This window comes from Arvicola amphibius, chromosome 12, assembly GCF_903992535.2.
Source record: "Arvicola amphibius chromosome 12, mArvAmp1.2, whole genome shotgun sequence".
Taxonomy (NCBI): Eukaryota; Metazoa; Chordata; class Mammalia; order Rodentia; family Cricetidae; genus Arvicola; species Arvicola amphibius.
Genome location: NC_052058.2, coordinates 152615676 through 152743655, shown reverse-complemented (window position 1 = coordinate 152743655; position 127980 = coordinate 152615676). Strand labels below are relative to the sequence as shown.

Sequence of the window (127980 nt, the reverse complement as noted above, 5' to 3'; positions counted from 1 at the left end):
CACCTTTTCAAGTTAAAGGCCATCTTGACTTCCTTGTCAGTGAAAGGCCCACTAACTCACACTGCAGGACTGTGACCTTTCCTCTGAACAGATCTGTAGCCCATAAATGTTTATGTATGATATGATTGTTATAAATAATTTATCATTTCAGAGTGGAGGCTACCTTTTACTGAGGATTTATTTTAAATTATATTTAGATTTCCAGATCATTTGGTATTTGTTGCTGTTGGCTTTTAACATTTGTTACAGACCTGCTGTCAAAGAGGATGATGGCCTGCGTGTTCTGTGTGTTTTGGAGTCCGTTAACATTTTGTTGAGACCTGATAGACTTTTAGTTTTAATAAGCTCCCCAGGAAGTTGAAGAAAGTATATTCTTTGAAAGCAATGATATTTGACCTATGTGTATTAATTTGACCTTACTAAACATACTATTATGGACCTTTAATTTTTATTTACTTGATTCATTAAAGACTAAGAAAGGCTTGTTCCCATTATCCCTGTCGTTTCTGCTTGTGTGTTTTTGTTTGCCATAGAAAAATGACCAATTTCTTTCTTAAAGGCTCGTCCCCTTGGTTTTTCCTGGCTTTGCTGTAATAGAGGTTTTTTTTATATGTAGAAATACATACACAGCTCACCAGAATCTTTGTGCATGTTTTTAAGCTGACAAAAACCTCTTGGAAACCCTTGTGCCTTGAGGTGTTTGGAAATGCATGTTGTCCTCCAGCAGGCTGATGCCCTTCCAGGACAGACCAAGGGTGCCAGTCCAGGTGGAGGCTCCCAGCTTCTGGAAACAGAATGGAGGTTCTTTTGAGCATTAAATATTTTTGCTTCCTGTTGGGGGGGGCAGCCCTATGCATAGGGACACTTAGGGGTTGACCACTGCACACAGCTGATGTTACATTTCTGCCACTATTCCTCTCCCCACTCTCCACGATGCACTTTTCTTGGACAGGGGACTAGCTTTCTGAGAGAGGCAGTGAGAATGGATGCCAGTTGCCTGGATACGGGAAAGAAAGCCAATCTCGGAGACTTATCCTACTAGTGTAGGCCTTTCCAGAAGAATCCAGCAGGCTCTGCACACAGCGAAGTCTGCGCCAGGCACAACCACCTTTTCCCAAATGTGTGGGAGGTGTGAATCCCAGCCCTCGGCTCAGGCGTGGAAGAAAGATGACCTGTTGTGCCTTCGTTTAGTTTCTATTTTAAGCCATATTGCACCAGGCTCGTGAAATTCTGGGTTCTGTCTTTCTCCCAAGGTGAGTCTTCGATGGTTTGGGAAGGGCTTACATCTTCCCTGGGTTGTTTGGGGAAGGGGCATGTAGGAAGCAGCCCATACTGCAGAGATGTCCTCTGCCCAGTCCCAGCTATCCCCCCCCCCCTCTCTCTCTCACACACACACACACAGGAACATGGGACCCGCCCAGATGCCCTGTGCGTAATCATAGTGCCTCTGTGCTCTTGGCTTCCAGGGCCCTCTCTAAGGCATCTTCTGCCCGGCTTCAGGTTGTGGTGCCTAATGGTAAACAAAGGGTCTGTTCCATAAACCAGATGAGTAGCAAAAGGAGTCCTTACCCTCTCCCAGCACAGGCTGCCTTTGCTGGTGGCCACAGCAGCAGGCCTCTACAGTCCCCATTCTTGTCCGGCTTCTGACTCTTTTTTCCTTCTCCTGGTCTGGTTTCACTGGGTCTCCAGTGCTTTCTCCCATACAGCATGGAGGTGTCCCTAGGCACCTAGCACATCGCCTTAGTGTGTTCACACTGCCCCACCTCACTCGCGTGCACAGACCACCTGCATGCCAGAGCTGCCCCTGCTGGTGCCATCCGTGCTCTCCTGCTCACACCTGTGCTCACTGCTGCTGGGGTCACACCGTCCCTGCCCTCTTCCTGGTTCCCTCACTCCAAGGTCTCCTCCACTTCCTGGTTGCTCTCACACAAAGCTGACAGAGATTTCTTGCAAAACCCTGGAGTTAGATCAGCTTCCAGATTTCCCCCTTTACCCCTACCCCCCAAGATTGATTTATTATGTACACAGTGTTCTACCTGCGTGAATGCCTTCAGACCAGAAGAGGGCACCAGATCTCATTACAGATGGTTGTGAGCGGCCATGTGGTTGCTGAGAATTGAACTCAGGACCTTTGGAAGAGCAGCCAGTGTTCTTTTTTTAAATTTATTTATTTTGTATACAATATTCTGTCTGTGTGTATGACTGCATGCCAGAAGAGGGCACCAGACCTCATTACAGATGGTTGTGAGCCACACCATGTGGTTGCTGGGAATTGAACTCAGGACCTTTGGAAGAACAGGCAATTCTCTTAACCACTGAGCCATCTTTTCAGCCCAGCAGCCAGTGTTCTTAACCACTGAGCCATCTCTCTTATTGGCGCTTCTCCCTGAAGATGCCATACTGAAGAGGTCTGGCTGCTGCATGTTCTCTGTGTCCTTTATTCATGTTGTCCCCGAAACCTGGAATGTTCTCTGTCCCAGTTCCAATCCTCTTAGGCCCAGACTAAATGTCCCATGACATCCAACCACTCCTGGTGCTTCTCCTGCTCTGAATACCTTACGATATAGAACTGGATCTGATTTTGTTTAGACAGTTTTGTGTATCCAAGGCTGGTCTTGACCTCAATCCAGTGACTTTTGTGGGTGGTGTTAGTATCTTATTAATTAATAATTCTGCGTTTTCATCTATTTTTGTGACTCTCCCAAAGCATGTGGAGATCCGAGGACAGCTTGCAGCAGGTGACTTTTTCCTTCCGCATCTTAAACCCAAAACTCTTGAGGAGAAAAGAACAAACCTACGGTTGTCCAAGTAAAGGAAGCTGTATTTGAGGTTGCACCAGGACTGGCCAGTCGGGACTTGAGAGAGCAGCCCCTGCTGGCCTCGTGAAGTTTCTTTTATAGCAGGGACAAAGTGTTCACAGGAGTGAGAGAATCAGCTCTTACACATTGTTAGAAAAGCACAATGAAAGGGGAGGAACAGGGGTAAGGATACACATCCTGTGAATGGGGCTTGCAAATTTAGGATAGGTTGAAAAACATGAAAACAGCAATTTACATCATATCTAACCAACAGAAACTTTGTTTTTCAAGACAGGGTTTCTCTGTGTTACTGCTCTGGCTGCCTTAGAACTTTCGAGAGCAGGCTGGCCTCGAACTCAGAGATCTACCTGCCTCTGCCTCCTGAGTGCTGGGATTAGAGGCGTGCACCACCACCACACAGCCAGGAACTTAGTGATTACAAATAGAAACCTTAACTTGCAAGGACTTCAGGCAGGACGAGCCGGAACTTAACTGTCTAAACTGCAAACAAACTTTAACCTGCAAGGTGCGATGTTCCTGTTCTGGCCTCCTGTTAACTTTCAAGGTACGCTGTTCCTGTTTTGATCTCATAGATGTGGTCCCAGGGGTTGGCTGTCAAGCTTAGTGGCATGCCTTTATCCACTGAGCCATCTCACCTGATGCTAACCCTTGATGGGTGTCTGTGAGTGTGTGTGTGTGCCTGTGTGAGTTTTTGTGTGTTGTGTGCATATGCTGACAATGGGAGGCAGAAGAGTGTCAGATCCCTGGAGCTATTGTTACAGCTGGGTGTGTGAGCTGCTCAGTAGGAACCAAATCCACGTGGACTGTCAGAGCACAGTGCCCTTACTGAGCCGTCCTGACCCCCGGATGTTAGTGTTCCTGAGGATGGTCTCAGAGCAGCCTGGGTCCTAGAGGAAGCCCTCTGGGGACTGCCTGGCAACTCACCTTAGATAGAACAGTGGCCCCAGAGAGGAACCTGTGACCGTTAGACCGGCTTCAACAAAACGTTCCAGGGTGGGGGTGTGAGGATTAGAAAAGCTAGGCAGGAGGAACAGAGATGAGAAACAGACTAGGCTAGTACTGGGAGGGCTACTCAGTGCCTCCTGCAGACTGAGTTCCGAGTCCGCCCATGTTTATTTTCCATACACGTTTCTACCCCAATACGAAAGGGGAGAAGGCAAAAGCCAGCTTTAACATAATGCAAAGGACAACCAGAGCAGTTACTCGCTCCAATACTTTGAGACATCCAGACATTACTTCCTGAGTAAAGCAGATGTTGCTTGGGGCAGTGAAAATACCCTAGACCAAGTATCCTGCAGGCAGCCACTCCCTAGGTCAAACCTCCTATTTCAAAAGAAGGAGCCGAAGTATGGTCAGGGTTGGGCGGATCTACCTGTATCTTAATGTCCAAAACCTATGTCAGGGTATGTAGCCACACTGGTTAACAACTTTGGATAAGCTCAGACTCTTTGACCTTCAGACAAGGTTGAATCGGCTCACATTTTTTTTTTTTCGCATTTTTCGGCCTCCACATTTGAAGGCAAAAGGGACCTTCAGGTGGGTGTTACCTGTACTGTCTGGGTGGATTCTGTATAATCCCGTGAGTTCTTATAGGAAGCCACACACTGCTGCTTTGGAGGCAGGAAGGGGCCACAGCGAAGGAACACAAGCAACTTCCAGGAAGTAGGCAAGGAGAGGGAATGGTTTTCCCTTGACACCTTTGGAAAGCACCTACTGAAACCTTGATTTTAGCCCATAAGAGCCATGTCAGACTGCTGCCCAGCAGAACCCAGTGAATAGTTTGTGTGTGGAGAGGCATGATGGCACATGCCCGTCTGTAAACCCAGTGCTACAGCCGATCAGGAGTTCAAGGTCATTCTCAGCCACATAGCAAGTTCAAGACCAGCCTGGGCTATATGAGATCCCAAGTCTAAATAGTGTGCAGTTTTGTAGTGGTTTGTTAGGGCAACAACAGAAAACTGGACATTCCCATGAATTTAAAAGCCTAAAGGGTAAGAACAAATCCAGTCTCTGTGGTTTCACAGAATACATGGTGATGAACCAAAACCTTTTCATCTAGCTCCTGCCACAAGTTATTTGATTTCAGATGCAAATGAATATTCAAATGAACAAATCCATTTGTTTGGTACAGCTCAATCTGCTCTAGCAAGAACAGAGGGTGCTGCCAGTGTGTATGGCCTCCTCAGGACCAGATCCATCTCCAGTCCAAAGCCAGGTATGAACACTGCCCACTAGACTATCCATTTGTTTATCTCTGGGGCTGGGTCTATAGCATCCTAGGCTTGCCTGAGCTTAGGACACAGCCAAGGATGAAGTTTACTCCGGACCTCCTGCCAATACGTTGAGTGTTAGAATTACAGGTGCGCACCACTAAGCCTGCCTGCATACCATGCTAGGAACTGAATTTAGGGCTTCATTCATGTTAAGCAAGCAATCTACCAACTAAGCTCTATGTTCCCAGCCCATGGATTTACCCCTGTAGTAGCGCTGATGTCCAGAAGAAGGCTCAGTGGTCATGTGAGGGAAGGGAGCAGGGAAGATCCCAGAAAGGAGACAGCTATGGAATTGGGACAGAAGAACATGTCTGAGTTTGCCTAGAGGAAGTGTGGTGTGTGTGCGTGAGCACAATTCCAATCATTTAAGCTTCAGAGCAACACTGGGAAATTAGAGGCAAGCAGTCTGAGGATGGAAGTTCAAAACCTGCAGTAGGAAAGGCTGCAGGGCTGGCCTTCACCTTGTGTGGGTTGGAAATCCAGGAGACAACGTCGAGAGGCACAAACCAATGGGCAGCGCTCAGGAGGGCAGTTTGAGAGGTTTGGACCAGAGGACATTCTGTCCCCTTCCGTGATCCTGAACCCCAGAAGTCAGAGTATGCTGAGCTGAAAGAAGGGCAGGTAAGGGAGAAACGAGACAGAAACGAGCGAGCGAAAGTTCAAGAAGTTTTGCAATACTAAAGACACGATTGGATCACAGACTTAGGGAGAACTCGCCTTTGAAGAGCCCCCAAAACCGTTGACAAAAAAACAAACTTTTCACAAACTCTTGAGTTGTCCAAACCCGATAAAGCTTCCTGGCCCCTTACAACACTCAAACTGCAATACAGAATGAAAAACCTACCCCCCCTGAAAGATAAGCAAAGGCCTGCAAAGTTGTGGTTCTGCCAGTTTCAAATTAATTTCTGAGCAGTTTTCTGCCTGTGGTGAGAAAGGCGGCCTGGGACAAAGCCATTTTATGCCCAGCAGCCTACAATGCCCTGCCACACGCAGGACCTGCGAGGGAGCCAGGGTGAGCCTGTGCATACTTCCCGCACCAATGTCAAAGCCAGACTGGCCAGTAAGTGCCCCCAGCAGTGTTAGCTCTGGGGATGGGTGGCGGTGGCAGACCCATGGCTAGCCTGGCAGTGGCCACAGAAGCAGGTCCAAGAGCAGCTGTTGAAGGGCCCGGTGCTGACCAGACAGAACGGAATGCCGAAGGTGGGAAACAAATGGGTCCGCTTTGTTTGGTAGGAATTCGGGGCTGATGTCCTGAGAGTTGGGGTAATGAGGTTAAGGGACACCTGGACAGTCTGAGCAGTGACCAGGCTGCTTCGTGTGGTCCCCTCCCCATTCCTGCCCAGTCCAAGGTAAGGAAAGCTGTTCCGGTGCCCTTAGCACTTGCTCAACTAAATGCTGAGCTGAAATCCTGGGCAGTTTCCAACCCACCAAGGCAGAAAGAACTTTGCTTTCATAGTGGCCGAGAGACCATTTCCTCATGACACAGACACATTATAAATAATTTATTATGAGTTTCTGTAGTGCTGATTCACAAAATAAATTTTATTTAAATATTTAAAGTAATTCTGGAATATATAATTTATTTGGATTATTGCTAAAATCATGTTCACATTCACGCCTTTAAGTCTGAAGAGCCAGTGTCCAAGCACATGGAAGTACACTGTCTAATGCACACCACAGGGCTGCAACTCCAGAGTGGTCAAGTAGTGTTCCCACGGCCTGCCTGCCCACCTGCGGGCAGCGACCGTCACCAGGCCTCCACCCTTCCCCCCAGTGTTAAGCTGTAGTTTCTCAAGGAAGCCTTGCTGGTCTAGGGTTCATGGACATGTCTGCCTTTGTCACCTGGAGACCCTAGTGGTCCCACGTGCCAGGGTTCTGCTCATCACTGTCGTCCGAGTCAGCAGACACTTTCTTGATTCTTTCCAGGGCCGCCTTGATGCTCCTCTCCAGGTCACTGGTACTTGCCTTGCTGGGCTTCGCTCCTGCGTCTGGGTGGACTTTCTTCAGCTGCACCCCCTGCCTGATGGCCGCCAGAACTTGTTCATTGACTGAGGTGCGAGGAGGGGACAAGGAAGGCGCTTCTACTTTCCGTAGAGAAGCCTTGCCCTGCCGTATGCAGGCCAACACATCATACATAGAGTCTGAAATTAAGCAGACAGCAAGTATAGTGAAGAACCCGGTTTCTAGGACACACATCAGTTCCTGCCAGGATTTAACAAACCCACAGTGAGCGAGCCACTGAAAAGGTGCTGGTCAGCTGTCACAGCACCACGAGCCCATGTCAATCGGGATGACTTGAGTTTACCACCCTTCTTCAAATGCACTGTAAGTCAGAGCACAGCCATCCTGAGTTTTGTTGAAATGACGTCAGACACCCTAAAGCCTTAAGGACCCCTACAGTGGAACAGTCCATCACTGGGCGTGACCTGGCTTCCTCTCAGTTGTATCTCCTCCATTTCCTTTCCCACTAAACATCCTGAACATGCACCCTGCATTCCTCTACTAGTCTTGGTGGTGAGTCAGTAATGACTCACCCTGACAACAGGCACTCAGTTCCCACACACAGGCTTGAAGTGATATACTTATCAGCCGCTCTGTGAGCCCAAAGGGAGGCACTGGCACATTTCCTGCACAGCGTGTTTAATTCCACCCACCTCACCTGAGGTGGCTAAGGGCTCTATTTCTGAGAGGGTGAAATGCTGTCCAAACACTAATTAGCTCAGAGTTCTGAGATAGTAGTGAGGAGCTGTTTTTACAACTCTGGCACCCCGAGACCCTGAGGGTAAAACCTTTCCTTGCGCATGAACACAGCCACTAGACGTCTACCAGGTGAGCCTTCAGGATTAATGGTCGTTTCTGGTTGGGGACTGAAGGGCTGGGTGATGGGTAACTAGTCCCCTCCATTCCGGACTCAAGGCCTCACCTGATTACAACCCCATAGAGAACTGCTTAGGCAAGGTCCATAATCAAGTACGCTTCTCACTCTGCGGTGCCATACAGTGTGTGAGTTCAACCTAATCTGAGAATACTCCTGCATCCAAACTCAAATCTAGGCAAACAGGAACTCGCTCTTCATTGCATGGTGTTGCAAGCCCTACTGATGGGCTACCTGCCACCTAAACCTGTAGGCGTTTTCCTTCACAGCCTGTTCTGGGCATGGTGAAGGCCTGAACTCAAAATAGGCAGAGTGCTCAATTAACCAAAACCAGCATGTACGCTCCGTGGGCTTCATGCTCATCCCTATCCCAGGAATTGTGTCCTGGGTGGAGCAACATCCTCAGCAGAGCAGAGCATTTTACCAAGGTTTATCTAAGACCCTCCTAAGCAGCAGGCTCTGAGTCTTGGGAGGTTTAGGCCAGTTTCCCCAAAAGCCAATGTCTGAAGCCACAATTAGAATTATGCATGAGAACTGTGGCCCTCACTAAACAAAAACTTGTGTATTCAGTATGATGAGAAAAGATGGCCCAATTTTCCAGTATTCTCGATTAAAGTCAACACTTAGTTCTGTGGATGACTCAGATGTAACAAACATCATTTAAAGCTGTATTGAGAAACACTGGCTGAACTCAAATCCATGCTGAAGTGGGGGCAGGCTGAAGTAGACTGACTCTTTAACAGCTTAGAAGTGTCACACTGTACGACCAGCAAATGCAGAGATGTTTTCAGGCTCCTTAGCACATCAAATTCAATCCCGTAAGCCTACAACAGTCACAAAAGGAGTACTACCACAGCAACAAATGCAGGGTATTTTGAAACAGAGAATTTTGAGAAAGATTCTAAATTGAAACTAATGAGACTTCTTCAGCAGCATAAGAACCCACAGGGAGCACGAGCAGGACCGTAGTGAATTACCTGTACACTGGAAACTGTCCAGACAATCGCATGGTCTTTCAGCAGACGCCTCGCACACTAGAGGGAGTGGCTGGGCCTCTGTTGCTGAAGTCCTCAGTCCTAAATTCTGGTGAGTGGTGGCTTGAAAAGAGGACAGAGTAGGGACAGGAAGTGGTGGAGGAGGGGGTGGTGGTGGAGGAAGAGGAGGCAGCGGTGGCTGTGGTGGTAGTGACAGATCCTCACTGAATCGGGAGAGTGTCTGGTTACCAGCTGGAACAAAAACCTGAACAGGGACGCTGCCACAGGCATCTGGGGTTCTCGTATTAGCTTCAGGTAAGGGGGAAGCAACGCTTCCGTTGTTGCTAGAGGCAGGGTGACCTGTCTTGTGATGAGCTGTTGAGGATCTCTTCCGAGAGCGTCCACCTGACAGGTTTGGCACCCTGGTTTCTGAGCAAGTCGTTTTCAGTGCGGAATGAGGAGCTGGACACCTCTGAGGATAAAAAGCTAGTGAGGGACTGGCCACATATCAAAATGGTGCAACTCCACAGACAGACCTCTAAAGCAACACTGCCCTGTGCCCGGGGCATCCTATCACAAGAACTCTGGCCGCCCACACAACCCACACTGCCAAGCCTGTTTTCACAAGCTCAAGGAGCACTGCCCGCACGGCAGCGGGAGCACCAGTCGCGCTGCCTTGAGGTGGGGACCACCCTGGGCCAGAGTGAAGCCCTATCTTTTTCAAAACAAAAAAACCAAAAGACAAACAAAAAAAAACACATTTATACTGTTTGACTAAGTGACCATATAATACTTAATCTCTTAATAGAATGAAGATGAAAAAGATGCATACAGGTGAAAAGTGTTCACCATCATCTTTTAGAGAGGAAAGAAAACCTTGGCTTCAGCAGAGCCCTGGGGTTGCAGCTGCCAATGCTTGCTCCACAGCGAGTGTTAGACATTTGTCACAAAGAAAAAGGAAGCTGGGTAAGTACCTGTGCAAACAAGAGAACCTGTGTCCAACCCCCAGAACCCAAACAGGACGCTGGTGTGGTGGCAGAGCTTGTAACCCCAGAGCTGAGGGGAGGCTGTGCAGCTCCTGGAGTTTGCTGGCCGGCCAGCATGGCCTAATTGGTGAGTGCCATGCCAATGAGACATACTGTCTCAAAAACCAAGGTAGAGAGCTGAAGAATGGCCACCTGAGGCTGACCTCTGACCTCCACAGGCATGCGTGTACCTACATGGACACACTAAAAATAAAACGAAGAGAAGCCAGCTGAGACTGAAGGCAGTTAGGAGCATTCAGAAAAGAGAGCAGGGACCCAGATATGTTGTGACGTCAACAACAGCTGCTGTAACCAGGCATAGTAGCACACACCAGTATAGATAGCAGTTGGGGGCTGATGCAGGATTGAGTTCTAGGCTACTCTGGGAATCATGGTTTGAAAAGCATGACTCACCTATTTGAATGCTTGAGCGAGTGTTTAGGAAGGAGCAGGTGTGTCGCTGGGGGTAGGCTGTGAGCTGCCAGCCTGCGGCCACGATAACGGCCTAACCCATCAAAGTATAAGCAAGCCCCCAATTGAATGCTTTCTTTATAAGTAGCCTTGGTAGGGTGTCTCTTCACAGCGAAAGAACAGCAGCTATAGGGTATATCTCCAAAGAAAAGAAAAGCCAGCAGTGGTTCATATTGTGGCTTCCCTAATTTTTGTTCTTTATCAATAATAGCATTTTTTAAAATTCTATGTTATCAGGTTGGAGAGATGGCTCAGAGGTTAAGAGCACTGCTCTCCCAGAGGTCCTGAGTTCAGTTCCCAGCAACCATATGGTGGCTTACAACCATCTATGAGATCTGATACACTCTTCTGGCATGAAGGCATGCATGCAGATAGAACACTGTATACATACTAAATAAATATTTTAAAAACTTTGTTATCTGTTCATAAATGTTACACTCTTTTCTAGGGTGGGTGAGGCTCATTTATCTCCCCAGATGACGGTAAGTGTGAGTCTTTCTAGAACTTACCTCCCTATACGCTTTTAGTCGCTCAAGCGTCTTCTGGCGTTCATGGCTTATCCAGTCTTTTTTCTTTTGCTCCTCTTCTTTTATTTTGTCTCTTTTCTATATGTAAACAAACACATCCTTGTAAAGGCGTAGGATTTGTCGTGTGTATGCACAAGGAAAGGAGGCTCACCCTCATCGGTCCTGGCTGTGTGGTTCACAGGCTAACCAGCGTCAGGTACTCACCATCTGAATACTGTGGTGCTGGTGAAAATGGCTCACACTTTGTTTAGCCTGCTGCAGTCTGAGCCGATGATTTTCTCGGCAGTGATCCTGGGTGGATAACACAAGTCACATACATGGTTTTTTAGTAAAACATGGGCTGGAGTAGAATTGGAAGCATTGCATTTTTGACTGACATGTAAGGTGTTCAGTTTCCTAAGAGGGTCAATAGCCAGTCCTCCTCGGCAGTTATGTGACAAGGACTGCCCACAGGTGTCATGTTCCCAGCAGAGTGCTTTGAGAGATGAAGTGTCTCGACCATCTGTTTCATTACATTGTTTGTTTAGGTGGGGGAGGAGGAAGCACACACGCCACAGTGCACACACAGAGGTCAGGGGAAAACTTGCTGGAGTCTGTTTTCTCCTTATGTCATGTGGGTCCTGGTGGTCATGCTTGGCAGTGGGTGCCTTCATAAGGCAACCATCTCACAAATCCGTTCTAATGCAACTGTTTAAACCCACTTCCCCGTGTTATAAATACTAATTATAGTCCCAAACACATCTGCAAAATGGTAGCCCACCTAGAAATACTTGGAAATTACATTAAAAATTGTATTCTCCCGTGCTCAACCACTCCTCATGACCCAAGAGCGGTAACGCTAGCATTCACCGAGGGTTTTCCGCCTGAGCTGCAGTGCCCCTTATCCATTGTGAAATTTGTACCATCAATGTTATTAGCTTCCTTACACATGAAAAACTGACTGTAAGAGGAACTGTAGGGGCTGGAAGAGGGCACGAGGCTCTTGCAGAAGAACAGGTCAGTGCCCAGCGCCTACACTGGGCAGCTCATAATGGCCTGTAGCTACGGCTCTAGGAATCTGATGTCCTTCTCGGGCCTCCACAGGCATCTGCGTCCGCGTGCACATACATGCAGACACACACACAAACATATAAAACTAAATCTTAAAGAAGTTGGCAATTGCCCTTGAAAGTGGCGCTGCTGTGATTTCAGCCGACAGTGGCTTCTGAAATGGGACCTCAGCCTCCATTCTGTTAGCTGAGTGTTTTCCAACCCCGTGGAGAGCTGCCGGGCTGCAGAGAAGGGACACCACCGCAGGTTGATGGCCAGTGCTCCAGTTCAGTATAAGACTGTGGTTCTTAACCTGTAGGCTGCAACCCTTTCGGGGTCAAACGACCCTTTCACAGGGGTCACCTAAGATCATCGGAAAACATTTACATTATGATTTATAACAGTAGCAAAATTACAAATGCGAAGTAGCAAGAAAAATAATTTTAGGGTTGGGGTCACCACAGCATGAGGAACTGTATTAAGGGTCCCAGCATTGGGAAGGTTGAGAACCAGTGGTCTAGAGGACACTGTCCTCCTAACAGACGAGCATCCATCCATCTGACCACAGTAGCACTGAACTGGGGGGCTGAACCACGTGGTCCCAGCTTGGGCTTTCTGAAGTGTGGGGCAAAGGGCAACAGCCTATGAGTTGTCAGACTATCTGAAGAACAACCCCTAACCCAGAGACAACAGCTCTGGAGCACAGACCTGCAAAGACTGTACCAGAAAACGACATTTGCATGGAAGTAACATCCTAGGCTAGAAAGAAAAGCTGCCTGTGATTCAAGCCACTGAGCATGAGGAGGCCAGCAGGCAAGGCCTCAAAATAAACCAGGTTGGGGCTGGATATCACTCACTGGCAGAGCACTGGCCTAATAAACCATCCCAAATGGGAAAAAAATTAATGCCAATAATAAAGCACAATAAATATGAGCAATTAATGAAATACAGGAACTTTTTCTCCTATTGGAAAAATTATATTTCTCAGTGTTTTTCTGTAATTATTATATTGTTTTAGAATTAAGGGAGCAAATGAGTTTCATTCTGCTTTGTTTTTGCCTTTTTTTTTTTGGCTTTATTGGTCTTTTGCTTGTTTGGTTTTTGTTTTTTGTTTTGTTCTGTTCTGTTCTTTAAGAGAAAGAAAGAACAAAATTGGGTAGGGAGGTGGGAAGGATCTAGGAGGAGCTTGGGGAGGGGAAAATTACGATCAAAATATATTGTATAAAAAGCTTTTTTTCAATTAAAAAAAGGAAAACAAGCTGGGCAGTAGTGGTGCATACCTTTAATCCCAGCACTTGGGAGGCAGAAGCAGATATCTCTGAGTATAAGGCCAGCCTGGTTGTTATATATATATATATATATATATATATATATATATATATAGTGAGTTCCAGGACAGGGCTCCACAGAGAAACCCATCTCAAGTAACAAAAAAAAAAAAAAAAAAAAAAAAAAAACAAACAAACAAAAAAAACACACAAAGAAAAAAAGGAAAAAAACCCACAAATCTTTGGGTTTTGTTTTTTAAGTTTTGTTTGACAAAACATAAGGTCTAAAGTAAGATGAACATTGCATCTGTGACTGGCTTCATTATCATCCATAATGTAGCTTAAAATTTATCCTGTACAGGTGATTAGTTTCTCCCTAGTGCAGTAAGTTTATTTTTGTGGCGCCGGGATTGAACCAAGAACCTTATGCACGCCAGTCAAGTTTCTACTGCTGAACTACAGCTGCAGCCACTGCTTATTTCTTCATTGGAGACAAGGTCTCCCTCCATAAGTTACACAGACTGGCCTCGAGCTTGCCTCAGCCTCCCAGGTAGCTAGGATTCAGGCCTGAAGCAGCAGTGCCACACCACACTGTTTTGTTTTTATCTGTTAACATGCATGGGCAGAGGGTAACTTCAGGCGTTGGCGCTTTTCTTCCCCATGGTTTTGGGGACTGAAGTGAGGGTCTCAGGCTCCTGCAGTATGGCCCCCACCCTTATTCTGATTATAAAAGTACTATGCACAGAGTAGGAATTCAATACATAATTACTGAATGAACTAATTAAAAATCTAGATATTATGGTAAACACATCTCAAACAATTTTTTTTAGCATTTTAAAATGGGGACCTTGGGGGAGGGTTGAAGGGGAGGGGAGAGGCAGAGAGGGGAGCAGAGAAAAATGTAGAGCTCAATAAAAATCAAATATGTATATATATTTGGCTCTAGCCACGGAGACAAAAACACAAAGAACATTAGTCGCAGTGTAGGTAAACCTTTTCAGTGCCCTTTACCCTCCCATTAAAGTGAAAGCCTAGAAGGAAGGAGGCCAGCCCGTGGAGTGGAGCGTACCTTTCTGTTCCTGAGGCGGGCCCTCCGGGCAGAGATGCGGCCCCGCTGAGCCTCCAGCCGCTGGCACTGCTGTCTTAGGGCTCTCAGCTCTCCACTCTCACCAGGGTGCAGCTCCGGACTGTAAGCCAAGCTCTTCAGCTCCTCGGGACTTTCACACGGGTCATAGTAGATCACTTCATCCTGTTTCTCTAAACAGATTAGTGATTTTCTTAGGAATGTCTTATAAGAAAATAATTCAAAAACTTTCTTTAAATGTAAAGAAAGACTAGCTGTATTACATCATGTAGAGGAAAACAGCATTAGAATTACATACACACACTTCTTACATAGCTGCACACAGTAACAGTGTTCTACCAGAACATGTTCCATGTGCTGGAAAAAGTATTTTAATGGCCACATAGTATTCACTAGTTCAAGCATTCTCAGAATGTCCCAGTGTTCTGTCGTTTCTGATTTCATGGTGATAAACATCTCTTTGCACCCGTATGTGTGTGTGTGTGTGTGTGTGTGTGTGTGTGTGAGAGAGAGAGAGAGAGAGAGAGAGAGAGAGAGAGAGAGAGAGAGGCTCCTTCCTTAGCAAACAAGTGAGTGCTCAGGTTCCCCGACGCCCAGCACAGCACGCGCTGTCTCAGCAGTCTTCACTCTCGATTACATATTCATTTTTAAAAACCATGCTTGTAACAATCCCAAACCCCGCAGAAGCACACAGACTACAAAGTTTTCTATGTCCTCCCCAAACCAGAGTCCCATCCCGAAGGAAAACACCCTTCCAGGTTAGCTACTGAAAAGTAAAAGTTCCCCTAAATGTATAAAATGTTCACAACTGAAAAGAGCAGCAAAGCTTTTGGATACCAAGATTAAACCAACCAAATGCTGAGGCCCTGTGTGAGGATCATTAAACTTGAAGGGGCCTGGAGAAAGAGACTGAAGACATGGAGGGACCTACCATGATCTCGGGTAGGAGGAATCAAAATTGCAAGACGACCATTCTCCCCAACTACTAATTTTAAGCACAATCCCAATCAAAAGTCCAGTGAGTTTTGTTTGTTAAAAGTTGTCAAAGAAGCCGGGCGGTGGTGGCGCATGCCTTTAATCTCAGCACTCAGGAGGCAGAGGCAGGTGGATCTCTGTGAGTTCGAGGCCAGCCTGGTCTACAAGAGCTAGCTAGTTCCAGGACAGGCTCCAAAGCCACAGAGAAACCCTGTCTTGAAAAAAAAAAAAAGTTGTCAAAGTGATTCTAAGCTTCATCTGGAAGAATAAAGAAGTGAGAGCGGCAGGGTCCCGGGGCTAACACAGGAGTGCGGAGCCCACACCAGGAGGGCTCAGACCAATCCACTGTGGTCAGGAGGCTCAGGGCCTCCAAATTTTTAAAAATCAATGATTGGGCTGGGCAGAGGTGGCACACGCCTTTAATCCCAGAGGCAGAGGCAGGCGGATCTCTGTGAGTTTGAGACCAGCCTGGTCTACAAGAGCTAGTTCCAGGACAAGCTCCAAGCTACAGCAAAACCTTGTCTCAAAAAACAAATGAACAAAAAAAAAAAAAAAAAAATCAACGATTGGGACCAATTTGGGGAGAATAGTATGACCAACAACTGAATACAATCCGTAGTGTGGAAAGGATTCTAAGATAGAAGATACAGATGGCATGACTTTTCTCAGATGCAGAATCTGGGTACAGCAGTCAAGCAGGGCTTGGTGGCGCCACCTATAATCCCAGCACCTGGGAAGTGAAGACAGAAGATCTAAGGCCATCATTGACCACAGAGCAATTCAGTCCAGGCTGCGTCAATTACATGAGCCCATCAGTAACACGTGTGTGTGTGTGTGTGTGTGTGTACAACAGCAGGAGAGAAGGGGACACAGGGTAGGTAACAACTAAGGGTAGTGGGGTGTGAATATGAGCAAAGCGCAGGACACGTGTGTATAAACTGGGTTATAAAGTGTAAAGGATGTGCGGTGTGGTGGCGCACATCTGAGACTCGGCCCTCAGGGCTGAGGAAGGAGGCTGCAGTGGGCTTGAGGCCAGCTACAACTACATGGCAAGACCCTGTCTCAAAACACCAAAAAGAAGAGAAAAATGGGGGGGGGGGAGAAGAAAAGGTAAACATCTCAAAGAAAAATACCCATTAAATTATTAAACTGTTTTCACTATCAATTGTAATGAAATAAAGACTGTGCGGTGCCATCTTCTCTCCCAAGTGTCTGGGGGTGCAAAGAGCACAGCATGGACACGGAAGGCACACCCTCATCTGCTGGTGGGCGCCCTCTGTGCAGTCTCTCTAGGGGCTATTATGAAACTCAGGAGAAACAATAGAGGGAAGAGGAAGATGTATTTCAAATTTCTACCCTAGTGCAATTTTGGTAGCTACATGTTAAAATGTTACTAAGTATTGCCCTTAACCTAACCATTCTATTTTTAGATATTTATCTCATAAATTATCAGGAATCTGTGGACAGGATGTGTACAAAAAAGATTTTCTGCTGCACCCAATGCTCAAGACAGGGAGAGACCAGAAATCAGAGTATGCCTGGAAAATAGACACTGTGTGGCCATTAAAATTCAGAGAGTTCTCAAAATTATTATACTTAAATGAGTTTATTGTATATTAGGTAAAAATGAGGTAACTTGGTAGAGTATATAGTTTTGGTTTTAAAAACTAATAGTCATTTTTATATATGTAGCACATTTAAAACACTAAGTTATTACCAAGTTTCTTTCACTAAGATCCCTACCCGATAGCATGAGGTTCTCTCTCTTATGTTTGAATATACTGTCAAACAATAAACATCCTAAAGGGAAACTAAAAACAGTCAGTAGCTGTAGCGGGTCATTCATAAGATGAAATTGATAATTGGTCTACATATCCTCGAACATGTGACTCGACATTTCATTCTGACGTAAACATGAATGTTACCTTTTATAAGTCTCTTAACAGAGTCCAACCGTGTGACAAGGATCGTCTCCTCACTTCTCAGGATCTCAAGTTTAACCTCATACAGTTCCAACTGAATCTCATAATACTGTATTTCCAGCTCATCTACAGCATCTATGGTCTTTCCCTGGTCTGGAAGTTCCTCCACCTGGTTTGTGTGCAGAGAGGAATAGATGATTAGCATAGTAAGTAAGCATGCTGGCTGTGTTCTGCTCTTCCAGGTGTTAACTGTAAGAAAGGAGTCAGGACAAAGCATTCGCATCTCAAGAGACAAACCTGAACTCATTCAGTGTTCTCTACATACACGCCACCTTAAAACAAGGCAACACATTTGCAGTCTAGAAACATAATGGCAATGAGACCGTGTCAGGGATGGAAGGTGTCACACCAAATTTAAATGTTAGCACTCTTAAGCACCAGTGTGGCAATATTGAGGAGGCTTTTGGAGGTAATAGGTTTGATGAGGTTGAGGGGTGGGACCCTGTGGTGGGAAGGCTCTTAGTGGTGTTCTTCTCCATGGACAGGAGAGGCTGTGGCACACAGCAAGGATGGCCACAGCCAGGAAGAGACCCCTCGCCAGACACTGAATCTGAAGGCACCTCAATCTTCGGTGTCTATCCCAGAGCTGTGAGGAATAATTAAATATCTTTGTAGTCAGCCCAACTATGGCATCTTCTTACAAGCAGCCCGATCTAAGGCAGCTACTGACAAGATTCTGCTCTGAAGTCCCAAGACTATGGAAATTCTTACCTGACTACGAGCCTATGCAGAGCCACTTAGATTAAGACATAGTGGAGCCCTTGCTTAGCTATGCTGGGCTGGGGCTCAGTGGTGGGATACATGCTTAGCACCTACATGCAAGATGTTGGTTCCAGGACACTGTCACACTGTTCACAAGCACAGACATGCAGATAGACACACGTGTGTGTGTACAGGAGTATATACTGAACATACTGCTGGACTGGTTTTTAAAGTAAATCTCCCACTTCAATCCTAAACTCAGTGTTACAAGCAAAACCTGGGCTATATTCAGAAACATCTTGAGAACACTTCTACTGGAAGCCTATACTGGAAAACACAAAGGGAGCTCATTACCAACGCCTAAGAGGAGAGGTTGTGTTTGTCTTACCTTCCTCTGGATCTCAGCTCGCCTGTGATGGAGACACAGCTCTTTGGCTCGCATGAGCTGCAGCGTCTCCCGCGCTAACATGAGCTGGAGATTTTCTAGTCTGGGCATGGCTGTGGCCCAGGCAGCCTGGCCAAACCTCTTCCGATCCTGCTCCATTTGTTTCTGCATTCCTGAGTTTGTGATTAATAAAACAGAAGTGCAACTCATTAATGAATCCTGGGTTGTTTCTTTGTTGCCTCTTCTTCAAACTAAAACATCCTTTCAACCCTTTTTACAATTTTATTAGCACAGAAGCACCGCTTGGTCACTGATAGGAACTTTAGGTATTCAACTGAAAAGCAGGCCCATAACAGCTCATGATCCACCTCACGAGCCACCTGCTTTTATAGCTTGGTCCAGACCACTTCTGTGACAGGTGGTGTGGACAGTCTGATCAACATTAAGCTCATGACTTGGCTTTCAACTGAATTTCAAATTCTAGTAAACAGGTGTGCTGGTTAGTTTCCGTCAACTTGATGCAAGCTAGAGTCACCTGGGAAGAAGATCATTTGAGCAGTTGCCTCCATCAGGCTGCCCTACAGACAAGTCTGTAAGGCACTTTCTTAACTGTTGATAAACAATCAAGGGCAAGGAGGGCCTAGCCCACTGTGGGTGATCCCCTCTCCGCCCGCCGTACGTGGTACCCAGTTGTATAAGAAAGCAAACTGTTAACTTCAGCCAGGGAAACAGCCCCCAGCTCCAGCAGGCGCTCCCTGAGAATCCATGGCCACTGTGGCCAGGGAAGCAGGTAGGCTAACTGAAGATCTTCACCCACCCCTCTTTGTAGGCAGAGACTGCTCTTTCATTTCCAGGCTGCCCAGACCCAAATAATCACACAGAAACTATATTAATTACAACACTGTTTGTAATTACAACACTGTTTGGCCAATAGTTCAGGCAATTTCCTAGCTAGCCTTTGTAGCTTAAATTAACCCATTTCTATTATTCTGTGTATCGCCACAAGGCTATGGCCTACCAGTAAAGGTTCTGGGCATCTTTCTCCTTTGGCAGCTATTGGCATCTCTGACTCTGCCTACTTTTTCTCTATCTCTCTTCCAGCCTGGCTATATTCTGCCCTGCCATAGGCTGAAGCAGCTTCTTTATTAACCAATGGCAGTAAAATACATGCACAGCATACAGAGGGGAATCCCACATCACCTCTTCCAGGGCTACGGTCTCATACCTAGCTCTGCAGACCACCTGCTGAGCCTCTCTTTCCCGGCTGCCCTCTTCTCCAGAAATCACACAGGTCTTCCCCTCCAAGCTCCGCAAATCATTCCTTATCCCAGTCCCCAACTGTAACAGGCACTCCCTAGGAGCCCACAGGCCATTCCAGCCAGGGAAGCAGGGAGCTAACTGCATATCTTCACCTCTTCCTCAGCTCCTCTAAGTCTCTTCCCCAGGTTTCATCCCCACTCTGCAGATCACCTACTGTGGCCTCTCCTCACTCTCTGCTCCCATTCCCAGGGATTAAGCAAATCCTGGTGGAACACTAGACTTTCCTCCCTCTGGGGGGCCCCCTCCATCCCCCTCCTAGCCCATTCCTATTACTGTCAGCTCCCACTACCTAGAAACACCTGGAACTCCCAGTGGCCACATCTGTCTCGATCCTAGACGAATTTCCTAACAGGCAACACACAATACCCACACTCTTCAAAAACCAGAGAGGGCAACAGAAACCAAGGAAGGAAACCCTCACCCAACAAAGACCAGCATCAGCTCCTAGAACTACGATCTTCCCAAACCCAGACGCGTAGATGCCAGCATAGAACACAGTAACAGCCAGGACAGTGTCTCCACTAGAGCCCAGAACCTACCACAGCAGGTCCTTAGTATTCAACATAGCCAAAACACAAGAAAAAAGACCTTAAAATAACCTTTATGAATATGATAGAGGTCCTTAAAGAGGAAATGAATAAATTTCTTAAAGAAATCTATGAAAGAGGCCGAGACAGCGAACTCCACAGGAGCAGAGCAGATCCAAACCAGGGACATTTACAGAAACAGAACTGAGCCAGCAACCCAGGCTGGAGCTGGCCTGACACAGTGAATTCCACAGGAACAGGAGTAGATCCAGACCAGGGACATCTACGGAAATTGGACTGAGCCAGCAAACTCCACAGGAGCAGAGCAAACCCTGGGAGCACCAAGTGACCTCCAGAAACACAGATTGACCAACGGGGTGACTGGAACCATGGCACTGACTGCACCACGAGGAACAACCATCTGAGCCTTGGCTTCACTGGCACCTGGAAGATTGAGCACCAGAGTCACAGACAGCCCCAACCACACCAGTCAGAGGAAAAGATGAGTAAACAAGGTAAGAACACATGCAACACCACAAAGAACAACATGATACCAGTAAAATCTAGTGACCTTACAACAGCAAGACTTGAACAACCAAATATAGATGAAGCAGAAGAAAATGACCTAAAAAAATAACTTTAGGGGAATGTTTGAAGCTCTTAAAGAGGAAATAAAAAATTCCCTCAAAGAAATGGAGGAAAAGACAAACAAAAAATTAGAAGCTATCAACAAATCCCTTAAAGAAAACCAAGAAAAAGCAATCAAACATATGAAAGAAACTATTCAAGACTTGAAAGCTAAAATAGAAAAAAAGAAAAAAAACTGAAATAGAAACAATAAAGAAAACACAAGCCGAGGGAATTGTAGAAACCGAAATAATGAAAAAATAATCAGGAACCACAAATGCAAGCATAAACAGCAGAATACAAGAGATGGAAGATAGAGTCTCAAATGCTGAAGATACAATAGAGGAAATAGACTCACTGGTCAAAGAAAACATTAAATCTAACAAAAGTTTAACACAAAATATCCAGGAGATATTTTGAAATATTTTGAAAAGACTAAACCTAAGAATAATAGGTATAGAAGGAGAAAAAGTTCAACTGAAAAGCACAGAAAGTATATTTAACAAAATCATAGAAAACTTTCCCAACCTAAAGATATGCCTATGAAGATGCAAGAAGCCTACAGAACACCAAATAAACTGGATCAAAAAAAAAAAAAGGTCCCCTCACCACATAACAATCAAAACACTAAACATCCAGAATAAAGAAAGAATATTAAGAACTGCAAAGGAAAAAGGCCAAGTAACATATAAAGGCAGACCTATCAGAATTACACCTGACTTCTCACTGGAGACAATGAAAGCCAAAAAAGGTCCTGGTCAAGAGTTATGCAGACATTAAGAGATCAGAGATGCCAGCCCAGACTACTACACCCAGCAAAACTTTCAATCACCACAGAAGGACAAAGCAAGATATTCCATGACAAAACCAGATTTAGCCAATACCTAGCTGCAAACCCAGCCCTACACAATATACTAGGAAGAAAACTCCAACCCAAGGAAGTTAGCTACATAAAAACAAACAAACAAAAACAAACAAACAAAAAACCCACTGACAATTGATCTCACAGCAGCAAAATCCCAAAGGGAAAAACACACAAAATGGCAATCACCACCAACAAAAACTGAATTGACAGGAGATAGCAATCACTAGTCATTGATATCTCTTAATATAAGTGGACTCGACTCACCTATAAAAAAACACTGACTAACAGATACAAAAACAGAATCTGTCCTGCTGCATACAAGAAACACATCTCAACCTCAAAGACAGACACCGCCTCAGAGTAAAGGATTGGGAAAAGGTTTTCCAATCAAATGAACCTAATAAACAAGCTGGTATAGCTATCCTAATATCTAACAAAATAGACTTCAAACTAAAATCAATCAAAAGAGACAAAGAAGGACATTTCATATTTGTCACAGGAAAAATCCATCAAGAGGAAATATCAATATTGCACATCTATGCCCCGAATACAAAGGCACCCTCATATGCAAAAGAAACACTTCTAAAGCTTAAATCATACATTAAATCCCACACACTAATAGTGGAAAACTTCAATACTCCACGCTCACCACTGAACAGGCCAGACAAAAAATTAACAGAGAAATAAGGGAACTAACAGATGTTATGACTCAAATGGACTCAACAGACATCTATAGAACATTCTACCCAAACATAAAAGAATATACCTTCTTCTCAGCACCTCATGGAACCTTCTCAAAACTTGACCACTCAGTAACAAAACAAACCTCAACAAATACAAAAAAATTGGAATAACCACATATATCTTATCAGATCACCATGGCTTAAAACTAGAATTCAACAGCAATACTAATTCCAAAAAGTCCACAAACACATGGAAATTAAACAATGCTCACCTGAATCAATGGGTCAAGGAACAAATAAAGGGAGAAATTAAAGACTTCCTAAAATTCAATGAAAATGACCACACAACATACCCAAATTTATGGGACACAGTGAAAGCAGTGTTAAGAGGCAAGTTCATAGGACTAAATGCCTACATAAAGAAGCTGGAAAAATCCCACACTAGTGAATTAACAGAACATTTGAAAACTTTAGAACAAAAAGAAGCAAACTCACCCAAGAGAACTAGATGGCAGGAAATAATCAAATTGAGAGCTGAAATCAACAAAATAGAAACAAAGAAAACAATAAAAAAAAGAGTCAGAGTTGGTTCTTTGAGAAAAACAAAAATTGACAAACCTTTATCCAAACTAACCAAAAGGCAGAGAGAGAATATCCAGAGATTAACAAAATCAGAAATGAAAAGGGGGTCATAACAACAGACACTGAGGAAACACAGAGAATCATCAGGTCATATTTTGAAAACCTGTACTCCACAAAATTGGAAAACTTAAAAGAAATGGACGACTTTCTGGATAAATATCACCTACCAAAATTAAATCAAGACCAGATAAGCAAATTAAATAGACCTATAACTGCTGAAGAAATAGAAACAGTCATCAAAAGTCTCCCAACCAAAAAAGCCCAGGACCTGATGGTTTCAACTCAGAATTCTACAAGACTATCAAAAAAGAATACCAGTACTCCTCAAATTGTTCCACACAATAGAAACAGAGGGAACATTGCCAAACTTTTTTTATGAGGCTACAATTACCCTGATACCCAAACCATACAAAGACATTCTAAGAAAGAATTACAGACCAATCTCACTCATGAACATTGATGTACAAATAATCAATAAAATACTGGCAAACTGAATCCAAGAACACATCAGAAAAATCATCCACTACGATCAAGTCGGCTTCATTCCAGAGATGCAGGGCTGGCTGACAGATGAAAATCTGTCAACGTGGTCCACCATGTAAGCAAACTGAAAGATAAAAGCCAGCAGCCAGCGTCAGACTAAATGGAGAGAAACTCCCAGCCATCCCACTGAAACCACAAACAAGACAAGGTTGTCCTCTCTCTCCATAGCTATTCAATAGAGTTCTAGCTAGAGCACTAAGACAACAAAAAGAGATCAAGGGGATACAAATCGGAAAAGAAAAAGTCAAAGTCTCACTATATGCTGATGATATGATAGTTTACACAAGCAACCCCAAAATTCTACCAAGAAACTCCTACAACTCATAAACACATTCAGTAATATAGCAGGATACAAGATTAACTCAAAAAAAAAAAAAATCAGTAGCCCTCCTTTACACAGATGATAAATGGACTGAGAAAGAAATCAGAGAAACATCATCCTTCACAATAGCCACAAATAGCATAAAATATCTCAGAGTAACTCTAACCAAACAAGTGGAAGACTTGTAAGACAAGAACTTTAAATCTTTAAAGAAAGAAATTGAAGATTACACCAGAAAGTGGAAAGATCTCCCATGCTCTTGGGTAGGTAGAATTAACATAGTAAAAATGGCAATCTTAACAAAAGCAATCTACAGATTCAATGCAATGCCCATCAAAATCCCAGCAAAACTCTTCACAGGCCTCGAAAGAACAATACTCAACTTCATGTGGAAAAGTAAAAAACATAAACCAGATACACTGAACCTGATAGACTAGAAAGTAGAAAACAGTCTTAAATGCATTAGCTCAGGAAGACTTTCTGAACAGAACACCATTAGCACAGGCACTATGGTCAACAATCAATAAATGTGATCTCATGAAACTGAAAAGTTTCTGTAAGGCAAAGGACACCATCATTCAGACGAAACATCAATCTACAGAATGGGAAAAGATTTTCACATCTGATGGAGGACAAATTCCAAACTTTATATAAAGAACTCAAAAAAATTCAAATATCAAGAAAATAAATAACCCAATTTAAAAAATGGGCACAGATCACAGAGAGAATTCTCAGTAGAGAAAATTCAAATGGCCGAGAAACACTTAAAGAAATGTTCAACATCCTTAGGCATCAGGGAAATGCAAATCAAAACTACTCTGAGATTCCATCTTACACCTGAGGATACTGACGAGCATGTACAGTAAGGGGAACACTCATCCATTGCCGATGGAGTGCAAACCTGTGCAGTCACTATGGAAATCAGTGGGACGGTTCTTCAGGAAGATGGAAATCCATCTATCTTAAGATTCAGCCATACCACTTTGGGGCATATACGCAAAGGAGGCTTCATCCTACCACACAGACACTTGTTCAACCATGTTCATTGTTCCTCTATTCATAATAGCCAGAAACCGGAAATAACTTAGATGTCCCTCAAACAGAAGAATGGGTGAAGAGACTATGGTACATTTACACATCGGAATATTTCTCAGCTATTAAAAAATGGCATTATGAAATTTGTAGGCAAATGGACAGAAATCATACTGAGTGAGCTCAGATCCAGAAAAACAAATACAGTATGTTTTCACTTATATGTGGACTTTAGTTGTTAAGTCAATGATAACCCAGCTACAATCTGAAGAACCAGAGGTTAGTTATAAAGGAGGGACTAGGGGAGACAAACATATCTCATTAGAAAAGGAAATAGAATAGTTAGTTATGGATGAGACGCTGGAATGGGAGGATCAAGAAGGGACAAAGAAGGAATAGGGAAGGAAATGGGGGAGAGAGATAAAATTAAGAGGCCATCTGAGCAGTAGTGTGGGATCCTACTACAGTAGATGCCTCCTAAAATATTTACACATATAAAGGTGACCTAAATAAAGTCGCCAAATAATGAGGAGACAGCCCCAACCGGCCATCTCTAGTTATTAAATAAATTTTCCAATACTGGGATTGGGCTACATCTAATTAAATTTTTGGCCAAAGGGGTCCAGAGAGAATCCTCAAACATCCAGGCTGTTGCAAAGACTATAGGTTGCTCTCCACAAACTGATGGTATGGTAGTTAAAATAAAAAATAGTCCATATAGGTCCAAAGCCTGTGGCACTATTAGGAGGTGTGGCTTTGAGGTCTCAGACACTCAAGCCAGTCCTAGTGTGGCATGTCTATTCCTGCTGCCTACAGATCCAGATGTAGAACTCTCAGCTCCTTCTCCTGTACCACGTCTACCTGCATGCCTATAATGCTTTCTATCATGATGATAATGGAATAAATCTCTGAACTGTAAGCCAGCCCCAATTAAATGTTTTACTTTATAAGATTTGTCATGGTCATGGTGTCTCTTCACGGCAATAAAACCTTAACTAAGGCAGATGGCAAGGCCCCATTACTGAAGACAACACCTATACAACTCATCGAACATGGAGAAGTCCAACTGGTGCCTACACAGAGACTTCACTCCTATTTTCTAGTGTCTTAAACACAGGAGGGTGCGCTGCATGCTACAATAAGTGCTTCAGAATTATCCTTCTGCACACTGAACATCTGTCACTCCAAATGGTTTCATAAAAAGTTGAATGGCCAATAACTAGGCAGGATTTTGGGGGCAGAGAGGATGCTGGGAAGAAGGGTAAAGGCAGGGAGTTGCCAGCTAGATGCAGCAGAGGTAGGAGATGAACATCCTGGCGGAGGGTAGATAAGAAATATGGGTTAAGTGGTAAGAGTTAGTAACAAGCCTAAACTATCAGCCAAGCATTTATAATTAATAAGTCTCTGTGTGGTTATTTGGGAGCTGGCTGACAGGACAGAAAGTCCACCTATATATAAGAAAGACATAAACACCAACCCAGCCACAAACCTTTGATCTACAATGGTAGATCCTGACTGCAAGATATGCTAGGGTAATGATAGCACACTTGTGGGAGCAACCAACCAGTATTTGATTTGACTTAAGGCCCACAGTAGAACTCATACCCAACATTGCTTGGGTGACCAAACCTAAGACTAGATAGCCCAAGGTCCTAGGACAAAACCAAATACTACTGTTCTTAAAAAAAAAAATGTAGCCAGGCATGGAGGTGCACATCTTTAATCCCAGCACTTGGGAGGCAGACAGGTGGACCTGGACTATGGAATGAGTTCTAAGACAGCCAGAGCTACACAGAGAACTTTGACTTGAAAAAAAAAGGTAATAAAATTACTTCTAAGGACATTCTGCTATACTCAGATCAGTTTCTTGTTCAGTCATCATTAGAGAAGCAGATAGAAAAAATACAGAGACCCAGAGTCAGACATGACATGCAGAGTGAGAGACTTTGGAATGTTTAGCCCTAAAAGGGATGTCGCCATCAAACCCCTCCCCTCAGGACTCAGGGAACCCCGTGGAGGACACAGAACGGGCCGTCTAGATCAACACCACCGATGCACAGACGAACTCAGAGACTGGAGCAGCATGCACAGGGCCTGCGCAGGTCCGCACCAAGTCCTTTGCAGATACATATGATTTCCATTTTAGCATTCTTTGGAATTCATGAGTGTGTGAACAAGTGGGTCTCTACTTCTTATGCCTTCTCTTAGGCTTTTACTTCTGTTTGTTGTTTTGTTTAATTCTGATGTATGAGTTTTTGTTTTGTCTTATTATATTTTATTACTAACCCTTAGAAGCCTGTTTGTTTTATAAAGAGAGACACAAAGGGGTGGATCCAAAAAGGAGGTGAGAAGAGGAGAAACTGAGAGGAGTACAGGAAGAGGAAACTAATCAGGATATATTGTGTTAGAAGAAAATCTATTTTCAATAAAAGATACAAAAAAGGGAAGGAAGGGAGGAAGGAAGGATTCAAGCTAGCATTCCTCCCTGGTCTCAGCTTCAGTTCCTGCCTCTAGGTTCTTGCCTTAGCTTCCCTTGGTGAAAAACTGTTACCTGGACATTTAAGATGAAAGAAACCCTTTCCTCCCCAAATTGCTTTTGGTTATGGTGTTTATCACAGCAACAGAAAGTAAACTAAGACAACTGGACTTCTACCATTCGTTTTAAAAGATATTAAAGGTCACAATTTTATATATAAAAACATCATAAATGATATATATACATGTATGTATATGTGTGTGTGTGCGTATGTATGTATGTACGATGCCTTAACAAGAAGACTGACAGACATGAGGTTTCCTATTTGGGTCTATTGTGACCCCTGCCTAGTTGGCCAACATTCTTGCTCATAAAAAGCTCCCCACGCTCTCTGGGACCCAGCCCATGGTCATGCTTTAAGTTCTCCTTCTCCTGTTTGCCAAGTTTTCTTAAGCACAGAGCCCTTGTAAATGCCCAACTCCTCTCCACTCCCATGTACTATCAGGTATGGGGCAAGCGTACCTCACAGAGGCCTGTCATGAGCACTCCAATCAGACCCAATGCTTTCGCAGGATCTCAGAGCCCTGCTTTTCTTCTTCAGTGTTGTTTGCTGCCCCTGTCATTTACCATGTGCTGAATGAACGTATCACAGACTTCTCTCCGCTCACCAGGCTGGAAAGTGGTCATGCTTATCCTTCTGCTGAATTCCCAGTGCCCAGCAAATGTGGTTCCTGATACTGATGATGCGTGCCAATGTTTGCCGAGTAAAATAAACGTCACATATATCTTAGTACAGTAGTTTTAGTATTACCTGTTAATGCTGCTACTGTTTCCTTAAAATAATTCACAGTGACATCTTGAATAGAAACCACTGCTTCTTCAGCCCGTCTGGTCCATTCGTTGGCTTCCTTCTCCAGGGAAAGCACCCTTTTAGGACCCAGGTCATCCTCATTCAGGGATTTCTACAAAACAGTGATGTACTGCCATTAGGAAATTTAAAGCGGCTGTGTAGACTACCGCAACCACTCAGCTCACTACTGTCGGCTGCTGAGCAGGTGGGCTCGGTGCTGGCTCCACTGACACAAAGCTGTCCTCTGGGGACGGAGGGAAAACCCTGACTGTGCGTTACTAGGACTTTTCAGGGTACACAGGGTGCGGATGAGATGTCTGTTGTTTGGTACTCAGAACTCATGTTGCTTTTGCTGTAGTTCCTTTTAGAAACCTTAAATACTTAGTACTTAATGCAATACGGTCACCTGAAAGATACTGACATCTATGTATTCAGAGCAGTGCCATTTGCACCTATGGGCTGAATGTTTGTGAGCCCTGAAGTTCATATATTGAAGCCTAAATCTCCAATGTGAGGGTAATAAGCCATGAGGATACAGCTCTCATGATTAGGATTGATGCCCTTATGAAAAGAGGTATAATATCTCTCTGCTCTTTACAAGACAGCTGAACACTAGCAAGCAAGTACCCATCACCAGGTGTGCCAGCACCTGACCTTAGACTTCCCAGCCACCAAAACTCAAGGACAAAGTCCTGTTGTTTAGAAGCTGCCTGCTTTGCTGTGCACTGTTCTGACAGCCTGAACTAGGGGCTCCTGTGCATCCAGCATCCAGCATCCAGCTTCCAGCTTCCTTCCACAAAGCTTAAGTCAGTGATGCTGGTATGGGTTAGTGTTACAGAAATGCAAGTCAATGCTTTAAGATACCACTCCCACCTACTAGGATAAAAAGACAAATAGAACAAGTGTTGAAGGCAGGCATGGTGACACATTGTAATCCCAGCATTTGGAAAGCTGAGGCAGGAGAACTGTTATAAATCAAGGCTGATATGGGCTATATAGCAATATCTGATCTCAAAAAGAAACAAAATATACCAGGTGCCCACACTTAGGTGCACTAAGATGGTGCACTTGATTTGGGAAACAGTCTGGAAGCCTTCAAAAGGTTAAACTTAAAAAAAAAAAAAAAAACAAGATTAACATTATCATGTGACCATTAGGTCCACTTCCCAGTACATACACAAGAGAAACCAAAGCATGTAAGTCAAGTATGACTTGTGCCTATAACCCCACACTCAAGAGGCTGAGGTAGGAATTCTGCTGTGAATTCAGATCATCCTAAGCTACATAGTGTGTGTCAGGTCAGCCTGAGCTATACTTGATATCCTGACTCAAAAGGGGAGGAGGCAGGGGAGGCAGACAGGCATACATACACATACACTGATGGCAGCATTATCATAATATCTAAAAGTGTAAATGACCCAAGTGTCCAACGAGGGAGACTGGGTAAGCAAGACGCAGTATGTTCTTTTTTTTTTTTTTTTTTGGTTTTTCGAGACAGTTTCTCTTTGGCTTTGGAGCCTGTCCTGGAACTAGCCCTTGTAGACCATGCTGGCCTTGAACTCACAGAGATCCATCTGCCTCTGCCTCCCGAGTGCTGGGATTAAAGGCGTGTGCCACCGCCCGGCTGCAGTATGTTCTTATAATGACAGTTATCTGCCAATAAAAAGAAATGACATCCTGATGGCTATGTGGACCTCTTAAAATATGCTAAGTGAAAAAACAGTCACAAACCCACATCCGTTGTATAGTTCCACAGACATGACTTTTTTTTTTGAGACAGGGTTTCTCTGTGTATCTTTCTTTGGCTATCTTGGAACTCACTCTGTAGACCAGGTTGGTCTCAAACTCACTGAGGGCTGGGATTAAGGGTATGCTACACCACACCCGACCTTATGTGACATTTCTGTGGACTGGGGAGATAGTTCACAGGGAAAAGTCCTTGCCTTGCCCGAGTTTGGATTCTAGAACCTACCTAAAGTAGATTCCAGAATCCATCTAAATCCAGACGCAATAATGTGTTCACAATATGTTTTGCCAGATTAGGCAGTGGAGACAGAAGATCTCCAGCAGCTCATGGGTCAACTAGCCTTCACCTCACACACAAACAAGCACATACACACAGATAAAAAATAAAAATAATAAAATTATACGTGTGTGTGTGTGCGTGTGTATCATCTAAACATAAAGAAGAACTCAAGTGAAGACACTGACTGAACCTTGGATGTGACTGGAAGGATAATACACGATAGGTAGAGACCAAGTATCAGGGAACATACCAAAATATCAAGCTTACATGAGGTCGCAACTTCCCGCATATCTCTAAATGGCTGCAGTAAATACTGGAAGAACATGGTTGCCATAGTAACTAATTCCTGATATGCTTCATCTTCCTCTTGATAAACTTTCATTAACTCTACCATGGTGTTGGCTTTTCCGTGATCTTGAAGAACCTAAAAGGCAAAAGTGTAAACAACGCTGGGCATTTAAAATCATACAAAAAACAAATAATAGAAACTCAATAGTCTCAATTTTAAACATTAATTAAACATGAAAATGTTCTCCAAGAAGCCCAGCAACACAAGCGTGGGTAAGTATGATGGCTTGTTCATGCAATACTACCACTATGTTCACATTCATCCAACACTGTTTTCTTAGGGCTGTTTAATAATATGAGAACTTAGTATAATGGCTCAAGCCTACAATCCCAACACTTGGGAGGCTGAAGCAAGAATTTTACTGCGTTTGAGGCCAGCCTGGCTGGGCTAAATCGCTATTTCCAGGTCAGCCTGAGCTACAAAGCAAGGCCCAGTCTCAAAGAAAACACATGAGCAAAAAGACTGTATACAGTTCTGTGGGCTCCAACCCCAGGTGGAAGCTCCAGATGGACAGGTGATTTATGCCCATGAGCAGCTCAACAGTATGAGCTAGGTTAGAACTGTAATAGCTGGGAAGGAACTTGAACTTGGGGGAAATACAACTTTCCAGTACACAAATGTTAAGAGATTAAGTGGAGGGGGGATTAGAATTGAAGAAATGACATGTCAAGAATCAATTCTGAGCTGAGTCTGGTGGAATGGGCCTATAATTCAGCTACTTGGAATATCAAGCAGTGAGTGGCTCACGCCTTAATTACAACCACTTTGGGAGCTGAAACTGGTTCATCCTGGAGCTGAAAGCTTCTAAAAAGCATGGGACATCAGAAGAGTAGAATAAAGCCCACAAGGCTGGAGTGCAGGGTGGCAGGAGGGGTGAGCATGAGACTAAGCCTGCCTGAGCTACCAAGAGTTCAAGGCCACCCTGGACAACTTAGCTTCTGCCAAGGAGGTACCTCGGTGGCAGAGGGTTTGCCTCGCATGCCGAGACCCAATCTCCAGCACTGACTGATATAAAACAATCAGTTAAGGTTCCAAACCTGGCTTGTCTAAAAAACCTCCCGCAGTTTCCTCATATTATAAAGTGAGATCATCACGGGAAGTAGGTGTGTGAGCCACACAGAATACAGTGATCCCAGCTGAGCTAGGTGGGGTGGCAAAAGCCTATAATCCCAGCACTTCAGAGGCTGAAGCAGGAGGGTCACTGCAGTCTGAGGGCAGCCTGGGCTACACAGTGAGTTCTGGAACAGCCTGGACTAATATGTGAGACCCTGTTACAAAACAAAGACCCCCACTAACAGAATCCTTTTATAAAGCCGGTTTAGCTTTAAAGGGTCCTTCTATATTTATCTTAAGATAATGTACAACAACCAAGATTTTGCTATGTGACTAAATTCTTCTCACACCTCCCGTTCCTCAAAACACAGCAAAATCATTGCTTACTAATGGCTGTCATAATTAGCTTCGGTTCTCAACCTGACATACCTGGGGAAAGGGACCCTCAAGGGAACAGTTGCCTCCAGCAGAATGGCTGTGGGTACACCTGTGGGGCATTTTTACTAATTGCTAAATTGATAGAAAAGGACCTAGGGCTGGGCAGGTGGCCCTGGACTCAGAAAGGCAGCTGAGCAAGCCCGCGAAAACAAGCCAGTAGCCAGCCTTCCCCTGAGGATGAACTGCAGCCTATAAACCAAATAACCCCTGTCTGCCCCCAGCTGCGTCTGCCCAAGGTGTTTTTTCACAGCGGCAGAGAACAAATCCAGAAGGAGAAACCGGAAATGTCCAGGGGGGCCCCCGTGCACAGAAATGAAGCTGTGACTCTGGGCTCCTTCGGGAAAAAATTGCTGGATAAAACATACACGCTCCTTAAATCTTTCAGAGAACTTCTCAATGCCTCCCTTCCTTTAGAGTCTAAGTTTACCATACAAAAAAAAAAAAAAAAAATGAATTGGTGTGTCTCAGACTACCTCCTTCTGGGCCAAAAGAGCCCTTCTACGGTTGTCTTTCCAAACTGACGAATGAAGCCTCACTTGCAAGGGCTTTCCATTTGATAGTTATTGTTTAATGAGTAACAATAAAACTATTTTTTAAAAGCCATTCATCCTCTAAGACACTTTTGAGCCATCTCTCACCTTCTCCAGAGGATCTGGAATTGGCATTTAGCTTATGTTTTTATTTCCTACAGGAATGCGTTGTTTTCGGTTTTGCTTTCAGTATCTCTGGGTTTTCCCATTACAACATCCTGCTCCGCTAAGATCAGGGAAAAGGTGAAGGGCTGAGCCTGGCTCAGATCTGCAAGTAAACTTCTTTCTAAGCCAGTAATGGTGGCGCTCGCCAGTAACCCCAGGATTTGAGAGGCTGAGGCAGAGGACTGCTGTGAGTTCAAAGTCAGCCTGGACCACCGAATGAACGAGTCCCCGTTTCAAAAAAAACAAGTGAGCCAGGCGTGGCGCGGAGTCGCACTCTGATAATTCTAGCACTTGGGAATGAGAGACAGAAAGATGAGAAACTCAGGGCACCCTGGAGTACCAAAGATCCCGCCTCAGAAAACAAACACAAAAAAACTATTCATCGGGCCTCCCCCCTCCCAGACGAGGTGCAGGTGCACTAGCGTCACCGGGTTTCGCACGGTGTCCCGGGGACCTACCCTCCGCCCTCCGCCCTCCGCCCGGGCCAAAGCCGCGCGCGTACCTGGCGCAGCCCCGCGGCCGCCCCGTCCAGCCGCGCGCGCATCGTCCTCTCCCGGAACTCGCGCAGGCTCTCGTAGTCGCCCGGGTCACCCGGGGCCGGGAAGAGCACGTCGCGCACGGTGGCGCCGCCGCAGCAGTCGGCCGCCTGGCCCAGGTAGCGCTCCAGCTGGTGGCAGAGCTCGTGCATCGCCGCGTCGTCGGGGTCCGCAGGCGCCGGCCACACGAGCGCCCACAGCCCGCGCCCCAGGCTCCAGCCCCCGCCGCCAGCCGCGTCCAGCTCGGGTGGCAGCGTCGGGAAGCAGCACTCCAGGGCCGGGCACAGCGCCGCCAGCTGCCGGTGCGCGCCCCGGAACCCGGCGGCCGACAGCAGCCCGGCCCAGCTGCACCCCCCGCCGCCGCCGCCCTCCGGCGGCCCGCGTCGCCTCTGCGCCGTGCGGTCGTGACAGGTGACGGCGAACTGGCCCTCCGCGGCGTTCCAGGCCACCAGGAAACGCAGTTGGTGTCGCTCGGGTTCCCGGAAGAGATCCTCGCGCAGCGGCACCCAGCCTTCTAGGCTGTCGGGCTGCTCGCAAGCCATGGCCGCCGCGGACCCCCAGACCCCGCCGGGCCGCGACATTTTTCGCGAGCCGCTACTGCTGTCCGCGGCGCAACTGTTCCCGCCCCCTTCTCTCTGATTGGCTGTCTGAGGGAGGACGCCTCGGGTTGGTTAAATGAGAGCCAATGAAAAGTCTTTGGGGGAAGATGGGGCCCGGGTTTCCCTTTTACCCCCTGGTTAACCTTGCACTCACTAAATTAACCAAGCTGGCCTTGAACTTTTAGGTCCGCCTGCCTGAGGCTTTGGAGTGCGTGAATTGAGGGAGTACCCCGTCGTGCTTGGCAGAGATTTTACTTTTAATCACGTGTGTGTATGGACAGGACGACGTTGCTCCTGAGTACTGGTACCAGAAGACGGCGTCAGATCCCCTAGCTCAGGATAAGTTTATGCAGCTGTGAGCCCCCTAAGGAACTGGGACTCGAACTGCTGGTGCTCTCTATAAGCAGTAAGTGCTCTTAGCCTCTGAGCCATCTCGCCAGCCAGTCTTAGTTCTCTACACTAAAATGACAATTTCCTTCAGCAGGACCCTGTTAAGGATGTGGCTTCTGCCACAAATATGCTGGTGTGATCAAACTTTCATTTGAACGCAGCAGTTATTGACTGCCTGTGGGTGTTAAGAACTGAGAGTAGCGCCTGGCGGTGGTGGCACATGCCTTTAATCCCAGCACTCGGGAGGCAGAGGCAGGTGGATTTCTGTGAGATCGAGGCCAGCCTGATTTACAAGAGCTAGTTTCAGGACAGGCTTGAAAGCTACAGAGAAACCCTGTCTCAAAAAAAAAAAAACAAAAAAAAACAAAAAAAACCTGAGTCGCAGGCACATTTATTTTTGCCAAGTTTGCAAGCCTTTACTGAGTATCTGCCGTGGTTTCCGTATATTGAGGAGATGGGCAAAGGGGAAATACCTAGATATTTCTGCTTTCCAAGAGTCCTGGCTGGCAACTTTAAATATATTTAAGCATGCTTAAATATAATCTATTCCAGTTTTATCTCGACAGCAAGGAAACTGAGACCTAGAAAGGGAGCTTATCTACAATACATCTCCACTAGGGCTAAGCAAGACCTCTTCACTACTGAAAACCTGCCTTCTGGGGTATTGGAACAAGCCTGACTAAAGTGCTTTGGATAAAAATCATTTCTTCACATGGGCCTACAAGGCCCCTAAAGATGCCTTGTCTTAAACCTGTCACCTTAGAATCCAAGAACAACAGACAGACCCATAGACACCTTTATTATATAAGCAACAGTAAGTCTTATTATTTTTGATCATTTTTTAAATATTTATTTATTTTTATTATGTATACAATATTCTGTTTGTGTGTATGTTTGCAGGCCAGAAGAGGGCACCAGACCTCATTACAGATGGTTGGGAGCCACTATGTGGTTACTGGGAATTGAACTCAGGACCTTTGGAAGAGCAGGCAATGCTCTTAACCACTGAGCCATCTCTCCAGCCCCAGTTTTATTATTTTTGCTGAGGAAGCTTCACCACCCTTCACAAGTAATTTACTCCACTTGATAACACAATCTGTTGGGAAGGACCTGGAGATAAGAGTTAACCTGGCCGCCACACCTTGATCAAGACTGCTGCCTGATTACACGCTTTTTTTTCCCAAGGGGAGGGGTCCTTGTCCATCTGAACTCTATACAGAGCCTTGATGCTGGATGCCAAGTTTTGACCTTCCTTCAGATTCACCACCTCCTTATTTTCGCCACATCATCAGCAGAAGCCTTCATAATCATAGGAGCCAATTCCTCAAAATGAATTTCTCAATTATATAAACATCCTGTAGGTTTGTTTCCTCTAAAGAACCTAGATGTTAATACAGTGTGTGTGTGTGTGTGTGTGTGTGTGTGTGTGTGTGTGTGTGTGCCTGGAATGGAATGATATTTTACATTTTTCCATTTAATATGTACTTAAATATACCACGGGCACATCCACATTAAAGAAATGCAGGCATGAAGCTAAGGGTGTGACCTGGTGGTAAAGATGTGCTTAACATGGACCCTGGGTCCCCAAACAGAAGGCACCTATGTCATTGTTTAATACCTGCAAATATTGAGTTGGCTGTATCACAATTACCTAATGAATCATATATTGATTAAAAATAGATTAATTTCCAGTTTCTGCCCATCTAAACAAAACTATATGGGGCTGAAGGTAGCTCATTGGTATGGCGTATGCTAAGTATACTTCAGACTTTAGGTCAATCCCCAGCCCCACACCAAAAACCAAAAACAGCAACATGAAGTGATTACCTTTTCTATCCTTCTTGATGGGTTTTTTAAAACTTTTTGTTTTATCTGTTTGGGTCTTTCCACGTAGCCATGGTTGTCCTTGAACTTCAGCGATCCTCCTGCCTCAGTCTCCCAAGTTCCCAGATTACAAGTGGCAAGAGCCACCAAGTCCAGATAATTTTTTTTCATTTTGTTTCTAATATTTTTGGATATACTGAAGTCATGGCATTTTGAAACAGCCCAAACAATAAATACAAAACCCCTAGATCAAATAACCACATACAGACTTTCAAAGGAAATCATTCTTCCCATAGTCTCAAACTCTGCATTCATCTCGACAAACTCCTACAGACAGAATGGCCAGTCCGAAGGCATGGAGCTCCGCTTAGCCTCCTCCCCTTCCACTACCAATACATGCTTATGCGTACCCACCACAGCAAAAGAAGAGTGTGACGGATTCGGAACGAGAAAGACAGTCAGCTTGATAGCCTCTGTCGTGACTCGAGTGTTCTTTTGCCTGCCTCCCGTCCTTCCTCATCACCTAATGGTACTCAAGGCAAAGGGTTTGTTTAGAGCCCGAGTCACACTTCTTGGGCCTCTCAAATGATTGGGGAAAACATTAAGGCCTGAGTAGAAAAAAAAAATTCTATCTGGGATAGGGGCAGTGGGACAGACCCTCTGGAGGGAGATGCCAGGTTGGAGAAGGTAGGCCTTGCTTCCTCCACCCTGTGCCCTTCTACCCATGCCCCCCATTTTTTGCCCCCCATCCTGTTCCCCCTCCACCCCATGGCCCCTCCACCTGGTGCCCAGAGATGGGTCCTCAAAAGGCCCCTTCAGGGAGCTGTGTTTGCTCCTGCTGGAGAGAGAGCTCCAGAAGATAAGATGAGCTGTGTTGGAGGGGGTGGTAAGTGGGGAGACTCATTGGGATCACTTGCAGCTTAGGGTTTGCCAGGAGCAAAGATGGGACCAACAGAAAAGAGTGACAGCAAGGAGTGATCTAGTTTCTGTTCCCAAAAGCCACCTCCACAAAGGAGGAGAACTCACTGGTGGTGGGACACCGGACAACTTTGGAGAGGAATAAAGCAGATTTTTAGGGAGAGAAGGGCTATCTTCTCTGGTTGTGGGAACTTCAGGGGAGGGCTCTTCACAGTGGGTTTCTCTAGACATGAGAGCGTCATAGCTGAGAGTGAGATAAGCCCCACGGCTATGTCAGCATCGGTTGTGACAGCCACTCAAACAGCCAGCTAGTCACCTTCACCCCCACTCTCACATCCCTCCCTGTGTTCTCAGTGTGGGGAGGAGAGGCCCATCTTGCTCTCCCCTGAGACAGGCATCCTGCTAAAGAGGACCAAGCTACAGAAGAGAGATGCTGATGCTCCATAAACTAGGTTTGACCTTTGATTGCTGACTTTGAAGAGACTTAAGAGTGTGTCACCTAAGAAGGAACAGAAATCACAGGCTTTACTAGTTCTTCATTCAGAGAGAGGGGAACACTTCCCACACTGCAAAGGATGATGGGAGAGAAAACAAACTGCCTCTGTCTCCAGAGCTGCATACACAAAATACTTTGAGAAAACCCAGGTGGAAGTCACACAGCCCCAGGACTCTCAGGCATTTCCATTCTGGGCTGGCCATAGCAACTCTAGCCCTCTACACGTGACCAGCCATCTGAGTCCTGGGTCTCCACCCCCACGGTAAATGAAGTCCTTCAGAGCACAGCATGTGACCGCTCCTGGTGACACTGGAGCGGTAGGCAGTGGCCAGGTTGCTGTGGCAGGTCTATATTTGGACTGTCACTCACGGCAGGCCTGTTGCTATTTGTGGTGGGAGCTAGCTCATATTACCATCCAGCTTTGGCACCCCACTTTGCAGGGTGGACTAGGCAAGGCCAGCCTGCGGAGCAGCCAGAAGTCACCAGGAAGGGGAGCTGGCTGAGCAGAGAAATCCAGTTTTCCAGCAGAAACCTAGGACCTTGGAGTTAAAGGCCCCTAAATGAGCAGGCAAGTTTGGGGATAATTATATTTTGTAACGTAAACCGTATTATCTCACTGTGCTAACACAGTCGCTGTGTTAATGCACCGTCTTTCCTTTAGCTGGGAAGGGCTGTCATAGGACGCTACGAAACTGCACGGGACACGGGCAATGTTTTCCATGCCTTCTTGAATCTGCAAGGATTCACATTGCCTGAAGATGGTAACAGGCATGAAAAAGTCTCTTAAAACTTGGGAGAAGCTGACGATTCTTGACCGGTGTCTGTCAGGTGTTTTAAGTGCGGGGCCCATTTGCTTGGACGCTTTGGAGCGCTGGACACAGCTGTCATCTGGCTAAAGTATTGTGTTGATAAATATTTTTAAATTGGAATCTGCCAGCGCCTTCTCAAAACTCGTTATTTCCATGCTTTGATTCAAATATTGATGTTTTCTGCGTGAGCTATAGGCACTCTGTCCTTGAGGAAAGTTTGGGGTCTGCGCTGGGCCTGTGAAACTGGTCAGAACCACCTTTGCCATCCTATACAGCTAACACTAAAAGGCAAACTTTCTTTAGCTGCACTTGGGGAGTTGGTAGGAGCTGTGCAGACAAGCATTTATAATTACACGCAGGATGATGTCCCTCCTGTTACGGTGTCACCTCTAGGGAGTTATTTTCAGTAGATTGGGGAGTTATTCTCAGATGTGCCCAGGCTCCCTAGGTTAAAAAAAAAAAAAGCAAGGAGATTTTTTTCCAATTAAATCATCTAAGAGACATCTCACACAGAAGGCTTAAATGAATGTCTTCTTTTTAAAGAGATTTTTCAGTGATGTGTTGATGTGTGTGTACATGTGGGTATGTGTGCATGAGTGCAGGCCAAACGTGTCAGAACCTGATCAAGGTGGAGTCCCAGGCAGTTGTGAGCAGCCTGGTGTGTGTGGCAGGAATCAAACTTGGATCCTCTGCAAGAGCAGCAAGCACGATTAACAGCTGAGCCAGCGCTCCAGCCCACATGCAGAGGAAGAGTCTCCAATACTATGTGCAGTATAGACTGTTTATTGGTTTATTGCTATATAGGTTTATTGCTTCACTACCCTATTTCAGACCATTATAAAATGGTAATTTGTGGTCAGTGCCCCCCCCCCTTCTGACTCCATTAGGAGACATAAGAAGCGCAGGAGCTGAGGGGATCTGTGTGCTGGGGGTTGTGCTGCGGGATTCGTGCTTCACTGCTGAGCAGGCAGACCAGATGACATTCACACTCAGAGAGCAGATGCTGGCGTGGAAGACTGTGCTCTTATTAGCTTGTGTGTTACGGAATGCCGGTCTTGTTGGAATCTTCTCCATGCCTCGATGTGGTACCAACTTTGAGCTCCATCTTGGAGTTGCAAGTGTGTCTTGTCAGGACCTCTGAATAATACAGAATTCTCTCTCTCTCTCTCTCTCTCTCTCTCTCTCTCTCTCTCTCTCTCTCTCTCTCTCTCACACACACACACACACACACACACACACACACACAGGTGCAAGTTTTATTTTTAGAGCGCTTATCCTCCATGCATGGGAAGCCTAAGGCTGGCTCTCAGCTCTCACTGGACTGGTGGCTAGCACACAACGCGATGCAGAGGAGCCCAGACAAACCCTGTTAAACTGATCATAAAGAAGCCCCTTGTCCTCCCCCAAACTAGTCTTGACATATTAAAATCTAGAAATTGAATTAGAGGCCCTCCAACCCTAGAAGAGCACATCTCTGCCCAGGCCACTGGGACATTTTTGTGAGGGGAATGGTGATCTCATTAGGCAACGTCTCCAGCTGAACATGAGGGTACTCAGTCTCCTCCAATCAGCGGCTCTCACGGGTCAAACGTGCAGTCAGCAGCTGACTCCCCACACTGTGGCCTTTTGCTCCCCATCCCTGGTCCTCACCCTCCACAGGTGTCCAGGTAGGAGGCTTCTGAATTGGCCAAGGGGGGAGATGCTGGTCCAAATAATATTAATAACAAGAACAGCCGGGCGGTGGTGGCGCACGCCTTTAATCCCAGCACTCGGGAGGCAGAGGCAGGCGGATCTCTGTGAGTTCGAGACCAGCCTGGTCTACAAGAGCTAGCTCCAGGACAGGCTCTAAAGCTGCAGAGAAACCCTGTCTCAAAAAACCAAAAAAAAAAAAAAAAACAAGCACAAAAGCCTTGGATGTTTATAGACAACTTAATTTGAGCAAAGCAATATATACAACAGTTCACATACTTAGATCGTTGCATCGAATGCCAACCTTATGCGGTAGATTACTAATTAACCAGCCTGTCTTATAGCCCATATATTATAGTCCATGAAAGTGAGGTAGTTTTGCAATGTCACACAGAGTGTCTCAGAGACAGAAGGTAAACCCAAGGCTATCTGAATCTAGAGAGCAGTGGCCTTGGGAAAAGGTGTGTGTGTGTGTGTGTGTGTGTGAGAGAGAGAGAGAGAGAGAGAGAGAGAGAGAGAGAGAGAGAGAGAGAGAGAGAGAGAGAGAGAGAGGAGGGGGGAAGATAGATGGCGTGTCTAGCTTTTAAAACCTGCCTGGCGCATGCGCACAGGGGGTTGACATGGCTATGTCTTACGCAGATGACGGGGCTTAGGCATGCACGCAAGGGCTTAGCTGAGTCATACGTGGATGTAACCATTCATGCGCGCACATGGGTCATGCGGGGACCATTAGACACTTCTTTTTTTTTTTTTTTTTTTTTTTTGGTGTTTTCGAGACAGGGTTTCTCTGTAGCTTTGGAGCCTGTCCTGGAACTAGCTCTTGTAGACCAGGCTGGTCTCGAACTCACAGAGATCCGCCTGCCTCTGCCTCCCGAGTGCTGGGATTAAAGACACTTCTGCCTGAGGGCTTGTCTGTACCTGCATGACTCCTAGAACCCGGAAGTATCAGTCTTACATGGCTGAAATCATTACAGCTGGTCTTCGTGAACGATGAGGCAGGCACTGGCTAGGTAGGGGAGGTAGGTGGCTGAGGAGCAGCAGAGAAGGAAGAAGGAAGCTCTCAACAGGAAGACCCTGGGTGAGATTTAACCGGGACATACTGAAAGGGGTCTAAGGAGCATAGAAGTCTGCTAGCAAAGGTGTGTGCCGTCACTTTGAGAGGAGATGGGGTTCCAGGGATCCAGAGGAGCTGAGACCGGCCTGTGATGGAGCCTTCAAGATGGCTGCCTACACATCTGAGTGCTTATGTCAGGCAGACACCCAGCGCCAAGAGCCGTGGGGCCCAGAGTCTCGTGCCTTGTGTCTAGCACCTGGTGGTGTCCTGTTCTCTGGAGTCCACACTTTGCCAGCCCCAGACACAGCCAGTGCCGAAGCAATGGATGAGACCCAGCACTATAGTCCAGGCACAGGGTGAGATCAGCAGGGCTGGCAAAGACTTCCTGGTCATTCTCCATTGCCCTGAAAGCCAGGGGACCAGGTGGGGTGACTACAGGCTAACCTCGACTTGCTGCTGCTGTTGTCTGAGATGTGGCCCCTGGAGCAGGGCTCGGTGTTCATCCTCTCGGGTTCATTTTCAGATGACGGGCCCTCTTCTTCATTCTCCCCCTTTCCCCGTGAGTCAGAGCTCACAGCAAGTATTCAACTAAAAATTACGTTGGTAACTTGATTCAGCAGAAGAATGAGCTTACTATTTAGAGACTTGTGATTATAAGAAAATTAGGTCCCAGATCCTATGTGCATATCTTTTGAAGACAGTGTCATAGATGATCAACAAATGACATTTCTTAACATAAAACATGTTTTGACATAGCAAGTCTTTGAGGGATCAGCAGCACCTCCAGGCTGCCGTGCGCCTCACCTGAGTCTAAGTCCATTTTTCTCCCTTCAATGGTTTCCAAGAACAAAACTGCCTCCGAGACTTGGAAACTTAACCTCAGTCCCCCTCACCACCATCCTGGCTCGGTTTACTCCTCATTGTAGTGGAGGATTCTTAACAGAACCATTCAGTCTTTTCTAAGAGGCGGTGAGTTCTGTTTTCTCAGTCCTGCATGTCTGAATGCTCAGCTAACCAGGCATTCCTACTGCAGGAAAATCAGGTCTCACTAATACTTGACATTACAAATTTTGGCAAATAATTTAAAAATAAAATGGAAATATGTGTGGGGGTGGGTATATGTATGTGTTTATATGAGCAAGGGCACATATAGACATGAGTGTGTAAGGCCAGATACTGGTGTCAGGTTCCTTCATTAATTACTTTCCCCCTTATTTTTTTGAGCATTTATTATAAAAGCAAAACTGTCTGAGACTGTCATGGAAGCTGGAGCTTATCGACTGGGTCAGGCTGGCTGATGAATGAGCTCCAGAGATCCGCCTGTCTCTGTCCCTTTGCCACCTCCCAGTGCTGGGTTACAGAGACATGTAACTGCTTCCGGTTTTTACCTGACCTGAATGAACTCCAGTCCCCGTGCTCCTATGGCAGGCGCTTTACTGACCAGGCCATCTCTCCAGCCCAAAAATGCATCTTTTAATGAGCGAGTGGGACTTGATCTGTTTTTTAAAAAAAACTCAAACCAAGTTTGAAAATATCACCTTTTAGAATGTAACAGGAATGAGTTTGTATTTTTTTAAATCTTGTCCACACAAGCACAGAGTGATCTTATAGCTGCCTAAGTAGATGGGAAGGGAAGTGATTTATAATAACGCCATTCCATTCTGCCAGCTCTTTCTGAAATGTATGCCAAAATTATATAATGACCTACCATGAACATTTATTTTAAATAACGTATCAGCTGACAACTTGATTAGATCCTCTTGCAATTTTGTTGGAAGCAAAGAGCTGGAAAGCACTTACCTTGAAGAAAATTTTTTCTTACCCATTCATTAATGTCACTCACTCTCAGCATCGATACCGATACTTCAGATTGTCCTTTCATCTAGTCCCCTGGAGGTTTTATCAAATTCCCAAGCAATGAAATCTTACTGGTGGAATAATCAGAATGAACAGGAAAGATGTTTTGCTTTTATAATAAAGAAGAGAAGGGCTGTTGAGAAAAGAGAACCTCAGATGCTGCCTCATTCCCGGGCAAAGCAGCTCCGAGAAAGACTAAGTACAAACCTGAGGATCTGAAAGCTGATAACTCCTTAGTGTCCGTGCCCACATTCCCCGTGGAAAATCCCATCCATATACATGTGCCGTGGCGTAAAGATCAGTATTATCAATGCCGTCTTTTGAAAGAGACTGAACATGAACAAAAGAGAGAGGGAAATGATAACAGAAGGGAAAGAAGGTTATTTTGAGGCTGGTATCATGCGTACTATTATTTTATAACTAATTATTCCACAGCTTGATCACTTAAAATAATCAGTATTTATCATCTTACATAGTTTATGAGGGCTGAGGATTGAGAAAAGGTCTTCATGGTAATTTTGGTTCAGGGTGGTGCTCCCCATTGCCTTTCTGCAACAGGGTCTTCAACTCCCTATGATTGCTAGCCAGCCTTGGCTCACCTGTGCCTCGTGGATTTTTCTTGATTGTTGAGCAATTGTGAGTCACCTCCAGTCTGGACAATTTGGTGAATTAGCTTGCCATGATATGGACTAGGACAATAACTTCTTCAATGCCTTCTTGGGAACTGACATTCATCTCTTCTATGTCCTAGGACTCAGAATATTCACTGACTGTCTGAGAAGGACTGTTTGATATCAATGGAGGAGGACGCAGGGGAGGAGCTGGGGCTGGGCGGGTCAAGGGCCCACACAGACTTCCACTTCTATCACATGGACCTGTATGACTCCGAAGACAGACTGCAGCTCTTCCCGGGAGAAAGCGGCAGAATCAGGAGCGAAATAATTCAGGCTGAACTGACCAGTGAGCCGAGAGGGGCAGGGGACAGCAAGAGTCTCCCAAAGGAAGTGGATGACCTCGTCCACTTATACGGACTTGAAGATGACCATGAGTTAGGGGATGAGTTTGTTGATGAGCACAGACTAGGGACTCTGGAGTATCCTCCTTATGGCCCGAGGAGGAGAGACCCAACCAGGGAGCAGAGAGACTGGGCGCTTAGCGAGGCAGCCGAGGCCGAGGACCTGGGCTATGGAGGGCAAGGCCTTCCCGGCCAGTGCCAAGACCTCCGGGAAGCCTACAGGTACACGCACGGCCGTGCCAGCGAGGAGTATGAATGCTACGTCATCCCAGAGGAGGAGGATGAGGAAGAAGAACCTGCTGATGTCTTCTGTGCCACTTGCAAGACGCCAGTAAGAACTGCTGAGAAGGATGTGGAGGCACACGAGGGACATGAAGTCATGCCACTCAACAAAGCGCTGGAAAGCGCCAAGGTAGCAGGTCTCCTTCCATCTTTGTCTGCAGAGGGTATGTGTGTCTCAAGGAGGCGGAACACATCCTACATGCCTCCTCAGGCATGGAGTGGGGGGGGGCGGGGATGGAGAGATGGCTCCGCAGTTAAGAGCACTGGTTCCCTTTGTAGAGGACTTGGGTTCAATTCCCAGCACCCACACAGTAGCTCACAACCACTATAACTGTGGTCCCAGGGGATCTGATGGCCTCTTCTGGCCTCTGTGGCTGCTACACACACACACACACACACACACACACACACAAGTGTACAGACATACATGCAGACAAGCATCCATATGCATATTTTTTTAATTTAAAGATGGTAGAGCAAGCACAGCATTAATGCCTTGTTTGTTCTGCTCCATAGGATGAAATTCACAAAAACATGTGCAGATTGGAGCAGCAGATTATCGAGATGGAAAATTTTGCTAGCCACCTGGAGGAGGTGTTCATCACGGTGGAGGTGAGGACGTCCTTGAGGACTTCACCACCCGTGTGGCTTCCGCCTGTGGCCACACCATGCAGGTGGTCCTAGTGAGCTCCGGAAGCTATCTCTTAGAATGTGAGGTGTTACCCATAGGCCTCCCACCAGCCCTGGGCAGCCACAGAGGTGATGGTCTCTTGTCTGCATCCTCTACTATGTCCTCTGTGTCCTCTAGGTGGGGGAGGCTGGTGTGTGTGTATCTCCAAGCCTACTGCATGGGATGTTTCAAAGCCAGTGTGTTATACATGCTTATTGCATAGATAGATAAAGCAGAAAATTTCCAAAGTGCCAATTGCACAGGGTTTAGATTTTTTTTTTTTTTTTTTTTTTTTTTTTTGGTTTTTCGAGACAGTGTTTCCCTGTAGTTTCTAGAGCCTGTCCTGGAACTAGCTCTTGTAGACCAGGCTGGCCTCGAACTCAGAGATCCGCCTGCCTCTGCCTCCTGAGTGCTGGGATTAAAGGCGTGCGCCACCACCGCCCGGCTAGTTTTTTTTTTATTCTAACAATGATGACTCCATGGTAGCACCATCCAGATGGTGAAATGAACAGGGTTTTTTTTTTGTCCTTGGAGTTGGGATGGGGTGGGGGGAGGTATGTGTGTGTTTGTGTGCACCTGTGTATACAAGTGTACATGTACATGTACATGTATGTTCATACATGTGAGGGTCAGAGGTCAAGTTTGGTATCTTCCTCAGTCACTCTGTACCTTATTTTTTGAGACTGAGTCTATGACTAAAATTAGAGCTCTCTAATTTGGCTAGCCTAGCTGACCAGCAAGATGTGGAGATTCCCCTGTCTCGGCTGCCCTCAGTGTTGGGATTACATAGGATCGCTGCTGCACCTGTTTTTTTTATATAGGCGCTGGAGATCCAGACCCAGGCCTTCATGCCCACATGGCAAGCGCTTCACCAACTGAGCCACTTCCCAGGCCCCTGCCCTTGGTGGGCTTTGTGTTTGGTTGGTTGTTTTTGTCCTCTTCTTTCTATTCCTGCTCTCAGTCTCACCCTGGGATTCCCATGGGTACCATCTGATGGCCTGCTGTATCATCAGACATGGCGGGACATGTGGTTGCCTTCATCTCTGGAGTTTTTCATTTTAGGTCTTTAGGGTGGCATCATGTCACCGTATTCAGTGAGGGGTGAGCCCCCACCCCTTTGAAAATACTCATTGTACATTTTGTGTTACATCAGGAATTCTCACACGTTTATGATGTGTGTTGAGCATATTCCCCCAACTCCACTCCCCTCTTTTATCTTCCCTGTTCCTCTCCCCTTAATATTCTCTGTTCCCTAGACACTTCCATTCCATTTGTACATACATGATTTTATGAAATCTATGTAAGATGTAGGAACCACGAATGGGAGAGAATGTATATTTGTCTTCTGAGACTAGCTTAATTCACCACTTAATTGGATTCTCTCCACCAGCATCCATTTTCCTGTAAACGATTCCATTGTATATATGGTCTACAGAGTGAGTTCCAGGACATCCAGGGCTATATAGAGACCCTGTCTCAAAAAAACAAAAAACCAAAAGGTTGACAACAGGGCACCTGAGTGAGAGTACTTAGGGGCCCTGATTATTGTTTGGGGGTTCACTTTACAGGGTTCAAGAAGAGGAGTTTGGACATTAGGGGTATAATTTGGGCAATTTGCTATTTCGACCAACAGGCTTAGATTACATGAACCCTTGCTTGCTGCTCATATCCCTTCCCATGATGCATCTGACTTTACTTATTATAGACGCTCAATTATGTGAAGCATAAGATGGTAATACAGCGCTCTCTCCTCTCTGAAAGCTCACTTTGAGGACACAGTCTGACTTTATATGGTTGCACCCAAATCCAGTCTAGGCCAGACCAGCCCACTGCCCATAGTCCTAGATTGTATTCCAGGATGGGTTTGCAGGGAAATGGGGTGTTATCAAGGATTGCAGAGAAGAGTAACTATCTCCATTGTTTAGAGCATGTATACATGCAGTTCTATGCAAACAGGGGTCCTAGATTGCTAACAGGCTGCTAGGTGCCTTGTCTGGAATCTAGGAGTGTGCAGAGCCCAAGACAAGTGGAGTCCAGGGTTGCTAAGCTATTCCCTGTGTCTGCATTGCCTCAATAGTGACTTCTCATCATTCAATGCCAGTTCTCTCCCTGTCCTGAAATGGGGAGAAGGCAGGTGCTTCATCCATGGACCAAGATTATTGAGCTGGAAGCTGTTCTTAGTTGCCCAGCTGGGCATACTCTAGATCTCCACAGAGAAAGTGTAAATCCTCTGTCCTGGCCAGCTTTAGTTGAACACTGCAAGACATTCATTCTTCACCCTCAGTCTTAAAGGGGAGAGAGCTGTCCGGCTATTCCTGTGGAAGGAGTGGGAAGGATGGGAGCTCTTCTACTTCCAAGCACAAAGTGGTAGGAGGAGAGATAGGAATGAGACAGTCAGGGCAGACTTGCTGGCTAGGACTGGAGAGATGACTCCGAGATTAACAACACTGTTGCTCTTCCAGAGGACCTGGGATTGGTTACCAGGTGGCTCACAATAGCCTGTAATTCTAGGTCTGGATGTCCAATGCCCCCTTCTGGCCTCTGCGGGTACTGCACACATGTGGCGTGTGGACACACATGCAGGCAAAACACCAAACTTTTTAAAAGTTCCTTACACTCTATTCTGTCACCATGTCACCTGTCACACTCTCAGATCCGAGCATCTTCATCCCCAGTGAGGATACTGGGATCCTCCTGTAATCTCCACCAGAGGCACACCTACTGCTTGACCCTCTCACCATTCTGACTGAGTCTTATGCACACAGTAGGTGCTTAATAATAGTTCTGAGAGACCTCTGCAAGCCTCTTCTTTGGAAATGTCCTTGTCATTGCATGAAGGTGGCCACAGTCAAAGACCACTCCTTTGTGCTTCCAGTGGGAGGAAAGGACACTGGAAATCCGTCTCCTCTACTGTTTCCCAGCCTCTGAGCCTCCAGCGTAAATACTGTAGGTATCAGCCAGGTGTGTTGATGCGTGTCTGTAATCCCAGCACTTACAAACCTAAGGCAAGAGGATTGCTGTGAATTCCAGGCCTACCTGGCCTGCACAGTAGGTGCCATATAGGGACACGTTAGTAAGATGCTATGTCAAGAAAACCAACACATTCATAAATGCCACCCATATGAGAGTTGTTGTCTACATCCTTCTTCCAGCATTTCCTCATTCACCAGGCACTGCCATTTGCTACAACCCTTCCTTCTCTGCTATCCTAATCTCTCCTCGTTTCCGTGAACAGAGTTGGTACACTCCCAGTGTTTATCCATGGATCCGTTAGTGAGGACAGATATCGTGAGCTGTGAGAGCACAGGGGGGAATGGCAGGCGGACCTCTCTCAGGGCAAACACTTTTGCCTCGAAGTCAGAGCTCCCTGCAACAAGCTGATTAACCATTGATGAGCTGCAAGGCTGGTTGCTATGGTAATAGGAGGTAGCTGAAACAGGGCGAGGTTTGCAACATGGTGCCAGGAAAGGCAGCAGCACTTTCTGACAAGGCCGTTCAGGGCTGGGGAGCACAGATCTCACTTGGTGAAGTTCAAGGACCTGAGTTTGACCCCAAGAACCCACATAGAAAAGCTGGGTGTGGGGGGCTGGAGAGATGGCTCAGAGGTTAAGAGCATTGCCTGCTCTTCCAAAGGTCCTGAGTTCAAATCCCAGCAACCACATAGTGGCTCACAACCATCTGTAATGAGGTCTGGTGCCCTCTTCTGGCGTGCAGGCATACACACAGACAGAATATTGTACAATAAATAAATAAATATTAAAAAACATTTTTAAAAAAAGAAAAGCTGGGTGTGGCAACACATGCTTGTAATCCCAGTGCTGGGGGGGGGGGAGGGCAGATAGAGGAAGATCTCTGGGGCACACTGGCCAGCCAGTCTAACCTAATTGGCACACTGCCTGCCAGTGAGAGACTCTGTGGATGACACTTGAGGTTAGCCTCTGACTTCCACATGCACAAACATGTATGTACACACACATGTTCACATGCATTAATTAAATAAGTAATTAAAGATCATTCCTGGGGACGTCAGAAGGAATCGCTTCTGTTTTCACGTCCCCAGCATCTTGCTAAGAGATGAGATAAAATGAAGGGGTGAAAACAGCTCGGGGTAGACAGAGCTTCAGGTCCCCAGTGACTCGAGCCAACACAGCACATGCGCTAAAATGATGCCTGAGCTCAACTGTCTTGCAGGAGAATTTTGGAAGACAAGAGCAAAACTTTGAGTCACATTACAATGAGATCTTGGAAACCCTCGCTCAAAAGTATGAAGAAAAAATTCAAGCCCTAGGGGAGAAAAAGAAAGAGAAGCTGGAGGCTTTATACGGACAGCTGGTCACCTGCGGAGAAAACCTCGACACCTGCAGAGAGCTGATGGAGACCATAGAGGACATGTGTCACCAAGAGAAGGTGCAGTTCCTGAAGGTCCGTGCTGACATAGAAAGGGAAGGGGCAGAACCCTGAGATGGAATCCCGGGTCTAACCTAGAGTAGGCTAGCCCACCCGTGCTGACACAGAAAGGGAAGGGGCAGAACCCTGAGATGGAATCCCGGGTCTAGCCTAGAGTAGGCTAGCCCCCCTTTTCTCCCAGAGGTCCACATCTATCTTATGTTCGTGGTGTGAGGCTGTCCCCCTTTCTCTCCACATCACCTCATTGGTAGCCAAGCAGGCAGAGATACCTGGCCCTTCCCTTCCCCACTCCCCAGGTAACTCCAAGCCTTGTCCCTCTGTCCCTTGCTCGTGGAGGTGGCAAAGGCAGTGCCATGAGAGTTTCTTGGTTGCCTTTGTGGCTGCTCTTGGGTCTCTGGGAGAAAGTTGGTCCAGGTTAATAAGGTACCTTAAATTGCCCTGTGCTGAGGATGGCAGTTGTAAATCTTGCTTTGTAACTTCATGCATATGCCAAAATACAAAATATCCATGCCTTAATTATATTCAGATCATTTAAATCTGGCCCAAACCCCATGTAATGAAGTTATGAGAATGTCAACCGCATTTAGAGATCTTGCAAGGTCCCATGAGACTATGGGGCAGATGTGGTTTCGCAGAGATCTTCAGGGTCATCTTAGCTGCTGAATATGACCCCCTCATTGTCCAAGCTCACAGCTACTCCTCAAAGCCAAAACTCCTTTCAGCCTGATCATGGTAAGAGACCCTGATTGAAGGTGGACAGCCATCTGGCAAGTGCCCTAAGAGGACCCAGTGCTCAACCTCTTGAGCCCGCGGTCCCACGGTGCCACTGCATCTCACATGCAGAATGTAGAAAACACACATTACCTATGATGATGGACACCTGTGACAGCCACAGGGCCCCACAGCAGAGGAACCATTAAGTAAACAATGGCGTTTCTAGGCAACGATCCCTTGCAGTTCTTTGTAGTCAGTGGTCTGAAGGACCCTGTGTGACCCAGGAGGTGCAGGGGTATGGAAGGAATACACAAGGATGGTAGGTTTGTTAGGGTGATTTTCCCCCTTTTTATAATTTTCAACTTTAAAAAAATTACATATTATATTGCTGAGAAAAAAATACCTCCTAATCTGGTTTAATATTTTCTCTTCCTTTCCAGGATGCAGTGGCTATGACTGACAGGTAATGGTTTGTCCTGACCTAGTTTCTGTTTCCACTCCTTTCCCTTCCAGACTCGGCTCCACTGGGCTACGGCTTCCCTCTTCAGCTCCGGTGACCCTATAAATAGAATACTACCAACTTTGGAATGGCAGCGTGGGGCCAGTAGGGCCCTTTAGAGTTGAATCTTAGAATCTCTGGGCTGGAAGGGAGCGTGTGTGGTGAGGCCCACCCAGCAAGACTGTGCTTGGGTGCCCCCCACACACACATGGGGACTTTGTTTCACTGGGAGAAACTAAGGACTGGATCGTGCCCCCAGCTCCCCTCCCACCTTGGTCATGCTGTGCAGGAAAACATGCACATTTTAAAGTCGGACACAGCAGAGCAGAAACACTGCTTCCACAGTGACCTTGGACAGCTCCAAGACAATGCCCGCCTTCTCTGTTTATAAACAGGGCTGGCTCTGTGCAAACTTAATAAGACAGTGTCTGGGAGCAGTATGGGAACTTAATAGTGCCAGGGCCTACATACATATGTTTTGGCAAAAATGGAGCTGGATTTCAAATTCCACCGTTGCCACTTGGAGCAGACGCAGGACCATCCGTCTAGAGCCTCTGGAGAAGCAACAAGAGGGCTCCTGACCATGGGGAGTGTGAGGCTGCAGAGTAGAACCCCCAAGTACCAAGGACGGGGGATGATGTGGGAGTAGATGTGGATCTGCATCCTGCTGAAGGATGGACTTCCCCTCATTCTTAGGCCCAACCCTTCCCCCGTCCCTGGGAGGGGTTAGACCAATGTCTCTCAACTGTGGATCAGAATCCCTTTGGGGAGGGGTCAAACAACCTTTTCACAGGGGTCTCCTGAGACCATGGAAAACACAGATATCTACATTACAATCCGTAACAGTAACAAAAATACAGTTATGAGGTAGCAACAAAATAGTTCTATGGTCGGGAGTCACCACAGCATGAGAACTGCATTAAAGGGTTGCAGCGTTAGGAAGGGGGAGGACCACTGGCCTGGACAGTGATGGGTGGTTTGGGTAGGAACTGTTCTCTAACAGGCTCAAGGGTCGAAGGCTTTGTTCTCAGAGCAACTGTGTTCAGAAATTAGGGTTCTGGGGAAAGGACTGGATCAGTAGAGCCCCAATCTCATGAATGGGGATCCTTTGATTTGTTCATAATTCTGTGGTACAGTGAGGAGCTGGTAGAGTTGAAGAGTTGGGGCCTAGCGGAAGGAAGTGGTCACTAGAGATTTGCCTTTGAGGCAGAGCCTTGTCCCTGGCCCCTCCTTCTTGCCTCTCTGCTTTCTGGCTGCCCCAGAAGCAGCTTTCCTCCATTTTGCCCCTCCCCCACCACCATGCTTTCCCACAGGGCCCAAGAACAATGGGGCCCCTGACCGTGGACTTAAACCGTGGGCCAAAGTAAACATTGCCTCCCTTCCAGTGCTTATCTCTGTGATTTGTGAAAGTCATAAGATTATGATGAGGTAACCTCCTGGTCCATCATCAAATCAGATAGCAGAATCCAGAAGCATGGGAAAAAAAACATGCAAGTTTGGCAAAGGAGCCTCTATTCCCTCCTAGTGACCTAGCACTTTAGATGAACCTTAAGAAGAAATCCCCTCCATCTTTGTGTGAATTTGTGTTTTTTTTTTTTTTTTTTTTTTAAAGAAAACATGTGTGAGTGTTTTGTCTGCATGGTCTGTGGTCCGTGTGAGTATCTGGTGTCCATAGAGGCCAGAAGAGGTTGTCGCATACCCTGGGACCAGGTTACAGAGGGTTGTGAGCTGCCACGTCAGTACCGGCAATTGAACCTAGATCCTCTGGAAGGACAGCCAGTGCTCTTAACTGCCGAGTCAACTCCCCAGGCCCTGGCCATGTCTTTGTATACCTACAGACTGGGGAAATTCCTGAAAACCAAAACAGACGTGGAGCTCTCTGCACAGCCTGAGTTTGAAGACCAGACATTGGATTTCTCTGATGTGGAGCAGCTGATGGACTCCATCAACACTGTTCCAGGTGGGGATCTAGCCTGTGTGCATCTCCACAGGGGGGAGGGGGAGAGGGAGAGGGAGAGGGAGGGACAGAGGGAGGGAGGGAGGGAGGGAGGGAGGGAGGGAGAGAGAGAGAGAGAGAGAGAGAGAGAGAGAGAGAGAGAGAGAGAACGAGAACATGAATGGACCTAGATGGATGGTAATGTTCAGTTGTCAATATTTAAATAATGCCTGGCAACACTGAGAAAGACTGGACATTTTCTAGTAACACAGCTGCGTAGAATTGAACTAGAAACTACTCACCTACCTAAAAAGTCTCTTTCTCTGAGTCTGGTCTTCAAACTCAATGTTGCTTTCTCTCTTTTCGATTTTTAGCTCCCTCTGCTCCAGTGATAAATCCTCAAGCCCCCAACTCGGCCACAGGGTCCTCCGTCCGTGTGTGCTGGAGTTTATACTCTGATGACACTGTGGAGAGCTATCTGCTGTCCTACAGGCCAGTACGGGACAGCTCACCTGGCAAGGACCAAGCAGGTAAGGTCTAGACCCTGAAAGAACTCCTGCTGACCAGAATGCTTCCAGGAACGGCCCCTTGTTTCTGGGCAGCTCTGTGTCTATCTTCACCCCCAGGGAAATGGCTTGGGTGGTACTAGGGCAGGGGCCACCCTTCCCCCAATAATCCATCAGCCTGTCTCCTGTGAGCAATGTATTTGTATTAGCTGTCAGTTAGTTACTTTTGTTGTTGCTGTGAACGAGAAACAGCTTTAGCAGGGGAGAGTTTATTTTGGCTCACAGTTGGAGGGTCCAGTCCAGCACCAAGGGAGGGCGTAGTAGCAGGTGCACGAGCAGCTGGTTACATTGTATCCACAGTCAAGAAACAGCCATGCATGCTGGTATTCTACTCGGTTTCTCCTTTATATGCAGCCTGGGACCTCCACCCACAGAATGATGGCACTCACATTCAAAGTGGGTCACTCCTCCTCAGCTAAACCTCTTTGGAAATGCCTTCATAGACACCCAGAGGCCTGTCTCCTTGGTGATTCAAAATCTCATCAAGTTGAAATTAAGATTAATCATTAGTCAGCTTGCTGTTACCATAGCAACTATCAAAGATTAAATCTACTTTTAAAGAAGAAACTTTAGTAGCCCATAGTTTTCATCCTTAATGACACAGCATATCACAATAGAAGGTGGCAGAGAAGCTGCTCACCTGGTAGCATCCATGGGGCCAAGAGAAACAGGGAGGGACTGGGGATACCATTATCTCTTTCAGAGTCATGTCCCCAATGTCTAGATGCCATATCATGTCTAGACGCCACATCATGCCTAGACGTCACATCATGCCTAGATGCCACATCATGTCTAGACACCACATCATATCTAGATGCCATATCATGACTAGATGTCACATCATGTCTAGACACCACATCATGTCTAGACACCACATCATGTCTAGACGCCACATCATATCTAGACGCCATATCATGACTAGATGTCACATCATGTCTAGACGTCACACCATGTCTAGACGTCACATCACGACTAGACGTCCGCATTTCACAGTTCTCCGCCCCATCTGCTCCCTTCATTCTTTCTGAGCACTCTTCTCTGAACCTCCCTGAGCCTTGGACCATAGCCCACCCATCCACAGCTAACCACTCAGGGTCATTTATACTTGGCACTTTGACCAGTTTTGAATCTCTGTATAAACCACTACCTGCTGCATAAAGAAACTTTTCTGGCCAAGGTTGAGAGCAACACAGATCTATGGATACAATCATAAATGTTTATAGAGTGCAGTTTAGCAACATGGCCACTTATCAAACAATAGTCGGTTCCCCACTAGGGTCTATGATCTCCCTAGTCATGGACTTCTAACCAGGTTTACAGTACCAGGCATCAAATCATTCCCGTGAACCAAACCTCATAACCAATTAGAAAGCGGCTGGTTACCCTCATAACTACCAGGCCACTATTGTATCAGAGAGTAGATTTGCCACCAGCAACTCAGGGATGCAGCATGAATGGTCCAGTGCTGGGACAGATCACTGATGCCTTTTTCTCATGGTCAGGGCATGAATGGTCCAGTGCTGGGACAGATCACTGATGCCTTTTTCCCACGGTCAGGGATGCAGCATGAACGGTCCAGTGCTGGGACAGATCACTGATGCCTTTTTCCCACGGTCAGGGCATGAATGGTCCAGTGCTGGGACAGATCACTGATGTCTTTTTCCCACGGTCAGGGATGCAGCGTGAATGGTCCAGTGCTGGCACAGATCACTGATGCCTTTTTCCCACGGTCAGGGCATGAATGGTCCAGTGCTGGGACAGATCACTGATGTCTTTTTCCCATGGTCAGGGATGCAGCTTCTGGGACACTGATGTCTTTTCCCACAGGAGCCTGCAGAGTGCCCACTGGCACTGTGAGGGTCATCCAGCAGGAAGGATCTTAGTTCCAACTTGATCTTTCTATGCTCTTTGAGCGGGTCATGTGTTGTTTTCAGCAAGAGTGTGTTACCATCTAGTTCTGATGGGCAGCCAGCAGCGGTAGCAAGTGCCTGTATTGTTTAGCGTGGTCACGCCTGCCTGCTTCTGTGCTTCCTACCACAAACAACGCTTTTCCCCCTGAAACCATAAGCCCCAATACACTCTGCCAGAAGCCACATTAGTCACACAGTTTTATCGTAGCCAACACAGCAGCCGATTCCTAAAACTGATTTTCATTGATAACCTCTGGCTTCTGAGAGCAGATTTATCCACGCATGCAGGGTATTTGGTTTTGTTAGTTTAGCAAGTAACAGATTTCTTTAATACTTTTTCATACCTTTCAATTGGTTAGATTTCTGAGAGAAGGTCTAAGTAACCTAGAGTGGCCTTGAACTCACAGCTAGTCTCCTGCCTCAGCCTCCTTGGTACTAGGATTACTAATGTGCACCATCATGCCTTGTGCCAGTTAATTTTTGCCCTGTAGCAATTCTCCTACCTCAGAATTTAGTGTCTTAAAATAACACACATTTATTGTCTTACAATTTTATGGGTTGTTTATTGTCTCAGGCAATTCAGGTCTGAGACCCCCTTGAGTGTGCTCTGATGGTCCAAGGTGACCTTACTCATTATGATGGTTTATCTCCTTCGTCAGCTTGAAGGATTTAAACCACCATGGAAACACATCTGTGGGTGTGTCTGTGGAGGTGTTTCCAGAAAGGTTTAACAGAGCAGGCTTGACCCACCCGGTCTCAGAGGTGTGAACAGGGAAAGCGCCTTCAGCAGAGATCAGCTCTGCTTCCAGAGTAAGGACAAGTTGTGAGTGAGTGCTGTAGCCCCCTTGCCTTCCCTGCCCTGAGCAGGAATCCTTCCTCAAGTTGCCTCTTAGCAGGTAAAAGTAATTAAAGTCTTCTCCCCTGGCTTTAGCTGGGCCAGCTGGTGCAAGGGAAAGGGTGAGGGGCTTCCTCCCCAGGGCCTTGAACTCACACACAGTGAAAGCATTCCCAGCAGTAAGGGGGCAAGTCTGTCACTGGGTCCCAAGCCTCCTCTTGCATCTTGTTTGTCACTGTACCACTGCTGAACTGTCACCTAAGTAAGCCTGACTTCAAAAATTGGCTAGGGGGCTGGAGAGATGACTCAGAGGTTAAGAGCACCGCCTGCTCTTCCAAAGGTCCTGAGTTTAATTCCCAGCAACCACAAGGTGGTTCACAATCATCTGTAATGAGGTCTGGTGCCCTCCTCTGGCCTGCAGGCATACACAAAGACAGAATATTGTATACATAATAAACAATAAATAAATTTTTAAAAAAATTGGCTAGGATTGCAGAGGCTCTTAGCACAGGGGGGTCGTGCCTGTAGGGGAGGGAGGAATCTGCAGCCCTGTCTTTTACAACGGGGACACAGTAAAGCCACTCTGCCTTGAAAGGTTTGAATTCTGACCTTTCCTTTTTCTTCCAGAGTTTACCAAGACGGTCAAAGAGACATATTGCTCAGTGACAAATCTTGAGCCAAATACCCAATATGAGTTTTGGGTGGTCGCTCAGAACAGGACCGGCCCCAGCCCCTCCAGTGAGCACGCAGTGTATATGACAGGTACTGAACGGTTCATTCTCATTCAAGGTGACACGGGAGTTGTGGGTTTCTAGACGTGACTGGGTTTTCCATTTCATTTGAAAGGACAGAAAGAGCTGCGTGTCGGTTACTTTTCTTCTCTGTGTGTTGTTTAATGCATTAGATCTACATGCCTGGTGTTGTAGGGACGTTTTTTTTCCCCATAGTTGGTCCATCACCCACAGTTTACTGACAATCGGGACTTGTATTAAGTTACTTTTCTATGGCTGTTTTGAAACACCATGCCCCAGGCAATTTAAAGAGGGAAGGGTTTATTTAGGGTTACAGTTCCAGAGAGATAAGAATCACAGCAGAGCTGGGTGGTGGTGGCTCACGCCTTTAATCCCAGCACTCTGGAGGCCGAGGCAGGCGGATCTCTGTGAGTTCGAGGCCAGCCTGGTCTACAAGAGCTAGTTCCATGAAAGCTAGGACTGTTACACAGAGGAAGGAAGGAAGGAAGGAAGGAAGGAAGGAAGGAAGGAAGGAAGGAAGGAAAGAAAAGAACAATCATGGTAGACATATGGCAACAGGTACAGTAGCTGGAGCAGGAGACTGAGGGCTCATATCTTAACTACAAGTGCTAGCAGAGCGTGAACGTGTGTGAGCCTTTACATTCTCAAAGCCACCTACAGTGACACACTTCCTCCAACAAGGCTACACCTCCTGAGAACTCTTCAAACAGGGTTACCAACTGGGGACCAAGCATTCAAATGCCCTAGGCTACGTGGGACATTTATTACTCAAACCACCACAGCCCCAGGAATGTCTGAAAGGGTGCCCGGGTACTTGCATGCTGTGGTGATGGCCGGGCCAGAGCCTAATGGTTGGTCCTGTCGCCTTTCTCCTGTGCTCAGCCCCCTCTCCCCCCACTATAAAACGTGAGATGATCAGAAGCTGTGAAGAGGCTGCGCTGATTTGCTGGGAGTCTGGGAACCTGAATCCTGTGGACTCCTACACAGTGGAGCTGATCCAGGCAGAGACGCCGGAAGCCTCGGGGGTAACTGAGTGAGTCTGGAGGCCTTGGCTGGGTACTACAGCCTGTGCAGTGTGGGGACAAGGTCACATTTGTGGCACACGGCAGCCTTAGTTAGGTTACTTAAGGTGCCTGAGAAGTACCTAGAATGTTATTGATCATGAATGAGGAATACAAGAGGCAAAACCCTGTGTTAGGTTTTTTTTGTTTTGTTTTTTGTTTTTTTCCAAAACATGGGGAGGGTAGTTTTTGCTTGTTTTGTTTTGATTTTTGTTTTTTAAGACAAGGTTTCTCTGTATAGTTCTGGTTGTCCTGGAACTCACTTTGTAGACCAGGCTGGCCTCGAACTTACAGAGATCTGCCTGCCTCTGCCTCCTAGTGCTGGGATCAAAAGCAGGTATCGCTACCGCTACCACTACCGCTACCGCTACCGCTACCTCCTGGCTCTGGGTAAGTGTGCTTGCTGTGCGAGTGGGCGTGTCTGAGTTAGGATCCCGCCCCCATCTCCTGTGTCAAGCTGGGCGTGGCTCCTCACCTTGTCACCAAGATGCTGTAGTGGTGGAGACAGGTGGAACACTGGGCTCGCTGGCTGCTGGCCCAGCTCCAGGATCAGTGAGAGACTCTGTCTCAAAGGGAGAAGGCAGAAAGTGACAGAGAAGAACACTCCGTGTCCTCCTCAGCCTTATGTGTGCACACAAGGGTACATAACCTATACATACCTATATGTGCACAGACTGCACACATAAGCACACTCAAGCACACATGTGCACATGCACACACACAGTCTAATTAAAACTTATCTTTAGGCCAACCATAGTGGCATATACCTGTAAACTGAGAACTTGAGAGGTTAGGGTAGAAAGCTTTGCCAAGAGATGGTCTGGTCTATAGAGTAAGACCTTGTCTCAGGAAACAACAATAAAAACAAAACAATCACTGGGTGCACGCCTTTAATCCCAGCACTTGAGAAGCAGAGGCAGCTGGCAGATCTCTAAATTCAAGGCCAGGCTGGTCTACTACAGAGTGAGTTCCAGAGTAGTTGGGGGACACAAAGACACACCCCCACCCATCTCAAAAAACCAAAATAAACAAACAACTTCTCAAAACAAACAAACAAAACAATCTAGGCTCAGTGTTACTCGTCTGTAATTCCAGCACTGGGAAGGTGGAGGCTGGAGGATCAGGAGTTCAAGGTCATTCTCATCTATATAGCAAATTCAAGCCAAGCACGTGTTTGAGATTCTGCCTTAAAAAAATTGCTTTTCATTCATGTACCAAGTATCAAGCACTGAGGACCTTAGAGAACTAGAAAAACCACGTTTCTTGCCCTGTGGAGCTCACGGTCTGAAGCAGATGGGAGGAACACAAACCAATAATCCCACGCTAGCTCTGAATAGGGTACTAGGGTTTTCTTTATTGAAAAGGGAAACTCACGGATCACAGCAAGGAAACAGGAGGGGAGGTCCAACATCCAGGTGTGGGATGGAGAAGAGACCAAGAGGGTGATCCTGTTGCCCTTTTGGTACCCCAAAGCCACGCCCCGTCTGATCCAGCCTCTCAAAGGCTGAAGGAGGTTACCCATCACCTCCCAATTTTGTCTAAATAAGAGAGTTCCAAACCCAATATAAAACTATACACAATAAGAACAGATATCAAGTATAAAAATTGGAATTACAACCAGTATAAACAATATTAAATAAGGAACATGTGTTGAATGTTTTAATAATTATTCTATCCTAAGGAGTCTAAATCTTGTATTAGAAATGGCTTGACAAAATCATAAGAGAAAAGTAACTATGAGTATCTAATCTTCAATCCCATTGAAAGCCTGAGAAGGGAGATAATATTTCTTGAGTAGGTAGGAAGTGCAATCAAGCAGCTTCCAAACTATGTAGTATATGATGGAGACAACTGGCTACCTGGGCAATCACCCAAAGTTTTATTTGCAATGTTGAAGCAACCAACTTTGGCTAAGGTCTAGAGTAACTGACAGATCATTTCTAGAGGCAGGAAAAATTTAAAACTATCTTACCCTGTCTTGGCAAGGTTTGGCAGTCTTTCTTTTCTTTTCTTTCTTTTTTTTTATCCTGCTTGTCCAGTCTGGACACCATGCATTTTGTCAGTGGTTGAGAGGTTGAGGCATGGGTAGTTTTTTACCCAAAGGCCAGTTTTGCCAAGAAGAAAACAAGCTCCAAGTGGAGTGTCTTTGGTGTTCAACATTCTCTTGGGAATAGATCGGTGCTGCCAGGAGCAATTGTGCTTCATGCCAATAGAACCCTAATTATTTAAATGTCATGGGAGAAAAATAAGTACAAGCAAACCAATAAACTATGTGTAAAACACACAATCCCGAGAAGGAAATATTATGGAGAGAGCGCTAGCAGAGGCGGGGCCTGCTTTTTTGATAGATGTTTAAACTGAGTCCAGGATAGGAGGACTAAGCCTGAGAAGGGCAGGAGTGAACCAGATGTTTTGGGGGAGAGAAGGGCTTCAGGGCATGACCTTGGGGGACAAGGGTGGGCTGGATGCGCCACAGGACGGGGGGGGGGGGCTTAAAGTGACTGAATAAGGTATGAGGAAGAAGGGCACAGGAATGACAAGAGACTCAGTGTACCAAGTACAAAGGTTACAGAAGGCTGTCTGGAGAACGCGAGGCCTTCCCACGACCAAGAGGACAGGACATGGTGGCCACCAGCGTCTACGGGTCCCAAGAGCTATGGCAAGGCACCACAGAGGAAGTCTGGCTGCTTCTGGCTTAAAGCCAGGCCATTCTGAAGCTTGCAGATCAAGGGATCATCCAGCTGGGCAGCCCAGCCCCTGCCTGGCATGGAGTCTAGCTGAGCTCTGCTGTGGAGCGCAGCACCAAGCTGCACCAAAAGAATGGAGGCAGCTTTTAGGGAAGCAAAGTATTTATTTATTTGTTTGTTTGTTTACTTACTTATTTATTAAACAGCCTAACCTCAGCTTCTCCTCCCTCTTTTCTCTCCTCCACTCCCCCCTCCTCCCTATTCCCCTGCTTAATCCACCCCTCTTCCATAATCACTCAGAAAGGGAGGTAAATTCTAAAGCTGGCCTTGTATGGGAGCCTATGTAAGAAAGTGTGAACTTACTGTGGACCGTGGATGGGGCAGAATACAGAATGCTTCCCACGGAGCACCGTCTATAAAGAATTGCATAAACAGTGGTGAGCAAACACACTTGAAAAAGCAAGGACATGAAGCATGCCCACATTATCTCTGTGGGAAAGGCAAAGGCCTGGGAAGAATATTCTTGGCTCTTTGCACATGACCAAAGATGATAAGACTCAACTTCAGGTGTATTCCCTTGCTGCGCTTGTATTTACTTGAGAGGACTGTAAATGTCACCTCGTGTTGTGCTTGCTTTACTAAGAAAACGAGAAGCGCTTTGTTTGCGTTGCTCTCGAGTTCAGATGCCTGGAGTCCCCTGGCTACTCCACGCAGATCTTTGGCATTTTCCTTCAATCTGTGGAGACTAAGCATCGCCAGCCAGGCATGACTGACCGCTATGGAATCTAACATGAATCCTATTTACCTGTTCCTGCCAGGATCTATGTGCCTATAACCACATCAAAGCTAACCTTTGTTCTCTACTTCTGAAGACAGTCAGAAGTCAGGGGAGGGGCCCAGTGGTTCTGACCACCATAGTGATCCAGGTTTCCTTCACTTTTTGTAATAACCCGGGACCTTGGGCCAACCCATAGTGATGGAGCCCTCAGAGGACTGGTCAGCAGCTTGGGTGGTCTGTAGTGGTGCTCACTCTCCCAGACAGACTGACTCACATGTCCCGTCTCTGAAGGGAAAGCTATAGCTTCTCCACAGGCTGTGGCTCTTTCTTCCTCCATCCCTCATCCCATACCAACAACCCTTCATTCCCCAGCTCCCGCTTCACTTTCTCCTTGCCACGGGACCCCTGTGCGTGTGTCCTCTGTGCAGGAGACTGTTCTATCCCCTTTGCCGCAGGACCCCTGCGCATGCGTCCTCTGTGCAGGAGACTGTTCTATCCCCTCTCACCTGTTTTAAACATCACTTTTCAGAGCTCAGCTTGAAAGCCACCACCATCCTTCCACACTGTTGCACTCCATAGGCTTGTCATGAATACCATGACAGCCTCTCGAGAAAGGCCTCTCCTCCCCTACACACTGCAGGTTCCCCAGGAACGGGGATTGTGTTCAGTTTCCCCCAGGACATAGATAGCACCTGGCACAGAAGATGCTTTGCTAATATCTACTGAATGAACATGCAGAAGGGCCCCTCTGGCCCAGAGCTGCAGCCTCCGACATGGCGTCCTGTCCCTGGCTGGGTAAACCATCACATTTGTACATGAGCACCATCCTGAAGACTCCGCTCGTCCACTGAGCTGGAATGAGTTTGACAGCTGCAGAAATCCAGATGGGGCTATACAAGCTTGTACTCTCTACGGTCCACCCGAAATGGACTGGATTAGCCTCCGTGGCAGCTGTTTTTAACAAGGTTGTCTGGTCAGAGACATACACTGGCAGGCTCCTATGGGTCCAGGACTGTTCTGCTATTCCTGTACTCAGTCCTGCCCTCAGGAGGTCATGCCCCTAACAGCCAGAGACACAGGGTGTATGCTCCACAATGTTCCAGTACACGCTTTGAGCACAGTGCTAGGTCCTTGGAGAACCTGGCTGAGGAACTTGGAAGGGCGACAGCTGGACACAGACTGGCAAGCTAACTGAACTTTGGGAGCCTGCTCTGAGAGCTGAGCCTACACTCCTGTCTGTGCTGCTGTGGGCTAGAGGGAGCACAGTGTGTGTGAGAGGGATGGCTGGTGTGTGCCTGGGCTCATGCTGACGCTCATTCTGCTTCTGCACACAGGTCTGTCATCGGCATCCCAACCTGTGAGTCCCTGATCCAGCTGCAGCCTAGACACAGCTACACGATCTACGTCCGAGCCCTCAATGTCGGGGGCACCAGTGCCAGGAGTGAGCCTGCGACAGTGCACACCACAGGTCTGTGCCCCAGCCACATACTCTTGGGACTGTGTTACAGACTCGGTACTGCCAAGAGTGCACCAGAAAAAAAAACTAACTATGACACTGTGGGCAGATCAGGCATAGATGAAGGCCTAAGCCCCAAAGAACTTGGGTTGTCTGAGAGAGTGCTAGAACTCAAGGCTTTTCCCCATGCCCCTCAGGTAGCAGAGGCTGACCCCCTGGATCTGGGTGGCCTGTATACTTCTTTTTTTTAAATATTTATTTATTTATTATGTATACAATATTCTGTCTGTGTGTACTCCTGCAGGCCAGAAGAGGGCACCAGAACTTATCTCACTTTTTGGTTTTGTGTTTTGAGATAGGGTCTTACTCTGTAGCTCAGGCTGGTCTAGATGCACTAAGTAGTCACGCCAACCTAGAACTCAAGGTGATCCTCTTGCCTCAGCCTCTCCAGGGCTGAGCATTACAGATGTGAGCCACCACACCTGGTTTGGAAGAGGGTTTTTACGACATTCTCGAGATCTCCAAGTAGCCATGGCCGCCTGCCTGCTCCTGCTATCAAACCAAGCCCCTCCGCAGTTAGCAGCCAACTGAGTCTCCACTGCCTCCCTCTCTGACTGACCATACTGTGTGCTGATATCCCCTCTCATCTGCCTTCACTGTGCCAGAGAACTGGCATGGCCCATGTCCAAGTCCTGAGTGAGCAGAGACCTCATTAGAAACATCTACAACCCTATGACCCCTCCCCAGGCAGTGCTACAGGTCCGCATTGCTGAGACCTGCCTCACAGAACTTGAACTGGACTCAATTCAAGCGGGCTGAGTGGGTGGCCCTCAGGTGAGCAGCAGAAACGGAGCCTAGCCAGTGTTTGGGACAAATTTCCCTCGACTGAGATCTTTCACGGAAGCACACTGTGTCTCTCTGTCCCCATTTCCATTGGCAGGAGGTCCTTGAGTAACCCACATTCCTATTCCTGCCACAGAGATGGGAGGTCCTTGAGTACAAACCCACATTCCTATTCCTGCCAAATAGATGGGAAAAGCAAGCAGGGTGTTTTGAAATAACAATGCTTGCTCTAAACAAACCAGCAGTAACACAGAGGGCAAAGGGACGGCCAGCTTTACTTTCTTTTTTAAACAGCAAAGGATTGAACCTTGGCTCACACCCAGCATACAAGAGGTTGAAGCAGGAGGATTGCTACTAGTTCAAAGCCAATTTGTGTGAAGAATGGTTTCAGATGAGCCTGGACTGCAGTATGAGACCCTGTCTAAAAAAAGAAAAAAAGAAAAGAAAAAAAAATACAACAAAACCCAAATTCCCTCAGTTTTTTTGCTCTCTTTGGCAAGGTTAGAAATTCTTCCTCAGGTACACACACTCACAGCCTGCAAATTAAGAAATGGTCTCTGAAATCAGAGAGGCGAGAAGTTCAGCCTGGACTCTATCATGTACCAGCCTATTTCTTGACCACCTGTGCCTCAGTTTCCTCATCTACAAAAATGAAGACAGTAACGCCCGTGTCTCGGTACAGCCCTGAGGACTAAGGGAGATAAAATGTGCAAACTTCTGCAGGGCACTGAGGGTTCAAGTCCGGCCAGCCCTGTCTGCAGGTCGCTCAGCCTGCAGCGGGCGAGCCTCTGTGTTGCAGTAATATCACCAGGCCATGCTGGAGAAGCCCTGCATGGCTTCTCCATGGTCCCTCCCTCCACAGGAAGCTACTTCCAGCTGAACAAGGACAGCTGCCATCCCTGGCTGACCATTTCTGAAGACGGGTTCACAGTGGTTCGGAGTGAGAAGAAAACCTTCAGAAAGGAGCTGCCGCCCAGCAAGACCCAGTTTACCAGGTATGGGACCGGACACCCGGTGGAGCACTGTTCTTTAGAGGAAGTTGGATTATGACAAAAGCATGCAGCTATTGGGGAGGGACCCAGAAAAGGGGAAGACTCCTCTGTAGTGGAGATCCCAGCCTGTGAGTATTGTGGGAAATGGCCAGGATGTCAGGTCACATAGCACAAGGACAGAAACCAGGCTCTAAACACTCCCCTTGTTGCTATGAAGGTAGATCAGTGATCCTTAACCTGTGAATCACAACCCCTTTGCGGGGGGGGGGGGGGGGGGGGGGTCAAACGACCCTTTCACAGGGGTCACTTAAGGCCATCCCAAATATCAGATATTTACATTATAATTCATAACTGTTAAAAATTGCACTTATGAAGTAGCAATGAAAATAATTTTATGGTTGGGGTCGCAGCATTGAGAAGGTTAAGAACCACTGCCTTAGGTCTTGCCTTCACAGTCCTGGCAGGAGTTCACTGGGCAAAGCAGTGCACGCATGCGCGCGCGCGGCAGAGCTGAAGGGAAGGGATCGTAGCACAGTGGGTCCTTTGTAGCTTCTTAATGAGGTTTATGAATATTTATAAGGAGGCCGCCGGTGACCCTTTTCCCTCCCCAGTCAAGGTGAACCAGATCTCCCTTTTAGAGAATTTTTCCGAGCCTCTAGAAAACCCAAGAGAAGTCACAACCACGACGCAAGTGATGCATGACGTCAGGTTTTGGAAGGATGCAACAACCCCTTCGTGAGTGCACGTGTGGCAGTTGGGGAAGCATCCCGGGTCCTTAGCTTCTGGTGTAGAAGGAAGAACTAACTGCAGCTCAGAGGTGTTTTTACCACTCTGTCCCCCAGGAGAGAAGCCCTGGTCCTCACCTCCGTTTACCTGCCCCGTCACCCTCACACTGTGGTGCTTTAGTCCAAAGTAGTGGAGTCGGCCAGTACTAAGTGGATGCAGAAAACTGTCTTTGCATTTACACAAAACCTGAGGGCCGTCTGTCTGTCCAACTTGCTCGCTCCTTTTAGAGCTCAGTACATTATGCTGAGCTATTTACCTCTACCGTTCTTTCTCCAAGGAGATATAGGAGGGTTAAAATCAGGCTACCATATAACAGGGAGAAAACCACAACAGGAGGAAGGGATAGAAGAACTCCCAAGGCTGAATCCATCTCCAGGCTTGAAACAGTAAACACAGCCTCTCTACGTCCAGGTGGCCAAAAGTAGAGTTCAGAGGAGCTGTTGAAGAAGCCAGGGGGCTCTCCCATGGTCAGCAGCAGCTGGAAACACAGCTCGTTGCTGCCAGTTATTCCAGCCCAAGGAGAAGCCCAGACCACGGGCGATTTCAGGATGAGGCAGTATGAAGAAAAGCTGGAGTTTGCTAAGAGAAGCCTTCCCTGTAGAGCAAGCATGGGTGGAGAGGCAGGCGGAGATGGTGTAAGAAAAGTTGTCCGTACTCAGGGAGGTACAGGTGGACTCTCAAGCGAGTCTCACTTAAGTGGCTTTTCAACTTGTTTTGAGAAAGACTCTCTTGTGGATGTGTTGGCAGACTGCTTGTATATCCAGACCTGGCTTGCTCAGTGGGTAGAGCATAGGACTCTAATCCCAGGGTCATAGGTTCAAGCCCCATGTTGGTCGCCAATCTGTTGGTGGACTGCTCGTGTGTTCCTAGCCACACAGACCCAAAATAATCACACAAAACTATATTAATTAAACCATTGCTTGGCCTATCAGCTTGTGCATATTTTTAGCTAGCTCTTACATCTTAAATTAAGCCATCTCTATTAATTTGTGCATCGCCACAAGGTCATGGCCTACCGGAAAGGTTCCAGAGGCCTCTGTCTCCTGTGGTGGCTACATGGCTTCTCCCTGACTTCTCCTTCTTTCTCCCAGCATTCACTTTAGTTCCCCCCAGCTGTGCTCTGCCCTGTTGCAGGCCAAAGCAGCTTCTTTATTAGTCAATGATAATAAAGCATATTCACAGCACACAGACTGGAGTCCCACATCAGATGTGGGATGCCTAGAATGTCTCATCTTTGTCCCTGCTTCCTAAGCACTGGGAAGACAGGTGGGAAGCCACCATTCCTGATTCTAGAAAGTGCTTTTTGACTATCCTTCTTTCCGGGTTCTGCTTAGGGTCTGTCTGCTTTGGGAGTGTTTAAGACCCATTGTCTTGGCTCTTTAGGGGCCCAGCTGAGTTAGAGAGCCCCATTTTAATCTCCAACTCCAGTGTAGCTGTTGCTCTGTGAATGGTTGTGCTGTGTGCAAGGGTGGAGAGGAAGATCCTGTCCGTGCCATCTGCTAGGACCCAATCATGAGTCAGACACGCCTCTGAAAGACAAGGCAGAGGTACCCAAGGCATTGCTGGAGCCTGTCCTATGTGCTTTCCATGGCTGTCACCATGACCAAAAGAAGACTTATTTATCTTACAACAATCTCAGGTGTCCTCGGGAGCTGCCATGAGGGTGCTGGGAAACACGTGGTCAAATACTCAAACACTCATGCCATCTCTGCAGCCCCCGGGTTTTTCACACAGGCTCTGGGCCTTGAACTCAGGTCTTCATATTTACAAGGCAAGGACTGTACCAACTGAGCTAGCTCCCCAGCCTGAATAGAGTCTGCTAACCAAAATGACGATCTGAAAGGCACATACCGCTCTCCACTCTGGCAGGTGAGAGGGGTGGGAACATGGTTTCCATTTGATGCACTGAACAGCTGACACCTGCAATAGGTAGAGACAGAGGCCGCCTTCCCAAAGCTTTGCTCAGGCAATCAGACAGGGGCTTAGAGAGTGGAAGAAAATGATGTCCGTTGGACAAATCTTCCCAGTTAGAGGCTGAAGTTTTGGCTAGCACAGGATTCTCGGCACAGATGAGACCTAGATACTTTGGGGGTTCTGATGTGACCCCACTTGCAGTGGAAACATTCCTCTGTTGAGTACTTTGCACACTAGAATGTCCCTCTGAGCTGGCGGTTCCCAGAGGAGGGCTGGGGGTCAGCTTTGATGACTGGTGAGAACATGTGATCTTACTTTTGAGTCACTCTCTGAATCTCTTTCAAAAGAGTTTCCTATCATTCTCATTATTAGTGTGTGTGATGTGTATGTGTGCATGCAGATACACATGTGAGTACAGACATACATGTATAAGCACAGACACACATGTATGATCATAGACACACATGTATGATCAGAGATACATGTATGAGTGCAGACACACATGCAAGTACAGACACACATGTATGAGCACAGACACATGTATGAGTACAGATACATGTGAGTACAGACACACATGTATGAGCACAGACACACATGGATGAGCGCAGACACACATGGATGAGTGCAGACAGACATGTGAGCACAGACACACATGTATGAGAGCAGACACACACATACCATGGGGAGGGGTCAGAGGACAACATGGAGTTGACGCTCTCCTTCCATCTTTTCTGAGACCTGGGATGGAACGCAGGTTGCCAGGCTTCACAGCACACCTTCACACCAGCCCAGCCTCTGGAGTCCTGACGCCCCTAGCATGAAGGTTACCCGAGAGATCCTTTGTCTTTATACCCAAATCGAGGGCCGGCCAGTCATGAACTTCAAGCATATGGAGATACTTCAGTCCCTCCATCTTATAATGAATCTACCTTCATTACTAGAAATGCCTGAGCCATTTTTAAGAGGCAACAGAACCGGTTCTGTGCGTTTCAGCTCATCCATTACCAGGTGCTGTGATATTTCAATCTTCAGCATTAGCTACACCTGTGGCACCCTAAATGAAACGTGTTCCCACCTTTTGATGGAACCCTGAGTCTTGTGCCTGCTACACAAGCTAATACCCCATTCCAGCCCACGCTTCTGCTTTCTAAAACCAGGTGTGCTGCTGTCATTGGGAATCTAATTCCAGTCCGAGGACGCCATTACTGGGAGGTGGAGGTAGATGAGCGTTCGGACTACACGATTGGTGTGGCCTGTGAAGACGTCCCTAAACAGGAAGACCTGGGGGCGAACTGCTTGTCCTGGTGCATGAGGCATACATTCGCCTCCACAAGGTAAATTCAGTCTGCACACCCAAGATGAGGTTTACTAATAGTAATCAAGGCACACGCTTGCTTAGAGAAGTCACAGGTGTTCCGGTTGTTGCCACCCACTCCTGAAGGAGAAACAACAGCTATGGCTCATACTGTGCTCCTCGGTACCAATAGTGTCCTATACAAGTTTCTTTTTATCCCCTGAATCAGGGTCTCACTGTGTAGACCTGACTTGCTTGGAACCCACTCTGAAGACCAGGCTGGCTTCGAACTCAAGAGATCCACTTGCCTCTGCCTCCCAAGTGCTGGGATTAAAGGTGCGTGCCACCATGCCTGGCCCATACTGTCCTATACAGTGTGAGCAAAAGCCACTGCCAGGCAGCTGCATAATCTATGCAGTATGGGTGATTAGAACGTGGCTGCCAACCCGGGCAGTTCTGGCTCCACGAGTGCATCTTAACCACTGGTTGGTTTTTTATTTATGCTCCGCTCCCACATTCCAAGTTTCCAGCTGCTGAGGAAGGCCAATTCCATTTTCAGCCTGTGTGGCTAATAGTTCCTATGACCAAGGCTTCTGTAGCCGAGCACTGTGTAGAACAGATCTGCTGGAATGGTTGGTTCCCTGTGGACGGAGGAAAAAAAGGTCCCAGAGTCCTGGCCAATGTGAGAAATGTTTGGACTGACAAAGCCAGGGCAGCTACCTTCCTTCACTTGAAAACTTGCAAAACAAAACACACATGCATGACCTCAAATCCCCACCACTTTCTAAGCACCTCTTATAAAATGCAGCCTCTGGCTGCCTTTAATCTCAGCACTCAGGAGGCAGATGCAGGTGGATCTCTGAGATTAAGGCCAGCCTCTGTAGAGCAAGTTCCAGGACAACCAGGGCTACACAGAGAAACCCTATCTTGAAAAACCAGAGTGGGGAAATGCAACCTCTGACACTCTGGGCTTGATGAAACCGACCATGACCATCTATCATGAATAGCAGCTGTCCCCGGAGAGTGTGGATTAGACTGGACTCTGCTAAACCTCAGAACCCCTTCAGAGATATAAGAATTCTCTGCATACATTTAATCTGTACCAAGAACAAAGGTCAAAGGCTTCTTTAGTTTAGAAAGAACAAGGGTCAGAGTCAAAGAGACTCATTGGAGCTGGGGGGAGGGGCAGGAAGAAGGGGCCAGTAGAGGATTATTAGGACAAGTCCTCCATAAGACTCATTTTTGGTTCATGGTCTTGTGTCCATTGGAAGAGAGAAGGGACTCATTTGTTGTTTGGTAGCTGCTTAGTTTAAAGGTGTGAGAAGGTGAAGGAGATGGAGCCTGGCTAGCTCACGGACACTTAAGTGTTGCTCTAGGAGTCTGAATCAACATTGCGGAAAACACGGCTCTTCAGATGTCTATGTCCTGGGACTCGGTTTGATTCTGTCCACTTTCCAAAGTACACAGGTTACATAAAAAGTGTACAGGCAGCGCTCAGAACGCACCTGTGACAGCCAGGTGACCACAGCCTCCGGCTTGGGTGCAGGTTTAAGAGCTGGATGTCATGTAGTCCTTCCTGGCTCAGGTTACAGAGAACCTCATGAAGGCCCATAGGGCTCCCGTTTCAAATGTCTTTACTCCAAATGAGTCGCACACTGGCATCAAATGTCCTCTTTCTGCACAATTCTGATGCAGTGGGAGTGCATGGTTCTGTATAAGAGCTTTTCAGGTGCAGAACTTGCTCAAGAAGAAAGCCCGAAACTGTTTTACAACAAATGTTAGCAAAAGTAGTTTGGAAATGTCATGTTACTTGGTAGTCAGGGATTACAAGGGACAAAATCGTAGGAGTATAAATCAAGTCAGTACGAAACACTCTGCAAGCAGCTTCCTGTGGCTCCCAAAGCTTTGTTGATTTAACATTCGATTTTCAGGCACCGGTACGAGTTTCTGCACGACAGGACAACTCCAGACGTAAGAATCACAGTTGCCCCAAAGAAGATCGGCATCCTGCTAGACTATGAAAACTCCAAGCTGTCGTTTTTCAACGTGGACATCGCTCAACATCTGTACACATTCAACTGTCAGCTCCACCAATTCGTGCACCCCTGTTTTTCTTTGGAAAAGTCTGGAAGCCTAAAGATCCGCAATGGCATCTCAATGCCAAAGCATGCCACTTTTTTTTAGGTCCGTCTGATGTTGTTTCAAGTCTTTCTGTCCTTTCCCCCAGGCACCCTCGCTTTGCTTGCTGAACTCGGTATTCAAGTTTCCTGCAGCCAGCACAAGCCACAGTTCACGCTACTGTCATGGGGTAGATGGGGTACTGGGCCCAATTCACCTGATAATGGACTCATCCTGGGTGCTGCTCCCTCTGTGACGCCAGGGGAGCCATTATCAGACCAGGCTGTCAGAGAAGGGGTCAGACTCTGAACTCAAAGGGCTCTTGTGGGCTTGAACGGCACTTGTCTGTTTGTGGATATGTAAAGTATTTTGAGTCTCCTAAGCCTATAGACATAAGGATAGGGTCAGGAAGTCATTTATAAATTATAATTTGTAAGGGTCAAGGCTTCAGCAGCCCCTGCATATTTGTGACGTTTCACTATTTACTGAGAACAGATCCAAGAAGGCAAGAAACCCTGCAGGAATACAAGGGAGTCAGGTACCCATCTCAAGACCACCGTGGTAGGGTCGAGTAAGAAGGGCTCATCTATTTCAATGCTTAGTCATCCAAAGTGGCACTATTTGTGAAGGATTAGCATGATTAGGAGATGTGGCCTTGCTGGCGGAAGTGTCCCGGGGGGGGGGGGGGGGTCAAAAGCCCATGCCAGGCCCAGTCTGTCTGTCTGTCTGCCTGTGGACCAGGATGTACCTCTCTCTCAGCTACTGCTCCAGGGCCATGAGTGCTGCCCTGCTTCCTACCATGATGATGGGCTAAGCCTCTGAAACTGCTAAGCCCCCATTACTTTTGTAAGAGTTGCCTTGGTCGTGGTCTCGTCACAGCAGCAGAACAGTGACTGAGACAGAAGCGGTACTTGGGCCTGGGGTGCTGCTGTGACAGGCCTGCCCGTGCTGCTGTGATGGGCCTGCCCGTGCTGCCTGTTGGAGGAATATGGAAGAACTTGGGACTCTGAAATAAAAAAAAAAAACAAAACGGTTGGACACTTAAGTGGACTTAACAGGAGCATGGAAAACAGTGCTGGGGGTGATTTGAACTGTTAGGGCCCAGATCAAGAAGTTCGAGAGGGGATGAACATTAGCAAGTGGCCTAGAGACCGTTCTTGTGCTGTTTTGGCAAAGACTGGCGCCACTTTTTGCCCTTGCACTAAAAATCTGCCTGAAGTTAAACTCAAGTTTTGGATTAAGGATTTAGCAGAGATCTCAAGACAGCCTGGTGTTGACCCTGTGTGGCTATTGGTGATTGCGCTTATGCAGATTTTTAACAAAGAAGAGGAAAGGGAGCAAGCAAAGTACAAAATGTACAGTTTGAGGAGAAAAGGAGCACCAGGAAGTGCTTGTTAGAGCCAAGTCCTGTGTTCAAGGAGACAAAACATTTAAGGAAAGCCCCACACTAAATTGAAAGTGGTGACCTCAGGGCAAGAACACACCCCTGAACCGTGAAGGTCACCACAGTCAAACAAGAGGCTGATGCTAATGTAAAGAGGGAGCCAGTCCAGCCCCAGCAAGCAGTAGACCTTCGCAGTTTAGCCACTTCTGGCTCCAGAGTCAAGAATACAGAGGGTTGTGGAATCTCCCTCCACAGCTAAGGAATGCCCTGAAGTCAGATGTGTGTCTGCGGTGTCCCTGCAGGGAGACCCAGACAGACTGTGAAGCTATAAAGGTTGATACCTGATTACCTTGAAAACCAAAATAGGTTGGAGATGCCAGAGCCCTGGGATACCTGCCAAGGAGAGCTACTACCAGGGTGTGGAACCAGCCTAAGAGAGAAGTGTATTTCAGTCAGCATGACTGACAGGGCTGTGCCCAGAGTCGAGACCCCCAAACCAAGAAACCAGACAGATGAAAAAGCAAGAGTCCTTTTAATTACGAGCTAACTCAGATCCGTCCAACACAGCTGGTGGAGTAGGCAGGACCCCTGAGCCACAGTGGGGCGGGGCATTTACTTGGGGCACAGTGAGGGGGAAGGCCTAGGGGTCTCTAGATTGGCACACCTGAGGCTGGGGGAACCTGTCCTGAGCTGATACGCCAGCTGCAGCTGTGGAAAGATTGCTATACCTGGAGGCCGTCCAGGGGCAGTTCCCCCATTCACCATTATCAGTAAAGCCTGCCCAGAGCCTGCCAGCTTACTTCTGATTGGCAGTAATTAGGACAAGGTCAGGTAAGGTCAGGGGCTTAGAACGTCTTGCTGGGTCTTTTCTGCAGCCTGTCATGGCCGCCAAAGTGGGGGCTGGATGAGAGTCTGGATGAGCATTCTGAAGACTGCGTTGACATTAGACGTGTAGATGAGGGATTTAGTGGGGGCTGGATGAGAGTCTGGATGAGCATTCTGAAGACTGCGTTGACATTAGACGTGTAGATGAGGAATTTAGTGGGCTCTGCTGGGCTTAGGCCTGGCTTTGGCCCAGAGCTCCTCACTCTGACCCCTTTCACTCCCTTGGAATGGTAATGTATATTCTGTGCTACTGTATGTTGGGAGGAAATATGCAATCTGTGTTTTTATTTTGATTTTATAGAGGGTCACAGTTCAGAGACTGCTTGAGTCTCAGAGGAAACTGAACTTTTAAGAGTGTTAGGACAGCAGTAGAACAGTGACTGAAACAGCCATCCATCCCTGCGCTTCATAACGAAAGCGGGTAGCAGCATAGCAGCTTCCTCCCAGTGCCCATGTTCTGTAATGCCCTGTCTTCTCCTGCGTGGTGGTCTGACCCCACTCTAGTTCTGAGATTACCTCTAGGATGACTAAAGGCAGGACAGTGTGTGCCTTATAATGTGACCTTGGAGGCCAACAGGTGCACACCAATATGTGTAAACAAGCACCTTCCTCTAACCACCGCTCTCTGGCCTCATGCTGCTCTTGGCAAAGTCGGCAGGGCTCCTTCAACTACAGCAAAGCACCTATGGCAGGAAGAAAACCTCATGAGGTAGCGTGAAGGAATGGAAGGCACCTGCAGCTCAGGGGAGCATTTCACACACACACACACACACACACACACACACACACACCCCTTGTGAATGGGGTACTTTCCTTGTGTGTGGAGGAAGGGGTCAGGGATGGATGGAGTTAGGAAGAACATTAGTGATGGTTCATTCTAGGTATTGACACAAAATGTGAGCAGCCAGACTGGAAACCATCAACTGGGCCTGACTGCTATTTTGTACATACTCTGCCTAAAACCTTACAGACCAGTTTCCGTTCAAACCAAGGAAAAGTCGTGTTTGTCCATAGGGATGTGAGGTGTCACGACAAAGAAATGACATACGGTATAGTTATGGTGTTCAAAGTCAAAGCTGGGTCCTGTTGAGAAGAACACGCTCTGGCCAGCAGCTCTCAAGGGCCATTCAGTGACCGTGGCACCTGGCTCCCCACCGCAGAGCAAGAACTCTTGTAAAACAGGAGACCATGTTGAGTGCCATGTCCTTCAATGCCACCCAATACAGGCAAGCCCTACTCTCACCACCCAGGGTTTTGTTGAAGGGAATTGTCCTTCTCTTCAGAACTTTGTTTCCTAACGCACTTAAATTCTAGCACGGTAACAACTCTCATCTCCTTCCAGACTATACTAGCGTGAGCAGCAGCTGAGAATCCTGGTTATCACTTGCCCAGGGAGTTTAACAGCTTCTCTGTGTGTGTGTCCCTCTCCCTGTCACACACATGCATGCATGCATGCAGGCAGGCACGCACACGCACACGCGCGCGCGCGCGCACGCACGCACACACACACACACACACACACACACACACTCACCCCTGCTCTGCCAACCTAGCCTCTTACCTTACACAGAACTGGCTACTGAAACACACATGTGTATAGTGAACGGTATTCTCTACTGAAATAGAAACCACCGAATGGGAAATGTGGATCACAGACATGTTGGCCAGTTTGGCTTCAGAGTTCTAGTGGGACCCCTGGAATGTGTCACAGAGTACAAACATGGGCAAATGACAGAAACATGACACCTGTTAAGATTTTAAAACTCTTTTAATTTAACAAGATATCTAGATCTTTGACATTTAAGATTTACTTAAACTAGAGGTCAGCCAACTTCAAGAATCACAGTTACTAACTATAAGGAACCTTTGTTTAAGAATGTCATCGTCTTTCTGTTTGTTTTTTTTGTTTTTGTTTTTTTCCCCCCCCCGAAGAGCCTGTCTTGGAACTAGCTCTGTAGACCAAGCTGGCCTCAAACTCACAGAGATCCACCTGCCTCTGCCTCCCAAGTGCTGCGATTAAAGGCGTGTGCCACCACCTGGTTAAGAAAGTAATCTTCTTCAAGAGGAAAAGATTAATCCAAAAATAAGAGAAAATCTGCTAGATTTTGTGATATATTCCAAGTCCTTACAATCCCATGCAGGAGCTGAGGAAACTAATTTTTTTTTTTTTTTTTTTTTTTTTTTTTGGTTTTTCGAGACAGGGTTTCCCTGTAGTTTCTAGAGCCTGTCCTGGAACTAGCTCTTGTAGACCAGGCTGGCCTCGAACTCAGAGATCCGCCTGCCTCTGCCTCCTGAGTGCTGGGATTAAAGGCGTGCGCCACCACCGCCCGGCGAGGAAACTAAATTTTGACCAAGGGCAGGGCTTACCTCATGTCCATGTTCAGCTCAACCTGCTGATAAATCTGTGAAAAAAATAAAACAGAAAAAACAGTAAAATTTGTGTGTGTGTGTGTGTGTGTGTGTCTGAATGTTTCTTTGAGACGGTCTCATTATGTAACCCTGGGGCTTGGAACTTGCTATTTAGACCAGACTGGCCTTGAACTCCTGCCACTACACCCAGTATAGAAAAGTATTTTTTAAAAGCAGACCACTATGACCACAGCCCCTGAACTGGGCAGATAAACCAAACTACATCTGCTCTTCTCCCAGCTTTCCCCAACTTGCTGTGTAACTCCCATCACATAAGTGCTGGACCCTACCTGGGCAAAGGGAACGAGTCTGTAAAGCCTTCACAGGACCGTGGGGGGACAGTGGGAGAGACTGGCAAGCATTTAGTAGCCAGACTACCCAAATGCATCCTCTTTTATATTTATTTATTATGTATACAATATTCTTTCTGCATGTATGCCTGCAGGCCAGAAGAGGGCACCAGACCTCATTACAGATGACTGTGAGCCACCATGTGGCTACTGGGAATTGAACTCAGGGCTTTAGGAAGAGCAGGCAACGCTCTTAACCGCTGAGCCATCTCTCCAGCGCCCCCGAATGCATCATCTTTAGCAGCAGAATGAACAAGTAGTTAGGAACGTGGGATATAAAACACTAGTGACTTTTGATAAAATTAAATAGTTTTATTTACAGAATTATTATTGTTGCTGTTTGTTGTCATTGATGGTAGTGGTTTGGTTTTGGTTGTTTGAGACAGTGTCTCACTAGGCAGCTCAAGCTGACCCTGCACGTGTAGCAATCCTCTTGGCTCAGCTTCCCAAATGCTGGGATCACATACGTGAGCCATTGTGAATGGCAAAAAGTGCTGTGTGTGACTGACTCAGTGAGAATGGTGAGATGGCTCAGCAAGTAAGGTTTGGTGCCAAACCTCATGACCTGAGTTCAACCCCCAGAGCCCATGAGATGAAGAATCTGCAAGTTGGGGGCTGGAGAGATGGCTCAGAGGTTACCACATGGACTGCTCTTCCAGAGGTCCTGAGTTCAATTCCCAGCAACCACATGGTGGCTCACAACCATCTGTACTGAGATCTGGTGCCCTCCTCTGGCGTGCGGGCATACATCGAGGCAGAATGTTGTATACATAATAAATAAATAAATCTTAAAAAAAAAAAAGAATCTAGCCGGGTGGTGGTGGCGCACGCCTTTAATCCCAGCACTCGGGAGGCAGAGGCAGGTGGATCTCTGTGAGTTCGAGACCAGCCTGGTCTACAAGAGCTAGTTCCAGGACAGGCTCCAAAGCCACAGAGAAACCCTGTCTCGAAAAACCAAACCAAAACAAAACAAAAACAAAAACAAAAGAATCTGCAAGTTGTCCTGTAAACTTCATGTGTGTACCACGACACATAACCCCCACCTCACCCCCTCCCACACAAGAAAGTAAAAATAAGTAACAGGCTCCCTGCTGGCTCGAATGATGGCAATCAATTAAACATGTGCAATATTTCTGTAGCATGTACTTGGCTGTCAGTACAAAACAGAACAAGTTTCTTGCTAGTTGGGCATTCTCAACTTCTCACCCTCAAATCTGGTAAAGCCACCGCCCTACGTGACTCACTCACCAGAGGCTATGCACAGCACAATTTACTCTGGTGTGGCACTCTGTGGATGATACCACACTTTTTGGATTCTTAGAGCCCGCACTATAGGAAACATCTCTCAGCTTTCTAAAAGCCCCCGTGTGTGCTCCAGGGACCTTCCTATCACTAGTGGAGTGAGACCGTGTCCACTCTGGCTCTCCCCACTGCTCTCATCTATCCGTTCACGCCAACTACTTCCTGTGGTAAGGCTGCAGAAAGTAGGGAATGGCTGTTGGTAGATAAGTAGGTCTTGATTTTATTTTGCAAACAAGACCTGTTCTATCTACCTTTTCATTTAGGAGGCTAAAGGCAGGGTCAGCTTGACTTCAAGGACTCTGTTTTCTTAGTCTCCAGAACAATATGACTGAATCTATCATTTAAGGCATTATTACTCTTTAGCTGGGGATGCCTGTAACCCCAGAACTTGGAAGGGAGAGGCAGGAGGCTCAGAAGTTCAAGGTCATCTCAGCTATATAGCAAAGCCTGGGCTCCATGAGACCTTACCTGAAGAAATTAAACTAAAAGCTAGGCATAGTAGCTCACACCTGTAATCTCAGCACTCAGGAGGCTCAGGCAGGACTGCCACAGTCTAAGGCTAGTCTGGACTACAAGCCTGTTCTTAAACCACTATTCTTAAAATGCCTAGATATTTTTGTTTGTTTGTTTGTTTGCTTTTTGAGACAGGGTTTCTTTGTAGCTTTGGAGCCTGTCCTGCAACTAGCTCCTGTAGATCAGGCTGGTCTCGAACTCAGAGAGATCCGCCTGCCTTTGCTTCCTGAGTGCTGGGATTAAAGATGTGTGCCACCAACACCTGGCAAAATACCCAGATACTAAAGAGAAGATAATTCATAACTTTAGGCTTGAAGAGATCTAAACATTGCAGACAAGCTTCCCTTACTGCCAACGGTTAACAGAGCTGAATGAAGGCAACCGTCTGTCAGTCAGCATCTGTCACTAGCAAGGAGGTGCCTATGACTGGTACCACGGCCACTCAACAGAGCTGTGGCTACAGGGTTCTTGTCAAGTTCACTGTGGCCCATCACATCACTGTTGCTGCCACCACCAATCCTGGAAACAAACGAGGCTCAACTCACAGCTGGACTGACTGACCTTCCTATTCTCGACTCTAACAGAATCTGGTCTCTGATGTTTTCACTTAGTCAAAATTGGTAGACTTAAATCTCCATTTATTTGAGTTTTTAGAGTATTTAGAGTTTGAGTTTTTAGAGAGGTTACAGCTGATTCAAACAACATGCAGTGACTAAGCCAAAATACTTCCACAGTATGAACTAAGACCCGAGTCTGCCCCCTCACCATTCCTGACCCTACATTTGGATCTTTTCCCTGAAGGGAATCTGAAGAGATATAAACAGACTAGTCTGGAGACAGTGATGTAACACACCCCCTGGGAAAGCTCCCAGCCAACAAAACTCGAGTTTCCCAGCTTTCTTATTGAACAGGAACATGCTGTTTAGAAACGGACTGACTAGATGTGCACACTACTCTTCCATAAGCCTGCCCCTCATTTTGCCACCTACTCTACTTCCTTCCACATCCCAAACATTAATCTGAAGAGGGGAGAAGTAGCAAGTGAGAAGGAAGAAACAAGAAGCAATACCCAAAAGGATAAACAGCATTCTGGAAGTCGAAAGATACTCAATACTGTCCTTTTGCCATTTATACTTTATAAACCATCAACTGATTCCTAGATACCTAGAGTGGACCTGCTCCTCTCTGTTCTCCTCATGCCTGCATGGCTCATAATCACCTCTGGGACGCACAGCCTAATCCCCACCTCTCTCCAGGTATGGGACACACACTCACCGCTTACAGAACACTCGAGCGATGATACTGCAACCACTGGCTTGTCTGCTCCCCTTGAATTATGCATATCAAAGGCATGGTTGTGGCTCTGAGTCTCTCAATGCTCAGAACATGGGGACAACTGCTCTCTGCATTCAGGGAACTCATATACCTGAAGAGAGAAACAAGACATCAATTATCTTACAAATCGACGGAAAAGCTTTCTCATCAGAAATCAAAGGAGCTGTCAAGTGTATGTTCAAGGGGGCTGTGGAATGAGGTTAAAAACATGGGCCAATAGTTCTCTTCTGTCCGAATACACCTAGGGGCTTGGCATAGTCCCATTAGTAACATGGTGACTTCTAATTTGCATAGCATGAGTGTAGAAGAGCCAAGGATGGCGGTGGATGTGGTGTACAATGAGCCCCCCCCCCCCATTACCACAGAAAACTCCAACACTCACATTCCATACTTGGTATAGTTTTAACTATTCCTAAAATAGCCCAGAGACCTATGATCTGCCATTTTAAATTCTCTGAGTCATAAATTTGATTCACAATCCCTGGAGACCAGTGTGTCCAAGTTGACCCTGACCCTCACCAAGTTTAACTACCTGCCATACATTTTGAGCACTCTACAACAATATGGCTATCTCCTAGTTTACTACAGAGAGCAAAGTCCTTGTTCTCCCCTCCTCCCCACCTTTGATACCGGGAATCAAGCCCAGGGTCTTGTCCATACAAGGTTCCCACCTTACCAGAGCTACACCCCCAGCCCAATATAAGCAACTTTACCTATTTACATAACAACTGCAGTCAGTAATAGGTGTTTTTGTACACTTAATTATCAGTTAGAAGTTCATGAGCATTTAAAGAGAGAAGGGACGTGTCAGTGGAACAGCAACAGACAGCTGGCTACTGGCAGAAGGTAAGACAAAGCTAACTGGCCAACAGAATGAGCAGAAATGAGAACTGCCTGTTGTTGGTCCACATTCCAACCCAGCAAACTGGTAAGTCTCTAGAAATAGGTCTGAGCCATGTCCTTAAAATTCCTAACAGGAGCAAGAGACAACAGGATTTTTAAAGAAAATACAAAATGTAAAGCCCATTTGTATTCTTGTGTCTAGAATTATACAGCGTCTAGATATGCAATACTGTGTATACTATGGCATTTTCAGGTGATACTTCTGCCCGTGTCGCAATTCAACGGTAACCATTTATCTACATAATAAAGTCATTCATTGTGAGCAACACGATGTGGGTGCTGGGAATCAAATCCTGATCCTCTGCCAAGAGCCATTAAACTGGTATCTAGATGCACCTCACCACCCTCTTCATTCCTTCACGTCTCCAAGCTCCTACCCATACACCCTCACCATCTGAAAGCAACTGAAAAGCAATCTGCATAGACTACAAGAATTGTAAGCTGGAAATGGAACGAGATGTTAGTCGTGACTCCATCCTCCACATCGTGTCTCCTTCCTGCTCTTCAGTAGAAGCTGAAAGACGATGTACTATCAAGATGTCTTCATTCCACTTCTAACATCAAATGACTTTGCTGACATTCAAAAAGCTTAAAAATCACAAATTCCGTGTGTGCGCGCGCGTGCGCTTCAAATTCCTGCCACAGGTGATTCCTCAAACAAGAGTCATCGATTCGGAATTTGTAGAGCCGGTATTCATCAGCTCTGTGTGTGCTTGTATGTACGTACGTATGCATGTGTGTGTGCTTAACTAAACTTTAGTCTGTGTGAGTGCGTATTTCTTGCACATCTACCCACCACCGCAGCTCGGCGGGCTATCAAACGCTCTTTCAAAAGAGGAGAAAACAAAGCAGAGAGAAGTAGAGAAGTAGGACCGACGCCCTGGTAGCTTACCCATCTCTTCTACTCCCATTCCTCTGACGCCAGCCAACCTACTGGGACCCCGTGGACGCCTACCGCAACACTAGCCCAACTTCACGCAACAAAACCTACCAGCATCAGGTGTCTGGCTCCCGGTCGCAACTTCTCTCTCCTTCCGGCGGAAAATCGACCCACTTCCGGTCTCGGGGTGTGGGGAGGAAGTCCCGCCTCACGCAGCAGCGCCGCCAATCACAGGCTTGCTGCCTGGCCACAGGTCACGGGAACTCTCGGACAGACTTGTGGTTTCTGGTTGGGTGTTGGAGAGGTGCTTCATGGCTTCAGGGTGTTACTCTCCGCTCCCCTGGCAGTTGCAGTTGCCGTCTCTGGGGCTGCAACCTCCCGCCCTGCCCGGGCGACCCTCCTTGCGGCCTCGCGCCACCCAGCCCAGGCTGTTAAGCTTCTTCGTGTTCAGTCTTGCCATCCTGCCTATCCGGCGCTGCCTGCACTGCACCTCAGTAGGGCATCTTCTGGGTAACCTTCTTTGCTTCCCGGGGTTGCAAGTCCCTGCATCTTCACCGAGGAAGGGACGGAGAGCATCCTGGCCTTCCTTGTTCAGGGACGTGGTAATTTTGAGTCTTTAGATGACAAATAAAATCATTTTTGCTTAGTTTCCTGTGGGGCGGCCCCAAGAAGGCCTCAAATGCTGAGAGGCTTAAACAACAGACTTATGGGACATTTGCGCCTGGGTAGAGCCAGGCTTCCTCTGTCGTTTTGAATAGAGTTCTTTGCTTTTTCTTAGTTTCCTGTGGTTGCTAGAATCGTTTGTGTACTGTGTCTTGGAGCAATCTCACTCCGTTTTGTTGTCAAACGGTGCTCTCCCTATTTCTGTTTGTTTCTGTGACTTAAAAGGACACCAATCCTACTGGATGAAAAAGCCCATCGTGTTCCAGTATTACATATGTGCAGTGTGGCCTTATTTCCAGAAGTTCACACTGTGAGACATCAACTTCGGAGGCGGCACTAGCTACCCCAGTAAGTTGTCAGAGTTCTCCAGGAATATGCAAACCCAAAACTGGCTGTAGGAATGAATTCAAACGAAGTTCCTTTGGATCCTTGAAGTTTGGGGTCAGAATTTGAAGCAAAAGGAACAATAAGGAAACAAGAATTGGTCTGTGAACGCAGGTTTAAAGAAGAAAGGGTTTTACATACAGTCCAAGGTGTTTGGATTCTATACACAAAACCAGAAGCAAAATGTTAATTTGTTATCAGTTTGATTCAAACCCACTTAATTTTTCTTACTCATTTAAGAAGATGTAACTTTCTGGGCATAATAGCATAACATACTCCTTTAATACCAGCCCTCGGGAGGCAGACAGATCTCTCTGTGAATTCAAGGCCATACTGGTCTATGTAGATTTCCAGGCTGGCCAGAACTGCCCAGTAAGAAGAAGAAAGAAGGACAGAGAGCCAGGGCTATGCAGTGAGACATACTCCTGTTTTCTAGGCATGGCCTGTGCCATTTTCTTGCTCTAGTGTAGGCACACAGTTGCTCCTCTGTCTGGAACGCTGCCACCAAGTTGCACACTCTTGACCTGCCTGATTGGCTGCGTGAACACTGTATTTTAACATAAGAAAGTACTCGTCATTTACTAGTGTTAGTATCTAATTTAGGGTTTCTATTGCTGCAATGAAATACTGTAATCAAAAAGCAAGTTGGGAGCCTGGTGGTGGTGGCGAACGCCTTTAATCCCAGCACTTGGGAGGCAGAGAGAGGCAGGCAGATCTCTGAGTTCGAGGCCAGCCTGGTCTATAGAGTGAGTTCCAGGACAGGCTCCAAAACTACAGAGAAACCCTGTGTCAGAAAACCAAACCAAAACAACAACAACAAAAAGCAAGTTGGGGAAGAAAGGGTTTATTTGACTTAGACTTCAACATTGCTGTTTATCAATGAAGGAAGTCAAGATGGGAGCTCAGAGCAGGATCCTAGAGGCAGGAGCTGGTGCAGAGGCCATGGAGGGTGCTACTTATTGGCTTGCTCCTCATGGCTTGCTCAGCCTGATTTCTGACCACCAGCCCAGGAATGTCACCACCCACCATGGGCTGGACCCTCCCCCATCAATCACTAATTGAGAAAATGCCTTATAGCTGGTTCTCAGGAGGCTCCTTCCTCTCTGATGACTCTAGCTTGTATCAAGTTGACACAAAACCAAACTGTCCAGTCAGTGTCTTAATTACGAAACCTGGCAAAGAGCACAAGCGAAAACTGGGAGCTAAACTCACCCAGAGGCAAAGCTCTAGACAGATCAGCAAACCCACCTTACGGTCTATCTAGATGGGTGGTTCTCAACCTGTGGGTCTTGATCCTTTTGGGGGTGTCTTTCACAGGGGTCACATATCAGATACCCTGCATATCAGATATCCACATTACGATTTGCAACAGTAGCAAAAAAGACAGCCATGAAGTCAAAATGAAAGTAATGTTATGACTGGGAGTCACCACAACATGAGGAACTGTGCTAAAGGGTCACAGCAGTAGGAAGGTTGAGAACCACTGCTCTAGACCAATTCTAGATAAAGAACTGGTTTCCCCAGAAATGATTGACATTAGAAAACCCATCACCGCAAATTATTGTGTTAATAATTTAGAGGTTTAATACTATGTAATTATCTCAATGGCTAACATTTTAGAAGCCAGTATCCTACTTAGCAGAATGAGAATAGATAACAATTTGGTGAAAGGCTTTTTAGCAGAAACCTGTTGTGAGCATGACTTAAAAGACAATTACTCTCACAGGAAAGTGTGAAAACCCAGTTTGACTGCTAATACTTAACATGGTGGTAGATTTTTTTCTGTGGGGGAGGGGCAAAAGCATTAGGAAAGAAAGAAATGAAAATACCATTTTCAGATGACATGGTTTTCTTTCTAAAAAGACGGTAGTGATGAACTATTAGAAGGCTCAGCAAAATGGTTGCATGGGCTAATACTTAAAACTTGTTATATACCAGCAACAAAGTGTGAGAAAGTGGAACCCATCTAGGTCAGCGAGATGGCCAGCTGGTAAACGTACTCGTAGCCAGTCGATGGTCTGAGTCCAATCTCCAGAACTTACGTGGTGGAAGGGGGGAACTGATTCCTGCAAACTGTCCTCCGACAGCCTCACATGAACTGTGGGGCACACGGGCACAGGTGCACACAAATCCACAAATAAACGTAGCTATTTAATTAAAAAGGAACCCATCCAGATGTGCTAATACAAAATACCCACAAATATACTGAACAAAAGGCATAGAGGTTTAGGGCAAATAGAAACTACTGTTGAACGGCAGTAATTGAGTAGGTGGAGATTTTGTCTTTTCTGCTGGGAAATTTCAGTGTTTTAAAGATGATGTTCTATTGCAAATTATCGAGACATTTTGATTAGAATATTAATAAAGTCTTTGCAAATGACTCTTAGGTCAAAGTGTGCTATTCTTCTGGGGACACCACTGGAGTCCGTGTCCCGATATGTAGGATCTGCTCTGAGTGAGGCTGATGTGCACGCCCCTGGCTCTACTGTGTTAAGTGCTGGTATTTAAAGTTACATCAGATTCCTTAAATTGGAGAGTGTTGGAACACCGTCCAAGAATGGAGTCCTCTGAGAATTCTGAGTGCTTATGAGAAAACGCCAAGAAAATAAGACAAGAGTCTTGGGACCTCAGTTTCTTCACAACAGCGAGTTGCTCTTGGGGTGTGTTTTCATGCTCCTCCCAGGTGTAGCAGATAAGACCAGCTGACTTCTGCTGTCGTTATTCAGATGTCTCTGTGGACAAACATGTGTTTGCCATGTGACTTGTCCCTGTGGTTGAACACCTTTCTCATGTGACTCTTCTTAACCCTCAAGCATGAATCGTTGACTGATGCGCTGAATAAATCTGGCTATTGAGGAGTACTTTGGTCCACCCCATTTCTAGGCCCCACTCTCAGGTCCCACTGCCTTCAGAGTGGTAGAAATGAGCACTTCACATTGTTCTTTGACCTGAAAAACCCAAGACACTTTAGAGTTGCCTTTTCTTTTAAGTTAGGACCGATAACTCGGTGTGAGACTGTCTCAAAACCTGACAGTCAGATGCCTTACGGTGTAGATTTAAGAACACCTCTATGACAATGGCGTTACTCCACCTCTACTTTTCTGGGATTCGGATATTTTACTTAGAAAGCATCCATTTATAGTCAGGTTTCAGACTGCTAGCCAGCTACTCCAGAAGGTCAAATGTGAGTCCATGAGTTCCAGAGTAGCCGGTGAAATAGCAACAACTTTGCCACAAAAATGAACCAAAATTCTGCACGTGGCTCTTCCCTCTCTCATATGTGATCTTACACACTTTTGCTTTCTTTTTTCCTAAATCAAGTTCATGAACATCATACAGGTTCTCGGAACTCAGGTCATTGGGCTTGGTGCCAAGTGTCTTAACTAACTAAACCATCTCTCTGGTTCCAGCTGATATGTATGCTGTTGATGTCTCAAAGAAGTTGCTTGGCAATTTAAACTTTCTGGTATTGTTTATCTTTCTCTTCTGTATGTCTTCCTTTCACTCTTACACTGTGGCTGGCCGCTGACATCCTCCACTCCTTGTTCTCTTGCCCCTCTTCTTCTTCATTTAAGTTAAATAAATGCAGCATAAACAGAAGTCACACACCTTAAAATAATGCTTCCCAACAATAATTAGATTCTTTTAAAGACAGTTTTAGAGCACATTTAACTTAACAAAAAAAGTAAATAAATAAAACTAAGAGGCAGGTACAGAGACACCCGGCGTACCCCTACTCTGCATGAATCGCTCCTGTAATCACAGTCCTTCATGGTGTTTGTTGAAATTGACAAGTTCACCACATCACCCAAGGCCTGCCACTCTCCTTAGGAGCCACTCTTTGAGGTCTACATTCTGCAGTTTAGATAAATATATAATGACGTGTACCCCTGCTATGGGAGCTTACAGAGTATTCTCCCTGCTCAAGGTGTCCTTTGTGCTCTGCCCATTTCCCCTACCTTTTCCCTAACCCATGATATCTTCACTCTTAGCATAGTTTTGTGTTTTCCCAAAATGTTCTGTAGCTAGAATCATACAGCATTACAGCCTTTTCACGACATCTTCTTTTATTTCATAGTGTGTTTAAATTTCCTGACTTTTTTTATTTATTATGTATACAATCTTCTGTCTGTGTGTATGCCTGCAGGCCAGAAGAGGGCACCAGACCTCATTACAGATGGTTGTGAGCCACCATGTGGTTGCTGGGAATTGAACTCAGGACCTTTGGAAGACCACTGAGCCATTTCTCCAGCCCAATTTCCTGACTTTTTAAGTGCATGGTCTAAAGCTAGTTTTTAGCCCTGCATAGCATTGTGCAAGTGTATTATAATTTATCTCTTGGCCTACTGAAGGGAATCTTGGTCACTTCTAAGCTTTCACATGTGTAAATAAAGCTGCTCTGAACAACTGTGGTGGTTTGGGTGAGAATGGGCCCTCCCAGGCTGCGGCAGGTGAGAGACAGATATGCCCTGCAGAGAGCTTGTGTATAGGATTTATGGGGGGGGGGGGAGAAAGAGAGAGAGAAAGAGAAGAAAGAAGGGGGGGAAGAGAAGAGAGCAGGACAGGCAGAGAAAGAGCTGGAGAGGAGGCAGGAGATCTGCTTACCTAGGCAGGAAGAGGGAGATTGGGAGTTGGAGGGGCTTTTCTCTTAAAGGGACAGGGTACCCAGGTGACAGGCCAGGCCTGCAGATTTATTTTTACAACAGAGCCCCATAGGATCTTGTGCTTGAATACTTGGTCTCAGTTAGTAGAACTGTTTGGGAAGGACTAGAAGGCGTCACCTTGTTGGAGGACCTGTGTCACTGGAGGTGGGCTTCGAGGTTTCAAAAGCCCACACCATCGTTCCAGGTTAGCACTCTGTGCCTCTTGCGTGTGAATCAGATGTGAGCTGTCAGTCCATACTGGTCTGCCCGCTGCGACACTGCGTGCCATGATTCTGTGAACTCTGTTACCCTCTGGAGCTGTGGTCACGGTGTGTTATCACAGCAGTACTAAAAGACACTAAAATAGCATCCATTTTCAAGATGTTGGGTGGACAGTTTCAACTCCTCTGGGTTAATAATACAAAGGAAGACAATCTCTAAATCATGTGATAAGGACAAAAATATTTTTCCAAACTGGATTACTTTGCATTCCTACCAGCAGTAAGAGAGACTTCCTAATGACTCAAATGTTTGCTAACATTTGGTGCTGTGTTTCCAGGCTTTGGCCATTCCAGGAGTGTGCAGCAGTTTCTTCTTGTTTAGTTTTGCGTTTCTTCTCAACTGATGGTCGTAGCCGTCTCTCCATGAGCTTCTTTACCATAGAAGCACACCTTCCGGATGAGTTCTCTGTTAGGTTTTTAAAAGTTGAATTCCCACCACCAGGTTTTAGGAGTTCTTTGCATATTTTGGATAGCACCCGTTCAACAGAGTGTCTTTCCAAATATTTTTCCCCCTGCTTGTGACGTGACTTTTCATTCAGTTGAAAATCTTTCTCTGATTAAAAAAGATATTATTTTTGTCATGATGAAGATTGAAGGTTTTACACATGCTAGGCATTACGAATGTGCTGTCCAGAAACATAGTCCTAATTTATTGAGTGATACTTAATGAAATATATCCAGTTTCATTGGCTACAAGTGTCATGGCCATTAGTAATTGCAGCTTTTATCCTAATAATTTCTTATGAGTTTATTTTTGTTTTTACATTCCAACCAAAGTTTCCCCTTCCCTCCTCTGCTCCCAGTTCCCCCACCTCCCATCCCTTCTATCCTCCCCTTCTTCTCCATTTCCCTCCATTTCTCTGAGTTGTGTGTGTTTGTGTGCACACATGTGAGCCAGCCTGGTTCGTATGTAAAGGTAAGGCAACTTTTTGGGAGTCAGCTCTCTCCTTCCTCCATGTGGGTTCCTGGGATTAGGCTCAAGTCATCTGGCTTGAGTAGCAAGAACCTTTACCCACTGAGCTCTTCATTTGTAATATTTTGTTTGTTTTTGAGACATGGTCTTTTTTTAAGATTTATTTATTTATTGTGTGTGTGTGTGTGTATATATATATATATATATATATATATATATATATTCCTGCATACCAGAAGAGGGCACCAGATCTCATTACAGATGGCTGTGAGCCACCATGTGGTTACTGGGAATTGAACTGGAGACCTCTGGAAGAGCAGCCAGTGCTCTTAACTTCAAAGCCCCTTAATTACTAACATTAACTCTCAGATCACACATTACACTCCCCATAGTAGCGTGCGTGTGTGTGTGTGTGTGTGTGTGTGTGTGTGTTACAGAATGACAACAGGAAAGTGAAGAGACCACAGAGTTGAGAGGACTTATTGAAGCAGGGAGCTACTGCTGATATCGAGAGATGGTCAGACATCAATCCACCCAGCTGAGAGCTGGGGAAAGCCAAGCAAGAGCAGCCACCTAGGTCCTGAGGTTTAGACCCTTTGAGGAGGTGCAGGACTGCTGAGGAAGCACAGGACCAAATTGCGGTAGACTGATGGAAATCTCAGTGGGTTCTGATGTAAAACAAGTGGGGCCATGCTGAGCAAAGCCACAGTAACTGCCGGAAGTTCTCATAATGCACCAGCCCGATGATCAGATGACAGGTCCAGGGGCCACCACCATTACAATGTTTAAGGTGTCCCTTTTATGTGATTCAGGGAGAGCGCACATCTTGCATCTGTCTGGTATGTTTGAAAAAGGTCTCAGATTTGCTTTTCTGGGGATGATTTTAGCACAGAAACACACCTATGTATTGCCCATCTATTGTTGGTAATTGAGAGGGCCAGCAAACATCGCCACAGCCTGCCCTAATAACTCAGTTAAGAATGGGCCTCAAACCAGGCGGTGGTGGCACACGCCTTTAATCCCAGCACTCGGGAGGCAGAGGCAGACGGATCTCTGTGAGTTCAAGGCCAGCCTGGTCTACAAGAGCTAGTTCCAGGACAGGCTCCAAAGCAACAGAGAAACTCTGTCTCGAAAAACCAAAAAAAAAAAAAAAAAAAAAAAGAAAGAAAGACAAAAGAAATGGGCCTTGGTTCTGCTTTCTAGAACTGAGCAAGCAGTTCTGAGTCAGTCACAAGCAATGACAGTCAATCTCTGACACCCCTGACAGCAAGGAGGAGGAAGGGCCTGGTACTGCAGGTCAGGCCTGAGTCAGCTCTTCCGCCGCCCCCGTCTTCCTGCTCCTGTCAGTGCACAATAGGCCAGCCAGCTTCCACAAGGTGATATCCAAATAAGGACAAAGCCTGGGGGTTGGCCAGGCCTGCCCCCAAATAAAAAAGTTATAGCCTTAACCCCCCTGACTCGTCTGGCCCAATTAGAACATGCTAATATGATTGCTACTTGCTCGAGCCATTCCTGTCTAAATTATCGCCTTAGGACCGCCCCTGAGCTGTGCTTAAAAGGAGCCTTCCAGCTTCTCCCACGGGATCACCGTCTTGCCTCTGTGTGGATGGTGGTCCTCTGTGGGACTGCTGCGGCCCCTGACAGTAAGTACATTTGAACTACATGAATAGTGATGTAGCAGTCTGTGCTTTGTGGTTCATGCTGGAAACGGGTGGCATCTGCATATAAGGCGCCAGAGTCAGTAAAGGGCTTGCTCTGCTTTGTTCTCCCCAGTGTGGTCTCTATGTATTAGTTACTATATCTGTGTTTCCCATGGGACGGTGATTTAGCTGCTCCTTTTGTAAATTAATGCCTGTATGTAATTCCTTCTTATCCTGTGGGATACTTTCAATTTGTGCCGCCCTTCATGTTGGTATGACCATGCCTCCTTTGGTTGCCTCGACCCATCAGAGCTCATATTTTTATTTTCAGTCTTTTACATAACTTTCATTTATAGGAACGAATCGCTAACATCAATAGCTCAGTAACTGATTGGCTAACAGCCAAACAACCTGTCCCCTCTCCAGCCACACATCCACTGTAGTTTCTCCCTTCCTTTATCCAGATGCTGCCCACCAGTGCTCAGCTTCTTCATCCTGGCTACCCCATCTCATACACGGCTCTGTAGAATCCCAGGGTAAAACTAACACTGTCTGAACTGAAATTCAAGCCTCCCCTAAGCTGTCCTGGAGTACGAAGGTGATAGAACGCACCCACTAGTGGTTCTTGTCTAAGACAAAGCCAACAGACTGCTTGGGCCTGCCGTTGTCTCCTTCCCTGTTGAAACATTTTTCTCTCCCCAAACATAACTGGTGTTTCTGGTTGCTGTTGCTTTGTTTCATTTGGTTTGAGACAAAGATCCTGTAGAACCCAGGCTGAACTTAACTATGATTGATAGCCCTGAGGCCATCTCCTGAGGGTGGGCATGTACTAGCAGCCCAGCTTAATGACTGTTTTGGTTTGGTTTGGTTTGGTTTTGATTTGGTTTGGTTTGGTTTGGGTTTGGTTTGGTTTTTGAGACAAGATTTTTTCTGTGAAACAGTCCTGGCTGTCCTGGAAACTCGCTCTACAGACCAGGGTGGCCTTGAACTCACAGAGATCCACCTCCCTTTGCTTCCTGAGTGCTGGGATTAAAAGTGCACACTACCACTGGCCAGCTAACAACTGTTTTGATAATGGCTTTGACACCTTTCCATTTGTTCCTCGGGTGAGTCCTGTCCCAGCGAGACAGCAGAATAGTGGACTTTCAATCATGCAGAGTGGGCATACAGCTTAAAACTCACAGATTGTTCATTTCTGAAATTGTTCTGTTGTGCCCAAGTTGAGACCCCCCAGAGAGACCACCGGAAACCAGTCAAGTCCAGAATGCAAAAGCAAGGTTTATTTCTTTGTCCCGATCAGTGGGACACAGACCTAGAGCCCAGACCCTGGAGGGGAGAAATGAAAGGATGAGAGACATGAGAAAAAAGGAAAAGGACAGCAACTCTGTATTCAGATCAAGCTGCAAATTTATTTTTTTCTTCAGGAGCAATTATATAGCAAAGGGGCAGGGGGTGCGGGTATGGATGCTGTGCAATGTTCTAGCTGGAATGTCACATCCTAGCTGACAGGAAGAGATAAGGAAATACTGAGGGTCTGTGATTGTTAGCTAGCAGAGGACAATGACTAATTACTTCTGGGGCCTGGGACCCTTGGTCTGTAAAAATTCTTAACTCACAGGGAGAGATAAGAAGGTGCTGGGTTATTCTCCTGGGCCTGGAACTTGCCCTCCAGAGGCTTCTGAATAGCTCACTTGACCTGTGAACTAAAATGGCTTGACTGTAACCAAGTACGGGTCTTTTGCTCCCTGCATTTCCTTGAGCATACGAGCCAGCTAGGAGCAGTCCCCAATGCGACCACAGCGCAGTAGGGAGAGCTCTTATTACTCATTTGGGGTTTGACATATACAGACAAAAACTGCAAGACCAGGTTTACTCAGGGCCAAGGGGGGTTTTGCTAGATACAGGATGTGAACTACTTCTGCACACCCTCTTTGCCCGGTAAGCAGCTACTTTTGCTTTTGTGCATGCCCCGCTACCCCTGAGCAGTTACTCCTGCTTCTGTCTAGATACACAAAGCTGGGTGTCAGCAGATGGCTAGCTGCTAGGAACATTTTGTGGTTTACGTTTTTGCAGAGATTTCCTGTTTTCAACTAGCTCTTGATGTTTTTAAAGTTCCTGAAATCAGTGCCTTAACCAGCTCCTGATCAAAGTTTCTTAAAAAGTTTCCTTACAGTTCATGGGATGCTTGCAGACAGATCTACCTGCAGCTACACTGCAGATGAAGAGGGGCTGCCATCCATCCCTAAATAGCAAGGGAGAGGATTTTTATATCTTGTGATATTTTGCTGTACCCTGGAGTCCCAATCACCGAGGAGGAGTCACCCCCAAGAGACACCCTCACACCCACAGTTGATGTAAAAGCATGAGGATTTAATTAATTCTGTCATGACAGGGTCTTTCAGCATTCGAGAAGCGGAAAGACCCCAAATAGCTGGTACGGACTACTTTTAAAGCAAAAAGCCAGAGAAACAAGGGGAGAGTCTGGGGGTTGTTCTTTAACTTATTATGATTGGCTTATTCAAAGGGCTAGTTACCAATAACTGGCTGGAGAGCAGTTGCCAGATCAGGTGAGGTAGGAGGAAACATTTGAGGGGTCACTTTGCCCCTTTCCCAGGGTCTGAGTCCAAACATCTGTGGACATCTGTGGGTTATCTTGTCCCAATTTCCCAGGAACGGAGCTCTATTTGAAAAACACTCACAAGGACTCAGGGAGATGGAAAGTTCCTAACATTTCAGTATGTGTGTGTGTAGTTGTTTAGATTCCTGGGCGGGGGGCTCTAAGGCACTGAGGATGAGAGGGCTCAGAAATGGCCTCAGAATTGTCTTAAAGTTCTACAATTTTTGTTACAGATTGTCTAGGGCCTCGCTGACAGCCAGCCTAGCCTAATCAGCAAAGTCCAGGCCAGTGAGAGGCTGAGCCTTTAAACTGAGAGGATCCTAAGCAGAGTACATTTAAACTCACACACACACACACACACACACACAGTGTACATACATACCAAACACACCACACATAAGTGCATGCATATGTATACTACAAATCCTTACAAGAGTTTTGGTAAAGCTAAAAAGAAGAACCCAAAAAGCTTCCATAGAGGAAAATAGAGGTTACCCAAAAAAGATGTGAGAACTGAATTGCCATCTATCTCATTTTCAGGAGAGAAAAGTGTGTGAGGAGATACTGAAGCAACGTCTCCAAAGGTACGAAGTAAGTCTGTTCTTTCCTGATGCTGAGGCTTGAACATAGAGCCTCATGTCTGCTAGAGAAGCGCTCTGCCACTGAGCAGCAGCTTCCAGTCCAAAAAGTACTTTTTAATGTGTATATGGATGTTTGACTGCACATATATAGTGCCACCATATGAGTGCAGTGCCTGAGTCTCTCCTAAATACCCATTTCCATCATGAAGACTGAAAAATTTCTTCCTTCCTTGAATATTATGGAGCTCTAGAAATACCCTTGCTTTGTGCTGGAGAATAACTACTCCCATTCAAAACCCACAGATCCCTACCTAGCAACATGCAACAGCTAGATGCGGAAAGATGAACTGTTCCCAAGCTTAACCATATCTGTCAAAGTTTCAAATGCTTTGTAGCAATGCAAAACTACAGTGGCTAGGGAGCTGGAGAGATGGCTCAGTGGTTAAGAGCATTGCCTCGTCTTCCAAAGGTCCTGAGTTCAATTCCCAGCAACCACATGGTGGCTCACAACCATCTGTAATGAGGTCTGGTGCCCTCTTCTGGCCTGTAGGCATACATGCAGACAGAATATTGCATACATAATAAATGAACAAATAAACAAATTAATATTAAAAAATACAGTAGCTAAAGAATAATGGGACAATGGCTGATGTCCAAGCACAAACCATAGGCAGGCAAAGACCTTACTTATATGCCAGGTGGGGTGAAAGACACAGCTGCTGAATCCAGATAGGAAAACACAGCACACAGTGTGCTCAAAAACGAGTCAGGCAAAATAAACCAAGGATATGAATTTTAGAAAAAAAGATATTACAAATTTCTTCAACTGTATCCTACATGTTCAAGACATAAACTGGATAATAAAAATGTTAAAAATATCCCAATGGGCCGGGCAGTGCGGCACACACCTTTAATCCTAGAACTCAGGAGGCAGAGGCAGGTGAATCTCTGTGAGTTCGAGCCCAGGCTGGTCTACAGAGCGAGTTCCAGGACAGGCTCCAAAGCTACAGAGAAACCCTGTCTCGAAAAACCAAAAATAAAATGAAATAAAAAGTATATATCCTAATGGAATTTCTTGTGAAAAAATGCCAGAGATGAAGATAAGTTTATTGGATCCGCATCAGGGCAGACAGCACGACAGACTGGTGAATTTTAGGCACCATAAATGAAACTATCTAACATGAAACAGAGAAGAAATATGATTTGAAAGTAATAAATAGAGTGCCAGTGAACTGTGGAGCAATTCCACAGGGCGTTATATACTTGTTATCAGTAACTACAGAGCAATTCCACAGGGCCTTAAAGAATATGTCCTTAAAGAATATGCTATAGGGCAGGACAGAAAAAAATCTGAAAACTTAGAAGTCAGGTGTAGTGGCATATATTCCTGTAATCCCATCACTTTGAAGACAGAAGCAGGAGGATTGCTGCAGGTTGAAGGCTGGCCTCACCTATGTGGCAGGCTCTAGGTCTGCCAGAGCTCCAGGGCAACACCCTGTCTCAAAAGGAGGAGGGAGTATGAGGCGGGGAACCAAAGACCTAAAGGTTTCTCAGAAAGATAAATACTGTCAATCTACGGAAGAAAAATTAATAGACACTAAGAAATGTGAAGAAAATTATACCATATGTCAAGTCACATTTCTCACTGTGAAAAAGGAAAAAAAAATTGAAAAGCAGGGACTGGAGAGATGGCACATTGGTTAAGAGCACTGACTGCTCTTCTAAAGGACCTGAGTTCAATTCCCAAAGCCCACATGGCAGCTTACAACTGTCTATAATTCCAAGATCTGATACCTTCACACAGACTTTCATGCATGCAAAACATCAATGCACCTAAAATTAAAAAAAAAAAATTGAAAAGCAACCAAAAGGCTATTCAAGTCCTTGCGTGTACTTCTAGGCAGGTAGACCATGAGTTTCAAGCCAACCTGGTCTATACAGTGAAACTCAGTATGAAAACAAACAAACAAACAAAACATAAAGCCAACTAAACAAAAACAGGTTCACCTCTCTGTTTCCTGACTCTGGTGCGGTCTCACCACCCTTCACACTCCATTGCTTTCCCATTAACCATGAGCTAAACTGTTGTCCACTTTCAGTAGCCTCCTGCCAGGTATCTCACCAAAACAAGGGAAAAGTAGCTGATAACAGTAAGTTGGTGTAAAGAAGGGAGGTCACTGCTGTGGTCAATCTGACCATGTGGTTTTTGATGTCTCTTTTTTTTTTGTTGTTGTTGTTGTTCTACTTTAAACTTTGTTTTCAGGGGGTGAGGGAAGAGGTTGCAAGGGCGGAAGGCAGAAGAGAAGGGATGGGAGATGAGTGGGATCAGGATGCCTGATGAGAAATCCACAAAGAATCAAGAAAAGGTTTTAAAAAGAAGAACATTAAACACAATTCTGTCCAACAGGATGAATAAAGACAAAGATGTTTGCAAAGAAAACTAGGAAGGTTCGCGTCAGCCGGGTGCTCCATGAGAAACACTGAAGGAATTTCATTTGTGTGTAGGGAAACAGCATCAGAGAAACACTTAGACCGCCAAGCATTTGAAAGTGTTTTAAAGCAAAATTTATACAACTGTCCTGTGGGGCATATGGTGTACATGTGACAAATATGATGTAAAGACAGGCAGGGATGCTGGGACCAGAGCTTCTGCACTGATTGTCTCTACACTTGGCTGTACAGATACACGCTCCATAATTAAGTAGTTTGTGTAAACTATGCATTATTTTATTATTAGCACTGCACTCTAACTGACTTAGCTAACTGCCCTGCTGGAAAACTAGTCACATTGTCATCTCTAAAGAGACTGCTAATGCATAAGACAAAGAACTGGAGCTAAATGCCAGCAGATGATTAAAGTGGAGTCTATTTGAGTCAGAGTCTTATTATATGACGCAGGTTATAGAACCCAGGTGAGTCTGGAACTAATTATGTAGCCCAGGCTACTCTCAAACTCTCAGTTCCTCCTACTTCAGCCTCCTGGGTGCTGGGATTACAGGTGTGTGCTGCTATGCCCATCTTAAAGTGAATTAGTAAAAATATTTAAATATACCAAAATATTTAAATATTCCAAAAGGAGACAAGAGAGGGAGAACAAAAGAATACACAAAACACACACACACACACACACAGAGACATGCTCTCTCTTTGTCACACACACACACACTCTGACACACACTCACGCTCACACACACCAGACATGCTCTTTCTCACACACACACATGTTTCACACACACGCTCACACACACACATGCTCTCTCTCTCACACACATACATGCTCTCTCTCACACACACATGCTCTCTAACACACACGCTGACACACATGCTCACACACACATGCATACACACATGCTCTCTCTTACACACACACACACACACACACACACACACACAATCATACAAATACGCTCATACTCCAGAAAGGGAAAACCTGTAAATAACGATAGACCAAAGATTAACCATATCAATTTATCACATTAAATATTTCTGGATTGAAAAGAAAAACCCAATTATATTCTATGTATGTATTTTAAACACAGTAATATAAAGCCAGGCCTATGGTGTGTACTTGAGCCTAGAGCTGAGACCAGCCTGAGCAACAAGTGAGACTCCCATCTCAAAATCAACATAAATCCAAAGACACAAACAGATTGCACATCAACGGGAAAAAGGAAAGCAAACAACTGATAAAAGAAACGGATGCAATCAGCAAGCTTAGTGTTAGATCAAGACTTCAACTCCAGCATTCGTAGAGCTATGGGGGACATTCATATTGATAAATGTCAGCTCATAAAAGGTCATAAAAGGTTTCTATACATAGGAAGAGTTTCCAACTCCACAGAGCAAAATCTACAGGATGAAAAAGAGATAATTCTGCCCCTGTACTTAGCAAGAACTCTTACCATTCCCCTTAACAGACAGAAAATTGTAGAAAAAGTAAAGTTACTATAGTCAGAAGTGATAAGAGCAATATCGTCAAACACCTTGACCCAGCGTGTGCTCACAGAAATCTACACCCGAACCCTCAAGATACACTTGCAAGGGTGTAAAGCGTGCCCCCTAGAACAGACCAAAAAGCAAACCTCAATAATCACGGGACTGAAAGCTAGCTCCCGTCCTCTGTGCAAGGCAGTGTGGAGATGAAGCCTTGAGTTCCCCGAGGCCAGTGAAGAGTGAGGGAATGGAGCTGAGGAGAACAGGCAGTCATGGATGTCAGATATCAGAAGTTGGTCATAGGGGAAGTGCCGCTGCCTCACTCAGATTGGCTAGGACACCAGAGCCCAGAATCTGGCCCCAGAACTTCCTGGTTCTCTCCCATTTATCTGCCTGATCCATGGAAACATGTCCTCTTTCCTCTGGTCACAGAAGATGAACGTCTCATAAGGAGTAAAGTGTGATTACCACTGTTGGGTCCTGGGGATGCTCAAATAATGAGGAACAGACCACCAAAGTCTATGAACCAGAAGCAAACTTTATTCCAGATACTGAGGGGCAAAAAGAACCTTGCCAGATAGCTGGGTCTTACAGTAAGAGTGTGGGCCTTCTGATACTGTGGTAACGGTGGTGGTTTTTTTTAGCCCTCTTTTTACAGTGAAAACTAAGCATCAGGCATGGGACAAATGGATTTTTTTTTTTTTTTACAAACTTAAGGTTAAGCTTAGAGTCTTACATTTTAAGATTAACAATGTCTGCTTATAGGGTGTTGACTTAAGGTGTTTGCAGAGGGCCTGCAGCTATCGTGCACAGATTTTGCCCCCTAGCTGAGAAGGCTACAATGCAAGGAGGAAGGACATGTGTAGGCAGTAGTTAAAGATTAAAAATGAGCAGCTGGGACTGACACATAAGCAGCTATTAAAGGTTAACTTGGTCCATGGCAGTGTAAGAACAAAGTTTTTTAATAATAAATAATAATAATAATAATAAGTTGATATTTGGCCACTGACAAAGCTTCGGCTATAAGGAAATAGCCATTGTTCAAAGTTAACATTTGGCTGCTGGCCAGACCTGCAGGCTCTCATCTCTCTAGACTTTCCATTTTATGTTCCTGGGATCTTCACTACAGGGTGAGCAACTTACATTATGAGCTCAGATTCCTGTGGGGCCACAGTGACCAGAGCTTCCTGAAAGGAAGGATGGCCAGAAGAGATGGGCTTCCACTCTGACCTTGCTTTAGCTGCAGGTACCTGGCTGGGAGCAGTGACCCCAAAGCCAGTCACAGGGACACCCTGCCACTGCTCTGTTTCTGATAGCCAGGGCGACAGAAGGAAGGACTCAGGCTTCCAAGCCTGGATCCCCAACAGGGTGGGCAGCATTGTAAGGCCCTGTGTCTTAGAACTGGGAAACTTGTCTCCCAGGCTCTGATGGTTCTCAGGTGTTGCTCTTTCTCCTTTTAACATAACTGAATGAATGAATACTAAAGGCAAGGGTAGCTGCTCCTCGAGTCAGGAAGTAAACAGATGCTAGGAACTTGAGGTGGAATTCCAAGTATCATTGAAGTGTTCCAGAGATAGTCCCATACCCGAGTTAAGTCAGATCAGCTCAGTCTGAACACTGGTTCTACCACTTTTTAGGTGTAAACTGAACAACCTCCCCAGTCCCCACTTTTTTCCCTTCTTCCCAATGAGAACGACAGTTGGATCTACATGACATTGTTGTTGGGGATAACTGGGACCCTCATATAGCTTTTGGCAACAAGTATTATTTTTCATTATGGGTGGAACAGCAGCCATGGACCTGGGGCCCTGTTTGAAGGGGCAAAGGCCCAGCTGATGGCAGCCAGAGTGCCTCTCTGCCATCACCCCACAGTGGGAAATTTGAAGCCAAGTCTGGGCTTTCTGGTTGAGTGATTCCTTTTAATCTGTGAGTCAGGGGTCACAGGAACAACACCAGATGTGGGACCCATTGTTGTTCTCTGAGCTGAGAGAGAGGTATTCTCTGCAACCCTCCACTGCAGGCAAATGTGCAAGTTCAGGGGCCAACTAGACCTTAAATAAACAAAGCCCTGCCCTCTGGTCTTGTAAGGATCACAAGGAGCTCTCAGTGCTTCACAGTGGTCAGGTGATGTCCAGCTCACCAAGCTTATTGTCCCCATGTTATAGATGAGAAAATAGAGGTCGAGAGAGAAGGGATTTTTTGATGTCCCACATGGAGAGGAGACAGGTCTCTCAACCTGCAATCAGCCATGTAGAGCAGGGTTATGTACAACACCCAGATACTGAGCAACCAGAGCAGGGAGGACAGGGGATGAACCCAGTGGTAATGAATGGTTTTTCTCTCCCTAGATGGGCTCCATCTTATCCAAGGTAAATGGAGCAGAAGTCCTTGGCTCATTTTGTCTCCTCCCCAGGCAGGGTACCAGCGGTCTCAACAGGGGCCAGGACAGTCCCCTGCCTTCCATAGCTGTGACTTCTGCTTGATCCCGTGGGTATGGGATGGGAGGGGAGCTGGGAGGAAGGTGTCTCCCTACTTGGTGGATGTTAGAGAGTGTGACCCCTGACCAAGGGCACAAGGACACAGAGGTGCCTGAGGTGAGTTGTCCCTTGTTGTTTTCAGGACCTTTAGCAGCGTCTCAATAGCCCCCCACCTGAAACCAAAGCTCAGGTTTAACCAGGGCCCTGAAATCATCCTTCCAAGTCTGCAGCTCCCTCTGTTCCCAGTGAAAATGAGAAACTACACTGGATTCCTCAGTTTTATATAAAAAAAAAAACAGTATTTACTTAGTACATGAGATGCAGGATGGTCACATGGGCACAGGTTAGCTGTGTGTACTGTAGCAAGATTTAACAGTCCTCAGTTTCCTCCTGAAAATAAGGATACTACACCTATCTTGTGACTGGTACCAAGGAGTGAATGCATGCACATTGGCTACGGAGGTATTGGACTCGAGAGGTGTCTACCATGGTTCAGATCTCACTGAACTTTTCCTGTTTCTATCAGGTCTTCTACTCATCCCAGGTACCTGCTACACCCAGAACCCAGTGTCGCTTGTAGGAACACCAAGATGGAAGATGACAAAGGCCATCCAGGAACTGGGAGAGGGAGGAGAATAGAGTGGCAGGATTTTGGAATATGTGGATAACCCTGGGTGAAAAAAAAAGTCCCAATTTCTGCACAGTATGGGATCCTTAAGGGTGGCTTAGAGCAGGGTACATCTGTGGTTTTCTTTCCTCCAGAGTCCCTTATGGGCAGGGAGGCAGGTGTTAAGCAGTGAAGACCTTCTACCTAGGTCCCCACCCTGAACCAGGTCTACCATCTGTGATGAGCAGAACAACCCAGCTATGCCTGTGTACACAGCCTGCAGCCTGAGACTTTTCTCCTCTTAGAGCCAGGGAGAGGCAACCACCTGCTTTGCTTACTTCCCTAATGAAAAGTTCCTAAGCGAAAACTTCTGTGAGGTGGATTTAGACAAAGAGGAGCCTCAACCCGGAGACCTCTTCTTGTTCGAGTTGCAGACTCCTAAGGCCCAGTACTTTGGGGCCCACGCGGGTGTTTACTGCGGCCACGGAGAGATCATACACTTTATGGGTGAGCAAAACCACATTTGTCCAAGTCACAGACGTGCTGTCCTGGGGTGAAAACTGTGAAGAAATTGTAGGTCTCTGAAAAGGGGAGGGGCAGCCAGGGAGTGGCACTTCAGTTTGAAGAAAGCCAGCTCTGATTTGTACTGGGCCTGCTATTTCCACAGCTAAGAATGCAAAGGAAACGTTAGTGGAAGACTGTGAGGGTGTGGTGTACAAAGAGGGCCTCGGTCAGATAAAGCGCTCCCGAAAGGTTTTGCGTGTACTTCGTAAACGCAGTGGCGTTAACACTAAGTGGCTGGAGCATCGTGTGCAAGAAGCTATTGAGCGTGATCCTCCTTGCTATAATATTAGGAATAACAACTGCGTGCACTTTGCCCTGAAGCTGCTGGGCATGGACTGAGTAAGCTCCTCCCCTCTAGCTGCACAAATCCTCATCTCAGTCTCTGAGTCCTCCTTTCTAAGTTTTCCCCATTTCCAACCAGCCCACAAATTCTGATATTGGGGTTTTTGAGGACCCTAGTTCCACAAATCAGGAAAGCCATTGGGAAGTCTTCCAGTCTCAAAGTCTGGGGGTTCCAACCACTCAGCCCAAGGCCCAAAACTCTAGCCCAAAGAGATGTAACCCATGCATCAGCTAGCTTAGGGCTTTCTCTCCATCCACACCTGCTACCTTCCTTGCTTCCTTCTCTCTCTCTGCCTCCCTCCCTCCCTTGGGTCTTGGGAACTAAGCTCCAGGAATCACAAAGTCCCTGAGACCTGGCAATTACACCAGACCCTAACTCAATCTGTTGCTTCTCCCTTCCCTCCTAGAAATAAATGGACAAGGACTCAACCATGGATTAATGTGACCGTGGGCCCTCCTGAGTGGGCCAGAAGAGGCTTCAGAAAGAATCATTAAAACATTTTCTAAAACCCAATCAGGACGTGAGCTGTTCTCTCTGCTCCACGTGGAACTAACTGGTCTGCTCCCAGAATGCCCTTGTACTTGCTTCCAGGGTCAGCCCGCCCTTAAATTCCACTCCTTCCAGAACACTGCTAAGCTTCCTCCTTTGTAGGCAGGTGGCCCCCAGAGGGATTTAGAATGTGTGAAAATGGAGATTGGAAAGGTACCATCCCTAATTCTCCAAGGTCAGTGTTTCATCTGGTGCCTGAGGTGTGGCCTTTTTACAGGTTAACTCACCATTGCTTCACTGCATGGGTGGGCAGACTATCGGGGGTCAGGTGACCGAGTCGGCTGGCAGGAGGTCCATAGCCCTTCAAAGGCTGTGCTGTCATCATTCCAGCAGCCTGGCTCACTGTCAGACCTGTAGGCGATTGCAGTTGCTTTAAGTGCAGAGACATGGGTGTCAGGGGGTTCTGAGGGATTGGGGCGTGGCAGGCTCTTTTTCACCTCCCAAAGTCCACTCACCACAACCGCTGCACTCAGGGAGTGGCGCAGATGCCTATAAGAATCTCAGAGCACAACCCACATTGCTGAATCTGCATGCAGCCTCTTCTGTGCAGATTATATCTCCATGGAGTTAGGTGTGTGCCCCCTTCCTCGGCCATAGCACAGCCCTGTTGCTCCCTTGGCCCGCAGTGCAGATCCAGTCGGCCAATCCTGCCTACAGCGAAGACATTTAATCCCAGCACTCGGGAGGCAGAGGCAGGCGGATCTCTGTGAGTTCGAGGCCAGCCTGGTCTACAAGAGCTAGTTCCAGGACAGGCTTTTAAAAAGCTACAGAGAAACCCTGTCTTGAAAAACAAAAAAAAAAGGAAAAAAGAGATATTATTTTTTGTCATGCTGAAGATTGAATCCAAGGTTTTACACATGCTAGGCATTATGAATGTGCTGTCGGAAACATAGTCATAATTTATTGAGTGATACTTAATGAAATATATCAGTTTCATTGGCTACAAGTGTCATGGCCATTGGTAATTGCAGCTTTTTATCCTAATAATTTCTTAATGAGTTTATTTTTGTTTTTACATCCCAACCAAAGTTTCCCTTCCCTCCTCTGCTCCCAGTTCCCCCACCTCCCATCCCTTCTATCCTCCCCTTCTTCTCCATTTCTCCTCCATTTCTCTTAGTTGTGTGTGTTTGTGTGCACACATGTGAGCCAGCCTTGGTTCGTGTGTAAAGGTAAGGCAACTTTTGGGAGTCAGCTCTCTCCTTCCTCCATGTGGGTTCCTGGGATTAGGCTCAAGTCATCTGGCTTAGTAGCAAGAACCTTTACCCACTGAGCTCTTAATTTGTAATATTTTGTTTGTTTTTGAGACATGGTCTTTTTTTAAAAGATTTATTTATTTATTGTGTATATATATATATTCCTGCATGCCAGAAGAGGGCACCAGATCTCATTACAGATGGCTGTGAGCCACCATGTGGTTACTGGGAATTGAACTGGAGACCTCTGGAAGAGCAGCCAGTGCTCTTAACTTCAAAGCCATCTCTCCAGCCACTTAATTACTAACATTAACTCTCAGATCACACAATACACTCCCCACAGTAGCGTGTGCATGTGTGCGTGTGTGTGTGTGTGTGTGTGTGTGTGTTACAGAATGACAACAGGAAAGTGAAGAGACCACAGAGTTGAGAGGACTTATTGAAGCAGAGAGCTACTGCAGATACAGAGAGGTAGTCAGACATCAATCCACCCAGCTGAGAGCTGGGGAAAGCCAAAGCAGCAGCCACGTAGGCCCTGAGGTTTAGCACCTTTGAGGGACCAAATGCGGTAGACTGATGGAAATCTCAGTGGGTTCTGATGTAAAAACAGTGGGGCCATGCTGAGCAAAGCCACGGGAACTGCTGGAAGTTCTCATAATGCACTGCCCGATGATCAGATGACAGGTCCGGGGGCCACCACCATTACAATGTTAAGGTGTCCCTTTTATGTGATTCAGGTGAGAGCACTACATCCTGCATCTGTCTGGTATGTTTGAAAAGGTCTCAGATTTGCTTTTCTGGGATGATTTTAGCACAGACACACACCTAGGTATTGCCCATCTATTTTGGTAATTGAGAGGGCCAGCAAACATTGCGACAGCCTGCCCTAATAACTCAGTTAAGAACTGGGCCTATGTTCTGCTTTTTGGAACTGAGCAAGCAGTTTCTGAGTCAGCCACAAGCAAAGGACAGTCGATCTCTGACACCCCTGACAGCAAGGAGGAGGAGGAGGAGGCCTGGTACTGCAGGTCAGGCCTGAGTCAGCTCTTCCGCACCTCCCCCCTCCTGTCAGTGCACAGCCACAAAGTGATATCCAAATAAGGACAAAGCCTGGGGCTTGGCCAGGCCTGCCCCCAAATAAAAAAGTTATAGCCTTAACCCCCCTGACTCGTCTGGCCCAATTAGAACATGCTAATATGATTGCTACTTGCTCGAGCCATTCCTGTCTAAATTATCGCCTTAGGACCGCCCCTTGAGCTGTGCTTAAAAGGAGCCTTCCAGCTTCTCCCAGGGATCACCGTCTTGCCTCTGTGTGGATGGTGGTCCTCTGTGGGACTGCTGCAGGCCCCTGACAGTAAGTACATTTGAACTACATGAATAGTGATGTAGCAGTCTGTGCTTTGTGGTTCATGCTGGACAACGGGTGGCATCTGCATATAAGGCGCAGAGTCAGTAAAGGGCTTGCTCTGCTTTGTTTCTCCCAAGTGTGGTCTCTATGTATTTAGTTACTATATCTGTGTTTCCCATGGGACGGTGATTTAGCTGTCCTTTTGTAAATTATGCCTTATGTAAATTCCTTCTTATCCTGTGGGATACTTTCAATTTGTGCCGCCCTTCATGTTGGTATGACCATGCCTCCTTTGGTTGCCTCTGCCCATCAGAGCTCATATTTTTATTTTCAGTCTTTTACATAACTTTCATTTATAGGAACGAATCGCTAACATCAATAGCTCAGTAACTGATTGGCTAACAGCCAAACACCTGTCCCCTCTCCAGCCACACATCACTGTAGTTTCTCCTTCCTTTATCCAGATGCTGCCCACCAGTGCTCAGCTCTCATCCTGGCTACCCCATCTCATACACGGCTCTGTAGAATCCCAGGGTAAAACTAACACTGTCTGAACTGAAATTCAAGCCTCCCCTAAGCTGTCCTGGAGTAGAAGGTGATAGAACGCACCCACTAGTGGTTCTTGTCTAAGACAAAGCCAACAGACTGCTTGGGCCTGCCGTGTCTCCTTCCCTGTTGAACATTTTTCTCTCCCCAAACATAACTGGTGTTTCTGGTTGCTGTTGCTTTGTTTCATTTGGTTTTGAGACAAGATCCTGTAGAACCCAGGCTGAACTTAACTCTTGATTGATAGCCCTGAGGCCATCTCCTGAGGGTGGGCATGTACTAGCAGCCCAGCTTTAATGACTGTTTTGGTTTGGTTTGGTTTGGTTTGATTTGGTTTGGTTTGGTTTGGTTTGGTTTTTGAGACAAGATTTTTCTGTGAAACAGTCCTGGCTGTCCTGGAACTCGCTCTACAGACCAGGGTGGCCTTGAACTCACAGAGATCCACCTCCCTTTGCTTCCTGAGTACTGGGATTAAAAGTGAGCACTACCACTGGCTGGCTAACAACTGTTTTGATAATGGCTTTGACACCTTTCCATTTGTTCCTCGGGTGAGTCCTGTCCCAGCTAGACAGCAGAATAGTGTGACTTCATCATGCAGAGTGGCATACAGCTAAAAACTCACAGATTGTTCATTTCTGAAATTGTTCTGTTGTGCCCAAGTTGAGACCCCCCAGAGAGACCACCGGAAACCAGTCAAGTCCAGAATGCAAAAGCAAGGTTTATTTCTTTGTTCCCGATCAGTGGGCCACAGACCTAGAGCCCAGACCCTGGAGGGGAGAAATGAAAGGATGAGAGACATGAGAAAAAGGAAAAAGGACAGCAACTCTGTATTCAGATCAAGCTGCAAATTTTATTTTTTTCTTCAGGAGCATTATATAGCAAAGGGGCAGGGGGGTGGGTAGGATGCTGTGCAATTGTTCTAGCTGGAATGTCACATCCTAGCTGACAGGAAGAGATAAGGAAATACTGAGGGTCTGTGATTTTTAGCTAGCAGAGGAAATGCTAATTAATTCTGGGGCCTGGGACCCTTGGTCTGTAAAAATTCTTAACTCACAGGAAGAGATAAGAAGGTGCTGGGTTATTCTCCTGGGCCTGGAACTTGCCCTCCAGAGGCTTCTGAATAGCTCACTTGACCTGTGAACTAAGACAGCTTGACTATATATAACCAAGTACGGGTCTTTGCTCCCTGCATTTCCTTGAGCATTACTAGCTAGCTAGGAGCAGTCCCCAGTGCGACACAGCGCAGTAGGGAGAGCTCTTATTACTCATTTGGGGTTGACATATACAGACAAAAACTGCAAGCCAGGTTTACTCAGGGCCAAGGGGGTTTTGCTAGATACAGGATGTGTACTACTTCTGCACACCCTCTTTGCCCGGTAAGCAGCTACTTTTGCTTTTGTGCATGCCCCGCTCCCCTGAGCAGTTACTCCTGCTTCTGTCTGGATCACAAAGCTGGGTGTCAGTAGATGGCTAGCTGCTAGGAACATTTTGTGGTTTACGCTTTTGCAGAGATTTCCTGTTTTAAACTAGCTCTTGATGTTTTAAAAGTTCCTGAAATCAGTGCCTTAACCAGCTCCTGATCAAACAAAGTTTCTTAAAAAGTTCCTTACAGTTCATGGGATGCTTGCAGACAGATCTACCTGCAGCTACACTGCAGATGAAGAGGGGCTGCCATCCATCCCTAAACAGCAAGGGAGAGGATTTTTATATCTTGTGATATTTTGCTGTACCCTGGAGTCCAATCACCGAGGAGGAGTCACCCCCAAGAGACCACCCTCACACCACAGTTGATGTAAAAGCATGAGGATTTAATTAATTCTGTCATGACAGGGTCTTTCAGCATTCGAGAAGCCAGAAAGACCCCAAATAGCTGGTACGGACTACTTTTAAAGCAAAAAGCCAGAGAAACAAGGGGGGAGTCTGGGGGTTGTTCTTTAACTATTATGATTGGCTTATTCAAAGGGCTATTACCAATAATTGGCTGGAGAGCAGTTGCCAGATCAGGTGAGGTAGGAGGAAACATTTGAGGGTCACTTTGTCCCATTCCCAGGGTCTGAGTCCAAACATCTGTGGACATCTGTGGGTTATCTTGTCCCAATTCCAGGAACGGAGCTCTATTTGAAAAACACTCACAAGGACTCAGGGAGATGGAAAGTTCCTAACATTTCAGTATGTGTGTGTGTAGTTGTTAGATTCCTGGGGCGGGGGCTCTAAGGCACTGAGGCTGAGAGGGCTCAGAAATGGCCTCAGAATTGTCTTAAAGTTCTACAATTTTTGTTACGTTTTGGAATTTTGTTTGTTGTTGAGACAGAGCCATCTTCTATAACTCAAGCTAACCAACCTATATGCAACTAACCAAACTAGTAGTGATCATCCTGCCTCAGCCTCCCAAGCACTGAGTGAAGGCCTCCTAGAATTCCCCTGACCCTCCTTATCAGGAGAAATCCAACCAAGCAAAACTTTCCATTCTGGAATAGCCCCAGGCATCTATCCAACCAGCAGTTCTAATAAAAACCACAAAAATTCCTCGTCTCGTCTCCTATAAAACCCATCCTTCCCAGCCCCACAGCACACAGTCCCCACTGGCTCAGAAGGACAGCGCCCTTCACTGTCCAGTAGAGGACAGTCTGCCTGTGTAAGCCTCCTCTCTTTTCTTTTCACGCCACTTCAATCAATCACAATGTAATACAAAGTATATCTTGTATTTTTTTAAATATTTATTTATTATGTATATAATACTCTGTCTGTGTGTATGTCTGCAGGCCAGAAGAGGGCACCAGACCTCATTACAGATGGTTGTGAGCCACCATGTGGTTGCCGGGAATTGAACTCAGGACCTTTGGAAGAGCAGGCAATGCTCTTAACCACTGAGCCATCTCTCAAGCCCTATATCTTGTAGTTTTAATATATTAATGTGAGACCTTGGAAAGGACACAAGAACCCTAAGTATCATGCCAGCACCTAGATTTCTGAGGTAACCAGAATCAACTGAACAAGGAATCACACAAACAGAAGCATGGCATGAAATATCAGGCAGGAGCTGCACTCTGCTAGTGGATGCTTGGCTCTGGCTACTATGGTGGCTCCTGTGACAGGGACCGGTAGAGTCTAAGCCCTTTGGCTGCAGTTGTAGCATCAGCACATAGCTAGAATCTTCCAGGTGTATTTCCTAGAAAGGGAAGGAAAAGTCCCCAGCAAAGCAGCCAGGTGAAGCAGCTCCTAGCTGGGACTTCCCCTGACTGGAACAGCAGCAGCCAGGCAACCACCAAGAGGACTTCCGGAGCATAGTGTGCCTGCTAATGTGACTGCCCACTCTTCTCCTTCATGAGTGGGTCAGTCAACAGAGACCCTCAATAGGGAAGTGAGTTCTAATGTCAATGGGTAACTAAGCAGTCATCATGAAATGTGTTTTAGAGGAGATTACAGCGAAAGTCACTAATTGCAAGAAAACAAATGTCTTTAGCAGTTAGTCAGAAAAGAGACTGCTAGTAATGCTAGAAGGTTAATAAATTAGAATTAATTGGTTCTTAGGTTGAGAACTTAGGAGATAGCAGAAAGTTTTTCACACTATCTGTAAAACTCAGATACAGACTGCCATACTTTACAACCTCCATTATTAGAGCTTATTAGTCAATATTGTGTTTCTACCTTTTCCACTGTCTCCTGGTACCTCCAGGTGTATACTAAAGCCCCATGCCTCTCCTCTGGTGGCACCAGTTTCCCATAACAGAGACAGTGCCTAACCCAGAGATTACACATCTCTGTCTCCTAAAGGTTAACTCAGTTCACATCTGTCATTTACCAGGGATGGCCAGGACACTAATCTCAATTTGCAGGGAGAAGCTCTGGCCTTGTAAACAGAACAGCCAGCTATAAAATGAAATGACCTAAGCTGATGGAGACTTCCCAAGCATCTGAGAAAATAACTCACTGTGAATGACTGAGCCTTGATCTGCTGAGAAAGTTGCTGAGAGTCTGTTCTCATTCTCCTAGACTTATAACTATATTTCTTTATTTCTGCATTCTTTTTTTTAGAATCTACATTTTTATTTTCTTATTCTTGGACTCTTCAGTGCCCTATGGTGAAGCAATATATGGTGGGTGGGGTATGAGAGAAAGAGAGAGAGAGAGACAGAGAGAGAGAGAGAGAGAGAGAGAGAGAGAGAGAGAGAGAGAAAGAGAGAGAGAGATGCAGAATGAACCATGTACTGTGGAGAGGCAGATCTGAAGAGGTGAGGGCAGAAAGGAACGAGCTGCTCACCATCCCATCTGGTCCATGATGACATCTGGGCCAGGGCTGCTCTCTGGGTCCATGGCCCTGCTGCATCCCTCGTCTGTGTTGATGTCTGTGGCTCCTATTATCACTGAAGGCTTGAGGATGCCGAGGCCTGAGCCACCACATGTGTGATGTTGGTGCCCAAGGGCCATGCCTCTGAAGGGCCCACCCCAATCTGAGTGGCCTGCACTGTCACCTGGGGCCATGGAGGCATCCAGGCCCAGGCTGCAGCTGAGGCCATGTCTGAATCCATGGTCTTATTGAACCTGGAATCCATGTTGATATCTAAGGCACCTGTTACCATCAAGGGTCATGCAAATGCCCAGGGTGTGGTGGGCCAACACCTGGGACTATTCTGGTGTGTGAGGAACACCCACCAGAATATCGCTGCTAGGGCGATACTGATCTGGGGAGCCTATGCTGCCACCAGGAGCCATGGTGACATGTTGATGTCCATAGCCCGTGGTGCCACCAAAAGCCACAAGGATGCATGGGGTTTGGGCCACCACCTGTGTTCATGTTGTGATCAGAGAAACCAGGGCTTGGGCCATGCCAATCTAGGTAGTCTGCACTACCACCCCAGGCCAGGGTCATGGCCCTATCACCGTCAGGGTCTGTACTGATGTCCCTGGCTCCTGTGTTACAATTGAAGGCCGTGCCACTGCCATGTCTGGGCCTCTACCTAGCTAGAGTCATGTTGGAGTCTAGAGATCATGCTACTGAGAGGCCTCTGCTATCACCCAGGCCAAGGTGAAAACGGGGCTCAAGATGCTGCTGCTGGCCATGTCGGGGTCTGTGTTGATGTCCATTGCCTGTGTTTGAACCATGTGTCAAACAATGTGTGAAGCACAAGGGCCACACCGAGCTGGCCCCACCCCTCACTGGCCTGGGGAGAAGTGGTCCTGCCCTGTCGCTGACCCCACCTCTCAAAGGAGCACTGACTTTTGCACTTGGGAAAGCTGGCCCCATCCCTCACCTGAGGGGGCTGGGTTCCAGAAGCCCAGGCTGACCAACTCAGCTATCACCCAGGCCCACATCCAGGGCTGTGAGTTGGAACCCCCAACATCTACCTGCACCTATGACCTGCTGGAGTTACAAGAAGGGATTAGCCCAATGGGACCCTAACTGCAGGATCTCCATGACTCAGGGCAACAGCAGGATATCAGGGAGGGGGTATGGTGAGGATTCAGCATTGATGGGATGCTAGAAGCCAGAACCTGACCAGCAGCATAACACACAATGGACGTTTGCAAGTGAAGCTGTGTACAAGACAAAGGGGTCTACTGCCTGACACACTGCAGCCCCCAGTGCGGCTAAGACCAGGGAGAGGCAGGAAGGATGCAGGAGTGAAGTGGTTTTTTGCTTTGTTTCTTTTGCTTCTTTGGTTTTTGGGGGTTGTTTTGTTTATTTGTTTTAATTATTATTCTTATTTGTATTTATTTATTTTTACTTTTATTTTTTAAAGTTTTCCTTGGGGGAGGATGTTACAGAGATAAAGAATGGGCACAGAGGACTTGGAAAATGAGTGGGATTGGGGTGCATGATGTGAAATTCTCGTGAATCAATAAACATCACATTTAAAATTTTGAAAAAATGCTATGTGCTCTCTAGCTCTCCCGACTCCGATCCTACATAAGAAAAGGGAAGAAAATTATGGGTGAGGCCTAGGAGATTGCTGAGTTGGTGAAGTGCATGTGCATCAAGCATGAAGGCCTGATTTTGATATCTAGAATTCATGTAAAAAAATGGGGAGGTGCCCTACATCTGTAATCCCCGTTCTGGGAAGGCAGAGACAGGCAGATGTCTAGGGCCTCGCTGACAGCCAGCCTAGCCTAATCAGCAAATTCCAGGCCAGTGAGAGGCTGTGCCTTTATACTGAGAGGAACTAGCTCTTGTAGGTCTCGAACTCACAGACATCTGCCTGCCTCTGCCTTCCAAGTGCTGGGATTAAAGGTGTGTGCCACCAATACCCAGCTATGAATCAGTATTTCTATAAAACCTGGCACACACAATTTAATCTTAGTTATAATTAGCACTTATAGGACTATCTTTAAATAAATTCATGTGTAAACTGACAACTCTAGTGGTCAATATCGAAGAGAAAATGCCTCCGAAGAAAGAGCGTCTTTAGATCCAGAGAAGGTACCTCTCATGGAGACATCCTTGGAGTGTAGGGCAGAGTTCATGAAGTTCACATCTCTCATCTTGCTTTCTTCCCCCACGAAGCTGTACTCCAGCTACAGAATGTAAGCTCCAGGGGTGGTGGGTGAGACCATATCGTTTAGTTGTTTCACCTTCTTTTTGTCTTCCATCTTTTGATTTACTAGCTGGTGCCTTCAGCAGTGCTGGAAAAACATCCTAGACTAGGTCAATTTTGAAAGGATTCCTAGGGCCGCTCTACAGTGGTACTGTAGACCAAATGGCTTAAGCAGAGATTTCTTATTTTGGTCTTAAGGGCTTGAAGTCTGAGGTCCAAGTGTCTATGGGATTATTTTTTTTTATTTATTTTTATTATGTATACAATATTCTGTCTGTGTGTATGCCTGAAGGCCAGAAGAGGGCACCAGACCTCATTACAGATGGTTGTGAGCCACCATGTGGTTGCTGGGAATTGAACTCAGGACCTTTGGAAGAGCAGGCAATGCTCTTAACCTCTGAGCCATCTCTCCAGCCCGGATTATTTTTTTTTTATGAGTCCGTGCAAGGGCATCTTTTTCATGCCTCCCTCCAAGCTTCTGGCAGTTTACTGGCAATCTTGGGGATTCTCGTGGATGCCTTGACCTGAAGATCACCACCTTCATGTTCACTTGGTGTTCTCTGTATGTCTGTCCCTCTGTAGAACTCTGTTTCCTGAGAGCAACAGTTACACTGGTTTTGGACTCACCCTAATCTTATTAACTACAGTTACACATAACTTACTGACTGATACTTTCTGAGAATTACAGCATTATGGTATTATGGTTTGTCACTGTGAGGTTCTTGCCTTCTGTAACTGTGGCCTTCACTTTGTGACTTGTGATCTCCTGAAGCTACACTTGCACAAGTGATCCATTGTTGACCAGAATGCCACACAGCATGTGCCTGAGACAAATGCCCCAGTATGGTCTAGCTTCAAGTCTGTACAGTGAGGGGTTGGGAAGGTAGGGATAATACTCACCTGGCATCCTACTCCTGAACAGTGCATTGCCCCTGTAGTAATGGCAAAGGAAAATAACATACCTGATGCAGGTACCACAGCTACAGGGGGTACTCAGCAGCATTATCCTCATGCCTTGTCAGACCACACATTGATAAGAACACTAGGCATGAGTGAGTACCAAGAAGGGGAATACGGGTGACAAGGGTGTGGCTTGGGAAGTTTATGGGGCCACTGGCAGTAGGACCAGGATCTAACTCTAATGCAAAACTGACTTTGTGGAGCCCATTCTCTGTGGAGAGATAGCTTGCTCGACCTAAGCATGGTGTGGGGTGGTCTTGGTCCTAATTCTCAAACTTTAATATTTCTTGTTCTCTATGTTTAGAAAGAGGACTGACAATACATTGTTTAAGGCCAGCCTGATCTATATATTGGGTGCCATGCTGTCTAGGGGTACATAGTGAGAATCTATCACAAAAAATAAATAAATAAAAATAAAAAATTACAAAATCTCTAGTAACAACAAAAAAATCCTAGAATTAAAAAGTTCTAGATTTAAAAACTTTTTCAGATTTTTATTTATTATGTATACAGCAGAGATAAGGAGAACAGGAGAGCAGCCAAGGAGAACACAGGCTGTGAGGCTCAACAGTGCGCAGGTGAGCTGAACCTGGGGTGTGAGGGCAGGGGACCTGGCCCCACTCCTCACTGTCTGCTTCATTAGGTGAGCTGGCCAGGGCGGTGCTGCTGAGCTCTCCCCTGGGTGCTGACAATGAGGGAAAGCTGGCAGGCTGAGTCAGCTACCACCCAGGTCCAGATCCATTACACAGTCGCCTGCCCCAGTACCCACCTCATCTATGAACTGCTGGAGCATGGGAAGGGGCTGGACCTGCAGATCCACAGCCACAGAATCCCCAACTACAGCTTCCATGATGTTTTTTGATGTCCTTTTTTTTTCTTGGTTCTACTTTTAAATTTTGTTTTCAGGGGAGGTTATAAGGGCAGAGGGCAAAAGAGAAGGGATGGAGAAATGTGAAATCCACAGAGGAGCAAGAAAAGAGTTTTAAAAAGAAGAATGTTTAAACTCAACTCTGTGTCCAATAGGATGAAAAAAGACAAAGATGTTTGCAAATAAAACTAAGAGAGCTCACATCAGTCAGCTGCTCCATGAGAAACGCTGAAGGAATTTCATCTGTGTATGAGGAAATAGCATCAGAGAAACACTTAGACCGCCAAGCATGTAACTGTGAGGGGCACCCTTACTCTTCCATAGCACATGGGACAAAATGATTTCATTATAATCTTGAGATTAAGCATAGAATCAGGTTTACATTTTAAAATTAGCAATTTCTGCTTATGACATGTTGGCTTATGACCTGCAGTTGTCCTGACACAGCTGTGAAGTATTTAAGACAGTGCAAGGAAGAAGATAAAGTAGAAGCAGTAGTTAAAGGTTAAAGAAATGAGAAGATGGGAGTCCCATCGAAGCAACCATTAAAGGTCAACCTTGGTCCACAGCAGTTGTAAGGCAAGGGGGTTATCTTTAAAGCTAATGACTGGCTGAAGACAAAGCTGGTGGCTGTAAGTAAAAAACCCATTGTACAAAGTTAATATTTTCCTGCTGACAGACCTGAAGGCTGTCAGCTCTCCTCTCTCTAGGCTTACCATTTTATGTTCCTGGGATCTTCCTACAAGGTGAGCAGCTTACACTATGGGCTCAGATTCCTATGGGGTCACAGTGATGGGAGCCCCTGGAAAGGGAAGGATGGCCAAAAAAGGTGGGCTTTCACTCTGACCTTGCTTTAGCTGTAGGTATCTGGCTGGGAGCAGTGACCCCAAAGCTAGTCTCAGGGACACCCTGCCACAGCTCTGCTTCTGGTAGCCAAGGTGACAGAAGGAAGGACTCAGGCCTCCAAGCCTGGATCCCCAACAGGGTGGCCAGCGTTGTCAGGCCCTGGGCGGTGGAATTGGAAAACTTGTGTCCCAGACTCTGATGGTTCCAGGGTGTTGCTCTTTCTCCTTTTAGCAACTAAATGAATGAATGCTAAAGGCAATGGTAGCTGCTCCTCTAGTTAGAAGGTAAACAGAGATGGTGGAGGCTGGAGGTGGGATTCGATTATCATTCAAGTGTTCCAGAGTCAGCGCCATACCCCAGTTAAGTCAGATCAGCTCAGTCTGAACACTGGTTCTACTGCTTTATAGATGTAAACTTAACAACCTCCCCAGACTCCATTTTCCCCTTCTTCCCAATGAGAATGACAGTAGCATCTACATGACATTATTGTCAGGGTGAACTGGGGCCTTCATATAGCTTTGGCAACAGGCATTATTTTTCATTATGGGTGCAACAGCAGCCATGGACCTGAAGCCTTGTTTGAAAGGGCAAAGGCCCAGCTGATGGCATCCAGAGAGGCTCTCTGCCTTCAGCCCACAGCGGGAAATTTGAGGGAGAGTCTGGGGCTTTCTGGTTGAGTGATTCCTTTTAATCTGTGAGGCAGGGGTCACCGGGACAATAGCAGCCTTTGGGACCCATTGTGGTCCTCTGAGTTGAGAAAGAGGTATTCTCTGCTGCCCTCCACTGTAAAACGAGCGGTGGGCTACGTCCCGCCACCCGGCTAGCTTTACCCGAAATAATTACACGGAAACTGTATTCTTTTAAATACTGCCTGGCCCCTGGCCCGTTATCTGTAGATTCTTATTGGTTGATTCTCATATCTTGCTTTAACCCATATTTAGTAATTTATATAGCACCACGAGGGGTGGCTTACCAGGAGAGGTCTTAACCTGCGTCCATCTCGGAGAGGAGAAGCATGGCGACTGCATATGGAGACTGCCTGAAGCGTCTCCCCTCTCTTTCCCAGAATTCTGTTCTGTCTACTCCACCTACCTAATTTTCTGTCTCTTAAAGGGCCAAGGCAGTTTCTTTATTAATAATGAAAGTAACACATAGACACTCCTCCATCATTTCCCCTTTTTCTGTTTGAACAAAAAAGGCTTTAACTTTAACATAGTAAAATTACATGTAACAAAACAGTTATCAAGCAAGAATTACAATATTTAGTTACAGTATTTAGATCTATTTTATCTTTTATCATAACTAAGGAAAACTATAACTATTGAACCATTCTTCACTTCCATCAAAGACTCCAGAAGGATATAAGACTACCTAAGTAAACAAGAAATAAGTAACTTATAAAACTCTAGAAATGACAGAGACATCTCGCTTCCTGGACAGTCACCCAAAGTTCCTCTGTACCGTTGGGGCATCTATCTTCAGCCTTCAGGCCCATAGTATCCAGCAGACATTTCCATGAAGCAGAAAAATTCCAAAGACAGTTCAGTCACTTTCTGCTGTGTCCTGCAGAATGTCTCGCAGACTCTTTCACGAATCAGGAACCCCAAAAGACCATCTCACCTTTAGGCAAGTTCAGCAGTCCTCTCTCTGCGGGTTCTTTGTGTCCAGTTTATGCAACAGTTCAGGCAAGAGCAATTTCTTGCCCAAATGGCTATCAAACTCCATAAAGAGCCTCTTCGATGCCCATCTTCATCTTGAAGTAGATTGGTGCTGCCAGGAGCAGACATGTCTCATTGTCATGAAAAACCCTAAGTTATTAAAACATTAAATGCCATATTCTGCAGTCTTTGAAAGATATGAAGAATGTCTAACTAACTGAAATATATCTCTATATATCTAGAAAATCTAACTAACATAACTATAAGCTTTACTATTATCAATGATTATCCAGTAACAACCTATATTTCCTAATTATACATTATAGTTTTTAAAATGAACTACACAATCACAATAGCTTAATCAAGATCAGAAATACATATACATATAACAAAATTGACCTTAATATCCATACCAATGCAAATTATTCATATCTATATCATATCCCCCTTTAAATGTAAAAGAACATTTATAAAGAATATTTGGGAAAATGGGCGCAGTGTTTTCTCTCCAAACTGCTTCCTGCTGAATGGGGATGCTGTTAATCAGATCTTTCATGGTGTAACCTGTCTGCTAGGTTCATCTCAGTTGGCAGTTGAGTGAAGTAATTTTTTGAAGATGTTCATAGCAACCTTTCAAGAGGGCGTGGTCTATCATACCATATTGGGATAGGAGCAATCCACAGGGTGTCATCCTCCGTGAAAACAAAAGAAGACCCTCTTTTCCAAAGCATCATGTTTTTAGATCCAAATTCTGAAGTCATACCGTTAAGATGTCCATTCTGGTCTAGCCTGGCAGCCCATATAATGAAATGTCTCTCTGTATTTAGCTCCTTTACAGTCAAAAATTTCAAAGAAAACACAATGAAATACATAATCCAGACTCTTTGTGAATTTTCCATTTTTAAGTGGCTTATTTTTATTCTATCACTTTATTCTGTCTTTTTAAAGACTTTACCCTTTTTCTTTAAAGGCATTAACTTTATTCTCTATATTTTTTCTCTCTCTCAGGCCTGCATACATTCATCCAACATTGTGACCCATTTAAATGTCTTTTATGTCTGAATCTGTCCTATTGTGAATCTGTAATTTTTTTACTATCCAGGAGCATTTCTTAAAATGCTAAGCACTTCTTAAAAACTTAAGTTGCACCATGTAGAGGTAATATGGTACCGCCTATGTCCTGCCCAGTCTAAACCTTAACTGCGCTTTTATTATGGTAATTACAATAGATCCTGCCTGAGATCAGTGCAGTTCAGCTTGGGGGAGCAGAGCCAGAGTGGCTCCTGCCTCAGTCATTTGGTGTCCCAGAGCCGCACACAGTTCCAGGCACACAGCAGTCCACATTGGAGCCACACTCAGCAGTTTAATTCTGAGACTGAGTGTGCAGCACAGAAACTCTTTTCATCAAAGTTGCAGCCAAATCTGACGCGCAGAGCACCGCGTAGCCTGGAAACATCTCTCTGTATGGTGGCAGAAATCCTCCAAGCTCTCCCACTTGCCTAAGCCTGATTCTGCCATCTGCCCAGGTGCAGGCTGGGAGTGCTGAGCCATTGGCCCGGTCTCAGTGCATTCTCCTTCAGATCCCAAGCGAGAACACAAATATCCAGTCCCATAAAAGCCATTGAAATGCTTTAAAGCCAGAGTTCGCGCTGGCGGCACAGTGCAGGAAGCTGCATTTTTAAAACCACACAGGTTTTTTCCTGTTACGGCAGCTGAGTCAGGGAAATTTTTCTGTGGCATGCCAGCAAACAGCAAAAAGCTGTGTTAAAGTCTGTCTCTCCTTTATTTAAAGCCCTCTCAGGTTTTTAAGTGGATTTAGTCCATCACGTTGGGCGCCACTCTGTAGAACGAGTGGTGGGCTACGTCCCGCCACCTGGCTAGCTTTACCCAAAATAATTATACAGAAACTGTATTCTTTTAAATACTGCCTGGCCCCTGGCCCGTTATCTGTAGTTTCTTATTGATTGATTCTCATATCTTGCTTTAACCCATATTTAGTAATCTATATAGCACCACGAGGGGTGGCTTACCAGGAGAGGTCTTAACCTGCGTCCATCTTGGAGAGGAGAAGCATGGCGACTGCCTGAAGCGTCTCCCCTCTCTTTCCCAGAATTCTGTTCTGTCTACTCCACCTACCTAATTTTCTGTCTCTTAAAGGGCCAAGGCAGTTTCTTTATTAATAATGAAAGTAACACATAGACACTCCTCCATCACTCCACTGCAGGCAAATGTGCAAGTTCAGGAGCCAACTAGACCTTAGATAAACCTTAGATAAACCCTCAGGCCTTGTAAGGATCACAAGGAGCTCTCAGTGCTTCACAGTGGTCAGGTGATGCCCAGCTCACCAACATTATTGTCCCCAGGTTAGAGATGAGGAAGTTGAGGTCAAGAGAGAAGGGACTTTTTGATGTCCCACATGGAGAGGGGCCTGGTCTCTCAACCTGTAATCAGCCGTCTAGGGCAGGTTTATGCACAACACCCAGATACTGAGCAGCCAGAGCAGGGAGGACAGGTGATGAACCCAGTGGTGATGACTGGTTTTTCTCTTCCCAGATGAGCCTCTCCGCATCCAAGGTAAATGGAGCAGAAGTCCTTGGCTCATTTTGTCTCCTCCCCAGGCAGGGTACCAGATGTCTCAACAGGGGCCAGGACAGTCCACTGCCTTCCATAGCTGTGACTTCTGCTTGACCTTGTGGGTATGGGATGGGAGGGAAGTTGGGAGGAAGGTGTCTCCCTATCTGGTGGATGTGAGAGAGTATGACCCCTGACCAAAAGGCATAAGATCACAAAGATGCCCAGAGTCCTGGGGTGAGGGATCATTTATTGTCACTTATTGGTCTCAGGTCCTTTACCAATCCCCCAAGTCTCTCTCTCTCTCTCTCTCTCTCTCTCTCTCTCTCTCTCTCTCTCTCTGTCTCTCTTTCTCTCTTCTCTTCCTTTCCCTTCTCTGAAACCAAAGCTCAGGTATAACCAGAGCAGTGAATTCATCCTTCTATGTTTCCAGCACCCTCTGCTCCCTGTAAAGATGAGAACCTAAACTGGATGCCTTAGTTCCTTATAGAAATTAAAAAAAAAAAAACTTGGCATGGTATTTCTATAATATATGAGACACAGGATAATTTCATGGGCACAGATTAGCTGTGTGTACTATAACAAGATTTGACATTTCTCAATTTCCTTCTGAAAGTAAGCATATTATACCTATCTTGAGAATGGTAGCAAGGCGTGAATGAGTGCACGTTGGCTACTGAGGTTATTGGACTCGGGAGGGGTCTACCATGGTTCAGATCTCACTGAAGTTTTCCTGTTTCTTCAGAACAGCTGCTCACCCCAGGTACCTGCTGACACCAGAACCCAGTGTTGCTTGTAGGAACACCAAGATGGAAGACTGACAAGAAAGAAGATCCAGGAGCTGGGAGAAGGAGGAAAAAAAGAGTGGCAGGATTTGGGGATATGTGGATAACCCTGGCTGAAAAGGAAGTTCAGATTGCTGCACAGTATGGGATCCTTAAGGGTGGCTCAGGGCAGGAAACATCTGTGTTTTTCCATCCTCCAGAGTCCCTTAAGGACAGGGAGACAGGTGTTAATAGTGAAGACCTTCTGCCTAGGCTTCACCCTGAGCCAGGTCTACCATCTGTGATGAGCAGGATGACCTAGCTATGCCTGTGTACACAGCCTGCAGCCTGAGACTTTTCTCCTCTTAGAGCTCGGGAGAGGCATCCAGCAGCTTTGCATTCATCCCTACTGAGAAGTTCCTAAGCAAAAACTTCCATGAGGTGGATTTAAACAAAGAGGAGCCTAGGCCTGGAGATCTCTTCGTGTTCCAGTTGGAGACTAAGCGGATTGGGTACCACACAGGTGTTTACTGCGGCCAGGGAGAGATCATACACTTTATGGGTGAGCAAAAACAAATTTGGTCAGTCACGGATATGCTGCACTGGGGTGAAAACTGGGATGGAAGTATAGGTCTCTGAAGAGGGGCGGGACAGCCTGGGTGTGGGCCTTCAGTTTGAGGAAATGCTAGCTCTGATTTACACTGGGCCTGCTATCTCCACAGCTGAGAGAGAAACTAGTATGATCACGATGATTTCGGTTGACTGTAAGGGTTTGGTGTACAAAGAGGGCCTCTGTCAGATGAGGAGGAACCGAAAGCTCTTCCGAGTACTTCGCAAACGTGGTGGTGTTAATATTAAGTTGCTGGAGACCCGTGTATATGAAGCTATGAACAGTGATCCTCCTCTCTATAATCTTCAGGACCACAACTGCATACATTTTTCCATGAAGCTGTTGGACATGGACTTTGTAAGCTTCTCTCCTCTAGTTACATAAATCCCCATCTCAGTCCCTGGGTCCTCCTTTCTGAGTTCCACCCATTTCCACCCAGCCCACAAATTCTGATCTCAGAGTTGTGAGAACCCTAGTTCTACAAATCAAGACAGCCTTTGGGAAGTCTTCCAGTCTCCAAGCCTTACTGGGGGTTCCAACCATTCAGCCCCATGTCCAAAACTCTAGCCCAAAGAGATGTAACCCATACATCACCCTAGCTTGGGGCTTTCTCTCCATCCAGTCCTGTTCCTTCCTTGCTTCCTTCTCTCTCTCTCCCTGCCTCCCTCCCTCCCTTGGGTTTTGGGAACTAAGCTCCAGGAATCACAAAGTCCCTGAGACCTGGCAATTACATTAGACCCTAACTCAATCTGTTACTTCTTTCCCTCCTAGACGTCAATGGATATGGAATTAACCATGATTTAACGTGACCTTGGGCCCTACTGAGCGGGCCAGAAGAGACTGCAGAAAGAATCATTAAAGTATTTTCTAAAACCTAATTAAGATGTTAGCTGTTCTCTCTACTCCATCTGGAACAGCTCTGCTTCCAGAATGCCCTTGTGTTTGCTTCCTGGGTCAACCCTTAAATCCCACTCCTTCCAGGACACTGCTAAACTTCCCCCTCAGTAATTCCCAGAGGGATTTGGACTGTGTGAAAATGGAGATTGGAAAGGTACCATCCCTAAATCTTTAATGTCAGTGTATCATCTGGTGCCTGAGGTGTGGCCTTTTTACAGGTTAACTCACCATTGCTTCACTGCGTGGGTGGGCGGACTATCGGGGGTCAGGTGACCGAGTCTGCTGGCAGGATGTCCATAGCCCTTCAAAGGCTGTGCTGTCATCATTCCAGCAGCCTAGCTCACTGTCAGACCTGTAGGCGATTGCAGTTGCTTTAAGTGCAGAGACATGGGTGTCAGGGGGTTCTGAGGGATTGGGGTGTGGCAGGAGCTGTTCCACTTCCCAAAGTGCGCTCACCACAACCCCTGCACTCAGCGATTGGCGCAGGTGCCTTTAAGAATCTCAGAGCGCAACCCACATTGCTGAATCTGCATGCAGCCTCTTCTGTACAGATTATATCTCCATGGAGTTTGGCCTGCGCCCCCTGCCTTGGCCATAGCCCAGCCCTGTCGCTTCCTCGGCCCACAGTGCAGACCCATTTCGGCCGCCCCAGCCTGCAGCAAAAAAAGAGGGAGGCTCGGCTGTCACCGGGGAGCCAGAATATGGCCACAACTCGGCAAGCAGGGATCTTCTCTGATTATAAGAGGTGAGCTAGGAAAGCACAGGCCTGGACGCGACTGACAGTGGCACTGTGGACAGCGCCCGGGAGACTGCCGGCCCCTCACGAAGTCCTTACAGGGTTCCTGCAACCTGGCAACCTCTCCTTAAGCAACCCAGGCGACCCAAGGCTGGTGGGGGAGGAGCCAAAGAACACCTGAAGGCTCCTGGTATGTCTCTGCTTTGCAGCCTTTTATTAGCTGGGTGTGTCGGCTCATAGAGAAACCAAAACAACAACAACAACAACAAACAAAACAAAAACAAACACCAAACCCAACACAATTTGGGGGAGTTGTCTGAGGTCCTGAAATGGAGTTTGAACCTGACAACTCCAGGAAGCAGGCCCAGGCTGTAGACTGAAAAACTGGCTCCTCCCACAAATTCATTCCCCCATCTCCCACCTCATTCTCCCCCTCTTCCCCACCCCAGCCTTCACTGCGCTGAGATTCAGCCCTGCTTGTCTAAAGTATGGTTCAGCCCCTGACCTCTGACTCACTCATTTATTCGCTCATGAATTCAATAGCAATTATTTATTAGAGGCCTACCGCGTAGACCTGCTGGTCACGCAATACAGCAGTGAACAGGAGACCACAGATTGCTCTAAAGGAGCAAGAATGAAGCAGTGGCCATTCAGCTTCTAGGGTCATCAGGGGAGTGTGACGCTGGTTCCATTTTAGGGAACACATAAGAAATGGGTCTGGGGTCTCAGAGAAATGACCACAGAATCCAAAACACTAGGGGCAAGCAAATTGTCTTCTGCAGAAGGGGGATTCAGGCAGGCAGGAGCACCTAGTGAGAGTCCCCCTGGGTTTTTATTGCCAATGAAGAGTGACCCTGTTCCTCACTCCGTGTGGGCAATGCTAGGCCTCACAGCTTGGGTGGCTGCTAACAACGATCCCTTAAAAGCAGTCTGTCATTCCTTTTCCTTCTCTATTACCTAAAGGATAGCCTCTTATAGTTATAGATTTAGAAGACTGTTTATTCATTATACTTTTACAAGAAGAAGACAGAGGAAAATTTGCCTTCACATTGCCTACATAATTATTTATGTGGTTCCTAAGAGTCCAGCTCTTAAGAAACCCCTCTGAGGGTTCAATCAAGGACACCCCAATAATCAAAGGGAGCTAAAGTCTGAGGGCTAAGAGATCTACTCACAACAGGCTCCATCTATCTATGTTTCTTTATCCCTGTTTTCTCTCTTTTTCCTTTTCTTCCTTGCTCTACCCATTACAAAGGTTCCCAGTCGTACAAACCCTCATAACCAGCAATCCTCCAGCCTTTGCTGGTTCCAGGGCTGGGATTCTTTTGCCCCATAGAAATCAGAGAAGAGTTTTCACGCACTCACACACAGACCTGTGACTTTCAGCTTACAGGTGGGAGTGGCTGGTGCAGGTCCCGTGAACTGCTTAGTGGAGAAAGTTAGGGAAGGAATGAGGTCATCGGGGGATTCTAGACGGAAGCTTCGTGTGCTGCGCTAGAGTTGTAGATGCTGAGATGGAAAGTTTCTCTTCAGCAAAATTATCAATAGAGCACAGATTGTATTTTAAATCGGCAGGAGGCTTCTTTTCTCCCACCATGCATAGAGGATACCAGATAACCAGGCAACTTACTTAAACAGTCAGGGGGAACCTAATGGCTCCTCATCTGATTAGCATATCCACCAGAAGCTGCAGTTTCTAAGGGCCTAGGTCTGGAGTTTACACTAAATTATCAGTTCATGTGTCTGCTGTTATCACCCATTCTGATCATGGGTATTGGAACTTCCTCTGACTTGTGGTTAATTTATCTCTTCTGGTGTCCTTGAGACAGTAAATTAAATTTCCTGTACTAAAATCATCAGTGAACTGGCCTCTCCTTTCTATCTGAGCAGCTATGAACCAGCAGCTAGGGCAAGCAGTAATTGCATGTCCTTGGATATCTGCGAATATCTTAAATGGGATGCTTTTGCCTGGACCCTAACGCTGACCAAATGCCTGCTGAGGAAGATAATTGCAGTAAGACAGATCTCTGCGTTTACCTAGGAGAGAGGAAGGAAAGCCCTGGCAGTGGGAAACTGCTTTCACATGTGGATAGGGGAATTGACGAGTAAGCCACAATGGCAGAGAAAACAATTCTGAACTATGGGAATTAATTCCCAATACGTAACAGAAAGGAAGTTGGTCACAGCGAAATTTTATTCACTTTATTCACAAAGCAGTAACACAAAAATTTGCGTGAATTATGGCTTAATGTTTACCAGGGCCCCTAATTCTGATATGTTCCTTGTAAAAAGATGGCTGAACAATTACTATCTAATGTTGCACTTTGTAGCAAATTATCAGCCTCTAAAAGATTTCAATGGAAGATTCTCCCACAAGGAAAGTTAAACAGCCCCACCTTTTGCCAATATTTTGTATGACAGCTGTTGGAAATGATACATAAGCGGTTTCCTCAATCTATAGCTTACTATTATATGGACGATATGTAAGAGCTGATTCAAATGAAGATACCTTAGAGAAAATGTTCAAAGAAGTAAAGAAAATTTTGTCTAGTTTGGGATTAAAAAATGCTTCTGAAAAAATATGAAATAGAAATTCTATTAATAATTTAGAATATAAAATAGGTCTACCAAAAAATTGACCTCAAAATGTGCAAAGTACGAGAGATAAATTGAAGATTCTAAATGACTTTCAGTGATTGCTGGGAGACATTGCCCATCCATGGCCACTACTGGAGTAACAAAACCAGAACTGAGTAATTCGTTGCAAACCTTGAAAGCTGACAAGGACTTAAACTGTCCAGGAGAACTGGCTGAGAGAGAATTGGCTTTGGTGGGAAAGAAACTGGAGGATGGACATGCGGATCATTTGGATCCAGATTGTGATTGCATTTTGGTCATTTTTACCCCACATGCATTCTTCTACAGGAATATTAATATATGGGGAGGTATTATTTTAGGATGGATCTTTTTAGCACATGAACACAGTAAAAAAAATGAAAAACTTATGTGGAAAAGGTTTCTGAGTTGCTTCTAAAAGAAAAATTGAGACTTCATTAATTGGCAGGAATTGCAGTACCTTTTATTAATGATAAAATTGACTATGGGCAGAATTGGAAAACTGGCAAGAGCTTGCAGTAATTTTTTTTGAGAAATTAACAAGTAATCCAAAAGCCAGATAATTCACTTTATAAGGAGAACTAATTGGATCTTTCTTACATTGTACAGGGAACACCAATATGTGGAGCCCTTACATTCTATACCGATGCAAATAAATCAGGAAAGGCAGGTTACAAATCAGGAAATTTAAGTAAAATTGTTCAAATCGTTTATGATACTGTCATGATCATACAGAATTAACATTATTTATTCAGTTACAAGATATAATCAGAAAGAAGATTCATCTCAAATATATATAATACGCCCAATCCCAAACGGGTTTGCAGGTCCTTTAACACAATATAAGGAAGAAGTTAATCAACTATTGACAAGAAATGTGCTAGAGTCCTCAAGATTTCATTAAAAACAGCATGTCAATAGCAAAGATTTGAAAAAAGATTTTTCATCATTTGGAAACAAACGAAGGAAATTATAGAGAAATGTTCTGCTTGTTCTTTATACAATCAAACTCCACTGCCTGCTGGAACTAACCCAAAGGGCACTCAAAGGAATGAACTCTGGCAGACAGATGTGTTTCGTTTTGTAGAATTATGAAAATTAAAATATGTATACCATACCCTTTTTTCTTTTCAAGACAAGGACCTTGGATCTAATTTTCTTTGTTTAGCTTTTTTTCTGACAATTATTCTTAGCAGCTTGTAACCAACACACTAAAGAAAGAGAAACACCATAATCTGTGGGGTTTTTTGGGGGGGAAGTGGACATAGTTTTCTTGGCTATTTTCTAGTGATTGGGGGCCCTGATAATCTTATGGATACCCAAAGATAATTTAGGATTATTGTCAATTCCCAACTGCAGTATTCTGTGAGACTGAATCATCTCAGCCAGCAGTCTGGAGGCTGTTCTGGATGTAGAACTCAGAAGAAACTCCAACAGAAGTCCTCTGAAATGCTGATTATCTGGCCTATTCACTCCTATCAGAGATTTTTTTCAGGGGGCCTTCCTTGATCAAACCTTTTAAAACCCAGAATGAATCTACAGCCTCTCATTTCCTGTGGAAACAAAAGCAAGACCTCTTCTCCAAAGTAACGTATCATTTGACTTAAATATTGAAGTCAAGGCATTTTCAAAATTTATAGGTTGTGTTAATCCAGCAGCATTTATAGTCAAATGTCTTTTAGTACCTGTTGCTCTTTCCACAGCAGTTAAACAATTCAAAGACAACACAATAACTACAGTATACAAACTCCTTTTGTATTTTCCATCTTTATGTGCCTTCTTTCAACTTTATTTCATTTAATTTTATTTTTTTAATTTTTGGTGTTTTGAGACAGGGTTTCTCTTTGTAGCTTTGGACATCCTGGATCTCACTCTGTAGAGCAGGCTGCCCTTGAACTCACAGAGATCCACCTGCCTCTGGCTTCCAAGTGCTGGGATTAAAGGCGTGCACCACTATGCCCAGCTACTCTATTTCTGTTTTAAAGAACTGTCTCTATCTTTTTTTCTTTTCTCTCCCAAGCCAACATACTGTAAACCATTTGTTGCTTTCTTATTTGTTTTTTCCCCTTCTAAATCTGTCTTTATTGTGTATCTATGATCATTTACTGACAAGAAGAGTTTGTAATCTGCTAAGCAATATGGCAGTTCAAACTGAAGACCAGAAAAAGCAGACAGCCACTTGCTTTTACCTCAACCTCAGTCTGAAAATGGTAATCTTTCCATCAAGAAACCTCAGAATGAGACTGTGTGTGAGAACTGTCTCCTCCCATCTTATATTCCTCTCTAGTGCTAGGATTAAAGCCATGCACCACTACTGCACAGGTCTATGGCTACCTAGCATGGCTCTTGAGATTAAAGGTGTGTGTCATTACTGCCTGGTCTCGAAGACTGCTCAGTGCGGCTGTTTTACTCTCTGAATTTCAGGCAAGCTTTATTTATTAAATACAAATGAAAAATCACTGCAAGGTACAACCTTTTGGACTCAGTACAATAGGGTAGATAATGGAGCATTTTCTCTGAGTTTGTCAAATGTTTATGGACTAGACAATGTTGATATATTTATTACATGTATATATTGTATTCGATATTTTACGTTTTGTATATAGTTTTTTATCTTAGTTATAACATTTTTTATTTTAGACTAAAAGGGAGTAATGTGGGATATTTTGTTTATGCTCTCACAAAGAAAGCTTGCCTGAATATCAGAGCTAGCCATTAGTTAACCATAGATGTCTGGATGTCTGTACAGTCAGGAAGTGATACGGCTGGGCAGAGAAAAGAATATAAGGCAGGAGAAGTTAGGAGCTCAGAACGAACCCACAGCCTCACAGCTGGTCCCCAACAGCCTCAATCACAGGTAATAAGCCTACCAGAAATCTTCTTCCCGGCACTCTATATCCTGATATTTTACGGGACCTTTGCTGCTCCAAGAACAAAGGTCTAAACAGTGAAAGCGCAGCTGACAGATCTCTGCACTAAACCCCGGGTGTATAATCCAGAGAAGAACCTGATTGCAGAGGTCAGCAACACTTTTCTTTTACACAGTCACTGTCATTTCTGTAAAACTCGTGTGAAGTCATAGTGTTCCCCCTTTGTTCCTCTTCTTAGAATTCTGTACTGATTTAAGGCCCCACCCTTAATTAATTCTAATGGTACCTGCCAGGGCGGTTCACAGCCAACCCCTCTGAGACAGCAGGAAGCTAACAGGCACCTGCTCTGTCAGACATATCTGTCTCCATGACTGGGAAATGCATGCTTGGTTTCACTGTTATTGCTTATGGAATTGCTAATTTTGTCTGTGTGCATATATAAACTGAAATCCTTGTGGGGAGCGGGAGTTCCTTTCTGAAGAATATAGAGACATGAAGAGGAAACGTGTTTGAGTTTGTTGGTTCACCCTCAGATCCCGTTATAGCCAATGCTTACTGTTGAGCATCCTGTTCTGAACCCTGAGGAAGGGCTGAGGCTGGAGCTCGGAGGCCTCTAAACTTTGGAACATCCTGCCAGCGACCCTGATAGGTGGAAGGGGGTGTCACCCCCACCCTCTCACTCTTCTGCTTCCCCCCCCCCCATAAACCTCTCCCAGTAACTCTACAGCATGGGGCATGTTTGCTCAGTGGCTGAGCTCACCCAAAGATAATCACTTAGTGCTGGGACCCTACCCAGCTGCTCACCCTCAAGCGATCCACACCCCCCCCCATCTTTTTTCCTTTGGATGTTTTGAGACAGGGCCTTGCTTGAACTTGCTCTGCAGTACAGGCTGGCCTGGAACTTAACAATTCTCCTTCAGTCTCCTGAGTGTTCAGACTCTAGATCTGCACAATCACATCAGACTCATCCTCAGCCCTTTCTATTTCTGTTTATTTTAGGACATAGTTTGGCTGAGTTTCCCAGGGTGGCCTCAAATACTCAGTCCTGCCTCGGCTTCTCTGACAACTGGGATTTCATGCATGTTGTGATCTGCTGTCCTGACCTGTCACCTGGATACTCTGTTCCTTTAAGAGACAAGCCCTGCTCACTCCCAATCTCTTCCTTCTCCCTCTCCTGCCTCCTCTCCAACCAGCTCTCCCTGTCTGCCCTTCTTCTAGAGAGGCAGCTTCTGCCTCTCTCTCTTCCCCTTCTCCCCTTCGTCCCTTCTTCTCTTTCTCTCTCTTCTGTCCCCCTTTCTCTCTTACCTTCTCCCTCTCCCCTCCTCCCTAACCCGTTACTCTTATGCTGGTCCCAATACCCAGTAAATAAACTCTATACCCAAGCGCTCTCTGCATGGCATAGCTGTCTGTCTCCCACACGCCAAGGGACCTGCACAGCCTCAGGTCACCCACCACAGGCCCGAGAGTCATCCACATTATGAATGATAACAATGCACACATCACCACACCAAGTCCGAGAATCTGATTTTTAATTTCACTCCTTAGTTTTGTGCCTTCCTCCATGTGTCTTCATTTTGTTAAAAGTGAGAGGGTATTTGAACCAGGGCATCAGATTGGAGCGTGTGGCATATAGTGTTTCCAGGATATCAGCGTTTTGTTAATAAATCTCCCCTAACTAGGTTTTATTAAGGTATGAACCCGTAGAACACAAAGTCAGTCAGTATTTTTCTGTCTTACTTTGGAGGATCCTCAAAGCAAGGAGAAACAGGCTACGAAGACAGAGATGAAACAGGCCCAATTCTGTTCCTAAAATGTTCACATGATGATGTGAACCCAAAGGCCTGCATCAAGGGTGGCAAATGCAGGAAGTGTCATGAGAGGCCCCACTCCTCCTCCATTTCTATTCAGAAAAGGGCAGGCCTCCCATGGACATCAACAAAACATAACATATCACATTTCAGTAAGACTGAGTACCTCCCTTTGTTTGATGCTGGGCAAGGCCACCCAGTATGAGGAATAGGGTCTCAAAAGCCAGCAAAAAAGTCAGAAAAAGCCCTGCACCCACTGTTAGGAGTCTAACAAGAACACCAAGCTCCACAACTGTCTATACATACACAGTGCCTAGGTCAGTGCCATTCAGGCTCCCTGGTTGTCAATTCACTCTCCTTGAGCCCCTATGAGCCCACGTTAGTTGATTCTGGAGTTTTCTTGTGGCGTCCTTGATTCCCCCCCTCCCCAAACCCCAGCTCTTGCAATCCTTCCACACTCCCTCTTCTGCAGGATT

At 46.1% G+C, this 127980-nt stretch overlaps 2 protein-coding genes, 2 long non-coding RNA genes and 1 other non-coding gene across 8 annotated transcripts; 2 read left to right on the top strand and 3 right to left on the bottom strand.

Moving 5' to 3' along the window:
• Positions 1–6577: 6577 nt before the first annotated feature.
• Positions 6578–33975, bottom strand: Whamm (WASP homolog associated with actin, golgi membranes and microtubules). Its single transcript, XM_038313816.2, has 10 exons — positions 33340–33975; positions 30553–30726; positions 28238–28388; positions 18393–18562; positions 17246–17411; positions 14331–14518; positions 11169–11255; positions 10947–11042; positions 8945–9413; positions 6578–7233 (listed from the first exon to the last, which is right to left on the bottom strand). The coding sequence occupies exons 1-10, from the start codon at positions 33952–33954 to the stop codon at positions 6944–6946; spliced, it is 2406 nt and encodes an 801-aa protein (XP_038169744.1). The 5' UTR covers positions 33955–33975; the 3' UTR covers positions 6578–6943.
• On the top strand, positions 33769–36053 carry LOC119802725. The gene is made up of 3 exons (XR_005283500.1): positions 33769–34378; positions 34915–35176; positions 35263–36053. It is a non-coding gene; the product is annotated as an uncharacterized LOC119802725 (long non-coding RNA).
• Positions 36054–43806: 7753 nt separating this feature from the next.
• Fsd2 (fibronectin type III and SPRY domain containing 2) lies at positions 43807–71189 on the top strand. Of its 3 annotated transcripts, XM_038314072.1 has the most exons (13): positions 43807–43969; positions 44048–44436; positions 44823–44918; positions 49168–49398; positions 50538–50560; positions 52435–52556; positions 52907–53062; positions 56471–56605; positions 57478–57628; positions 62456–62589; positions 64283–64415; positions 68270–68446; positions 70338–71189. In XM_038314072.1, exons 1-13 carry the CDS (start codon positions 43807–43809, stop codon positions 70588–70590), a joined length of 2163 nt encoding a protein of 720 aa, XP_038170000.1. In that variant the 3' UTR covers positions 70591–71189. The 3 variants fall into 3 exon arrangements, with proteins under 3 accessions (XP_038170000.1, XP_038169999.1, XP_038170001.1); XM_038314071.1 differs by having other exon boundaries at positions 43807–44436; XM_038314073.1 differs by lacking the exon at positions 56471–56605 and having other exon boundaries at positions 43807–44436.
• LOC119802885 lies at positions 68767–80716 on the bottom strand. Of its 2 annotated transcripts, XR_005283512.1 has the most exons (4): positions 80597–80716; positions 78643–78793; positions 75161–75195; positions 68767–69047 (listed from the first exon to the last, which is right to left on the bottom strand). It is a non-coding gene; the product is annotated as an uncharacterized LOC119802885 (long non-coding RNA). The 2 variants fall into 2 exon arrangements; XR_005283511.1 differs by lacking the exon at positions 68767–69047 and having other exon boundaries at positions 75017–75195.
• LOC119803135 lies at positions 77046–77172 on the bottom strand. The gene has a single exon (XR_005283550.1).
• Positions 80717–127980: the final 47264 nt, after the last annotated feature.

Bases quoted from the DNA above. Each gene is read 5' to 3' on its own strand.
- Whamm (XM_038313816.2), bottom strand. From the start codon at position 33,954: ATGTCGCGGCCCGGCGGGGTCTGGGGGTCCGCGGCGGCCATGGCTTGC. The intron at 30,727-33,339 runs GTACGCGCGCGG...TTTGCCTTTTAG, and splicing joins CGGCCGCGGGGCTGCGCCAG to GTTCTTCAAGATCACGGAAA. The intron at 9,414-10,946 runs GTAAGTTCTAGA...TTTTATCCTCAG, and splicing joins GACTAAAAGCGTATAGGGAG to AGGTGTCCAGCTCCTCATTC.
- Fsd2 (XM_038314071.1), top strand. From the start codon at position 43,807: ATGGAGGAGGACGCAGGGGAGGAGCTGGGGCTGGGCGGGTCAAGGGCC. The intron at 49,399-50,537 runs GTCCGTGCTGAC...CTTCCTTTCCAG, and splicing joins AGAAGGTGCAGTTCCTGAAG to GATGCAGTGGCTATGACTGA. The intron at 52,557-52,906 runs GTGGGGATCTAG...TTCGATTTTTAG, and splicing joins CTCCATCAACACTGTTCCAG to CTCCCTCTGCTCCAGTGATA.